Source organism: Ranitomeya variabilis, chromosome 1, assembly GCF_051348905.1.
Source record: "Ranitomeya variabilis isolate aRanVar5 chromosome 1, aRanVar5.hap1, whole genome shotgun sequence".
NCBI classification, from domain to species: Eukaryota; Metazoa; Chordata; class Amphibia; order Anura; family Dendrobatidae; genus Ranitomeya; species Ranitomeya variabilis.
The window spans coordinates 927054733-927198911 of NC_135232.1; the positions used below are offsets into that span (position 1 = coordinate 927054733).

The 144179-nt window shown below is 43.4% G+C and overlaps 1 protein-coding gene across 1 annotated transcript; it reads left to right on the top strand.

Annotated features, from left to right (window-relative positions):
• Positions 1 to 4793: 4793 nt before the first annotated feature.
• LOC143799541 (UPF0462 protein C4orf33 homolog) lies at positions 4794 to 99911 on the top strand. Its single transcript, XM_077281154.1, has 7 exons — positions 4794 to 4843; positions 4911 to 4971; positions 28547 to 28727; positions 31358 to 31418; positions 49440 to 49491; positions 75957 to 76162; positions 99028 to 99911. The coding sequence occupies exons 1-7, from the start codon at positions 4794 to 4796 to the stop codon at positions 99122 to 99124; spliced, it is 708 nt and encodes a 235-aa protein (XP_077137269.1). The 3' UTR covers positions 99125 to 99911.
• Positions 99912 to 144179: the final 44268 nt, after the last annotated feature.

The window sequence follows — 144179 nt, forward strand, 5'->3', positions numbered from 1 at the left end:
ACTAGCACATTTACACACCAGGCTGGCACCTTTTTTAGGGTGAAAAGGCAAATATAAATCTGGTGTGATAGACAAAGGGGCTTGGCCTAGCTATTGAACTAAGCAGTCAGACTCCTTTTGGCATGAAAGAAATGCTGCCCTGTATCAGGCACAGGACAGGAAACCAAGCCAGTATGCCCCTATGATACAGCAACTATCAAATTAGTGCACAGACCTGGGTTAATGGAACTATATAAGTCATGTACCTATTTACAGCCATTTTCTGAATATCTTTTTCCTGGAAAACTCACGAAACCTGTTGCAGACTTCAGCTTTCAGCAGACTCGTTGAACCCTTTAGGCATTATGGGAAAATGAACTGTTATTACATACGGCAACTATTTTCTTCATCATCACCACATGGAGGGTTTCAGGAGAGATCTGACACATGAAACAAAGATAGTATACAGTACAGTATTACTCTACGTTGGATTGGGGCTAACTTTCCAAATGCTGGGGGTTCGACCACTGGGACTCCTACCGATCACAAAAATCGGAGCTCTCATGTTAATTGAGCGGGGGTCGATCATGCACACTCTTATTGGGACCTCCAGAGATAGCCGAGCTCTGCGCTTGCTGGGCTTCAGCACTCCCATAAAAATGAACGGAGAGGCAGTGCGCATAATTGACCACTGCTTCATTCACAGGAGGCTCTTCAGTGCCCTAGTTCTCAGAATAGGTGGGGGTCTAAGCAGTCAGACTAGATTGCAGGAGGTCAAAATGCTAGGAATCCCACCAATCCTGGGGACCTTGGATAACTTTCAAACTTGAGAATGCCCCTTTAACAATCTCTAACAGTAATAAAATTTGCTGTCTGCACAACACAGTCCCTCCAGCATAAGCCTGCAGCTGTTTTATATTCCAGCATAATTGTGTGCTGAAACATATAGAGGATGGTACAATACTTGGAATAGGCTAGCACACCCCTCGGATGGTATCCCAATAAATCTCTATCAGTCTCTGTGAAGTCGAATAATACAGAGAGTTAGCAGCCTGCAAGAACATTATGCCATATGAAAATATCCCAGGAAGAATGTTGTATGGGCCCGACATACTCATATCATACCTCCCAACCGTCCCGATTTCAGCGGGACAGTCCCGCTTTGGCACCGGGGTCCCGCTGTCCCGCTTCGGGCATTTAAAATCCCGAATTTGCGGCCGCCGGTGAAGCCCCGCCCACTTCCGGGACGTAGAGAGAGCCTGTTTTTTTTTTTTTTTATATAAAAGCTGCCTCCTGACCGCCCGCGCAACACCCCCCCCCCCTCCCGCCCCCTGTGCGGCGCTGCCACGCTGAAGGAGAGAGCCTGCAGCAATCAAGAAGAAAGGTCAGCGATTCACTACCTCTGGCTGTGTGTGCACGGAGCTCCGGCTTCTGCTCTTAGCTGCTATCCCGGCAGAGAAGGAGAGACGGGGGAGGTGCCGGGATAGTGCAGAGCTGTGAGCAGGAGACTGAAGACTTCAGCAGAGAGCTGCACATGGACATCAGCCGCCCCTGCATCACAGAGGAGATTGTGTGTGTGTGATGTGTGTGATGGCTGCGTGTGTGTGTGTGTGATGGCTGGGTGTGTGTGTGTGATGGCTGTGTGTGTGTGATGGCTGCGTGTGTGTGTGTGTGATGGCTGCGTGTGTGTGATGGCTGCGTGTGTGTGTGTGATGGCTGTGTGTGTGTGATGGCTGCGTGTGTGTGTGATGGCTGCGTGTGTGTGTGTGTGATGGCTGCGTGTGTGTGTGTGATGGCTGCGTGTGTGTGTGATGGCTGCGTGTGTGTGTGTGATGGCTGCGTGTGTGTGTGTGATGGCTGCGTGTGTGTGTGATGGCTGCATGTGTGATGGCTGCGCGTGTGTGTGTGTGTGTGATGGCTGCGTGTGTGTGTGTGATGGCTGTGTGTGTGATGGCTGCGTGTGTGTGTGATGGCTGCGTGTGTGTGTGTGATGGCTGCGTGTGTGTGATGGCTGCGTGTGTGTGATGGCTGCGTGTGTGTGATGGCTGCGTGTGTGTGATGGCTGCGTGTGTGTGTGATGGCTGTGTGTGTGTGATGGCTGCGTGTGTGTGATGGCTGTGTGTGTGTGATGGCTGTGTGTGTGTGATGGCTGTGTGTGTGTGATGGCTGTGTGTGTGTGATGGCTGTGTGTGTGTGATGGCTGCGTGTGTGTGATGGCTGCGTGTGTGTGTGATGGCTGCGTGTGTGTGTGTGTGTGATGGCTGCGTGTGTGATGTCTGCGTGTGTGTGTGATGGCTGCATGTGTGTGTGATGGCTGCGTGTGTGTGTGTGTGTGATGGCTGCGTGTGTGTGTGTGATGGCTGCGTGTGTGTGTGTGTGATGGCTGCGTGTGTGTGTGTGTGATGGCTGCGTGTGTGTGTGATGGCTGCGTGTGTGATGCATTTGTGTCAAAGCTGCATGTGTTTGTGAGCTGCGTGCGTGTGAGCTGCGTGCCTGTGTGTGAGCTGCGTGCCTGTATGTCATTATACAGTATGGAGCATCATGTGTGGTCATTATACAATATGGAGCATCATGTGCGGTCATTATACAGTATGGAGCATCATGTGCGGTCATTATACAGTATGGAGCATTATGTGTGGCCATTATACAGTATGGAGCATCATGTGCGGTCATTATACAGTATGGAGCATCATGTGCGGTCATTATACAATATGGAGCATCATGTGCGGTCATTGTACAGTATGGAGCATCATGTGCGGTCATTATACAGTATGGAGCATCATGTGCGGTCATTATACAGTATGGAGCATCATGTGTGGCCATTATACAGTATGGAGCATCATGTGCGGCCATTATACAGTATGGAGCATCATGTGTGGCCATTATACAGTATGGAGCATCATGTGCGGCCATTATACAGTATGGAGCATCATGTGCGGTCATTATACAGTCTGGAGCATCATGTGCGGTCATTATACAGTCTGGAGCATCATGTGCGGTCATTATACAGTCTGGAGCATCATGTGCGGTCATTATACAGTCTGGAGCATCATGTGCGGTCATTATACAGTCTGGAGCATCATGTGCGGTCATTATACAGTCTGGAGCATCATGTGCGGTCATTATACAGTATGGAGCATCATTTGCGGTCATACAGTATGGAGCATCATGTGCGGTCATTATACAGTATGGAGCATCATGTGCGGTCATTATACAGTATGGAGCATCATGTGGGGTCATTATACAGTATGGAGCATCATGTGCGGTCATTATACAGTCTGGAGCATCATGTGCGGTCATTATACAGTATGGAGCATCATTTGCGGTCATACAGTATGGAGCATCATGTGTGTTCATTATACAGTATGGAGCATCATGTGCGGCCATTATACAGTATGGAGCATCATGTGGGGTCATTATACAGTATGGAGCATCATGTGCGGTCATTATACAGTATGGAGCATCATGTGCGGTCATACAGTATGGAGCATCATGTGTGTTCATTATACAGTATGGAGCATCATGTGTGGCCATTATACAGTATGGAGCGTCATGTGTGTTCATTATACAGTATGGAGCATCATGTGTGGCCATTATACAGTATGGGGCACTGTGTGGCCATATTTTTTTGTTTATAATTATTGTATATGAAACAGTGTGATCGGCAGTGCTAAATGGGTGTGGTTGGGATGTGGATATGGGTGTGACTAATTATGAATGGGTGTGGTCAGAGGCGTGGCCTAAAATTTGCCGCGGCGCGCAAAGCGCGCCGCAAACTTTGTCCCTCTTTCCCATCTTCAAAAGTTGGGAGGTATGCTCATATTGCCAGCTGCCATGTACCTTGGGTCATATGAATAAATGACAAGGTCCTGTAGGACAATCGTCTTGGTAAAATGAGAGTCTGAGCCGGAGATTAGGAAGCACCTGGCTTACCATGTAATAATAGAATCCCCTGGCTCCTCACACTGGCTCTGATCTCTGGAGAGGAGACACCTGTTTGCCTCATATTCCGGAGCTCTTCTGTTTCCTGCAGTGCCCAGTAATCCTTATACTGGTAATTGGGAATATTGGTATATTTTAGCATGTAGTGGAATATGAGCGGTAACATTTTCAGCCTTTTTATCAAAAGCATCATATATTTTGCTCGTATTAATGCACCTAGTTTGCCTTTTCGTGCATTTGATCTTTGCAGCTTACTTTGCATGTAATAATACTGCACTCTAGCCAATTATGCCCATGTTATACCTCTTTCCACCACTAGATGGGAGAAGCAGCTCAGACAAAAAAAGAATCAGACTCTTCTTTGTGCTTTTTAAAAATGACTTCCTCTAACAGCTGCATATTAATGCAATTTCTGAAGTAATACAGAAATCACTTGTATATGTCACAGGACTGTCAAGTCAACCAGGCTATTGGCTTTTTTATTTTTTTAATAAAGAAGCCTGGATATATATATTTTTTTCTTATCATCAGCCATATTCTCTTACATGTATCAACCTGATAAAAAAAATACCCAAACATGAACCACTGACTAGTGGCTATCATCTTTAGGGCCCATTTTCACTTGCAGCATTTTAATCTGCACCAGTGAATAGTTTACATGTAATATTCCAACAAGCCAGATTTTCTGATAGTTTATTAAACTTTCATGAAATACATTTAAAGCTGAGGAATATCTCATTTAACATGCTGAGTAATTATGTCCCTTTAAGAGATCCTTTAAACGGATTTTTCAATTCTAAGCCTTCCTTATCCACTGGCTCCAATAAAATCTGTGTAATGTGACAGCTCGGAGGAAGCATCCATCTTTAATAATGTCTTTGCCGGATCTGTGTACAGCCCCCCACATCATCAATTGTAGGGGGTGATGAAATAACGGACAGCTTCTTACTACGTCACACGTAACTATGTCTTTTGGTTTTATATCATAGGGAACGTGTTCTCCAGACCAGGCTAAGCCGCGAAGATGCAAAAGCGCATCCAGGCAAACAGGTGAATGCTCATCAATTTGTTTTCTTTGCATCCATCATAAAGGATAATGGAGCACATTAGTACACATTTGCAAAGACTATTTATCAGAGGAGGAAATGGCGTCTCTACGTGCTGTGCATTTCGAAGGCCCCTGGCTGACACTTTTTCTAAGGCCGGTTTCTCACGTCTTCATTTATTTTATTTTTTCTTGAATGCAAACAACTGTCCATTTGTCATTTGGGATTCATGTGTCAGTTTTTACAATCCTTGAATCCGTTTTTCAAAACTGAAAAAAAAAAAAAATTCTCAGTAAACAGTGAAGTACGGACAGCACACACGTGACATCTGTGTGATATTAGTTTTTCCATGGAGCCATTGACTTGCATCGGATCTAATAAGAATACGTCTCCTTTTACTTATTTTTTTTTAAAAGAAATTAACATTATAATGGGTCTGTGATCTACTCTATATATCATAAATAATGGATAGTCCACAAGCCCAAAAAACTGATGTGAGAAGCCACGTTCAGTATTTGGTCAGTATTTTACCTCAGTGTTTGTAAGCCAAACCCAAGGGTGGGAGATAAATACAGAAGTGGTGCATATGTTTCTATTATACTTTTCCTCTGACTGTTCCACTCCTGGTTTTGTCTTACAAATACTGAGGTAAAATACTGACCAAATACTGATAGTGTGAACGTGGCCTTAAGCCGACTCAATCTTGTAACTCCATATCAGAGTAGCATCGGTCATTTGACATCTGATGGAAGATAAGTTCTGTTGGATCTTGGCATGGCTGTCGACCTTTGCTATTGTCCCACAGAAAAGGAAAATGGCTTAGGCTGTGTTCACATTTGTGTTTTTCAGTTTACATTTATAAATGAGATCACGGAATATGTTGGCAGTATATGATCAAGGACAATAAATAAATATTACAAACCTTGAACATAATCTTTGCCGCTTCATTCAATGTCTATGGGGCTGACGAAAACAGTACCTGTCTGTCTCCAGGAGTCCAATTCACCGAACGACCTGCTGCTTGATTCAAGGCAGTCAAGTAGTGAGGAGGAACAGATGGCTTAGGACCCCCATTCAAGGTGATAAACGTGCAGCTGTGTTCAGGAAAGGCTTGGTCTGTATGGATTTGCCGTTGATAATACTTTTTTGCATTATATGAGATTATTAGGGTACATTGGATTCTCCCTCACCTTCAACCATCATGTAGCCCACCTTTCCCTGCCTGCAGACTCCTTGTAAATGTTCAGAAGCCAAATGCTGGAAGACTGTGGATCTGGATAAACATATCACTAAGTAACTTTTTGGTTGCAGGAATAGTTTTGAAATACTGTTTTACTCCAGCGCCCACCGCTCCCACAAGTGCACTGGAGGTGCACGATAGCCCTGAAGTGCACCCCGGTCTCTGTACTGAGCTCTTCCCCTCTGCTTTTTTGATTGATGATTTGATTTAGTGGGGACATAATAGCCATCAATCAAAGGCAGAGGGGGGTTTGGTGAGTGTTCAGTGCAGAGATCAGAGTGATCTTTAGGGCTCATTTCCACATGCGAGGCACACGTCCGTATCTCGCATGTGGAAACCAAGCTGTGGAGCCGGCACTCCAGAGCGGAGCATGCGGCCGCATAGGAACACATGGAGCTGCACAGCTCCGCTCCAAAGTGCCGGCGCCAGAGCTTGGTTTCCACATGCGAGATACGGACGTGTGCCTTTCATGTGGAAATGAGCCCTTAGAGCAAGGGCCTGCTTCCAGTGCACTTGTGGGGATAAAACAGTATTTCAAAAGTAATTGGAGCGCCCGCTAGGGCTGTGGGGTACTCGGGTTAGGTCCGACGGTTCTTAAGGGGGTGGTCACGGCAGCAGTGACCCGGTCCATGGCCCTGGGCATCCAATAAAAGTCAATTAAAAAGGAAATAAAGTTTATAGGGGATTAGTTTGTGACGCCACCCATGGTGCTCGGCAATAGGGAAATGGCCGACGCTGCGGTTCAGCTTCACTGGGGCAAATGGTGACACAGCAGAGATGTTTCAGCTCTCCACGAGTAGAGCTAGGCCCCAGGGCAGTTAAAGAGTTAAAGTTAATGATGGTAATGGTGGATGTTCTAGTGCAGGGCAGGTGATGCAGTAAATAACTCTGAGGACACAGCAGAGTGTAGTTTCCATACTTTACTCACAGTTCTTATATGCAGTCCCCAGCTGGGGTGCTGTGTCCTCCGGGACAGTGTTCCACACAGCTCTCAGGTAGTTCGGGATGCACTTTGCCAGAACCCCCTTCTTATGTTCCTTCTCTGGCCTTCTCACTGTACAGGCTCCTGCATCTCCTGCCCTGTGCCTTACACACAGGATCCCAAACCTGCAACCTTGGATCCTGCCGGGCGACGTCCTCCTGGTCCCCTTGATCCTATGTGGTTGCCTTTTTAGCGAATATGTGCGATTGTGGCTGTGACACATACAATTACCATAGCCTCCGGTTTGCTAGCTGAGCCTTGTAGTTCTCCACTAGTCTGGAGCCGGTACCCTACTGCGAACTGGTCCCTCCACCCAACTACGGTCGGCGTGGATTCGGGCCCCATGGGTGTATTCCTCACTACCCATGCCCCTAGGACCCCTTATCTCTCTTCTTTCTGTCAGGAGCTTCTGTCTCCACGTCTGTTCTCCTCTAATTCTCCTCACCAACTCCCTAACTCCTCCCTCTAGTTTCTATGACAACACCTCTAACTGTCACTCTCTCCACCCACATCTTCTACCTAGTCCCTCCCTGGCTTGGAGAGGTCTAGTGTTGGGTGTTAGCGTGTGGGTACTGGGTAGTGTCCCCTCCTTACCCGAGAGCAGTGTACCACACCTCTGGCTGAGGTGCAGTACTTCTGTGGTGACTGGACCTTCAGGGGAGCCACATTATCCTGCCACCAAAATGTCACATAGTAGTACACAGTGTATGCAGATCGCCAGGTCTCCTGTCTATCCCTATCAGCTTTTTTTTTCATACCTGCTGACAGCTTACTTTTTAAAAGGTTTTTGGTAATAAAATAAATGGTAAAATTAATCTAAGAAGACTTGATACAAGTGTACAACCCCAATTCCAAAAATATTTGGCCACTGTGTAAAATGAAAAGAAAACAAGACTAATGATTTGGAAATCTTTTAGAGCCATATTTTATAGTAGAACATAAAACATAGATCAGAAGTTGAAAGTCAGATTTTTTAAACTTAATTTAGAAAAAAATAGCTCATTTAGAAATTGATGGCAGCAACACATCTCAAAAAGGTAGCACAGGACCATGTGTAAGGGGTTGAGAGCCTTACCCCTTTAATATATATGTATATTTATGCTGTGTTACCAATGAATATTTCATGTTGCTGCACTATGTATTTAATAGGGACAGTATGATTGGTCTACCAATAAAATTGAATTTTTGACACTATTTTCGGTATCTGCCTCAGGTTGATCTGCTTACTTTAATAGGGACAATACAGTTTGGGTTGTGACCACTAAATGGGGACATAGAGGTCACTACTCTGTATATAGAACTGTAGGAGTTAACTGTAGGAGGGGTTAGCTGAGAATAAGTCAGGAAGGTCTTCCTGTATTAGTCAGTCAGGGGGTAGACCCCTTAGTGCTCAGGTGGGCTATATGCCCGAGCTGCCAGATAACCTCATAATGTTCAAGCGTGTGCCCAGCCATCCAGTGTACACAGAGAAGAGCATAGTACAACAGATCCTACAGTAGAGAAAGGAAGGAAGCAGAGGAAGACAAAGAGGTCACTGTAAAAGTGTACGGGCAGGTCACTCCAGAATGTGGCAGATAGCTTTGTGGGCTGAATCTCTGATATCCGGGGCGAAACGGGCAGACAGATGCTTCACCGTAGCGATGCTTTACAGGGAGGACACTGAGGGGCTGTCTGAGATGCCCCGACCCGCAGAAACACTTAGTGACGCAGGAAACAGAGAATGGAAAGATGAAGTGATATGCTATATCATCTGTGATGGAAATGCTGGAGACTACTTGGATGTGCTGTGTCCTGAAGTAAATAAATTTGTTCAGTTGAGAGTTGCCCTGGACTGTGTCTCTATTTATTGGGATGCAGGAGCAGCTGCTTGCCAGTGAAGCAAAGGGGACACTGACAGCACAATGAGTACTGGGCACAAGATGCAAAATAAGAAACACCTTTTTCCTGTAGAGGGAGGCCAGGCTATCAGTACCCGAAAAGCTCAGCCATGACTACTGCCCTGGCTGACCGTTACACATGCGTACCATTGTGCAGTACCTACTCTATGTCTGGGAAGTGAGGAGGCCATATAGCATAAGGTTTGGTAGAGGAACATTACCCAATTCTTGACAGGTGTAAGTTTCTAGCAGCTTTAGGCTAGTTTCACACTAGCATTCGGCAGGGCTGCGGAGGGCTGCGGAATTTCTCCATTAAGCCCGACCCACTGCCGCGCCTCTTCCTTCAGCTACGGCTGCATGCGTCCTGCGTACCCTAACTTTAACATTGGGTACGCAGGCCATGCAGATGTATGTGGATGCCTCCGCATGCGTCGTCTTGACTTAGTCGCTGACCTGCGTCAAATGCAACATGTTAGGATTTTGTTGTGGTCGGCGCAGCTTCAAACAATGCATGCAGAGGCATCCGCATACATCCGCATACCCAATGTTAAAGATAGGGTATGCAGAATGCATGCAGCCGTAGGCGGAGCTGAAGGAAGAGGTGCGGCAGTGGGCGGGGCTTCACGGAGGAAGTCCGCAGACCTGCCGAATGCTAGTGTGAAACAAGCCTAACAGTGCTGGGTCTTTTTTTTCTTTCATAATGTACCAAATGTTTTCTATTGGTGAAAGATCATCTAGTGCAGGCGGCCAGAGTTCATCACCCGAACTCTTCTGTGAAGCAATGCTGTTGTGATAAATGTAGTATGTGGTTTAGCATTATCTTGCTGAAATGTGCAAGGCCTTTCCTGAAGAAGACATTGGATGGGAGCATATAATGTTCAAAAACCTCTATATCATGTTTAGCATTGATAGTGCATTGCCAGACGTGTAAGCTATCCATGTCATAGACACTAATGCAACCCCATACCATCAGAGATGCAGGAACTGTGCACTGCTAAGGGACAACACTGGCCAATAGTTACTCCTGCATCCCTAAACAAACACCCTATAAAAATGTCCCTGGGTGTGTGCACAGTGTACGCTGATTTTGCTGCCATTCTCAGTCTGCATATGGCCGTATATTGGAGCAAGTTGGGACCCTTTGTTATCTTGAAGAACAAGCCAGACATGGTTAATAAATTAAATTCTTTTTACTTGTTCTTACAGTAAATCTACATACACAAGGTGGTAGGTAGAATACTTCTTTTTGTCATTTGTATTACACGACAAAGGCACACACATTTTGGTTGTGGATGGTGGCATATAACTATAATGCTTGTTACTCGAGTTTCTCCGAGCATGCTCGGGTGGTCTCCGAGTATTTTGGTGTGCTCGGAGATTTCGTTTATGTTGACGCAGCTTGAATACATGTGGGGGTTGCCTGTTTGTTAGGCAATCCCCACATGTATTCAAGCTGTCTAGCATCCACAAATCATGCAGCTGCGTCGACATAAACTAAATCTCCGAGCACGCCAAAATACTCGGAGACCAACCGAGCATGCTCAGAGAAACTCGAGTAACGAGCATTCTCGCTCATCACTAGTGAGGAATGTTAGTGTAGCACTACAGGTCAATGTTGAGGACCTCCATCTTCCCAGTACAGGGTCACACAAGTCAATGTGTTTCACTGTGACCACTATGCTCTAGCTGCACTTCCTGTGAACAATGTAACCAGCTCCACCAGCTACCACCTTACTAATGTGCCCCAGCTTGGCTGACCTCTTCTTCATTCATGCTGATCTTCAGGTCTGGCTAACACTAAAAATGTACCTAAAAGTCAACTTGCTTACTGAGAGGAGAAAATTGCTGTCTCTGTTGCTGGATACTTCAGAATTTTACTACCACTTCCCTACCCTGGTATGCATGGCCCCCTCATCACTACCCTGGTGTGCATGACCCCTCTCATCCCTATCCTAGTGTGAATGGCCCCTCTCATCCCCATCCTGCTGTGCATGACCCCCTCATCCCTATACTGGCATGCATGGTCTCCTCATCCCCATCCTGGTGTGCATGACCCCCTTATCTCTAGCCTGGTAGGCATGTCTCCCTTGTCTCTAGCCTGGTAGGCATGTCCCACTCATCCCTATCCTGGTAGGAATGGTCCACCTCATCCCTATCCTGGTAGGAATGGTCCCCCTCATCCCCATCCTGGAATGCATCATCCCCATCTCCATGCTAGTATGCATGGCTCTCTCCTTATCCTGGTATGATATGGCCTCATCCCCATCCTGGTATGCATGGCCCCATCCTTATCCTGGTATGATATGGCCCCATCCTTATCCTGGTATGATTGGCCCCCATCCCCATCCTGGTCTGCATGGCCCAATCAGAAAAGGGAATGAATATTCACCGCATTCAACACCCATGGGAATGGAGAGCAGTGAATATTAATTTCTCTTAAGTAGTGGGCTCACGTGATTGCCCGGCAGCTGCAGGAAGCCAGTGGCTGACACTGTGCACTAATACTAAAGAGCAAGCAATGAATACTCACTGCTCTCCACGCACATAGTCCCAGCATGCAGAGCAGTGAGTATCCCAGCAGCTGTCCTTTAGCTTGTAAGCAGTGCGTGATGTCCGTGCCATGTGCTGCTTACAAGCATAAAGCAGCTCCTGGCATCGGAACAAGGCACTGCAAGGGAGCCCAGGGAAGGTAAGTGTAATTTTTTTTAATGTTTTTCTGATGGGGCCATGCACACCAGGATAGGGACGGGGCCAGTCATACCAGGATAAGGATTGGGCCATATCATTCCAGGATAAGGATGGGGCCATTCATACCTGGATGGGGATGGGAGCCAATCATACCAGGATAAGAATGGGGCCATATCATACCAGGATGGGGATGGGGATGGGGGCCAGTCATAAAAGGATAAGGATGAGGCCATGCATGCAAATTCATTGCCCTCTATGCCCATGGGCATGGAATGCAATGAATATTCATTTCTCTTTAGCAACGGGCAAGGGAGTAAGCTGCAGCCGCTGGCTCCTGCCTCCAGTGACCCGTTGCTCTGCCACTGCCGCTCCCCCACCTCCCCACCACAGCAAGAGCCGGTACACCTGAACTATAAGATGCACCCCCCATTTTCCTCCACATTTTTGGAAGAAAAAAGTGCGTCTTATAGTCTGAAAAATACGGTAACCCTAGCTAGCCCTGTAACAGGAAAATGGCAGCCTTCAAGAGGATAAAACATATAACATGAAAATCACATAAAGAGTTTTCAGAGGGGATGTTCCGAATCTTCTCCACCTCAAGATGTTGAAAACAAGCTGCATGGTCCCTCTGCTCTTTTGTCTGCAGGACATGTGGTCCGTGGCTTCCATACAAAATTTCAAATTTTGATTCATCTGACCACAGAACAGTTTTCTATTTTGCCTTATTCAAAGTCTTTGCAATTTTACATTTAATATTTTCCTGAAATAGTTCCACATTTTTTTGGACACGGTTGTTCATAGATCAGTGACCATCTCAACATCCATTGATTGATGTGACCCTACATCTGTTTTTCATTATCACCAGGTAATTTTCCAGCCATTGATTAACCTCACCCAATTCTTTTTAGGCCAGTTTCACACGTCAGTGGCTCCGGTACGTGTGGTGTCAGTTTTAAAATCAATGTGTCTCTGCAGATGTCATTGATTTTTTGCGGACCGTGTGTCCGTGTGCAAAACACGGATACATGTCAGTGTTCGTGGGAGTGCATGGATCACACGGACCCATTAAAGTCAATGGGTCCATGTAAAACACGTACCGCACACGGATGCTGTCCGTGTGCAGTCCGTGTGCCATGCAGGAGACACCGCTACAGTAAGCGCTGTCCCCCCAGCGTGGTGCTGAAGCCGCCATTCCTTTCTTCTCTCCAGCAGCATTCGCTGGAGAGAAGGAATGAAAAATCATTGTTTTTTTTGTGTTTAAAATAAAGATCCTTGTCACCACACCCCTCCCACCCCCTGTGCGCCCGCTGGAAATAAAATACTCACCCGGCTCCCTCGATGCTTCCTCTCAGCGCCGCAGCTTCTTCTTGTATGAGCGGTCACGTGGTGCCGCTTACTACAGTGATGAATATGCGGCTCCACCTCTCATAGGGGTGGAGCCGCATATTCATCACTGTAATGAGCGGTACCACGTGACCGCTCATACAGCAAGAAGCTGCGGCACTGAGAGGAAGCATCGAGGGAGCCGGGTGAGTATTTTATTTCCAGCGGGCGGGCGCACAGGGGGTGGGAGGGGTGTGGTGACAAGGATCTTTATTTTAAACACAAAAAAACCAATGATTTTTCATTCCTTCTCTCCAGCGAACGCTGCTGGGAAGAAGGAATGAATTCCGGCTTCAGCACCAGAAGCAGGGGACAGCGCTTATCTCGAGCGCTGTCTCCTGCACGGTCCGTGTGGTACCAAGTCGGCACATGGGCGGCACACGGCTGCCGCACGTGTGCCACACTGATGTGCCACGTGAGCTCATGGACACACGGACACGGATAACTCCCATACCGATTTTTCCGGTACCGGAATTATCTGGATGTGTGAGACTGGCCTTAGATGTATTTCTGCCATCAATTTCTATATGAGTTATTTTTTCAAAAGAAATGGAAAAATATCTAACTTTTAACTTCCGAAATGTTTCCCAAATCATTGCGTTCTTGTTTTCAGTACATTTTACACAGTGTACCAACTTTTTTTGGAAATGGAATTGTAGTTTTTTCTATGTGACTGTTTCAAACTGCATGCTGTGATCTTATTAACCCAGCATGATATGTAGAGCACTAGAAGGTGTTTGACCAGCAAGAAAAAGCACATATTTAAAGGTGAATAAAACCAGGAGTGTCAGCTACACTGTCCTTCAACTGGAGCAAAATTTCAGATTGCAGCTTATTACTGTATCTAAATGCCCGGGTCAAGAGTTCTTTTAACCTGTGAACAAAACTGGCTTAGGCCGGTTTCACACGTCAGTGATTCCGGTACGTGAGGTGACAGTTTCCTCACGTACCGGAGACACTGACACACGTAGACCCATAAAAATCAATGCATCTGTTCAGATGTCATTGATTTTTTGCGGACCGTGTCTCCGTGTGCCAAACACGGAGACATGTCAGTGTTCGTGGGAGCGCACGTTTTACACGGACCCAATAGAGTCAATGGGTCCGCGTAAAACACGGACCTCACACGGACATTCTCCGTCTGGGGTCCGTGTGCGTGCAGGAGACAGCGCTACAGTAAGCGCTGTCCCCCCCACATGGTGCTGAAGCCGGTATTCATATCTTCCCTGCAGCAGCGTTTGCTGTAGAGAAAATATGAAGAATAGTGTTAAAAATAAAGATTTAGGTGTCCGCCGCCCCCCCACCCCCTGTGCGCCCCCCCGCTGGTCAGAAAATACTTACCCGCTCCCTCGCTCCTTCCTGGTCTGGCCGCGCCTCCTACTGTATGCGGTCACGTGGGGCCGATCATTTACAATCATGAATAGTCGGCTCCGCCCCTATGGGAGGTGGAGCCACATATTCATGACTGTAAATGATCGGCCCCACGTGACCGCATGCAGGAGAAGCCGCGGCCAGACCAGGAAGCAGCGAGGGAGCGGGTAAGTATTTTCTGACCAGCGGGGGGGCGCACAGGGGGTGGGGGGGCGGCGGACACATGGATCTTTATTTTAAACACTATTCTTCATATTTTCTCTGCAGCAAACGCTGCTGCAGGGAAGATATGAATCGCAGCTTCAGCACCATGCAGAGTGGGTACCACACACTCCGTGTGGTACCCACTCGCCATACGGGCGGCACACGTGTGCCGCACGTATGGCCTCCGTGAGTTCCCAGGCACACGGACACGGATAACTCCGGTACCGATTTATTCCGGTACCGGAATTATCTGGACGTGTGGGACAGCCCTTAATGGACTTTATCACTACTACAAATCAAATGGTAAGACTGACATGGAGAAGGGCTCTAACCTAATATATATATATATATATATATATATATATATATATATATATATATATATACCGTATATATATATATATATATATATATATATATATATATATATATATATATATATATATATATATATATATATATATAATATATATATACATACAGCTCTGGCAAAAATTAAGAGACCACCACATCAAAACCCTGTCATGGGCAGCTCAATCTCCAGACCTGAACCCCATTGAAAACCTCTGGAATGTAATCAAGAGGATGATGGATAGTCACACAAGCCATGAAACAAAGAAGAACTGCTAAAATTTTTGCTAACATTTTTGCGCCAGAAGCAGTGTGAAAGACCGGTGGAATGCATGCCAAGACGCATGAAAGCTGTGATTAAAATTCATGGTTATTCCACAAAATATTGAATTCTGAACTCTTCCTGGATTAAAACATTAGTATTAATTTGTGTTGTTTCTTAATTATGAACTTGTTTTCTTTGCATTAGTTGAGGTCTGAAAACACTGGTTTTTTTTTTATTTTGACCATTTTTCTTTGTCAATAAAAAATAACTACATTTATTGCTTGGCAATTCTGAGACATGATGTCAGAAGTTTATAGAATAAAAGAACAATTTACATTTTACTCAAAAATATACCTATAAAGAGAAAAATCAGAAAAACTGAACATTTTGCAGTGGTCTCTTAATTTTTGCCAGAGCTGTATATATCACACACAAAAAAGAACTAAAAACTTCTCACAGGAAAAACATAAGAACAAATCAGAATTTTTTTATATATCCAATACATTTTATTACATACAGGAAATAAAAATAACAATTTTACACATATTAAATACCTACACAACTGTAGTAACTTATAGAATTAATTCAACAGGTTACTTGATGTGAAACATGAACAATGAAACATGTAAACAATAAACTAAACAAAAAAAAAAAATCACTTTTTTGATATTTGTATTACAAAAAAAATATATAAATTGCAAAGTAATTTATATGTACTCCAAAACATAGATAAAAATAATATAATTAGTCCTACATAAAATAAAGCCTCATGAAGCCCCTTATGTTAAAAAAATAACAGTTATGGCTGCTGAGAAGTGGAGAGGCAAGAATGAAAAAAATTATGTCATTAAAGTGGTTGCTCTTGCAAAATGAAGATTCCCCAGTGGCTTGGCTTTCTACAAAATAACAAAGGGAGCTATACTCCGCACCCGGCACTCACCAGGATCCAGCGCATGATGCTCTGTGGTTTTCATTTACACAGGCAGGAAGTTGTCACCATTCAAAGCAGCAACAGGGACCCCTGGGACCTGTGATTGACAGTTGTCATCATTAGTGGTATTCCTGATGATGTGTTATGGGAATCTCCAGTTCAGGTGAGTATAGCTTACTTTGTTGCTTTATTAACACACCAAGTTACCAGGGAAATCTTCATTTTGCCTAGACAACCACTTTAATGACAGTTATAAAAGAGAATCTGTCACCCGGTTTTTACTACCCTATCTTAGAGCAGCATGATGTGGAGATAAAGACCCTGATTCCAGCGATGTATCAATTACTAGGCTACGTTCTGTAGTTTTGATAAAAATCATATTTTTAACAGCAGGAGATTATCACTAGAGGACTAGTACACCTGCTGTAGTCCTCGATATTCAAGAGCTCTGGATAATGCCACCATTGATTGGAAGCTTTATGCACAGTGTTCACAGAAAGCTGCCAATCAGTGGTGTAGGCGGGGTTATATAGAGCTCAGCATTCAGAGAACTGGTAGATCTGCACCAGAGAAATAATAATATTAATAATAGTAAAATAATAAAGTAATGATAAAACAATGATTTTATCAAAACTGCAGCAAGCAGCTGTAACATCTGTGCTGATTTCACCTTCAGTTGCTAGGCGGCGCCACACCGTTGTTGCAGGTAATGTTTGATGGCATCAATTTATTTCTGGGACTTGTGGCTCTGGCTAGTCCAGAAGCTGCAGGGTTAACCCCTTTCCGACATTGGGCATAATAGTACACCCACGTCTGACACCCTCCCTTTGATGAGGGCTCCGTCGGTGAGCCCACATCTTTCCCAGGACATGTCAGCTGTTTTGAACAGCTGACATGTGCCCGCAATAGCCGCGGGTGGAATTGCGATTCACACGGGGCTATTAATCCATTATATGCCGCTGTCAAACTCTGACAGCGGCATTTAGCAAGCGCTTCCGGCAATCGAGCTGGAAATCCGCACACCAGTGACCCCCGTTATGTGATCACGGGTCACCGGTGGGTTGACATGACAACCAGAGGTTTCCTGGATACCTCTATAGTTGTTACTGCCGACTTGCTGTGAGTGCCGCCCAGTGGTTGGTGCTCATACGAGTGTCACAACTCCCAGGTATTACTGCTGCAGGGAGAGCTGCACACAGCAGCAAGGGAGCTGAGCAAAGCGCCGGGTAACAACCAGTACCGGAACCATGTGACAGTTAAGGAGGTGGTCAGGGGCGGAGCCAGATGCCGGGGTGCAGAGGAGACAATGAACACAGGAGAGTAGTCAAACAAGCTAAGATCAGAACCAGGAGATCACAAGGTACCAAAGGGGTGAGACAGAGAATTGTCAGAAGGGAAGCCAGAGGTCAGAAATCCAAAAGAACAAACAAGCAGAGTAAAGCACAGAGAGCAAGGAAAACAATAGCAAACCGAGCACACACTCCAGGGGTCAGGCACACAGACTAGACAAAAATATGACTAACAGGGAATCCTAGTCTGGAGTGAGTATAAATACCCCTCCCAGATAAAAAGGGAGGCCAGCAAAATTAACCCTGAGAGAACAGGACACTAACCATGTCCTAACCATGACAGTGAGTAATTCAGCTACATATAGGCGATCTGATCATCGCCTCTATATAGCAGAGCCGATTGGGTTGTGGCAGCTACTAGTCTCCCATGGAGACTATTGAAGCATGCCAAAGTAAAAAAAATGTTTTTAAAAATATAAAAAAATATAAAATTTCAAATCACCCTCCTTTTGCCCCATGCAAAATAAAACAACTAAAAAAAAATCAAACATGCACATATTTGGTATTGCCGTGTTCAGAATCGCCCAAGCTATCAATAAAAAAAGGATTAACCTGATCACTAAACGGCGTAGTGAGTAAAAAAGTAAAAATGCCAGAATTGTGTTTTTTTGGTTGCGGCGACATTACAATAAAATGTGATAACGGGCAATCAAAAGATCGTATCTGCACCAAAATGGCATAATTAAAAATGTCAGCTCGGTGCCCAAAAAATAAGCCCTGACCCAACCCAAGATCACGAAAAATGTAGACGCTATCGGTATCGGAAAATGGCGCAATTTTTCTTTAGCTAAGTTTGGAATTTTTTTCACCACTTAGATAAAAAAAGAACCTAGATATGTTTGGTGTCTATAAACTCATAATGACCTGGAGAATCATAAAGGCAGGGCAGTTTTAGCATTTAGCGAACCTAGTAAAAAAAGCCTAACAAAAAACAAGTTGCACTTTTTTTGCAATTTCACCGCACTTGGAATTTTTTTTCCATTTTCTAGTACACAACATAATAAACCAATGGTGTCGTTCAAAGGTACAACTAGTCTCACAGAAAACAAGCCCTGAAATCACCATTTTGAAAAAAAAATAAAAAAGTTATGGTTCTGGGAAGAAGGGGAGCAAAAAATGAAAATGCAAAACCAAAAATACCTCTGGTCGTTAAGAGGTTGATCTTGTGGATTTGCTTTCTGCCTGCTGTCAGTGCTGGGTGGGACTGTTCTATATAAACTTCTGAGAACCAGTCCCCACTGACAGTCAATGGTTCAGCTATCCTGGTTCAGACCTCTATGTTGTGATTCTGTGTTTTGTCCTTGTTTTTCTCTTTTTTGACTTCGGTCTGATATTTGACTGCCCACTTGTTTTATGATTCTATGTTTGAGACAACCTCTTGGCTCTGGTCCAGTTTAGCGACAATTCCTATCTTTGGTTTGCACTTCTGGACGGCAGCCCCTTGTGGTAGCAATCCACTGGATCCTGTTGTAAAACCAGATCCTTGTATAGAGGCTAAAGAGTATTCGGGTTCGTCTGGAGTCTGCCAGACAGAATGGCGTCTACCAACTCTGTCCAAGGTAGCCTTTTTGAGCTGGTGGCCTCGAGCTGATGTGACAGCTGGAATCAGGGTCTCTGCCACTCTCAGAAGGGGCATCAAAAACCTGGTGAAAGATTCCCTTTAAACAGGACAACCCCAGGTTAAAAATGGTCAGTTTTTCCTCTTTTGTTATCCCTGCTGCTTCCCTGAGTATTCTGCTTTTTTAAAATCTCCCATATGGTTCCAGAGACCTTTTTATTTACCTACAGTTAATATTTATGGTCGTAACTAAGGGGGTGGTGGTCATAGGATTATCAGGGGCAGGTCTTTTGGCTGCTCTGCCTAATTGCGATGTAAGCCATGCCATGCCCCTTTGGAAAGACCATAAAATCAACAGTAAATAAAAAGGCCCATATCTCTGGAACTCTATAGCAGATTAAAAAAAAAAAAACCAGGGAAGCAACAGGAATAAAACAGGCAAAAATGGTCACTTTTAACAGGATGATAGGTCCTCTTTAAGGGGTTTAACATGTTCAGGAGTCTAACTAGAAGTGTGACTAAAGGGTGAAAATAAAGTTGTTTTCTCCCAGCAGCTGTAAGAGTCATTGGGGCAGGAAGCAGTGAACTGCTTGTGGAAAGACACTCTGATCAGCAGCCTGTCTGTACATACGTAGAAATGTCCACACAAACATACATATGCACGCCACAAAACTCATAACTTGTCAAAATAGTGCATATATTGTATAAATAAATAATATATATATATATATAAGTGCAGCGCCCCAGAGTCCTGGTCGTTGCAGTACTGTCGCTCCGCCGCTAAGGGGAGTGATGGTATGTCTGATGGCACTAAAGGAGTTCACCTGACCAGGTATCACACACACTACACCTCACACTCCGGCCACCAGGGGGAGTGGTTCTATCTAGTAGGCCACTCCTCACGCTCTGGTAAAACTGGGGGTTGGACAGGAAGTTAGGGAGAAAGTAGCTGAGAAGAGCTAGAGAGAGGACCTGTCAGGGGTGGGATCCTGGCAGAGTCCTAGAAAGGGGACAGATTGTTACGGAGTTGTGCCTGTGCCTTACAGCGGCAGACTCCTAAGGAAGGACAAGAAGCGAGGTTTACTGTGGAGAAGTGAGGAATGGAAATACAGCGAAAAGGAGATAATATCAGAAGGAGTCGTGCCTCAAGATCAGCAACATCCTTCTGAGGCGCGTAGCCGGTGGCCGGAACGCCGAGAAAGTAAGAGACTCCAGGCATTACTTTAAACCACGGCCGGGCAGTTAACCATAGGTTGGCTGTCTCACCACTACACCTAACGAAGACAACGGAGGCAAACTGTGGGAGAGGGGCTTCCCTAGCGTCCCTATAAAATAGCTCCAGGCCTACCCTGTCATACGGGTGCGTCCTAGCCATATCATCTGGGGGACGAAGAGAGAAAGAACAGAAACATACACGACAGTTGTGAGGACTATCCCGTGGTGCTCAGCAGGGAAGTACTACAACACACAGGCGCTAGAAGGTAGACACTGATTTCCACCTGTAAAGGGAACTCTGGATGTGCCTTCGGACCGGCCGGTCTCAGCCAACCCTGTTAGCAGTGCTCTGGATTGCGGACCCCGAAGCCTTCAGTAAAGAGGTAAAGAGACTGCAACCCTGTGTCCTCGTTATTCATTGTGACCTGCACCACGCACCACCACCTACAACTTTCATTGGACGCCCCTTAGCAGGGTCTAGCCACCGTGACAACCCCAGATCTGAGACAGAGAGACCCGGTACCGAGTACCCCGCGGCCCTGTGTCTGGGGGCGCTCCAAATTTGGCGTCGCGAGCAGGATCTACTTAAGCCTGACGAGTCGGGTCATGTGTGCCTTGGAACTGTGATTGAACTGTGATTTATTGCAAAGACTGTGTGTTGCTATTTGCCGCCAAAATCCGCCATCGCCACGCTCGAAGGGAGGAGCCAAAGCTTCGTAGGCGGAGCTGGTCAAAAAGAGCGCGGAACCAGAAGACGCGGTAAAGCGATGATCCCGGAAGAGGAACACCAACTTCCAGCAGGTCAGCAGGGGGAAGGAGCGACCATGTCTGAGTCGGGGGGAGCAGAGGCGGCGGTCGCAGCCGTAGACCCAGAGGCATCTCCAGCCCCCGCAGTAGATGCAGCCACGGGCTTGTACCACAGCCGGTTGCCGAAGAGCTCGCCGCCCCTATCCGCCAGCCGGAGGCTGCTGCGGCTACAACAGCCATAATGCCCTTCTCCATGCCAAACCTACCTGGAGCAGCCTGGCTCCCGCGAAACTCTGGAGAGTCCCATACATTAACTGACTTTAAAGAGGGGATCTGCAGCCTGCTCGAGTTCTATCCCCGGACCGAGCCTCAGAAAGTTCACATGATAACCGGCCAACTCTTTGGGGCGGCTCTGAGAGAAGTGAAGTCCTGGCCCACCGCGAATAAGGGAACTGCACAGCAGATCTTTGCAAAGCTTAAAGCCACCTTTGACACCCGCACCGCTACAGAAATTAAGTTGACTTTCTATGGGTGCAAACAGAGGCCGCAGGATAGCCTACGGGACTATGCCCTTAACCTCCAGGAGGCGCTGCGGGCCATCAAGCAGAGTGACCCCGGCAGCATGCAAGATGAAGATAAACTCCTGAAGGAGTGGTTCATTGAGGGGCTCCTGTGCAGCCACCAAAGGAGTCAACTGCACTTCCTGGCCATGCAGGACCCAGACCTGACTTTTGCACAATTCAAGGATAAAGCCATCCAAGAGCTACAAGAGCGACAGTTCAGCCGTGCAGCGCCTCCCAGGCATCCAGCTCTCACGTACCACCAGGAGGTGGTGTCGGATGCCCCAGTTGCCACCGAGGCCGATGCCCAGAGCTTAGAGGACGACTCCCCTGCAGGACTCCGCCTCCAGATGCAGGATCTAACCAAGAGCGTTGCTGCCCTAGCCCGGACTGTGCAGTCCCTACAGGAGGCCCCCAAGGAGAAGATCCAGCTGGCTTCCAGACCAGAGGATGTCCCCTGGATGCGACAGAGGAGGACTCCGCCGACCAGAGGCAGGGACGACGATAGCTTTCATCGAGACGGACGGCCTATCTGCCGCCGCTGTCATCAGGTGGGCCACCTTGCAAGGTACTGTCTTTTAAACGAGCAACCCCTGGGGTAAAGGGCCAACCCCCAGGAGTAGGACGATCAGGCCCGCAGCATTGGAGAGCCAAATACGTTGGAGGGCGACCAGTTCTTCCTGTTGTGATCGACGGTATCCCCATGAACGCTTTGCTGGACACCGGTTCTCAGGTGACGACTATGCCTTACGTGCTTTATAAACGGTATTGGGAGGACACCGATATTACTCGTGGCCCCGATGACGATTTCACCATAATAGCCAGTAATGGTCAGCCATTGCCACAAGTGGGGTATAAAGAGGTCACCATCAAAGTGGGGCGGGTGGAATTGAAGGCCCAAGGGATTGTAATTGTTGATATTGACCGCCGTGAGTGTAATCCCATGATGACCATTGGTACTAATGTTATAGAAAATTGTCTTGCAGAAGTTATTGTCCTATTCCAACAGGTAGCAGAAACAGCAGGCTACAGTGAACAACGTGCCCTGCAAAAAGAAATCAGGGCCCTGATGCAAAGACAGCAGGTGGAGCTGACTGGTGGTGAAATTGGTCGTGTCACAGTGAGTGATTCAAACCCCATTGCGATACCCCCCAGGAGTGAAATGTTAATATGGTGTCGGGCAGCCATAGGTCTCAGAGGTAAAGACTATCAGGCCCTGGTAGAACCTGTATATTCGGATAATAGGCCTACCCTGCTGACAGCTAGAGGTGTGGTTGATGTCCGCAAGGGGAGGGTGCCAGTACGTGTTCTCAATTGCGGGGAAGAAGAAGTTCAGCTAGCCAAATATGCCACACTTGCCAAACTGTTTACTATTAATAGTAGTGTGATACAGGCACCTGGGCCCTTGGTCCTGTCCAATCCGGCGGAGAACAACGGTTCTGCAGGGCAACCGAACGATTGGTGTCGGGAATTACATGTGGGCACTGACTCTACCCCACCTCACCAGAAACAGGGGGCCTACAGGGTGGTTCATGAGTACGAGCGGGTCTTTAGCAAACACCCCCTAGATTTTGGACAGGTAAAAGGGATCCAACATCATATCCCCACAGGGGATCACCGACCCTTAAAAGAAAGATACCGTCCTGTACCCCCAGCTCATTATCAGTGTGCCAAGGACATGCTGCGAGAGATGAAGGAGGCTGGGGTAGTGAGGGACAGTTGTAGCCCCTGGGCAGCTCCATTAGTCCTTGTTAAGAAGAAAGATGGCACAATGAGAATGTGTGTGGATTATCGACAGTTAAATCGCATTACACATAAAGATGCATACCCACTGCCCAGGATAGAGGAGTCCCTGGCTGCTTTAAAATCTGCTAACTACTTCTCTACATTGGATCTCACCAGTAGGTACTGGCAGGTTCCCGAGGCGGAGGCGGACAAGGAGAAGACGGCCTTCCCGACGCCGATGGGTCTTTGTGAATTCAACTACATGCCCTTCGGATTGTGCAATGCCCCGGGGACGTTCCAGAGGATGATGGAGTGCAGTCTGGGGCACAAGAACTTTGAAACTGTACTGCTGTATCTGGATGATGTCATCGTCTTCTCCAAGACCTACGAAGACCATCTGAAGCACCTGGCCGAGGTGTTTGAAGCCCTATCCAACTTTGGCTTAAAGGTGAAAACATCCAAATGCCACCTGCTGAAACCCAAAGTGCAGTATCTCGGCCATGTGGTGAGTGCTGAAGGAGTGGCCCCAGACCCTGACAAGGTTACGGTGATTAAGGACTGGCCGAAGCCCAGCAACCTCCATGAAGTCCGGCAGTTCCTCGGGTTGGTTGTCTATTACCGGAGGTTCATCAAGGACTTCACCAAGAAGGCCGCGCCATTGCAAGATCTGTTGGTGGGCCAATCCAAGAAGACCAAAGGGAAGAGTACCCCATTTGACTGGAACGAAGGACTGGAAGGATCGTTCATTTGCTTGAAGATGGCGCTGATGGGAGAAGAGGTACTGGCCTACCCTGAGTATGATCAACTGTTTGTACTGTATATGGATGCCAGCAACATAGGACTGCGAGCTGTGTTGTCCCAGGTCCAGAAAGGCAAGGAGAGGGTAATTGCTTACGCCAGCAGGAAACTTCATCCCACGGAAAGGAACCCTGACAACTACAGTTCCTTCAAGCTGGAATTCCTCGCCATCGTTTGGGCAGTGACGGAGAGGTTCAAGCACTACCTGGCCTCAGCAAAATTTACCATCTTCACAGATAATAATCCACTAACGCACTTGGACACAGCAAAACTCGGGGCCTTGGAACAGCGGTGGATGGCCCGGCTGTCCAATTATGACTTCACCATCAAGTACCGGGCAGGACGCAAGAATGCGAATGCCGATGCCTTGTCCCGGATGCCCAATTTGCCAGAAATGGGGGAGGACCTGGAGGCACTTGAAGAAGTAGAACTTCCCGCTTTCCATCGCCCCAAAGCCACTCAATGCTCCCATCATGTGAAGAACAAGCACAGAAACAACCAGGATGCCACGGTGAATCCCCTGCCTCACCATGGGTGGGCAGAGACCCAGGATGGTGACCCTGCGGTCCGTCGGGTGAAAGAACACCTGACGCAGGCAGGTTTGCATCCCGGCCCGGATGATCCACAAGAAACCCAACAGCTGTGGAAGGGGAGAAGCAAATTGTTTATTCACGACGGTAAGCTGTGCCGAAGAAGTATCGACCCCCGCACTCATGAATTGGTATGGCAGATAGTGGTTCTGAGGCAAGATGCGCTGATGGTTCAGGGAGCGTACCACGATGAGGCTGGACACTTCGGTTGGAGGAAGTTAGAGAGGCTACTCCGAGGGAGATTCTATTGGATTGGCATGAAAAGAGCCATCAAGAAGTGGTGTCGGGAGTGTGGCCCGTGTGGCCTATGCAGGAAGGACCGTGACAGCCAACGTGCTCCTTTGCAGCCCATCATCACCAAACGGCCGCTAGAACTGGTCGCGCTGGACCACGTGAAGCTGACACATAGCCATTCGGGCTATACTTATGCTCTCACCATCGTGGATCACTATTCCAGGTTCCTAGTGGTTGTACCTGTCAAGGATCTAACGGCCAGGACGGCCACCAAAACCTTCCAGCAGTACTTCTGTAGGCCCCATGGGTATCAGGAGAAGGTACTGACCGATCAGGGACCAGCGTTTGAGGCGGAGGTGTTCCAGGAGTTCTGCAATCTGTACTGGTGTAAGAAGATCAGAACCACACCGTACCATCCCCAAACCAACTGGATGTGTGAAAAGATGAACCAAGTGGTGATCGACTTACTTGAAGACCTTGCCTGTAGAAGAGCGGAACTTGTGGCCAACAAAATTGCCCGACCTGGTAGACATGTACAACCACATCCCAGTGAATTCTACCAACTGCACTCCGGCGTACCTGATGCGAGGAAGGTCTAGCAAGTTGCCCGTTGATCTGGACATGGGGGTTCTGACCCCCGAAGATATCTCGCCGGATGCCGATTGGGATACGGAGAGGCAGCAAAGGTACCGCAAAGTACAGGAATGCGTGGAAAGAAGTCTCACTCAGGCCAGGCAAAAACAGGAAAGGGACTACAACCAGCATGCTCCTGCGATTCCCTTGCCGCCTGGCGAGCAGGTACTCAAGAGGAAGAGAAGGCTACACAAACTTGACGACCAATGGGAAGCGGAACCGTATACCATACTGCCGTCCGATTTCAACAATACCAAAGTCTGTCTCATCAGCAAAGATGGAGGGGAAACCTCAATGGCAATATCCAGAGACCACCTTAAGGTATGCCCTGATAAGTTGAGGGAGAAGGAAACAGGTCCAAGAGCCTCTCCACCTGCAGAAGAGGAGAAAATGATACACACTGTCCTTGGTGATTTTCCCCAGTCTTGGACCCAAATAAATCAGGCCATCGTGGTACCGGTCGTAACGTTTCGTCAACCGAACCCGCCTGGACTAGACGTGGTGCCAGATCTTCTGGACCCGCAATCACCACAGACCCCGCCGGACGATGCCATGCCCACCGTTGGACCGGCGGAGCCTCCCTCTGCTATCGGCGAATCTGCCGTACCCACTGATGGTAGCAGCAGCTCTGAGAGATCCAGTATGCCAGTGCTACCCAGACTCACTAGAAGTGTAGCTAGAAGGCAGTACACTACACCAGTGGTAGCAAGCGTAGCCAGCCCTGCTAGGCCAATAACAACCCCCGCACTACGGAGGTCTACACGTAGCACCAAGAATCAGACTCCCCTTCACTACAAAACTTGGAGGTATTAACTAAAGTTGCTAATTGTGTTTGTGTAAATATCCTTGTTACAAGTTTAAAAATGGACAACGGAGCAGTGGACAGTGAATTGCTCCAAAACTTTCAAAAGGGACCCCTTTGTTTATCCGGGGTCCCTGCTGTTTTAAAGTTACAACCACTGAACTGAGAGTCATAAACTGTGCATGACCAAACTTTCGCAACGTTCAAGTGTTCTCACCTCCCGTAAAGGGAAGCACTGTTTAGTTTACTTGTTTCATGCATTTCAAAAGTTTGTATGTTTGTTGTTAACATGTATTGTTGTTTTTCTTTTCCCAGTCCGGGAGTACTGGATTTAACCGGGGGGGAGTGCAGCGCCCCAGAGTCCTGGTCGTTGCAGTACTGTCGCTCCGCCGCTAAGGGGAGTGATGGTATGTCTGATGGCACTAAAGGAGTTCACCTGACCAGGTATCACACACACTACACCTCACACTCCGGCCACCAGGGGGAGTGGTTCTATCTAGTAGGCCACTCCTCACGCTCTGGTAAAACTGGGGGTTGGACAGGAAGTTAGGGAGAAAGTAGCTGGGAAGAGCTAAAGAGAGGACCTGTCAGGGGTGGGATCCTGGCAGAGTCCTAGAAAGGGTACAGATCGTTACGGAGTTGTGCCTGTGCCTTACAGCGGCAGACTCCTAAGGAAGGACAAGAAGCGAGGTTTACTGTGGAGAAGTGAGGAATGGAAATACAGCGAAAAGGAGATAATACCAGAAGAAGTCGTGCGTCAAGATCAGCAACATCCTTCTGAGGCGTGTAGCCGGTGGCCGGAACGCTGAGAAAGTAAGAGACTCCAGGCATTACTTTAAACCACGGCCGGGCAGTTAACCATAGGTTGGCTGTCTCACCACTACACCTAACGAAGACAACGGAGGCAAACTGTGGGAGAGGGGCGTCCCTAGGGTCCCTATAAATTAGCTCCAGGCCTACCCTGTCATACGGTGCGTCCTAGCAATATCATCTGGGGGACGAAGAGAGAGAGAAAGAACAGAAACATACACGACAGTTGTAAGGACTATCCCGTGGTGCTCAGCAGGGAAGTACTACAACACACAGGCGCTAGAAGGTAGACACTGATTTCCACCTGTAAAGGGAACTCTGGATGTGTCTTCGGACCGGCTGGTCTCAGCCAGCCCTGTTAGCAGTGCTCTGGATTGCGGACCCCGAAGCCTTCAGTAAAGAGGTAAAGAGACTGCAACCCTGTGTCCTCGTTATCCATTGCGATCTGCACCACGCCCCACCACCTACAACTTTCATTGGACGCCCCTTAGCAGGGTCACGGCCCGGGTCTAGCCACCGTGACAACCCCAGAACTGAGACAGAGAGACCCGGTACCGAGTACCCCGCGGCCCTGCGTCTGGGGGCGCTATATATATATATATATATATATATATATATATATATATATATATATATTGTGTGTGTAGGCTTGTGTACAGTACTTGGGAAATGGAAAATGTTGTTTCCATTTTTTCATCCTTTTCATATCATTACCATGTCTATTGATCCTGTGATTTCCATAATTCCACGACTTTTCCTTCTTGGTGTCGCTATACATATATCTGTACATGTTTATTTACACACCTGCACCTTTGGCGAGTTCTGACCTTATCCCTGTGTCCATGATATTTTTTTATTCACGAAGTGAACTTTGTTGAGTTAGGTAGAAACCTATGGCTACCACTTAGGCATTATTTGCATTGTGTAGCCTTCGTTTTTAATGAACCATGAAAAATGAGTATAAAGGCAGCCAGCAATAGGTAACATGGCATTTAATTAAAAGATGCAGTGGTTGTACATAACAGAGACCAGCAAAAAAGGCTTAGAGAAAATACCAACATACTGTGAAGAAGCATGGAAAGAAGAGGATGCTGAGTTGATAGGCTGTGACTTCCAGAGCAGTCCCCAGGACACTTCTTATTACATGCCTTGAGAGCTTTTTGATTTGTGTGCTCTATGTATCTAATGAATTTTGTTTTATCCACTTTTTGTCTAGCTAATTAATATTGCTTGAAAACAATGAATTGATTCCAATGGTTTTCCTAGATTACCTACAGAATAACTACAACATGGGATAGCAAACCAGTATTACACGAGCCAGTGACAATAACTTTTAAGCCACATCAAGATGGACTGCTAATGGAAGTGTATGCCCTTTTCTTTGATGACCCCACAGCACCAAGTGGAAAACCTGGTGAACCCTTTAATGGTCTTTGGGATTACGAGGGTAAGCTGCATCTTGCATTGTATCATAGTTGATATTTTGATAGCTTTGAGGTTGAAAATATACAAGTCCATCTTTACTTAACACCAGGTTGTTTGTTATTTGTGTTGAAATACAATAGCCCCTCAATTTACATTATTAACTTGTCCCATGATGGCCACTGTAATATTGTAATTAGTAATTGGTTCTAAACTCTCCACAATGTGTACCTGATGTAACAAGTAATACAGATTAAAAAGACAAAAAAAAAGAAAGAAGCCAGCTCACCAGACAGCCATGGACAGGTGCACGGAACCTCCACGCCGATCCACGTGGTAATTTGCAATAGTAGAAAACTTTCGTTTTCTACTAATACAGATTAAAGACACATATAAACATAATTCATCTTTAAACATAATTGTATGGATCAAATGTTGGGGGTGGTTAACAATTACAAATTTCACAAACAATCCAGTTATAAAAGTCCAAACTTGGCTTTTTTTAATAGAGTCTAAGAAAATAGGAGCTCTTCAGCAGACTAAATTTTCATGAAAATTAACAAAATAATCTCTTGCAACTCGCTAAAAATAAAACAGGCTCCTTCTCCTGTGCAACAGTACAGCATATCTATAGATCACATTTCATGCACCAGATTTATGGGACGATCATGGTTCTGACTGTCTCAGCTAAGGACCATACAGAAGTCTTGTACTGGATGGAGAAGGAGTGGCAGGGCCCACTAACAATTTACCAAAATCTCCAAAATCTCCATAAAAATCAGGGCAGAGAAATAACAAGAGCTCTCATAGCTAGTTTTGCTGAGAAACTTCTCTTTCCAAGATTTCTTTATCTTACCCAGCTATTCATCTTGCGTGGGATATACTCCTCCACCTGTGGGCTTATAATGTTGAAGTCATAGACAGCTACTAGAAGTGGGGAATCCATTTCCGTGTTGGAGAAAGTAGCTTCTTTAGGGTCTTGTACAGCAGGGTAAGCAACTTTTTTCTGTACAGCGTACCGACAAACTTTAAACTCTAGGTTGTCCACATTTTACTTTGCACTGATGTTTGGAAACATCAATGCTGAGAAACCAGCTTGCACAAGATTGTGCAGCTGAAGGAATGGGAAACCAGCTGTCAGACACAGCCAGACTCCCCACAAAGAAGGCACACATGATTTATTATCATATTTTAAAGCTGTGTACACAATGCTAAACAAGCGTTGTGTATACAGATTAGGAATTACTGACAGCTCTTTGGAGAGAGCAGGAACTTCTGGATCCTAAGAGACCCAGTCAACTTTGCTATGGAGCAAGGAGGCTGCATTTTCCCTGTAACTGGGGCTAATATGCCAACCACAGTTACAGGGCAATCAGCAATAAAAAAAATAAGTTGTAATATGCTCAAATGCCTCCCAAAGGGTTTTTAAGATCTTATGGGGGGCACAGTGAGTAAAATAAATGAGAAAAAAAAAAAGAAAAAATGAGAAAAAAAAAAAAAACTCCACCAGTTCGAATCGATGCCCTGACCATGTACAATGTATAAAAATAAGAAAATGTCCAACGCATAACAAAATTCTAAAATGTTTTTTAGTGATCCTTTGTGGCCATCTAACAAATTAGGAAATGTGAAAAATAGACACATATTTCCTATTTTTCTTTACATTTTCCCTGATCTAAGGAAAAACAACGTCTGTTGACTCTGCTGTAACCTGAACGTGTTATGTATAGGGAGTGTGAGAAGCAGTGCCACTGAGCCTCCAGGAAGGGGATAATATTTTATACAAATAAAATGAACATAAAAGATTAAAAAATATATAACTGTATTCTTTTAATACTTGTGCAAGATTCTTTGTTGTATACTGTGCCACAGTAAAATGAATTACCATGTGTAATGCCATCCAAATACTAATATGATTTCTTTTTTCCTTTTTGTAATCTAATTTTCTTGGCTGCACTGTCTTCTTTTGAAACCTATAATAGGTAGCTTCTTACCAGAGAAGAGCGGATTAAAAAAACGGCAGAAATAAGATATTTTTTTCAGATATCGAATACATTTATATTTGCAAGTGCAGGCTCATGTCGAATTTTTTTCCTCAAATTACTATTTTTATGTCAAATCACGTTCTATAGTATCTTCTAGTCGAATATCAGTTAGTTACTACCTTTGTATCAGACCTTATTAGATAGCGTTCCTGACTAATACTTGTGGTGGGCCGTATAGTGAACTTATCATGGTCTTGTGGTTGACCACACTTTTAATCATGCCTGAGCTTTATTGTGACATTTTAAAGGCACCATTTATATTAGCTACATCATGCTTAGGGACATAGTTATCTTCCAGATATTATTGATGGATGCCACCCGCAAAGACTGATGAGAAAGTCAATAACTCCAATGGCCTAAGATGTCACCTTTACTGTCTGGATCATTGCTTGGCAGCGGAGCATAATATCCCTTTATCCTCATAAGGAAAATATCTAAAGAACAGCAGGATAAGAATATGTCAGTACAAGAACTGTGGGCATCTCCAAGAGGCATTACTTCTTCTTCATGCTATGAAAACAAAGGATTTTTACAAAAATGGCTTCTTCCTATGTGTCACTTAAGCTCCATCAAACTAATAAATCTTCATTTCTCTTCCTTTTACTTGCAGTGGTTGAATCTTTTTTTCTGAACAGCAAGACCACTCAATATCTGGAAGTAGAGCTGTGCCCGTAAGTACATTTCTGCCTTTGTACAAAATCATTTTTAAGTGATGAAAACAATGACTTAAAGCCGACAGCACTGAACTGTGAATGCTATAGACATTTAGCAATGGAGCAGGTACAACATTGACTGTAAATGTACAGAGTTTCTATAAACTGTTAAGCTTTGACAGCCCTGACCCTTTGTCAATGTAAGTCAGAAAAAAATGGCTCTATTTTACACTGTCAGTGAAACTCAGCCAAGAAGGAAGCATTTTGGATTAAGACATGTTTTAGTTGGCTGATGTACAAGCGAGCGTGAAGTCTTTAAATCTTGCTACCGAGAAAGACTCTGAATGACATATACGCACTCCTTTATCCACACGCAGCAGTGTCTGTGGCAGCCAAGCGTTGTAAATGTTGATGTTTTAGGGAATAGGATACTGAATATGAGTAAGACATACTATCCCTTCACTGACTATAGTAGCAATTTTGGTTCCCCCCTTTATAGGTTCTTTATTTTAGTTAAATCTATATATTTGATTACCTTTTATTACTACTATTTTGTATCTATCTATCCAAAAGAGAAAAAGGTCCAATATTCAATGGGTTAATGACCCATTGTGCCCAAGCAACGTTTCGATCCAAGTGTGGAACTTTTTCACACTTGGAGCGAAACGTTGTCCTGGCATGATGGGTCATTAAACCATTGAATATTGGACTATGGAGTGCTGCCTGTTTCTTTTCTGGGTATTTTGAGGTTTTGTTTTGCCTGAGAGGCTTTTTTTGCACCCAATTTTACATTTTTTTTGCCTCTGCTAGTGCTACACCTGTATTTTCTTTCTATCTATCTATCTATCTATCTATCTATCTATCTATCTATCTATCTATCTATCCCATATGTATCTATCTATCCCATATCTATCTGTCTATCCCATATCTATCTATCTATCTATCTATCTATCTATCTATCTATCTATCTATCTATCCCATATCTATCTATCTATCTATCTATCTATCTATCTATCTATCTATCTATCTATCTATCTATCTATCTATCCCATATCTATCTATCTATCTATCTATCTATCTATCTATCTATCTATCTATCTATCTATCTATCTATCTATGATGAACATGATGGGCGCAATTCAGCCTCAGTGAAGGTGTGTGCAGGAGTAAGATGTGCCAAAGAATGCCAATAATGATAAAGTGTAGGACAGGAAAAAATGTATCAATTACTAAGTTATTCAATTGACCCCTGGCGAAACATTTGTGAAACACGTGTTTGGTGGGTGAGACCATTTCATCTTAGCTGCCAGCAGGCTTGGACTGGCCTATAATAATAATAATAATAATAATAATAATAATAAAGAATAATAATAATTTTATTTCTATAGTACCAACATATTCTGCAGCACTTTACATTTTAGAGGGGACTTGTACAGACAGTAAAAGACATTACAGAATAACAATAATCACATAAATCCACAGATACCAAGATGAGTGAGGGCTCTGCTCGCAAGCTTATAATCCATAAGGGGGGACACAAAAGGTAGATGGTAACAATTGCTTTCAATGTCATGACCAGCCATAATGTAAGAAATCGGGTGTTCATGTAATGATGCATGAACCGGTTATCAGCCTGTAAAAGTACAGACACAGAGGGCTATGAAATGCATAAAGTGTGTGAGAACATGATACGAGGAACCTGGTTATGGTGAAAATTTTGAGTGGGCAACACAGGGATAGTTCAATAAATGTGTTGAGGCTGTAGGCCAGTCTAAAGAAATGTGTTTTTAGTGCACTCTTAAAACTGTGGGTATTGGGGATTAATCGAATTATCATGGGTAGTGCATTCCGAAGAATTGGTGCAGCATGTGAGAAGTCTTGGAGACAGGAGTGGGAAGTTCTGATTATTGAGGATGTTAACCTCAAGTCATTAGCTGAACAGTGGGCACGGGTAGGGTGGTAGACTAAGACGAGGGAGGAGATGTAGGGTGGTGCTGAACCGTGGAGAGCTTTGTGGGTGAAATTGATAAGTTTATATTGAATTCTGATGGTAGATGGTAACCAGTGCAATGACTGGCACAAGGTAAAGGCATCGGTGTAATGGTTGGTGAGGAATATAATCCGGACTGCAACATTCAAGACAGATTGGAGGGAGGAGAGTTTGGCCTACAGGAGAATCCTCAGGTGGGCCCCTATGTGAGGGTGGGCTACCATCCTTTTATATGAGCAGTACTTGACACAATATACACTACCGTTCAAATGTTTAGGATCACTTAGAAATTTATTTATTTTTGAATGAAAAGCACAGTTTTTTCCAATGAACCTAACATTAAATGATTCAGAAATACACTCTATACATTGTTAATGTGGTAACTGACTATTCTAGCTGCAAACTTCTGGTTTTTAATGCAATATCTTCATAAGTATATAGAGACCCATTTCCAACAACCATCAGTCCAGTGTTCTTATGGTACTTTGTGTTTGCTAACTGTGAAAGAAGGCTAATGGATGGTTAGAATACCCTTGAAAACAATTGTGCAAGTACGATAGTACAGCTGAAAACATTTTGGCTGATTAGAGAACCTATAAACCTGACCTTCCTTTGAGCTAGTTGAGAATCTGGAGCATTACATTTGTTGGTTCCGTTAAACTCTCAAGATGGCCAGAAAAAAAGAACTTTCATGTGAAACTCGACAGTCTATTCTTGTTCTTAGAAATGAAGGCTATTCCATGCGAGAAGTTGCCAAGAAACTGAAGATTTTCTACAACGGTGTGTACTACTCCCTTCAGAGTAGAGCACAAACAGGCTTTAACCAGAGTAGAAAGAGAAGTGGGAGGCCCCGCTGCACAACTGAACAACAAGACAAGTACATTAGAGTCTGTAGTTTGAGAAATCGAAGCCTCAAAGGTCCTCAACTAGCAGTTTCATTAAATAGTACAAGCAAAACGCCAGTGTCAACGTCTACATTGAAGAGGCGACTCTGGGATGCTGGCCTTCAGGGCAGAGTGGCAAAGAAAAAGCCATATCTGAGACTGGCTAATAAAAGGAAAAGATTAATATGGCAAAAGAACACAGACATTGGACAGAGGAAGATTGGAAAAAAGTGTTATGGACAGACGAATCCAAGTTTGAGGTGTTTGGATCACACAAAAGAACATTTGTGAGACACAGAACAACTGAAAAAATGCTGGAAGAGCGCCTGACGCCATCTGTCAAGCATGGTGGAGGTAATGTGATGGTCTGGGGTTGCTTTGGTGCTGGTAAAGTGGGAGATTTGTACAAGGTAAAAGGGATTTTGAATAAGGAAGGCTATCGCTCCATTTTGCAACACCATGCCATACCCTGTGGACAGCACTTGATTGGAGCCAATTTCATCCTACAACAGGACAATGACCCAAAGCACACCTCCAAATTATGCAAGAACTATTTAGGGAAGAAGCAGGCGGCTGGTATTCTATCTGTAATGGAGTGACCAGCGCAGTCACCAGATCTCAACCCCATTGAGCTGTTGTGGGAGCAGCTTGACCGTATGGTACCGAAAAAGTGCCCATCAAGCCAAACCAACGTGTGGAAGGGGCTCCTGAAAGCATGGGGTGACATTTCTCCAGATTACCTCTGCAAATTAAATGCTAGAATGCCAAAGGTCTGTAATTGCTGCAAAGGTAGCATTCTTTGACGAAAGCAAAGTTTGAAGGAGAAAATTATTATTTTAAACCCTTCGTGACCTTGGGATTTTCCGTTTTTCCGTGTTCGTTTTTCGGTCCCCTCCTTCCCAGAGCCATAACTTTTTTATTTTTCCGTCTATATGGCCATGTGATGGCTTATTTTTTGCGGGACGAGTTTTACTTTTGAATTACATCATTGGTTTTACCATGTTGTGTACTAAAAAACGGAAAATAAATTCCAAGTGCAGTGAAATTGCAAAAAAAGTGCAATCCCACAGTTTTTTTTTTTGTTTGGCTATTTTGCTAGGTTAACTAAATGCTAAAACTGACCTGCTATTTTTATTCTCCAGATCATTACGAGTTCACAGACACCAAACATGTCTAGGTTCTTTTTTATCTAACTGGTGAAAAAAAATTCCAAACTTTGCTAAAAAAAAAATAAAATTGCGCCATATTCCGATACCCGTAGCGTCTTCATTTTTCATGATCTGGGGTCGGTTGAGGGCTTATTTTTTGCATGCCGAGCTGATGTTTTTAATGATGCCATTTTGGTGCAGATATGTTCTTTTGATCGCCTGTCATTGCATTTTAATGCAATGTCACGGCGCCCAAAAACCGTAATTCTGGCATTTCGAATTTTTTTCTCGCTACGCCGTTTAGCAATAAGGTTAATGCTTTTTTTTATTGATAGCTTGGGCGATTCTGAATGCGGCGATACCAAATATGTGTATATTTGATTTTTTTTTTATTGTTTTATTTTAAATGGGTGAAACGTGACCTCAGGTTGTCATGCCGACGCATCGCTGACCCCCGATCATGTGACGGGGGTCGGCGATGCGCTCATTTCCAGCCCGATGGCCGGAAGCGGTATTTAACTAGTTAATAGCGGCGGGTGGATCGCGATTCCACCCGTCGCTTTTGCGGGCACATGTCAGCTATTCAAAACAGCTGACATGTCCTGGCTTTGATGCTGGCTCACCGCCGGGTTAGCATTAAAGCAGGGGATCTGACCACGGACGTACTATCCCGTCCGAGGTCATAAAGCGGTTAAATAAAAATCTTTTTTTCGAACCTTGTCAATGTCTAGACTAGATTTTCAATTCATTTGGCAACTCATTTGATTAATAATAGTTTTCATGGAAAACACAAAATTGCCTGGGTGACTCTAAACTTTTGAATGGTAGTGTACATACATCACTGTATACAGACAAAGGCAGAATCTTATTAATTTATCAGTCTATCTGGTTCATTGTTATATTAATTTATGGTTCAGGATGATGTCACATTTGCATGTAGCTGAAAAGTGGGGCCATGAAGTTGGCTACTGGTGGGCCCTTGGTGCGCTTTTCTATTCTTACATTGATTGACTTTTTACTTCAATGCAATTTTTCCCTGGCATACCATTCTTATTTCCATTGTTCATATGTCATTATGGATTGGTTACATTTTATCTTTTCTATCTGGATTATTACTTCCAGGGGTTATTTTTCTTTTGCTTTACCCACCAACACGTGTCAAGTGTGTCCTCTGTGTTTGGGACAATTACCATTATGAATTTTTTTGTTTTTAATCTTTTTTTTTGCAATAAAAGTTATTTACTATATGGCTTAATTTTTTCTTGTCCTGCACATTGTTTGGGGGGAGACTGGAGCGGATTTGAGCAAAAGTTTTGTAACTTTTAAAAAAGTTGCAATTGATGGATGATGTTTGTAAAATGTTGTTGAATTAATGGCGCTATATAAGTGGGTCAAATAAATAAATAATCTGCAAACATCTGAAAAACAAAAGCCACACACACAATGATGAACATAAATCCCCCCACGGCGATCACATATTAAATAGACTATGTAAAAGGCACAAATTAAAGGGAACCTGTCACCCCCAAAATCGAAGGTGAGCTAAGCCCACCGGCATCAGGGGCTTATCTACAGCATTCTGGAATACTGTAGATAAGCCCCCGATGTAACCTGAAATATGAGAAAGAGAGGTTAGATTATACACACCTGGGCGGGCGGTCCGATCCGATGGGCATCGCGGTCCCGGGCCTCCCATCTTCTTACGATGACGTCCTTTTCTTGTCTCTCTGACCTTTCCAGGCGCCTGTGCACTGCAGTACTTTGCTCTGCCCTCAACAGGGCAGACAAAGTATGCCTGCGCCGGAGCTGCAAGAAGAGGACATCATCGTAAGAAGATGGGAGGCCCCGGACCGGACCGCGACGCCCATTGGACTGGACCGCAGCAGGAACGTCCCTGGGTGAGTATAATCTAACCTCTTTTTCTCATCCTTCAGGATACATCGGGGACTTATCTACAGCATTCCAGATAAGCCCCTGATGCTGGTGGGCTTAGCTCACCTTCGATTTTGGGGGTGACAGGTTCCCTTTAAAAGAAAAATTTGGCGCAAATAAAAAAACAGGCTTAAAACACAAAAAAATAGACAAGAAAAGGTGAAAATGTAATAATGAATCAGGCATACATGACTAAGAATCTACGCGCTCTCGGGCATTTGAAAAGTCAGAGGTAAAAATATTTTGCTACGAGAACAGATGGTTTTGGTTAAAAGCAAAGGCAACATTTTACCCTTGATATCAAATCCTTCCAGTAAAGTATGGTGGTAGAAGATTCATGGTTAGGGACTACAGTGCTACATGACGCCTGAGTCCATGATAGGAGCCATGAATCCTCATTGAACCAAATTGTGCTTGAGGATAATGTAAGACCATCCACCTAAACAGTGAAGCTAAACCAAATGTGAACCTCTATGCCATGAACATGCCAGTAAATTCACCAAGGAATGGCTAAAAAAAGTGAGGATTCTATTTGGCCAAGTCAAAACATTTTTGACCTATCAAAATATTTTGGCTGATTTTTGAATGGAGAGTGCAAATGCCAAAACCCATCAAACATTACACCTATAAAACAAATTTCCATGGAAGAGTTTGAAAGAAAAATCATATGTGGGAAAATACACGATGAGTTTAGAAATATCAGCAAATTCGAAGGGTGTGCTGAAATCTTTGTATTATACACTGATTGTTGTTGTCTCGATGTAACACTCGTTTTCTTTGTTTTTCATTTTTGAATGTTGTTATAGACTGAGTGTTAGTTGTAAAACGGCAGCTTCCCACACTCTGTTATGACCCCAGAGAACATTGTTGGTGTCTATGCTCTCTATTGTTAGCACTTAGTGCATTTGTATCAGTTTTCTAGTGCGTGTGCAATGTGGGATATGTGGTATGAAAAGGTTGGCTTCTGTTCATTTATTTAGCAACAGCCCCTGGCAAATCTCCAGGCTAATATGCATAAGAAAACCTAAAGCATAAAAAGACATTTTAGGCCTCTGGAGAATTAGCTAAACATGTTTGGCAATCTGTCGCTGGACTGTTATCATTTTTACCGACACCCAAATGCATATTTACTTGTCTAAACAATGTCAAGGCCTAGCCGCTTTCAGTGCCGTCACATTTTCCCCTAGTGACACTTGTACAAGTTTCAGGACCTGCCACATGTATAATTTATTGTCATACTGAGAATACATGGCATTCGGAGTTTGGGCTAACTTGTAATATTAATCCTTTACTCGATAGTAACTTTAACAGTTTTTTCCTGGCTAATCAGTGATGAAATAGTGCACCATGTCTTAAGAGGCCTGCATTTACGGGAGAATGACTGTAGAAAATGAAAAAAAACAGTGAAGCTTCTCTAAGGTAGTATGTGCTGACAGAGCTGGAATTTACACTTGTGCGTCATATGCTCACCTGTAAGAGTTATGCTAAACTTAGACATAACTCTACGATGTGTGAGTAAAATCAGCTCCAGGCTACTCCTCGTTGCTCTGACGTGGGTTGAATGAGGCCACTTTTGAAAAGAGTGCTAAATTATTTAAGAAAATCAATGTGGATGACTGCTAGCCAGTAGCTTTGTTGAGCTTGTGGATGAATCGAGATATATAGGTTGAGATGTAGGACATGTAATTATTGATAATAAGGTCACGCGTTTTGAAAGCGAACCATTTTCTTCCTCAAGCCATCTGGCTGAACAAAGCTCCTAACACTCAGTCATCCATGCTGATCTTCTGGTATATTTTTGCATTTAAGAGATGGCCAAGGTGATAATGAACAGGGAAGTTCAATATAGGTTCTAGGTTTTACTAGTTCTCATCCTCGCAGAGCTCCCTGGAGAATGAGACCATTCTGTCCAGGAAGACTGTCATACACACTTGTAGCTGACTGGCTCTATCACCCCAAACCTAGAAGACTCCAAAATTATTGACAGAATCTTCTACTATTTTTCTACTGTTATAATTTCACCTGAATAAGGTCATGGTTGGATTAGATAGCTTCCAAAGAAAAAGAAACGTCATGGACCACTATGAAGACATGTGACTCAGAGGCTCTGAAATGTTGTACCAGGAGGGTGCTATGGTGATAGTCTGTTCCTGTACCAAGTAACGTGCTACTGTAGATAAGAGTCATCATCTGCACATCCAGAATACAGTTACCCATGGTTGTCTCAACCTCCAAAGCACACCTCAGATGTCATGTCAGCCTTTCAAATGTAGATTGCCTGCCTTGCATCATCAACCTTAAGCCAGTTTCATAAGTGTGGGGTTTTAGCTATCCCGATCTACTCTCCATGAAGTAAATGAGCTGCTGTACTTATTTTAAAGTCTCATGTTGATGCTTTAATAATTAATGTTGCTCACTACTCAGGTCACTTCAGGGGGTAGTATGGGATAGCTCGTTCACACGTTCAGCAAAATAGTATTGAGAGTGGTAAGGATCCGACATGTGACTGAAGTGTTAGAATAAAAACAGTTACACTCAAATAAGATTGGTCTGCTAACCATGCACTTATGCTTAAAAAGGGGTTGTCCAGTCTTGAAGTCTGCACTGCATACATGTGTTCATGTGACACCTACTAGCGCAGTGAGTACCAGGGAATTTTGACAATGTCTGCATGGTGTCACGATCTGCAATCATACATAGCGACTGCAGACACTTGCCCCTTAAAATAAATAGTCCTGTTCTTCACCTTGCCAAATAAGCCTAGCTCACCATCATCATCTCTTCATTATCAAATCATGCAATATTTTCTTTCCACTCCCTCCTCAGCCCTAAAATGCAGGTCCCTAAAAATGATCTCATACCTGACGATCTGGCCACTTACCTCAAAGAAATGACAATATTTGACAGGAAGGGGTCTTTTGAACTCTCAACAATATTACTTCTCTTCCCTATACTTCATCTAGTTCAGTTTCTACTTTTGTCCCAGTCACATGAGATGAAGTCTTCAATCTCTTTCCTTTTTTCACCCTATTCAGTGCTCAGGTGACCCTATATCTTCTCTGTGAATTAAATTTCCTAGGAAGACCCGTGCGAACAGGCAACCCATTAGAAAAAAAAGCACTTTCCCCATTCTGTTCTTCTAATGTCAGACCTGTCTTCAATCTCCCCTACATTTCTAAAAACCTGGAAAGCTTGGTCTACTGTTGTCCAATCCACTATTTTTTAATAAATCTCTTCTTGACCATTTAACCCCTTTCCGGCATCGGGCGTAAATGTACGCCTATGTCGTACTCCCTCCCTTTGATGTGGGCACCGGCGGTGAGCCCACATCTTTCCCAGCACATGTCAGTTGTTTTGAACAGCTGACATGTGCCCGGAACAGCCACGGGTGGAATCACGATCCACCTGTGGCTATTAACCCGTTAAATGCTGCTGTCAAACTTTGACAGGGAAATCCGCCCAACCGTGACCCCGTCACGTGATTGCGGGTCATCGATTGGTTGGCATGACAACCAGAGGTCTCCTGTAGACCTCTATGATTGTCAATGCCAGATTGCTATGAGCGCCGCTCATAAATCTGCATCCGTCTTGTCCTGTGCAATATTCTGATGGAGCCATGATGTCCTGGCAGCTATCCTCTAGAGCAGTGTTCCCCAACTCCGGTCCTCAAGAGCCACCAACAGGTCATGTTTTCAAGATTTCTTTAATATTGCCAAGGGTGATAATTGCATCACCTGGACAGGCAATAATTCCATCACCTTTGCAATACTAAGGAAATCCTGAATACTTGACCTGTTGGTGGCTCTTGAGGACCAGAGTTGGGGAACACTGCTCTAGAGTGCTCCTGGCTGTGGTTTTTGTAAGAGAGTCTCCTGTAATTCCTTCTTGTAAAACCATAGAAATCCCTTTTTATACCCACATCTGTCGTTCATGTCATCCTCCACAGGACAGGGGGGAGGTGCAATGAGTTTAACTCCCATTGAGTATGTAATCAATCTGCATAGTTTGTCCTCCACTTCTCTGCAGGTCAACGAGCCACAGGGACCCATACATTGGTCAATCAACATATTAACAAACATCGACTGTTTGATGAACCTGCATCCCTGTCTTACAGAGATAGCAGACAATCACCTGTAGGAGCTGATATAAAAGATCAGCAGCAGCCATTCATCAATTCAGAAACAGCAATTCAATAGTCAAATGTTCAAACAATAGTCTATGATTCTTGATCAACCAGAAAAAACACACATCAATTCTAAATTCAAAATTCAGACTCATGAATAATAGTCTATGTCTCTTGGCTTACTGAAAATAGACCTCTGGATAATTAACCCATTTCTGCCATCAGACGGAATAGTACATCTGATGGCCTTGATGCGGGCTCCGACGGTGAGCCCGCATCAAAGCCGGAACATGTCAGCAGCTTTGAACAGCTGACATGTGCCTATTAACTAGTTAAACACCGCTGTCAAACTCTGTCAGCGGCATTTAACAAGCGCATCTGGCCGGAAATGCTCGCACCGCTGACCCCCGATCACATGACAGAGAGCGGTTACCAAATACTTACTATCAGAAAGTGCACTGTGAATATGGGAAACCAGGGGGGGTGAGTGCCCGCCCCAACGCGCGTTTCGGTTCGTCCTTCGTCAGGGGTTTCCCATATTCACGGTGCACTTTCTGATAGTAAGTATTTGGTAACCTCTCTCAATATGAGGCATGTTAAGGAGGGAAGGAGCTACAACTAGCCTGATAGGACGTTGAACTTTGTTAATGGATACTCATGGTATCCGCTGAGGGCTAATTATTTCACATGGTAGTGAGCTTATATGATCAGGTGGATATCTATGTGGTACCCTTGATAAAGAGACCACGCTTAATTAGTTCAGTATGTGACAGGTTGTAGGTGCACAGGCACCGCTATCTAGGCTGATTATAGGTTACTACACAAAGTAGCTCGGACCCTAAATGAGGTAACTGGTGGGGGTGGTTATTGTTTCAGTTTTGTAACTTCTATACACCTGGTTTTGTCTTTTTCATTTATTTTAATAATTCTAATAAAGAAGTTTTATATTTTACTAATGGACTGGTACATCATTTTTCCCTATGGGAATTAAGCTCTAGACCTCTATGGATGTTGATGCCAGATTTCTGTAAGCGCCACCCTGTTGTCGGCGCTCATAGCAATGCTGTAATTCAGCTACATAGGGGCGATCTGAGCATCGCCCCCATGAAGCAGAGCCGATTAGGCTATGCCAACTTCTAGCCTCCCATGGAGGCTATTGAAGCATGGCAAAAGTAAAAAAAATGTTTTAAAAAATATGAAAAAAAAAAAAAAAATATAAAAGTTTAAATCACCCCCCTTTTGCCTCATTTAAAATAAAACAATAAAAAAATCAAACCTACACATATTTGGTATTGCTGCATTCAGAATCGCCCAATCTATCAATGAAAAAAAATAAACCTGATCGCTAAACGGCATAGCGAGAAATAAATTCAAAACGCCAGAATTACGTTTTTTTGGTCATCACAACATTGTATTAAAATGCAATAATGGGAGAACGTATCTGCACCTAAATGATATAATTAAAAACGTCAGCTCGGCACGCAAAAAATAAGCCCTCACCCAACCCGAGATCACAAAAATTGGAGAAGCTATGGGTCTCGGAAAAATTCACAGGTTTTTTTTTTAGAAAAGTTGGGAATTTTTTTTACCACTCAGATAAAAATAACGTAGACATGGTTGGTGTCTATGTACTTCGTAATGACCTGGAGAATCATAATGGCAGGTCAGTTTTAGCATTTAGGGATCCTAGCAAACAAGCCAAACAAAGACAAGTGTGGGAGTGCACTTTTTTTTGCAATTTCACCGCACTTGGAATTTTTTTCCCATTTTCTAGTAAATGACATGGTAAAATCAATGGTGTCATTCAAAAGTACAACTTGTTTCAGAAAAAATAAGCTCTCAAAAAAATAAGCTGGCCATATTGACGTAAAAATTAAAAAGTTATAGCTCTGGGAAGGAGGGGAGTGAAAAACGAAAACGCAAAACCAAATTAAAGCTCCAGGGGTATAGCGCCCCCCTGAGTCGAAATAGCTGAGACCCCAGAGAACATGATAAGGGTTGGTTTTTACCAACCCCGATGTTGCAATCGCCATTATTAATGGTATATCTGCGACCGCAAAAAAAAGAAATGTCTGATTTTCTATTTAATTTCTCTCTCCTCTGATGTGATCGCACATCAAAGGATAGAGAAATAGGGTCCCCCAATCCCCCCGATACCTCTGTTGTCTCTGTATCCTTCAGCATCCCCCTGTGAAGTCCCCCAGGCTGCCAGCGTCTTCTTCCAAAAGAAAATGGGTGCATGCGCAGTGCGCCTTGCGAGATCTGCCGGCCGGCACCCGGCAACAATAGGAAATGTTTCCTATTGGTTCATTTTGATCAATGTGATAGACGCTATCACAGTAATCAAAATAAAAAAAATAGTAAATAAAACCCCCTTTTATCACCCCCTTAGTTAGGTAAAAATAATGAAATAAAAAATATATTTATTTCCATTTTTCCATTAGGGTTGTAGTTGGGCTAAAGTGAGTTGGGCTAACGTTAAGGTCAGGATTAAGGCTAGGGTTAGTGTTAGGGTTAGGGGTAGGGTTAGGGTTAAGGTAAGTGCTAGGGTAAGGGTTAGAGTTAGGGTTAGGGCTAGGGTTAGGGTTGGGGTTGGGATTAGGGTTATAGTTAGGGTTAGGGTTGTGGTTATGGTTGAGATTACGGTTAGGGTTGGGATTAGGGTTAGGTGTGTGTTGGGGTTATGGTTGGAGTTAGAATTGGGGGGTTTCCACTGTTTAGGTACATAAGGGGGTCTCCAAATGCAACATGGTGCCACCATTGATTCCAGCCAATTTTGTGTTCAAAAAGTCCCTCCCTTCTGAGCCCTGCCATGCACCCAAACAGTGGCTTTTCCCCACATATGGAGTATCGGCGTACTCAGGAGAAATAGCATAACCAATATTGTTGTCCATTTTCTACTGATATCCTTGTGAAAATAAAAAAAATTGGTTCCAAAGTAATTTTTTGTGTGAAAAAAGTTAATTTTTTCCCTTCCACATTGCTTTAGTTCTCGTGATGCACCTGAAGGGTTAATAAACTTCTTGAATGTGGTTTTGCGCACCTTGAGGGATGCAGTTTTTAGAATGGTGTCACTTTTGGCTATTTTAAATTTTGTTGGAAAAATGAGAAATCACTGATCAACTTTTAACCTTTATAACTTCATAACAAAAAAAAATTTGTTTCCAAAATTGTTATGATGTAAAGTAGACATGTGGGGAATGTTATTTATTAAGTACTTTGTGTGACATGACTCTGATTTAAGGGCATAAAAATTCAAAGTTTGAAAATTTCTACATTTTCAAATTTTTTGCCATATTTCCGTTTTTTTCATAAATTAACGCGTTGTGTTGAAGAAATGTTACCACTGTCATGAAGTACAATATGTCACAAAAATCGTCAGAATCAGCGGGATCCATTAAAGCGTTCCAGAGTTATACCCACATAAAGTGACAGTGGTCAGAATTGTAAAAATTGGCCTGGTCATTAAGTACCAAATTGGCTCTGTCAATAAGGGGTTAATATTGTTGATAAAACTTAAATATTGGCACCAGCCACCAGGTAGTAGTGCTAACTAGGCCAGTGATTTACTGGCCCAGTGTAATCTCTGCACCTCAGAAGCTAACTGCTCATTTGTATGTAGAGACAGACAATACCACTGCTATTGGCTCACTGGTGAAAAGTGGTGCGGCTGTGGCACCTACTCCTCAGGAAGAGCCATAATATTTTTCTTCAGGCATTACTGTTGGTTAATGTGGTGGAATCTTAGTGCATAAATATTTTTACAGCTTCCATTGAATTCAATGGTAGCGGTAGATATTTCTATGTACCCAGGTCACCCTAGTGGTAGAATTGGGAAATGGTTGAGCTTTAGGCTATGTGCACACGTAGCAGATTTTTCGCGTTTTTTTTGTGGTTTTTCGCTATAAAAACACGAAAAAAACGCTCACATTAAGCATCCTATTTAATAGAATACAATCCGCATTTTTTGTGCACATGCTGCATTTTTTTCCTGAGCGGAATCGCATTCCAGAAAAAAATGCAGCATGTTCATTAAATTTGCGGAATCGCGGGGATTCCGCACATCTAGGAATGCATTGATCTGCTTACTTCCCGCATGGGGCTATACCCACCATGCGGGAAGTAAGCAGATCATGTGCGGTTGGTACCTAGGGTGGAGGAGAGAAGACTCTCCTCCACGGACTGGGCACCATATAATTGTTAAAAAAAAAGAATTAAAATAAAAAATCGTGATATACTCACCCTCTGGTGGCCCCGGAGTCCTCCCGCCTCTCAGCGGTGCACGTGGCCGCTTCCGTTCCCATGGATGCTTTGTGTGAAGGACCTGCGATGACGTCGCGGTCACGTGACCGCGATGTCATCGAAGGTCCTGCACACACACCATCTATAGGAATGGAAGCCGCTGAGGAGATCGGCTGTTTGCAGAAGGTGAGTATAACCATTTTTTTAATTTTTTTTATTATTTTTAATATTCTATCTTTTACTATTGATGCTGCTTAGGCAGCAATAATAGTAAAAAGTTGGTCACACTTGTCAAACACTATGTTTGACAAGTGTGACCAACCTGTCAATCAGTTTTCCAAGCGATGCTACAGATCGCTTGGAAAACGCTAGCATTCTGCAAGCTAATTATGCTTGCAAAACGCTAGTTTTCTGCAGGAATATGCATGCCAATTCCGCATGCGATATACCCGCGGCAGGAGCTGCAGAATTGCCACGGAAATTTCCACAGCAATTCTGCAACGTGTGCACTTAGCCTTAAAGGGAATCTGTCAGCATAGAATGTATATATTAAAACCAAGTACAAGTGTTTGGTGCATCATGGCGTGGCCAAACATTTAACTACATCTTCCCCCCTGCTTGTTTTCCCCTCAAACTTCACCTCAAACCTTCTTTGATTCACAGATCTGGCTTCATAGAGCCAGAGAAAGGTGGAGATAGAAAGAAAACAAGCAGATGTGAAAGTGCACTTAAATGTTTGGTCACACCAAGGGTGCACGGAGCACCTGTACTTGGTATGAACAATCAATCTGTGCTGACAGTTCCTTTAACAATGTATGTATGCATTTTAGTTGGTGTAAATACATAGAACAATAGGAACGGCGATATTTATGCTAGTAACATGCACAGGCTGTCACAGTACTTGTAATTCTAGCATAAAATGTCAGTCAAAATGTTAAATAACTGAACAGGTAAAGAAGACATCAATATCAATGTGGAGATAGTTACAAGTACACCTACCAGCACTGAAATGATATGTTGATCCAAAAATGTAATAAATGCTGGTCAATGAGGAATTATTTGTCTAGGATTTATGTTGAATGGTTCATTTACATTATAGAAAAGTGAACTTTGTCTTAGGCTGCTGTCACACTATCAGTATTTGGTCAGTATTTTACATCAGTATTTGTAAGCCAAAACCAGGAGTGGGTGATAAATACAGAAGTGGTGCATATGTTTCTATTATACTTTTCCTCTAATTCTTCCACTCCTGGTTTTGGCTTACAAATACTGATGTAAAATACTGACCAAATACTGAATACTAAATAGCCAGGCTAACTGCTTCACTTTGTTACACCTAGTGGAAAACTTGAGGGGTAATGGAATTATTTCTTTGGAGATCCCCAAGTCACACGTTAACCACTCAAAAAACCAAGTATGGCTGTGTAACACCCCAGGTAACCGGTTGCTACAGTGATGTTGCCTTCCCTTCGGGGAGGGTAATATCATGCTTGGAGGCAATGGAGTTCTCTTCACCAGGTAAGGCACCCGCACACAGCACATTCCACATCCACGCCAGGAGGGGGAGCTCAGGACCAGGATTCAGGGGAGCTTCCGTAAGCTATATGTGTCCTGACCTGGAGGAGGAGCTAGACAGTTGGTGCAGGGAGACCAAAGAGACAGGACAGTCTGATAGAGACACTAAAGGAGAAGGAAGTCTGGAACTGAGAGCAGACAGAGAGGTCTAGCAACCATGTGGGAGCTGCAGCCTCTGGAAAGAGAGAGAGCCTGAAGGGTTGTTGTATGTGGTGGAGCTACAGAGGAAAGGAGCAGAGGAGAGAGAAAGGGCTCAGAGGGGAACTGCGATCGGACACCCTCAGAGCCAGAGCGCAGCAGCCGGGTACCAGGAGCCCGAGGCTTTTGTGGGACTCTAAGACACAGACCAGAACTGGAGGGCCGAGAACTGTATGTAATTGGCCCACACCACGCCTGAGACGCAGCAGCACCTGAAGAGCCCGGGGCATGATAGAGTCTCAGTAAAACGGCTAAAGCTGCCCGTCATGCAGGTACCTGTTCTAGGACAGGTGAAAGAGGACTTTGCCAGTAAGCTTCACTCCACTTAGTGGCAGCAGAGACTTCATACAAAAAGCGCAAGGAGGAAAGGCTCACTGACCTCAACTGGGAAGGAGATTCTCCCATTGCCTCTGAACCGGCCGGACCTTAGGACACCTGTGCCTGGTACCCTGGACTGTGGACTACTACATCTTCAGTAAACCAGGTAAAGACTTTACAACTTGTGTCCTCCACTTATTCGTCAGCATACACCACCATCGCCACACACCTTAGGACCCCTTGGGACCCCGCTTCACCTGTGGGAAGCGTTACCGTCATTGCTGCGACAACATCCCCCAGAGGACCCCTTTAAAGCAGCGTCCATCCCCCTATTGACCGAACACCACAGGTGGCATCACGACAGACTTTACCACAATTCCCCTTAAAAGACCTTTCCCCTTTAATTGGACGCCCAGGGCCACTGACCGGGTCGCAGCCACCGGACCCAGTACCAAGTACCCCATGGCCCAGGGGGGCGCTCCAGCTGCAGTCCCTTCACCTGGAAAAGAGGCTATGGCTCAAGTTCATGGATTACATTGATGTTATCCCTCAGCACATTTCTATAACATGTAAAACCCTCTCATAAGACAAGGGGTAATTCCTTCCACGTAGAGAAAGAAAAGTGAACCCTAGAAGAGACAAGCCTTCTTTACCATAAGAACTGTGAAATAGTCTACCTCATGACCTGGTCACAACAGGAACCGTTGATGGTCTTCTTTCATTATTTGTATAAATGTGTAACAGTTTATCTTTTGAATATTTAGTGCAGTGAATCGACAATTGGGATCAAGAGCAAAAAAATATATTTGATTGCAATGTGGTTTCTTGCTTTTAGGGCTCGTGCATGTGGCCATATTTCCGGTCTGAGTGCGATCCGACAAACCATTGAATTGTACTCGAACCAATGTTATTCTATGGGGCTATGCACATATCAGAATTTTCCTCAGACCCACACGGTCCAAGAAAAAAAATTGCTGCCAGCCCAGTTTGGATCTGAAGTTTGTATTGCACTCAGCCATGCCAGTCCATGGAAACCATCAGACTACACTTGGATGACTTCTGATGTTGTCCGATGACCAGGGAAAGAATGGAGAAGAGGGAGAAAAACATAATATCGGAGAACCGGATCACACTGTGATCACACTCTGATCAAAGTTACCGATGACCTTAGCCTTACCCATTCCAATTGGTTGAGCTTGATGGATATTTGTCTTTTTTCAACTGTTTTTACTATGTATCTTGGTTTTGGATTTCCTCTTTAGGTTAATAATTATCAGTCATAATTTTTGTAGCATTATCTTTATGTACAACTGGCTATGGCTTTGATACCTGGCTTGCGATGCTGAAGTATCATAAATGGTGTATGAGGCTGGAACATGACAATGAGGTTACACTACATGTGAATGATAATGACTCTCCTGATTTCATAGCTAATATAGTTGGGTAAGTGTTTTTCCCTAATGGCTACTCCATCTTGGTACTTGCTGAATGAATGGAGGCAGGAGTGTTCTCTTGTAATTTTCAGAATTTTAACTATTGAGGTACTTGAGCCCATTTCCATTCAATACAATAAACATTTCAGACTATTTTTAATCTTTTGTTCACGGTTGTACATTTTTATTTTTCTAGTCACGGGCAGCATCTGGTGCTACTGCTCTCTGGAGTTGGAAATGCTTTTAAGGTGAGTACGACAATGCAGAGCCATGTAACTATTTGCAATGATTACAGATGAAAAAAATCATCTCAGAAGGAATCATGTGTAGTAAACAGAGGTGTGCATTGGCACGGACATCTCAACCTGGCATTATCACACTGTGCATGTCATAGGAAGGTCTGATTCATAATCGTTTATGAATCACCAGTTCCCTAAAACTGGAATCTGCCATCTCCGAATAAGCGTTGCGTAGGGGCAGGTAATTCAAAGGGACATTGGCACCGTGCGCTGCTCCTTCATGGGGTGAACGTGATCAGCCACATTCCCTTTTCACACCTCCTTCCCACTGGCAAAAATACACGAGAGGTATTCAGGTCACACATATTTAGAAACTGCAAAACTCATGTGCAATTCATAGAGCAGTCAATGTTAGGTATATGGGACATGAGTTTTAGGTATACTAATCCTCGTGCTAGAAAGGGCCGATGCACATGGGAAAGTGCTAAATGTGTCTTTCTTTAATGTGCATTATCATGTCAGTAATCCATTAACATTCATGGATTTTTTAGGCATTAGTTATCTTAAAGGTGGAAAAAGATGACTTTCCAACACACCTTTTGCCACTTAAACGGAATCTGTTACCAGGTTTTTGCTATGTAATCTGAGCTGGAGAGGACACAGACAGAAGAGGGGCCCTGTGCAAGAACAGTTTACGGGCCCTTTGCGTTCCAATAGCTCATCATAATGCACAATTCCACCTGATTTGGAGGTAGTAGCGGGCCCCCTTACCTCTCAGGCCCCTGTGGTTGCACCAATACTGGGCCCATCTCTGAATCTAAAAGCAGCATCGTGTAGGGACAAAGACTCTGATTCCAGAAATGTGTTTGTTACTGAGCTGCTTGCTGTAGTTTTGATAAAATCACAGTTTTATCTGCTGCAGATCAAGTAGTTCTCTGCATGCTGATCTGTGTATAACCCCGCCCGCACCACTGATTGGCAAACTTCTCTGTATCTGTGCATAGGCAGAAAGCTGCCACTCTGTGGTACGGGAGGGATACACAGATTAGGAGGACTACATAGCACAAGACAACTAGTCCTCTAGTGATAATCTCCTTCTGGTAAAAAAAATGTTTTTTATTGAAACTATAATAAGCAGCACAGTAAGTGACACATCACTGGAATCAGAGTCTCTACTCCTACATCATGTTGCTCTCCGATTAAATAGCAAAAGCCTGGAGACATATTCCCTTTAATACATAAATTGAGCTATGTAGACAATAATTGTGCCATGTCATATTGTCCTTGTGACGTAGATGAAGTCTCACACTTGTCCCTTCTGTGATGTAGTCATATAACCACAAAGATGACACATTTCTTCAGTTATTGTTTCTATAAAGTGAAGATTAGGATTACTTCATATTTGTGTATTTTTCAAATGAAGGTGATTTCCAAAAATGTGGGAAATTTATGCAGGAAATGGCAAACGTCTGCTGCTTCTACTTATTGAATAATAATTAATTGGTAATTATAAATAAATCATCTGCTTGTTCGGGAGTTTAATAGCTGTAATAGATATTTTGCTTTTTTCGTGGTGTTCTTTTTCTGCCTGCAGTAGATGTACTTTACACCATGGTCAATATTACACAGTTTCCATCCCTCTTGGACTTGAAAAATAGATAAGGATGTCTGAACTGTTAATGTATACAAATGGCTCACCGAGAGCCTTTTAAAGGACTGCTAAGCCTAAAATTGCAGTTGTCTCAGATTAAAGAGCCAAAAGTTACATTCACAAATAGTTTCAGTATGTAGAAGATTCTGGAGTTTATCCAACCAAATCCAGTTTGATCAAACAGTCTTTTGATCACATAAAACAGGACTCACACTGTGCAATAGTTGGTCAGTTTGGTTGAAAGATATCAAACTGGGAGATCAAAACCAAAGAAGCAGTGCTGGGAAGACACTTGTTTTTACAGATCAGCCCTTGTCACAAGGCTTAAAGGGAAATGAGTCATGTTAGAAGATAATATCTGCGGGAGTCCATGAGCTCGGGATCCGCACCTATTGCCAAAACACAGCTGTTCTGGTACTGAGTAAAGCCCCATATCTCCTTTTATTCCTAATGATGAGATGGCAAACCATTGTCAAATGTCAGACTCAATAAGTTAGAACCCCAATTTATTGCTAGAATGAGCATAAAAGCCTAAAAACTTGTTCCAAGTGGAAGAATTGAAAATAGCATGTAAAATATTATAGATACAGCTCACCCTCTTCAATTTACACATCTTGCTTATTCCAATATATGACAAAACCTACAAGAAAGAAAATGATCATAAACCCTGCTGTAACTAAATAAGTAAAAAAGCAAAAGTGTATTTAAATAACACAGGGTTCTTAGTAATACTGTTTTTGATTAAAAAAAAAATAAAAAAGCATGAAAGCCATCCCACCAGCGACAAGGTGACCCAGTTCGCCATGGTCCTACACTGTCTAATATTAGAAACCTTGTCAAGTGTTAGAGTTAACCTCAATGTGTATAACGGCAGACAATAAAGGGTGTCCAAACTGTGGGCATCAGCCATGGGAAGCTATTTAAATGTGATATCCAGCTGAGGGAAGGGAGGCCGTGCCCCGGCTTGCACAGAATGCAAAAATACAAAAAAAAAAAAGAAAATGGATGAGACTACTTTAGTGGATGTGACTACTTTAATGGATGTGACTGAAACTGCGCTTGGGACTGACAGTGCTGTGGTGACTAAAATGGTGGTGAGGCACAACAAGGAAGACAATGACAGCGGTGGCTCCGCCCTTCGTGGATGTGTCATCCTAGAAAGAGTGCGAAAGTCTGACTGCCAACAATTTCTGACCCTACCATGGTACATGTGGCAAAAAAAAGAGGACCTTGCCCTCCCCTACTGAATTCAAGCAAATGGGTGGATCGGCTGGAAGCGACCCCACCTTGGAATGAGTGGGGCCCAGAAGTAAGTCCTGGGTGCAGCTGCATGGCGCCATTGCGAGACAGCATAGGCAGCGATGGATCGATCATGCACCCATCACTGCCAGGGTATAGGCTGTGTGGAATGGAGCTGGCAGAAATAAGAGGAGAGTCCATGGCCCAGAAAAGTGAGAGGGGGAATGGAAGAGGCAGAAGCTTACCTCTCCTGGAAGTTTCCCCAAGCACCAGACTGGAGGATACTGGAGCCAGAGAGGAGTGAGAGGCCTGCACCACTGACACCAACATCACCGATCCAGCAGAGACCGGAAGTGATAACAACCCTGGAGGAACCCGGACCGGAAGCCAGGAATGAGCAGGATCCTGACGCGGTAACGGCGAAGCGCACCACGGAAAGATACAGTGATCACAGGATGGGTGCGACTAACGTGACCAGAGTGGTGAGTGCACCTAGGCCCCATACCCCGGAAGTAAGGCCCATGCCACAGCTCCAAGACCCCGAGGCCCAGTCTCCCTCCACTACTGTGATGTCTCTGGGTGCCGCCTGGTCCTATCAGTTGGGAGAGGGCCCTTTCCCTACACCTGGCCAGGCCGCCTGGATCCAAGATGTAATCTGGTGTAAAAAACAATGGGAGTATGAGCTCTGTGCAGAGTTGCGCTAACTGGGAGGAGGCACTATGGTTGACCGCCACAGCAGAGGGCAGCTGGTATACACAGATGTGAACCGTGGCTACAGATTTATCCATGAGACAGAGACCAACGCCAAGTTCTACGTCAATGCCGCCTTGGTAAAATTTGGTTGACCCTTGCCGAAGGGAGACTGGGTCACTTTCTTCAGAGGGAATGGCCCCTGCAGCCACTATGCTGTCGCCGTTTAATTGCAAAATGTGGAGAACTTGGAGACATACCCTACATCCGGATTGCCAACTGCGGCTGCAGAGTCGTTCACTCAGACACGATGCCCAAGAGATGATGAATCAGCACGGGACAAGTGCCGTTAAACGTCTACTGCTGCTGCTGGATGAGACTGTTCCGGTTGGGACTGTCCCCATTGATGTGCACGTTGCCCAAAGGAAATAGGGACTGTTCCGCATCCCTGGCTGAAATTTAACGGGACTGTTCCGTATCCCTGCAGTCCAAAAGAGCCCTGACTACCCTCAAAGGAAGGGGGGTAGCGTGATCGGATGGGGTCACACAGGACACGTTGGTGAATTGGTTTTTTGGGTTTTTTTTGTTGCGCCTGTTGCACCCTTTCTGCCGGATAGCAGAATTTCACCTGCTTAAAAGCAGGGTTCATGGACTAATGGACCAGACGCGGCTGCAGCAACAGACTGGACTCTATTACCAGGCAGCACGCACGTTGGGCACAGAGTAGTGCCATATTTAAAGGGAGGGGGACGCCTCCCTTCAAAAATTGTTGACCTATTGAAAGGGTCCCATTCCTGCATTTATGTTAGAAATCTACAGTACAGACCAAAAGTTTGGACACACCTTCTCATTTAAAGATTTTTCTGTATTTTCATGACTATGAAAATTGTACATTCACACTGAAGGCATCAAAACTATGAATTAACACATGTGGAATTATATACTTAACAAAAAAGTGTGAAACAACTGAAAATATGTCTTATATTCTAGGTTCTTCAAAGTAGCCACCTTTTGCTTTGATGACTGCTTTGCACACTCTTGACATTCTCTTGATGAGCTTCAAGAGGTAGTCACCAGGAATAATAATAATAATCTTTATTTTTATATAGCGCTAACATATTCCGCAGCGCTTTACAGTTTGCACACATTATCGTCACTGTCCCCATTGGGGCTCACAATCTATATTCCCTATCAGTATGTCTTTGGAGTGTGGGAGGAAACCGGAGAACCCGGAGGAAACCCATGCAAACACGAGGAGCACATACAAACTATTTGCAGATGTTATCCTTGGTGGGATTTGAACCCAGGACCCCAGCGCTGCAAAGCTAACCACTGAGCCACCGTGCTGCCCTATAATAGTATAATATAAAGGCTGTCTCTAAACCATATAACATATTTAGAAAAGGAAAACAAAAACTGAATACTCAGGGAAGCAGCGTGAATAAATAAGGACAGAACACTGCCACTTTCGCAATGGTAACAGGTCCTATTTAACGAGAGAGCAGAGAATATAAATTCCAACATTGATATGGTGACCAGAAAGTCAAGTATCCTTTGCTGCTCAGTAAGTGTAGAGAACTTAATAATGCATATGATAATAGTTTCTTCGGGGTTTGGATATGTGTCTGAATGGATCTATATTTGCTTTGAATTTTTTTTAACACACCATTTTATATGAGTACAAAATGGAATATCCACAGATCCATTCTCCAGAGAATTTCTGCTTTGAAAAATATCTGAATATAAGGGTGTTTGATTAATCTTTCATTGAATAATATCTAGCCAAGTCAGAAGTGTGAAGAATGTCTCAGCTATGATAGGTGCAATATTATTATCACCTAAGGCAGTGAAAGGCCTGTGATTATATTAACCACTAAAGTCATACAAATCATTAAATTCCAATATTTTGCAACTTCCAGTAACCAAAGGTGACTTGGGCACCCTTCAAACATGTCTATTATTGTTCTTCATTATCGTGAAGTATGAGGAGAAACCCATAGATCATGGAAGATGATAAGTAATAGTCTGATTGCTACTGTACATTCAGCAATGTGGGGACATGTACAATTGGATACTTAGCAAGTAAGAGTTGTAATGTTAATCATGTAGGATAGGCAAATATAGGGCATTGTGAATTACATGAAAGTAATACAGATATATATACATATATGTGTATATATATATATATATATATATATATATATATAGTGAAGGAAATAATTATTTGATCCCTTGCTGATCTTGTAAGTTTGCCCACTGACAAAGACATGAACAGTCCACTATTTTAAGGGTAGGTTCATGTTAACATTGAGAGATAGACTATCAAAAATAAAATCCAGTATATATATATATATATATATATATATATATATATATATATATATATATATACACTGTATATACAGGGTGGGACATTTATATGGATACACCTAAATAAAATGGGAATGGTTGGTGATATCAACTTTGTGTTTGTGGCACATTAGTTTATGGGAGGGGGAACACTTTTCAAAATGGGTGGTGGCCATGGCGGCCATTTTGAAGTCAGCCGTTTTGGATCTAAATTTATTTTTTTCAATGGGAAGAGGGTCATGTGACACATCAAACTTATTGAGAATTTCACAAGAAAAAACAATAGTGTGCTTGGTTTTAACATTTATTCTTTCATGAGTTATTTACAAGTTTATGACCACTTGTAAAATGTGTTCAAAGTGCTGCCCATTGTGTTGGATTGTCAATGCAACCCTCTTCCCCCACTCTTGACACACTGATAGCAATACTGCAGAGGAAATGCTAACACAGGCTTCCAGTATCCATTGTTTCAGATGCTGCACATCTCCTATCTTCACAGCATAGACAATTGCCTTCAGATGACCCCAAAGATAAGTCTAAGGGGGTCAGATAGGGAGACCTTCGTTGCCATTCAACTGGCTCACGACGACCAATCCACTTTCCAGGAAACTGTTTATGTAGGAATGTTCGGACATGACACCCATAATATGGTGCACCATGAAGTAACAAAAGAATAAAGTTACGTTAAAACCAAGAACACCATTGTTTTTCTTGTGAAATTCTCAATAAGTTTGATGTGTCACATGACCCTCTTCCCATTGGAAAAAATAACATTGGATCCAAAGTGGCCGACTTTAAAATGGCCGCCATGGTCACAACCCATCTTGAAAAGTTTTCCCCCTCCCCCTAATATGCCACAAACAGGAAGTTGATATCACCAACCATTCCCATTTTATTTAGGTGTATCCATATAAATGGCCCACCCTGTATATACAGTGCCTTGCGAAAGTATTCGGCCCCCTGGAACTTTTCAACCTTTTCCCATATATCATGCTTCAAACATAAAGATACCAAATGTAAATTTTTGGTGAAGAATCAACAACAAGTGGAACACAATTGTGAAGTTGAATGAAATTTATTGGTTATTTTACATTTTTGTGGAAAACTGAAAAGTGGGCGTGCAATATTATTCGGCCCCTTTACTTTCAGTGCAGCACACTCACTCCAGAAGTTCATTGTGGATCTCTGAATGATTCAATGTTGTCCTAAATGCCTAATGATGATAAATATAATCCACCTGTGTGTAATCAAGTCTCCGTATAAATGCTCCTGCTCTGTAATAGTCTCAGGGTTCTGTTTGAAGCACAGAGAGCATCATGAAGTCCAAGGAACACAACAGGCAGGTCCGTGATACTGGTGTGGAGAAGTTTAAAGCCAGATTTGGATACAAAATGATTTCCAAAACTTTAAACATCCCAAGGAGCACTGTGCAAGCGATCATATTGAAATGGAAGGAGTATCATACCATTGCAAATCTACCAAGACCCGACCATCCCTCTAAACTTTCATCTCAAACAAGGAGAAGACTGATCAGAGATGCAGCCAAGAAGCCCATGATCACTCTGGAAGAACTGCAGAGATCTACAGCTGAGGTGGGACAGTCTGTCCATAGGACAACAATCAGTCGTACACTGCACAAATCTGGCCTTTATAGAAGAGTGGCAAGAACAAAGCCATTTCCTAAAGATATCCATAAAAAGTGTTGTTTAAAGTTTGCAACAAACCACCTGGGAGACACACCAAACATGTGGAAGAAGGTGCTCTGGTAAGATGAAACCAAAATCAAACTTTTTGGCAACAATGACAAACGATATGTTTCGCGTAAAGGCAACACAGCTCATCACCCTGAACACCCGATCCCCACTGTCAAACATGGTGGTGGCAGGATCATGGTTTGGGCATGCTTTTCTTCAGCAGGGACAGGGAAGATGGTTAAAATTGATGGGAAGTTGGATGGAGCCAAGTGCAGGACCATTCTTGAAGAAAACCTGTTGGAGTCTGCAAAATATCTGAGACTGGGACAGAGATTTGTCTTCCAACAAGACAATGATCCCAAACATAAAGAAAAATCTACAACGGAATGGTTCACAAATAAACGTATCCAGTTGTTAGAATGGCCAAGTCAAAGTCCAGATTTCAATCCAATCGAGAATATATGGAAAGAGCTGAAAACTGCTGTTCACAAACGATCTCCATCAAACCTCAGTGAGCTTGAGCTGTTTGTCAACAAAGAATGGGCAAGAATTTCAGTCTCTCGATGTACAAAACTGATAGAGACATACTCCAAGTGACTTGCGGCTGTAATCGCAGCAAAAGGTGACGATGAAAAGGTGTGTCCAAACTTTTGGTCTGTACTGTATATATACATCAAGACAGAGACATCAAGTACATATTAGCTACTTCTATTACTATCTGCAAAAGTGGCAGTTCATTTGGTAAAATAAAATATTCGTTTCCAAGTTTCCCTGCAACCATTCTTTACAGTAGTGAAAGATTTACATCAGTGCTTGCCCTTCACCTTTAGCCAATATGTACAACAATATCCTCATTCTCCATTACTCAAAGCAATAGCATTAAATAAGGAAAAGCAGACTGATTAGTGTAAAATCGAGTTTGAGTCAAATTTTCAGAAATTCGCATATTTGAACAATTATGAGATTTGATTTGCAAAATAAATCCTCCAAAACTTGCCCAGCACCATTTCCCACACTGCTGAAGCATCAAAGAGCTGGCTAGTGTCATCTTGCGGATTATCATACCTTTTATAGTGGTGGTCAGTACCTCGGCCATCACATATCAGCGGTTTCCATTGGAGCACAGTTTATATGAAAGAGTCATTCTCAGTCTCTAGAGTCACTGAGTAAGCATCTGTCTCTGTAAAGTGTAAGCTCTTATGATCTGCAAGGTCCTGTCTCACTTCTATAGAGTGTAAACTCTTGTGGACAGCGGGGTCCTCTCTCTTTCTAACTTTTAAAGTGTAAGTTTTTATGGTCAGCACGGTTCTTTCTCTCTCTCACCCTTGTTTATTTTATAAGGAATTACAAACTTTCCAGTGTTGAGATTAAAACAAATTTTTCTCCCGCTAGTCAAATTGTCTGGGAAAATTCGGCAAAGTCGGCAAATTCTAATTTCAAAAGATTTGCTTTTCTCTACCATTAACCCATTACACAAAGTTGTCCCAACAAGGTCTTCCTCCCCACTTCCAATGTAGTCCTTGTCCTCTTATTTCTGTAGTATGTACAATCTAGTCCCATTGCTGAATGTCAATTACATTTTGCCCATTAGTTTCCCTAACGGAGTTCAAGTGGTCTTCACATTGGTTGTCATCACAGCAGCTGCTCTCTGCCCTGCTGAATGGATGTTTCTGCTGGGGATGGAGAAATTCCGGCACTTAGTTCCACATTAAAAGAGCTGCGATATGGCACGTGCCTTCCATTGTCTGTGCATTTAGTGACCTATACAATGTTACCTTCTATACAAGAGGTCCCCAACCTTTTGACCTTGAGAGACCCATTCGCTAGCCACATTCATCTCTGAGAGATCTCGAGCCACATCCAGCTCCTGATCAACTCACAGTAGTGACACCCACAGCCCCCTATTACCGGTATAATTACAGCCAAAGCTTTTCCACTGAAATCACACCAAGGCAGTATGTCAAGCTCCAGGGTTTCCCATCTTACCCTCATTCATATCTGCTCTTCTATAGAGGGCTACACACTGATGTCACCATCTAGAGACCCACTCTTAATAGCTGTTTGCTTCACTTGGTGTTAATGCATCAAGCTGGCAGACAGCCGTGAGTCACAGATCATGGACCCGCAAGCCACATGTGGCTCTCAAGCTGCAGGTTGAGGACCCCTGCTCTATACTGTACATATTTGGTATGCTCACCTTAAAGCCACCAAGTCGAGAGTATACACACATGCAGTTCCTTTACCAAACTCTTCTGTTGCTGTTTGCTGCAATTACAAAGTCTATTACTTTTTTTGCCTATACAGTAAATACTGTAGATGATATATAGTAACTGGACAGATTAAATTCGGGTCACTTGTAAACTGATTACCCGATAGTGACCCAATACCAATTTTATATCTGCATAACCAGAATGACATTACATTCACCCTAGAAACGTGCACATGGGTGATTATTGCAGAGCCATTGTGGGTAGTGACCACTTTATTATGTACACATGTAGGTCTACTCTTCAGTCCCTAAGGCCATCTTCCCATATAGCGTAAAATGTGTTTTTTCTGCAGCAATTTTTGTGTGCAGAAAATCTGCATTTAACAGTTCAAAATGCAAAGTGGATGTGATTTTATGAAAACCCATGCCCATGCTGTTGAACTGTGAATTATTAGAGTGTGGGGAACTTGAAAAAATACATGCAAAACCCTGATTATATTTTTAAGGGCAGAATTCCAACAATTCTGTACTAAAACAAAAATCACACATTTCAATAAAATCTGCACCAAAAAAGGGAATAATGCAAAAAGAAAAACAGCAAAAATGCAATAATCAAAGGAAATTGCTACTGCATGCTTTGGTGCGGACACCTGCAGAAAAAAGCAGTGTTTTCACACTTGGAAACATGCCCAAAGAAGGCCCCTCCAATAATTCTGAAAGTAGGTACGGAGTGATGCAACTAGGTGCTTTTTTCAGGTTTTGTTGCAGTTTTCAGCCACAAAGGTGTAAAATTTGCTGGGTAACTTTTTTTTTATTTTTGACGGTGCATGCGAAGGTTATTCCGAGGATTGTTCTGATTATTTGGGTTCTATTGCTACATAAATAAGAATGTTTATTGGATGCATTTTTTAAAATGTTTTTTACTTGTTCATTAGGGTAGTTGTTTTTTTGGGGAGGGGAAAAATTTTAGTTTTTCTTTGGCATCATTTGGGGTATATAGAACGTATTGGTTGACTCGATAGTTTTGTTTGAGAGTTGATGGAAAGAACAGCTGGGACTGAGCAGTTGTAGCATGTATAGTAAAATAACTAAAGCCCACTGGTATTTGTGCCGGTAAAGCATCTGGGGAATAACCCACAAGCCCATCATATACAGTACATAAGCTGATGTTCCTTAATGATGTTTTTATACTGGGATATATTGGGATTTGTTTTCCATGTCGCCTGTCATTTATGCAAAAAAGACAATAATATCTGATGCTTTATTGGTTGTCACTTTTAGATTAGCTTCTCAACGGGCATTTTTCGGCATGTATTGCTAATGACAATGTGACAGTGGGTCATCAGTTTTGAGAAGCTAATTCATAAATGACAACTAGAGATGACAAATTTTGTGAAATGGTTATTCGATTCACTGACTATAGGATTGCATTGTTCAGATGCAAAAAAAAAAAGGAAAATCAAGTGCACCCATTGTATGCTATGGAATGGTGAATCCGTGAAGCAGGTAGGATTAGGTTTCATATTGCATATTTAGATTTGAATGGAGAATGATCATGCAAATATCTAAGCAGCCAGCCATAGATGTTTATAAGTGCAAAATTTGGTCAAAATACTCAGTCATTGCTCAGATTAAACTGAAGAACTAGGAAGAAAAGTGATCTGAGTGAATTTGACTGTGCAGAGATTGATGGTGCCAGATGGGGTGGATGAAGGAAATCAAAGTTCAAAGAGAATAATGAAAATCCCGTGTGCATCACTTCTCAGGTCAAAAATAGCTTTTAGTTGATAAACATTCAAAAAGACGTTGTCTGAGGTTGACTAGAAGGCGACAATGACACCGATAGCTGTAGTATACAGAGACTTTTCTGAACTCAGGGATATATTATAGCTACTGGAGCCCCTATCAGTTTCTAATAGGAACAAGTTGTTACCTCTATACAAATCACTAGTTATACATACTGTACAATTGTGGGCATCAGTGTACACCGAAGATTTAGCAAATCTGGAACTGGTTCAGAGGTGGACAGCTAAACTAATGCAAAGAATGGATTAAATATACTACAATACTTAGATTGTCAAAATTGGACATACTCTCTTTGAAAAGCAACATTGTACTGGTGACTTAAAACCTAATATTCTTCATCTCCTTTTCCTTCTCTTCCTCCTCCTTCTTTTTTCCTTTTTCTTCATTCTTTTTTCTCCTTTTCCTTCTTTTTCTCCTTTCATCTCCTGATTGTCCTTATCTTTCTCCTTCTTTTCCTTCTCTTTCCTCCTCTTTCTTTTTCTTCTTATCTTGCTTTTTCCTTTTGCTACTTTCATTGTCTCCGCCTTTTTATTGTCCTTCTCTTTTTCCTTTTTCTTGTCAGCCTTCTCTTTCTCCTCTTTCCTCTTCTTCCTTCTTCGATGTTCCACATTTCTTTGCTCCTTCTCTCACTCTTTTTTTCTCTTCTTTCTCCTTATTGTCTTTCCCTTTCTTCTTCTTCGCTTTCTCTTCGGTCTCCATCACCTTCTCTTTTTACTCCATCTTATTTTTTTCCTTTGTCTTCTTCTCTTTAACCTACTTCTCTTTCTCCTTCTTGGGTTTCTTCTTCTTGTTTTCATTCTTCTCCTTCCTGATCCTGCTGCAACCTAAGACAGATGAGCTTTCTGTTTCTGAGATAATCCTCATTTTATATACTGTACACCTGTTATTTTATACAAATAACCTTATACTGATATTCAATAATCTCTCCCCTTCCCTCGCCCCAAGAAGCCAAGAGACAGCCTCTAGTGGCTGCCAAGTTTTTGAATATGAACATCAGAATGTAAGCGATTCCATAATCTTTTGAAATTACTTTAATTTATGTTAATGGATATTTCCGACTAATATAGTAAATGCCATCTTTGTAAAGACTGAACAATCCTTTAGCATAAAAATGTAATAACAATCATTTGCAAATCATCTGATTCTCCAGTATAATTATTATTTTTTCGGAGACATTGCTTAATGTTTTTCAAAGTCAATTAAACGCAGAAGAGCTATCTTTTCTGCCTTACAGCTAAAGGTAGCAAACTGAAATAGATATTAAGACAATGTTATTGAGCTTTGGGGCTTGATACAGAATGAGAGAGCTCTACAGTGGAGGATTGTCAGAAGAAAAAAACTAATGTGGAAGGTGATATCATTGATACGTTATGTAATTTCTCAAGGTCATCATTTTAATTGCGTTGATAACATAACTCTGAGTAATTTTCATTATCACTTCCTGTCATTTGCGGACTGCTGGCAGTTGGCGTATTGCATATCAGCTCTTTATTCTCATTTTGTTTGCTGCCGAGGATAGTAAATTTCTCTGATCATTTATGCCGCTGCCTGAAACATATATCTTGTTAATAGTGGACCATTTGTTAGAATAACGCCACAAAGTCTTCAAATCCGTTGTAAATTGCTTTCACAGATTTTCTTCAATCAAATTAATCAACAAGCCACCTGAATAGCGAACCCGAGACTCGTCATATAGATTTTCTTCCATAGAGCAAGGACCTGTTTTAAGCATCTGAACTCCCGATTCCTCCCCCCCCCAGGCCACATCATGTTTTGAATAATGGAGTAATTTATTCTGCATAAGATATTATAGAATATGTAATGGAGCTTGTCTCAAACTAAAGTATTCCTTTAATATATGGCAATAATGTTTTCCGTTGCCCAGAAGAATATTAATACTTCATTTTTTGATTAGACGTAAGGGTTAGGGAAAATATCTGATCAATATGCATTGCAGATGCTGACAAACATCCAACGCTAAGCATTAGAGTAGATGTGATTGTTTAGTGTTGGCAGTAAGATGAATTTAGCTTGTAGCATGCAGTCAAGCAATCAAACACAGAAATTAGAATGGAATCTGTTTGCTAAAAAAAAAAAAATGACAGCAGTTGAGAGTTTCTGCAATCACTTAAAATGTCACACTGGTTAACAAAAACTACTATTAGGCTTGACTGGTGTTGAAATAACTCCGGTAACTCTTTCATATTGGCAAGTGGCGCAGGCTTCCTTAGAACCCTGCAGCAGACGAGCTTCTGGAGCTGTGCTTTGAATAGTCATGGAGTTCTTACAGTTCGGGTTTGATTCAGAGCAGAGGGAATGCTACAGTTGTGTTAATGTTATTTTTCAGTAAACTAAGATGAAATAACTTTCCAAAAGAGGAACACTTTCTATCTTTTCTCATGATCTGAAATGAAAAATGCGGCGAGGTTGAATATCCTGCACTTCAAATGAAAGAAAATGTAAAGAAAATAAACAGCCTTTGGGTATTGCAGATGAAACTATGGAATTTTAACTTCCATGTTAATTCCTTAATTCTGTTTGAGCATTAAAATGTCCCATATAGGCAACCACTGCCGGACACAGGCAGAAAACAAGAACAGTATATTGGCCCTTTGGAGTCCAATAGTTCAGCTATGACAGAAGCTTCTTTGGACATGGAAAGGGCCCCCTTACCTTTTGAGCCCATTGTGACTGTACCAAAGATATGTCTGCCCTTGATTGTAAGGTAAACTTAGAAAAGATGGTAGAGGGAAAAATTTTTACAAAACTTTCTCCCTAAAAGGGCTTTCCCATGAACAAATTACATTTTATCAATAGATTTTGAAATTAAAAAGTAAGTTCCATAATAGGATGTGTTAAAAAATGTTCCTGTGCCGAGATAATCTTTTAAATGTACCCTGCTGTGTACTGTGCAATGGCTGTGTCTCACCTTGGAGGAACATGGTCCGATCATACCACAACTCTTGGGCAGGGGAGGATGCAAAATAGGGTATACAGACATTACAGCAGATATCACAGCAGGAAAATGTTGTACCTCACAGAAAGAATCCGCTGTTATCCCCTGCTGTCCTGTCCATATATTCTCTTTTCTCAGGAGCTGTGATATGATCAGACCATGTTCTGAACGGTCAGACACAGGAACATTTTTTTAACATATCAAAATGTGGGACTTATCTTTCTTCCAAGTTCTATTGATTAAAATGTACTTTGTTCATGGGGAAACCCCTTTATGTCTTTTGCCATGTCACAAACATAACTTGGTTTATTTATTACCTATCCCCTCGAATGACTATGGGTCACATCAATTTTATGCCCACCAATCATTACAGTGGGGGTTCAGAGCTCCTTAATCCTCTTCACTGCTCCTACCACTGCGCGCAGCAATTGAACATGCACCCTTTCTCCTTTTTTAATGTCAATTATGCTGACATAAACAGCCAAGTGCGATACTGAACTGTTTCTGTTGACTTTAGGTAGCTCATCATTACACACAAGCTCCTCCTCACTGCTTAAAGCTTTCTTAAGACCCATAGATATTAAATGGATCTCCAAGGTGCATGCTAGACTTAAGAAAAAACATATCTAGAACCACATGACCAGAACCTTACTAAAAACATGTAATTTTATTAAGTATGCATTCAAAATATCAGAGAATCATATATTTTTAATGCATGTCTAATAAAATTACATGTTTTTAATTTTTATTTTTGCTTTGTGGTTCTAGATGCATGTTAGACCTAAACTCAATTTAAGCTCTTTCTTAATGAGGGGGTGCAGTAAGCAGGGCTGTGAGGTTGGTAAACCAAATCTCCGACTCCTCAATTTCCCTAACTCCCCGTCTCCGCCTCCACAGCACTGGTCACTATGGCGCATGTGCATAAAGTGCAGCACAGATTCATCTCAACTAAAAGCCGAAATCTTTATATCATGAACAGAACAGAGATTTATATGATATTTCATAATTTTCCCAAATTCTTATGAAAACATTTACAGCATAACCTGCAGTGTTCTACTGTGCCCAATTTATTATATATTTTAGGAGTCAGAGTTGGTCCATTTTATACTGACTCTAACTCTGACTCCAAAAAAATTGGACAACGATTCCAACTCCGCAGCCCTGGCAGTAATGATGTATGGAAGCATAAGATATTGATCATTTTATTCCTTATTCCGCAGCACTTTACAATTCAGAGGGTACTTGAACAGAAAAGATAAGATATTACAGAGTAACATATGGTTCATTACATACGAAGAGGAGTGATGGACTTGCTCGCAAGCTTACAATCTATCTTACAATAAGATCCCTGTTCTAGATATTAATGGGGCTACAGCGATCACATATTTATCACATATCCTGAATAAAGGTTACAATTATAAATGGTGTAAAAGCCTCTTTAATAGAGGGAAATATAATTAGTAAAAAGACAGCAATTTTTGTGGACTCCAAGCTCCCAAAATACAAGGAAATTAGAAAAATGTACATGTGCATGACAATATTGTTTTATATCTCTGTAATACAAAATTCAGATATTCTATGATATCAATAAAAGTCTATGTGCCCATAATGTGTCTTCCATAGTATGGAATCATAAGTTCCACCCTCAAACGTTATCTTCTTAACCCTTTTTACATGTATGTAATTCAAGTCATCAAATAATGTAAGATTTAGGTAGTGCAGCACGTAATTGCCCACATTTAGCATCCATGCAAATAAAGTAGACCCACCATAAAATTTGACCTGAAATATTACATTTGGGAAAGGAAAGACAAAACGGAAGAAAAAAACAAGCCCTGAGGGAGTTATATAAATGGTGGTCTAAAGAAGACGTAAAGTTGTCATCCATAGCGACCAGTCAGATTACAGATTGTATTTGTCAAACCTAACTGACTGCACGTTATTGAAAACATTTTTGTACACTAGTTTTTTTTCTATGTATAGGCATAACAGAATGTTATCATTCTGCTCTTCTTAAAAACAAAGATAGCTGATTTGCAATTGGTTCAATGCAATGTATCCATATTTCTGTCCCGATTTATCGAGAATGGGTGTATATATGCCAGTCATGAAGAGTGCACTGGAGTAAGATGCACCAACTTCATTAACAGGTGTGCGCGATCTTTGAGCTGCTATGAATCCTTGCAAGAAATATACCGGAGTACATTTTTGTCACAATTTATATCTTTTGTAGTGCAAATTAAGATGAATGTGTTGGCTGCTCTTAGACACACTCCTGAGTTGTGCAAAAAATTTACAACATTTAAAGCAGTTTTACTCTTGCATTCTGGAAAAACTCTTTGATTAATCAGTTTTTTCAGTTTTTGAAGGCTGTAAGTCAGAGGTGTCAAACTGCATTCCTCGAGGGCCGCCAACAGGTCATGTTTTCAGGATTTCCTTAGCATTCCACAAGGTGCTGGAATCATTCTGTGCAGGTGATTAAATTATCACCTGTGCAATACAAGGAAATTCTGAAAACATGACCTGTTGGCGGCCCTCGAGGAATGCAGTTTGACACCTCTGCTGTAAGTGATCTTGTAGTTATTGGCCAAATTCAGAAAGGTGGAACTTCATTACCTAGACTGCAATTTAAAACAGAAATGTGTGTTGTGTTTCTGGTTTAAAGGAAATATATCATCAAAAATTTAATTCAAATTTTGCTTAAATACTTTTTTAAAGTGTTTTTTTAGACAATTTTAACAATGCTCTTTTTTCATACCAAAATTTGTTAAAAAAAAAGTAGAAATCTTGCAGTTTTCTCACTGGCTACTGGGTTTATTTTAGTTTTCCTATTTCCTGTAATTTACAGAAGACTTTTCAGCAGTCTCATTATCATCACAGGCATTATAGATGACAAATACCTTCATACACAGCTGATAATACAGGATAGGTGATGTCGCAACTGACTCTGGTCCCCTTCACAATTACTTTTGCACATGCTCAGATGCTTCAAAACAATGGCATGTGATCTGAGTTAGTCTATTGCTGCTAATGTATATGGGAATTTCCTGAAAGAATATGTCTAAAATAGCCCCAATGGTCAGTGTGAAAATTGATTTCAATATTTTTTAAACAAATTGTTATTGAAAAATATTTTTAAAAAATGGCAAAAATTTTGAACATAAAAATTGTTTTTAGACCGTAGATAATTTTCTGGTGACACAGTGGCTTTAATTGAAAGTATAAAAACTTGGCTCAAAGATCAACGGGATATTAGTAGATAGTAAGGAGTCTCTTCTACTTTTTTCTTTCCAAATGTATGCATGAATTAATAATTTTTGCCCTGGAAAGCAAAGTAAAGTAGAAAATGAAACAGCAAAGAGTCTCAGATTTTCATTCCACGCCAGCCTGTCTTCTTAACATCTATTTTTTATGTCAAAGATTTTATGCAGTGATGAGGTTTATATTGAAAGCGTGGTGACATATTGCAGCCATCACGGGAGTCTTCTTTGATATTAAAATATGAATAAACTTTCATTTGATGCTGTCTTCATCCTTCAATACATAAGGGCCACCGAACCTCAGGATTGATTGCAGTGTTAAAGGATTAGATCAGTGGAATTAGATTTCCCTATCAGAGGCATTGAATTCATCCCAAGTGTCTCATTGATATTATGGCTTCTGGAGGGAAAGCAGGCGCCCAGCTCTGAATGACTTCAAGCAATCAATGTCACTTTCCTTTATGTGACTTTTTACAGGTGTGTTTTTAACTCAGAAAAAAAATGAAAAAAATAAATAAAACTCAATTAATATTTTTTATTTATTATTTGTCTGTAAGACAACCATTTTTTTAGTGTGCTCTTCTTAAAATGAAAACTAATGGTAAAGCACTCAAAATATGCAATAATGTTAAGCAGTTTATATGGAATACTGACTACGTTTGTCTGCTTGATAAATGGGAGTAGATGAAGCTTTTTAGAAGGTCAACAATTCCCTTAGAAAAATCCCAAGACTATATGTGAAAAACATGAACTTACTTGCTAAATATTGAAAGATTTCTTTCCATTACATTAATGTGGTTCCAAGGTTCAGTGCTTACACATTAAAATCTCATGGACACAACCAAGTTGTACTGTGCCTATACAATGGAAAGAACCATTATTTGACTTTGTAAATGTCTTCTTTTATAGTTTTTTTTATGTTGAAATTATATAAATTCTCCATTGATGCGTATGATATGTGCAGGGATTAGAAATTGGCAAATGAGGGTCATAAGACCCCTAGTCCAGGACCAGCAAGTATCACCCATTAGATATTCCACAAATTCCTTTAACTTTTCATAACATTAAAATGTATATTTCACTTATGGCATCTAAGTGGTACCGTTTCTCCTTGTGGAGAATGACATGTCAGAGTGAGGAGACTTATACACCATGTATGCTCCTCTGGGAAATTAAACATGCAAATTGCCTCTTCAAATGGCCCCTTATCAGTGCAAAGTATGAGATCTGACTTGGCTAGGTGAGAGGCTTAAGACTGGGATCTAAGGGGTCAAGTTTCTCCTTGTGGAGATGCCAATCTCAAATCATATCTCACTGACGATGAGCAGCACCTGGAACACCCTGTCTGCAAATTGAGATTCTGGATGGCTTTTAGCCTAAAGGTACCTTCACATTAAGCGACGCTGCAGCGATAGCGACAACGATGCCGATCGCTGCAGCGTCGCTGTTTGATCGCTGGAGAGCTGTCACACAGACCGCTCTCCAGCGACCAACGATGCCGAGGTCCGTAAAATGTAAAAAAACCAATCACTACATACTTACATTCGCGTCCCCCGGCGTCTGCTTGCTGCACTGACTGAGCGCCGTTCCTAACAGCAGAGCGGTGACGTCACCGCTGTGCTGTACTTTCACTTTCACTTTACGGCGCTCAGTCAGTGTGGGAAGCAGACACCGGGGGACGTGAAGGTGAGTATGTACTGTTTGTTTTTTTACATTTTACGCTGGTAACCAGGGTAAACATTGGGTTACTAAGCGCGGCCCTGCGCTTAGTAACCCGATGTTTACCCTGGTTACCAGTGTAAAACATCGCTGGTATCGTTGCTTTTGGTGTCAAACACAACGATACACGCCGGTCTGACGACCAAATAAAGTTCTGAACTTTGTTCAACGACCAGCGATATCACAGCAGGATCCTGATCGCTGCTGCGTGTCAAACTAAACGATATCGCTAGCCAGGACGCTGCAACGTCACGGATCGCTAGCGATATTGTTTAGTGTGAAGGTACCTTAAGTTATATGGCAAGGATTCTTAAAGGGTCTATATTGACTTTCCAGATTGCTACTTCCAAAACGTGGCACTAGAGTTTAGGTCTTCTTCTTCTCTGAAGAGGCAGTTTGCATATTTCACTTATGTCCATCCATACCTTTAATCACAGCAAAGGATGTCTCCGTAACTTGAGAGTACTTCTTCACCCTGCCTGGGATGACCTGTTAATTCACCAATGTATGGCTAGGGTCACACGACAGTATTTTCTCTCATTAGAGAAAATCAGTCTAATTATGCTAATGACACTCTGAGCAAACCCTGATTAGAGTTTGATCAAAGTGAGATTATATTGGAATCTGATGAGAAGAACATGGAAAAAAATTAAAAATTTACCATATTCTCCATTCTGTCAGTCTGTGAAAATCGGGACCACACACTGTCATATATTACTAGTGCTGTCTGATTTTTTTCCACAGAGTAATTGACTTTTATGGCCGAGTGTGATCCGATTTATGCAAATCATGCATGCTGTAAATTTTTCCTCGGACAGACTCGGTCCCATAGAATAACATTGGTCCGACTACGATTTAATGTTTTGTTGGATTGCTCTCGTACTGAAAATATGCTCGCCTCAACGAACCGTATTGCAGATTTTTTATAGACTAAACAATATTTTTTAAGCTAAATGTAATATTTAAAAATACTTAAAGAGGACCTGTCATTAGCCAACCAGCCAGCCAGGTTTTGCTTTTACTTTATTTCTGCTCCCCCTATGGATATTCAGGTTTGTTTGTTTTTTTACCAAGGAGGCATGGCTCACAGGGTAATTATGCAGAGCGGCCTAACTACACACCCCTGAGAATCCTGTGAGCAACGCCACCTTAGTAAAGACCATAAAAATTAGAATAAAAAAGCCAATACAGTGCTGCTCATTGGTATTGGCACCCCTTCATTTTTTTAATAGATTGTACAATATCTTCACAAATAAATGGAAATGTAAAATTGTTATATCCTCAGGATTTTTTAATTTGTGGTCCAAAGTAATACAACAGTAAAACATTGTTTTTCAACTTACATGTTGCAATTTCAATGAAGAAACAAAATAAACAGCATGTGCAGCACTAAAGGCACCACTATTTAATATTCGGTTTGACACCCTTTGGCATTGATGACAGCCTCCAATCGTTTCTTGTAGCCATCAATAAGCTTCTTGCTTTTCTCAGCTGGTATTATCTCCCACTCTTCCTTTGCAGTTTGTTAAAGCTCTTGAATGTTTGCAGTTTTCTTTTTCCTAATGGCAGATTCAGCTCACCCCAAAGATTTTCAATGGGATTGAGGTTAAGAATCATTGCTTGCCATTTTAAAACAGTCCATTTTTTCTTTTCAACCAATCCTGTGTACTGTTGGATGTGTGCTTTGGGTCATTGTCTTGCTGGAGGACCCATGATCTTTGACTCAAATCAAGTTTTCTTACACTGGGTAGAACATTTTGCTCTAAAATCTCTTGTTAATTCTTTGATTTCATGATTCATGTGATCAGGCCTCCAGTACCAGGCATAGCAGAACAACCCCACAGCATTATGGATCCTCCACCGTACTTAACTGTTGGTAGGGTGTTGTTTTCCTTATAAGCTTCATTGTACTGTCAGTAAACAAACTGTTGCTTTGCATTGCCAAAAAGTTCTTTGTTTCATCTGTCCACAGAACATTTTCCCAGAAGAATTGTGGTTTGTAAACGTACTCTTTGGCAAAGATCAGTTGTTCCTTTTTATGCCTTTTCTTCAGCAATGGTTTCTTCCTTGACCTTTGCCCAAAAAGCTCTGCTTGGTTTAGTGTGCGGTGTATGGTACTTGTTGAATCCATGACACCAGACTGTTCCAGGTTTGCCTTCAGGTCTTTGGATGTTTGAAATAGTGTTTTTACCACCACTCACACTTGCGTTCGGAGTCATCTCTTGTAAATTTTCCTCTTTCCCTCACATCTAGGAAGATTCTATATGGTTCCATGCTTGGAAAACATCTTCATCACATTGCACACTGTTGAAACTGGGATACCAAGGTCTTTGGAGATGACCTTAAGCCCTTTGGAAGTCTTGTGTTTGCTAATAATATCAGTTCGGATGTTCTCAGATAGCTCTTTTGTTTTCACCATTGTCACAAATGAACAGGGCCTTCCATGTGGCTTTTTAAAACACTGAAGTCATCATTCATTGGCTCATTCATGTCACATGGGCACTGACAATCACAGGTCATTCTCAATTGTGATTTACCACAGGCGAGTCAAAATGTGTTTCCATACTAATTTAATGTAATGGGTGCCAATACATGTGTCACAGCAAGCTTTAGGTTTTTCTATTTTTCCCTCCCATTGTTTTTTGCTTTAAATTATTGTTTATCATTTGCTCGTTTGTATTTAACATTAATGCTCTATCCCCAAAAACTGTTTCACGTGAATCATTTTTTTCAGGAGATATTCCACATTATGTACTTAAACTTCATGGGTGCCAAAAACGATGAGCAGGACTGAATCTCTGTACTCACATGGTGGGTTTAAAAAAATACATAAATGGATAACTCAGGAGAGAAGCAAGAATAAAATAAGTGCAAAAACTGGCCACCATTGATGTGGTAACAGGTCCTCTTTAAAGGGAGCCTGTCACCTGTTTTTTTAATCATATAACCCTAACTTATATATAGCATTCCAGAATGCTGTAACACAAGGCTGAAAGGTGGTGGCTGAAGGTTATATGAGAAAAACATGGTGACAGGTTCCCTTATGTCCAAAACAGTAGAGGTCAATGCCTGCTCTATAGCAGATACATCAAAGTTAAGGGATTATGATTACTATACCATTCCGTTCTGTAGGATACATTATATTAGAAATCAAATGGTAATTTAAATTTCCTCTGAGTATGTGGGAAAGCAATGAGTAGCTTTATTTCAGTATGGAATATTAACCTTTGTTATGATTCATAGCAAACACTGAAGAAAAAAGCTGCCAATATCAACGAAGTCCTGCATGAATGCAAACCATTTCGGGAGCTCTGTGCCTCTGTTCTGATAGCTTAACAATACCAGCTTCAGGGCTAGGAAAGTTTATTAATAAAATATGAGCTGGATTTAGGTGCAAAAAAAAGTTATATGGAAAATATTCCCATGTAGATAGCACAAAGGTATTAATAAAAAAAAAATGTTCTGAGCATAATGCAAGAAAAATGGAAGTGTCACAAAATGCGATCTGTTACTGGAGACATTTCAGGCCCATACCCAGCATGAAGCAATGAAGAAGTCATGCACTTCAATAGCAGGTGATACATTTCCCTGCTAATAGAATATATTTTAAATACAAGCTTTCAAGAGCAGAGTTTTTCCCTCGGTTTCTTAAAAATCCAATCACATTTATAAGTTCTTATCATCTGGGGCCAAAATACATTATCATTTTGTGTTCTTGAACAGATTTCAACATTCCTTTGAGGATGTGACTGCTGATATAATTTTAAAGTGATCTGCATTTTGAGAAATAATGTCCGACCACTGGAGCTTTTCTTATAAGCTTAGTAGTACGACTGTCATCAGCTCCCGGAGAAGCAAAGTCTGAAAGCCCAATTGAAATCTTTCGTCTTCAATGCAAAACCGGAGCTGTAGTCACTTTTTGACCTGAGCTCTATCTTTTATTGATGATTGGACTTTGAATACAGACCTAGGCGTATTATTTTATTTTCAGCTGCAGCGATGGAAATTATCCTCTCTACTTGCAAAGTTTTCTATAAAACTTTATGTACTTACTACAAGTGACAGGTATGAAGAAAGATCTGTGCGAGGCTGCGTAAATGTTTCCTCGGAACAGTTTGACCAGAACAGACCAATCTGATCTTCACTATAATAGTCTTATTCCTACAAACATTTTTCTCATGTTATTCTGCACAACTTACAATGGCTATAATACTTGTATATTTCCTATAATTGTCCCTGTTTTTGTGCTATCTTTGGAATTATTGTGAAAGTCACTGTTTGAGCTTTAAGCATATTAGCCAAGCCATAAACCTATCTTTAGGCAGCTGTTTTGGGGTACTTGCCCCTTGTTAGTATTGAGTAGAGCACTGGTTGGCTGGATGAGATGCCTTGGATGAAGCTTTGGGAAACACTGGAGACTTATCCGATGAATGGAGGCTTACAGAGAGGAAGTCCCCCAAAACTGATGGGTTTCTGGCTAGGCTTAGAATCCTAGTCATGTTATTGTTATTGCATCAGACATTCACTTATAGGGTAGCTAACTTTAACTGGTGGCACTATAGAGTCATTTTTTTCTTCTACAAGATGGTTAATTTATATATGTTTTATGTTAGCGCATTGCCTGTAAGTCTCTGTCTGCCATATAGGTCTTCTTAAAGGGAACTTATCACCAGGTTTACCCAATATAAACTATGGTCACCATCATTACTGCCTCTTTACAGCAGTCTGGCAAACTTTATATTAGTCCCACACACCCTCTGCATTGCCCAAAAAATATCTTTTATTGGGAAGCCATATTTCCCAGGTCCTACATCATCCACATAGCGTCGCCATTTGTTAAGTGCAGAGAAAAGTACTGGAATGCGTATGCGCGAGGTTTGCATCCCGGTCATCTTGGCTCTTTGGCCTCTCCCAGAGCATGCGCATTACAGTACTTTGCTCTGCCATCAGCAAAGCAAAATGAAGTACTCCTGCTCAGGAGCGCGATTGGGGACACTGTGTGGATGACGCAGGATGCATTATCCACATGAAACAAGGAGGAGGACATGATTGTGATGAGAGAGGAGGCACCAAAGCAAGGCCAGCGACACCCATGGGACTGAACTGCGATGTTTGTGAGGGAGGGGATAACAAGAGGTATATTTGAGGCAGTGCAGAGGGCTTGTATGACTTATATGCAGCTTGCTTGACTGCTGTAAAAGACGCTGTAACGCTGGTGGCCATAGTTTATATTAGGAAAACTTAGTGACATGTTCCCTTTAATGATAAAAATGTGAATTTCCCTGTACACTTCCATTTTCCAGAGCAATATGATTTGCAACGAAGATATTCTCATATATTCATATTCCTGAATTTAATGTCCCTTATCTTGCAAACCCCAAAGCATATTTCAAATAAGATTTAAAAAATGAAAAAAAAAGTCCTTATACTGACCTTACCGCTCACCTCTTTGGCCCCTCTGCTCTTCAGCGCATTTTCTTATCACCTCCACCAAGTGATAAATCCCCAGTCCTCTTCAGTATAGATCAGGACTTCTGGCTCTGATGAGGCCCAGCATGAATCATATTGTAATGATGTATGCCACCATCCTGGGCAGGGCATTCAGCACTTGGTGGCCCTACTAAGAAGATCCGCCGAGGACTGGTTAGTGAGGAGCTGGAGAGTTGAGCACTAAGGTGAGTAAAAGTATTTTTTTAACCCTTTAAATGTTGTCTGACTGCTGCTATTTTGCTGAATAAGCTTAGAAGCGAATAGCAAAAAATTTGCAGATTGACAAATTGGATTTCTGAACTATTCAAGTAGAATTCAATTGGATGTAATACTTGGATGTATTCACTCATCTGTAATAGCAAGTATTGGATTTACATCTAGGCACAGATTATCGGGTAAAACAGAGAAAATGCCAGCTCACACTTCAGTTAGTTCTGTCAGTATGGAAACACGTGATCAACGCCACTGCCCGGCGTATGATACATGCTCGAAAATCGTTTGGTTATTGTACGAGATCCCCAAGTCTCCCCTAACACCTCTGGACTCTTGGTGTGTGGTTTCTTATTGCTCTTTTTAGTTTTTGTAAATAAAGGAATTCATTTTACCCATACCTTAGACTAGAAGCTGGGTCATTTTTCCTTCCACAGATTATCTGGCACCTTTGAACGTGTATAGCTGGAAATGTTGGTCTGTTATTAAACTGTAAAGTACCTAATTAACATGTTAATACACACATTTTACATATGAGTAGGCCATCTTCATTGATACATAACTGGTTCTTTTCGCAGGTATCCCACCCATAGGTTCGAGTCTATTTTTGCTTTGTGTAAAACATAAAGGGGCAGTTTTCTTAATAATAATGTGTATTATAATGAATACAATTAAAATATTAACAAGTTTGGGATAATGTACCACTCACCATACAGTTTACACCTACCTTGCATGGCCCTTGGAAATTCTTCTTTTAGATTGCAATACATGTGCAGATGTAATTTATACCCGCCAACATGTGATAATTATACCCCCTTGTACTTTATTGCCTCCTTTATTTTCATATAACATTGAAATTCTTAACAAAGTACCTTAATCCACATTAATTGTTGTCTATGTCTCATACATGACCCCATATGTCGTATGGCTTTTGTTGTTAGCCTTGCCGGCTATCTCCTGTTTGCTGCATTAATTTCCTTGTAATGGTTCTCGAAACCATTAGTGAGACATTACCAAGACCCCCCCTTTGTTAGGGCATCTTTCAGAAAACATATTATAGTTACTATAATAGGAATGCATTAGGGAATATTTTTACAACAAATGGCCTCCAGGATAAAATCACCAGCGCATATATATTATATGTATAAAAATGTGTCAGGCACGATCCTTGTAGTAATTGTATTATTCTACCATTTATTAGACAGAGCTACCGCTGGAATTTGTAGCAGATACCACATCAAAATGGGGCGAATGGCACGGCACTGCTCTGATCCCCTGGTCCTATTTCCCTCCTGGTGTTAACATGATGAATTCCTATGCTATTCATGGCACTGGGATTGGCAGAGTTTACGAGTCCTTATATCCAATTCCTCCACAGGAGATAGCAGAAGGACAAGACCCCAATTTGTAAGTATAATTATGTTTATGAATGTCTTTACGATGATTGCAGGGAGGACTGCAATACGGGGTTGAGTAGATGTATTTACTATTCAGTACTGAGTAACACTAAGGCTACTTTCACACTTCCGTTTTTTTTAATCTGTCACAATGCGTTGGCGCGACGTATTGACGGATGCATCAAAAATAGTGAAAAACGGATGCAACGCATCCAGTATTTCGACGGATCCGCTAGACGGTTCCGTCGAAAAACTGGATCCGTTGCATCCATTTTGTCCGTTTTTACCATCCATTTCATCCGTTTTTTTACGGATCCATTTTCCATGCCTAAAAATGAGAGTCTCCCAAATGTGATTGGCTACTGGAAAATAGGGAAACCAATATATTGACTGTCTGGCTGTCTTCAGGCTGGCAGGAGTCTTGCTGGCACATTTGGGGGTGACGCCCCAGACCAGGTTTTATATACATTAGGGGCCTGTCTGGCCAATTGGCTACAAATTCCTGATTCTGCGCATGCTCAGTGTAAAAAAACGTATTCCAACCCTAGATTTCGTCATACGATGTGTCACGACGGATCCTGCATCCATAGGCTTCCATTCTAGTCAACGACGTTTTTTCCAGACGACGGTCCGCCAAAACACGACGGATTCGTCGCACGACGGATGCAACGTGTGGCTATCTGTCGCGATCCGTCGCTAATACAAGTCTATGGGAAAAAAATGGATCCTGCAGGCACATTGGCAGGATCCGTTTTTTTTTCCCAAAACGACACATTGCAACGGATGTGAAAAGATGGAAGTGTGAAAGAGGCCTAAGGGGTTAAGCACAGAATGTCAGCAGTTGTCCACCACTTCTTAGTCTAATTTGACTACATTTAGTGAAATGTCTTGAAAATGAACATCCCGCATTGCAGATGCAGATAGTCTAGGAGTGGTTCTTCTCACAAAATAGATAAATGTAGGAAGCAAAAGATTTACATCCCAGGAACCTACAGATTAAAGGGACTCTGTCACCTGAATTTGGAGGGAACAATTTTCAGCCATATGGGCAGGGTTTTCGGGTGTTTGATTCACCCTTTCCTTACCCGCTGGCTGCAATATTGGATTAAAGTTCATTCTCTGTCCTCCATAGTACACGCCTGCGTAAGGCAAGATTGCCTTGTGCAGGCATATACTACGGAGGACAGAGAATGAACTTAAATCCAATATTGCAGCCAGCATGGAGCCAGCGGGTAAGGAAAGGGTGAATCAAACACCCGAAAACCCCACCCCTATGGCTGAAAATTGTTCCCTCCAAATTCAGGTGACTGAGTCCCTTTAAGGCTGCCATACACATTACATGGTCAGCCAATCCTGACAAAATTGGCAGATTTATCTAATATTTATGGGGGCATTCAAGATAATATGCCACCAGGTTTTCTCACCTAATCTGAGAGCAGGATAATGCTTGCGGGTTTCATCAGGAGATAGAGGACTAGTAAACCTGCTGCCATGTAGTCCTCCATATTCATGAGCTCTGTATAACCCCGCCTCCACCACTGATTGGCAGCTTTATGCCTATGCGCTGTGTTCATGGAAATCTGTCAATCAGTGGTGTGGCCGGGGTTATACAGAGCTCAGTATTCAGAGAACTGAAAGATCAGCAGATAAAACTGTGAATTTATACAAACTCGAGCAAGCAGCCCAGTTTCACTTCAATCAAGGCCTCTGACTCTACATCGTGGTGCTCTCAGATAGGGTTGCAAAACTTTGGTGACAGATTCCCTTTAAGTCATGTATGGCTCATGAATGTTGGTCTACTTTTACAAAATAAATCAGAACGCCCGCCCCTCCTGGGTATCCTCAATCAGTTGCATTGCTTGGTAAAGTACGCCATTTACAATTTACAAATGACTATGCCATCTTATAAGATACATTTTTCATAGAGCAGATTCACCTAATGGTACTTATAAACACAAGCCTATTTTGCCTTCATGTAAAAGATAAAGGGGCAGATTTATTATTTATTTTTCCAGTGAAAAAAAGATTGCTAAAGTAAATTGTTGGATTATTGTAAAGTAAGAAAATAAAATCTAAATCTGAGATACAGAGTTGCAGATTTAAGCCAGCATATGTGCCAAAATCTGTCTTTAGGATAAATGTTGTCGTTCACTCTTTAAGTTTCTGCAAAGGTGGTAAAAATAGCAAAAATGTGTGCGAAAAGTGTGCGAAATGTGTACAAAATATGTGTGAAATGTGTGCAAAAAGTGTGCCAAATGCGAAATGCGTGTGAATGTGTGCGAAATGTATGTGAAATGTGTGTGAAATACATGTGAAATGTACGCGAAATGCGTGTGAAATACATGGCTGCACAAGGCCCAGTCATACAAAGAATTACACACTACAAACAATATGTGGGAAAAAATGGCCGTGTCATTTATTTTTGAGTTACTCAAAATTTCCATCACATACATCTTAAAATTTAACTCTTAAAATAACCAGAAGTTTTAACCATTATAATAACCAATCCACCCCTAAGGGCGATTTTCCTCACAAAATAAATTAACACGACGGGTAATACCGAACATAGGGTGGGAGGGCGGGATCTTCAGTTTCTTCAGTTCACCGACGTCTGAGGTGAAATTCAAATTCCAGGGCTTTTTATATCTCCGGAAAAAACCGCCAAAGCCCGCATTGACCAATGAGGAGCTCCTATTTGAGCGCCAATATTCAATTAAAACCAGATTAAACTGCTTCTGGCAAAAAACGCCAAAGCTTACTTCAGTCACCACTAATAACCAACCACAATATTAAAGTGACTCACAGTTTTCCTTCGGGGCCTGTGAGGCCATGAGACCCCCCCTATAATTTTGATATTATTGACGGGGGAGGGCTAACATGGCCGCACAAGGCCCATTCATACAAAGAATTACACACTACAAACAATATGTGGGAAAAAATGGCCGTGTCATTTATTTTTGAGTTACTCAAAATTTCCATCACATACATATTGATCTTAAAATTTAACTCTTAAAATAACCAGAAGTTTTAACCATTATAACAACCAATCCACCCCTAAGGGCGATTTTCCACACGCCAGGGTTCAGAGAAACCTGGCCCCTCCACTAGCACACAGCCATTTTTCCACTATCGTCTGAAGGTTTAAATTGAAAATATCTAATCCTATCTCTGAAAGGTGAACTAAATCGTGCCTGTATAGGCCCGGCAAAAAACCCTCTAGGTCTTCGTGCCTGAAAGAGAAGCCGTTAATCATGGGAAGGAATTTTGACATTGCTCGGTTGACCCTTTTTCGAATCTTCTCTATAAATGAAAGTTCAACGCTGTTCCATAGCAACCTTGGAAAGATCTCTGAAAAAACAAAAGAGGAACACAGAGAAAACTGCTTGAAAAATAAAAAATCTGATCTAAAAAGAGCTAATAATTCCAACGTTTTGGTTTTCCCGAGATCATTTCCTCCTAGATGAAAGATTACCAAATCCGGAGAAGGAAACCTAGAAAAACATTTTTTAAACTCCACCGGAAGATTATACCAGGACATCCCTCTTACGCTGTGCCAAAAAATTTGAACAACATCTTGGCTAAAAGAAAGGTTCTCAGAATAAAAACGTAGCCTAGCTCTCTTCTGAGCTCAAAACACATATGAGTGTCCAACGATCCATACAATCTTGGAACCTGAAATAAAATCAAACTTAGTTATCATATAATTCATGTCTCACATACAGCTTGAATCTACCCGATTCCCATCTTCCCAGCCGCATAATCTGAGAATCTTGTAAACCAGCTCTAGCCGCCTCTGTTGCCGCTCCTATTCGAAAAGAGTGAGAAGTAAATCTTAAATGATCCTTTTTCAATACCTGCAAGCATTTTTTTAAGACTGCGTTAAACTGAAAAATGGTTGCAGGGCTGCCATCCGAATGCACAAACAACGGTCCTGCTATAATAGGCCTAACACTCAACCATTTTTTAATATTTACAACTGGGCAAAAATCTTCGTCCGGCAAGGCATCAAGTGTCATCCTGAAACCTCTGCCCGATTGATCTGTTTTGGATCTCCTTATAAATAGAAATAAGTGAGAATCCGAAACAGTAACATCAGAAACCATTAGACCCGATATTGTATCTTTCTTAGCTGATACTATTTCCCCGACCCTTAACGCTCCAAAAAACGCTAGAGAAAATGCAGCAGAAAACAACGATGCCTCAAATGAATTATTACAAACGCTCTGAAGGGATACACAAAGATCCCTTAAGCGCGGGAGGGAAATCGGGCGTCTAGTATCCGGTTTAAAATTGGTTCGTTTAAACCTCTTCAAAAACTGTTTGATAGGGAACAAACTTGTCAACGGAATTTTACCAAACAATTTAAAAAAGAAAGACACCCCAGCCAAGGATTTCGCGACCGCCGAATACGATAACCCTTTTTTACAAAGAAATTCGGCGAATCTCAAACCGGAAATAGGGCTGGAGAGGCTATAATCGAAATTATTTAACCTGCAAAAATTAATCCATTGCTGCCATGCAGCTGAGTAACCAGCCCATGATCTCGCTGATAAAGAATTTTCAATAAAATGCGGAATTAGCTCAAAACCCTGTCCCAAAGCTCCTGTGGGCAAGGCGTCGGATCCATATCTGCCGTGGGTACCTGTTGGTGAAAAATTTCCCATTGTTGATAGCACAGAGAGTCCGAGATTGATTCTAGCCTATTCTTTCCCAATTTGGCTTTCAACCATATATTTAAATTAAGGCATAACAGTACTAACTGCCTCAGAATTTTCATGGCCCAGACATTTTTAAAAGTAAGTGTGTTAATCCCGAATAAATCACCTTTGTTGTTTGACAAAATTATGATCCTATTATCTCTCATTAGGTGTCCCCACAAATAAAGACCTGCATAAATCGAAAAAAGTTCCAAAACCATAGTATTACCAATCAAATTGTTACGAACCCAAGAATCAGGCCATTTGTGAGACACCCAATGAGGGGAAAACAGGATACCAAGACCCATATTGGAATCACAAGAACACGCAAAATTGAAGGTATCAGCCAGAACAAAAGCCGATTGCCAACAGGATTTACCGTTGTAACCTGCTAAAAATGCACGCCAAATCTTGGCATCCTCTCTCAAATCTGATGAGACTCTGATATGTGAATTTGGAGAAGAGACTCCTATGGTGGAGTTATAAAGCCGTCTAGAAAAAATTCTTCCCATCGGGATCACTCGTAGAGCGAAGTTTAGTAGGCCCAGCAAGGACTGCATGTCTTTCAGAGTTACCTTCTTTTTGGCCAAGAATTTATCCAAAGAATTCAGCAATTTTGCAATCTTATCTTCGGGAAGCCTACATTCCATCTCAACTGAATCGAGTGTAATACCCAAGAAATCGATCACATTCGTAGGAAAGCAGGTCTTGTCGTGTGCTAATGGGACCCCAAATTTATCGCACATGGCTATGAAGCAATTTAATGCATCCAGACAAGCATTGGATGAAGTAGGCCTGACAAACAAAAAGTCATCTAGGTAGTGTAAAATTCCAGCATCCTGCAAGCTGTACTCAACTACCCAGTGGAGAAAAGTTGAAAAACTCTCAAAGTAATAGCAGGAAAGGGAAAAACCCATGGGTAAACACATATCAAAGAAAAACTGATTATCAAAGTGAAAACCCAAGGAATTGAAACCTAACAGATGCACAGGAAGCAACCGAAAGGCATACTTAATGTCGGATTTAGCCATCAGCGAGAACCTACCAAATTTTTTAAGAAGATCAACCGCGGAGTCGAAAGAAGAATAAGAAACAGAACATAGGGATTTATCCACTTCATCATTCAGCGAGGAACCTGATGAGTAAGATAAATGATGAATCATGCGGAAGCTACCCGACTCTTTCTTTGGTACGATCCCCAGGGGGGAAATCCGAAAATTCTCAAATGGGGGAGAAGAGAAGGGACCCGCTATTCTACCTAAGCTTAATTCTTCTAAAATCTTTTTCCTAGCTACTTCGCGTTGCAAATAGAGAGATGATAGATTTTTTACTACCACACAACCCGGGCCTTTCAATTGTGGGACTTCAAAACCATAACAGAACCCATTGAATAATAAATTACTGGTCGCTTGGTTTGGATAGATGTTTAGCCACCATAGCATTTCTGATAGTCTCACCGGGGTCTGCACTTTTTGAAATTGGATCCCTGGAAGCTGTCTGAGGTGCTTGTTTTCGGAAGCACTTGGAACCAGGGTGCTGGTTCCCACAAAAGGAGCACTCATGCCGAAACCTGCATGAGTTGCGCCATTTGCATGTAGATTCATTAAATGCGAAACAGACTCCTTTTTTTTGAAAGCTAGAATTTGGTTGTCTATTGGGGTACTGCCTTTGTGGAAGCATCAGGTTAATCCACAAACCTACATCTTTTATGCCCCAAGAAATATTGGGGTGTACTGCTAATTTTTGCCTGAACGCTTCGTCGTAGTGGAGCCAGGCAAGGCCTCCAAAATTGCGGAAGGCCTCCAAAATAATGTCTATGTGCTGAAACAGCTTGCTACATAAATTGGGAGACTTCTCCCCTAAAACCGCTGCATAAATACAGAACGCCTGCAGCCAGTTATTGAAGGACTTCAATGGGCCACGTTTTGAGTCGTCTTCGAGTTTTATGTCCTTGTCTGACCTAAATGAATGTTCTTTCTGGGGGAGTAATGAAAATAAATCAACATAGTTATTATTCCAGATGAGCTCCTTAACCGCAGAGCTCAGATGGAATCCGAGAGGTGTAAGTTTGCAAGTCAAAGCCTCCTTGTATGGGTTCTGAGGTACTGGGATGCCCTCAGAGTTAGTGGGTAGCAAAGCACTAGAAGAATTACTAATAGAATCCCCTAAAGACTCTGCCAACACACTCTTAATCATATCCCTAAGCTGGTTAGGATGCACAGACAGGGGCACAATGTTTATCTCACCCCTTCTGGACGATCCTCCTCTCTGCGTCTGATCCTCTGAGCAGCCCGCGCTCAAGCCTTGGACAGAAGGCGAACGCAGCTGAGATTCTTCTGAAGCTGGAGAAGTCTGTTCTTCCTCTGAGTCTTCGGTTCGGATGCTGATCGTCGGCGTAGCCTGCTTCGTATGAGGAGCGGGGGCTGGCAGTGCCGCTGCCACCCGGCGAGATGATGCCGCTGCAGCGCTTTTACGGCTGCTAGCGGGAGGAGACCTCCTGGCACTTTGCTGTGATGGCGCCGCTTTGTACTAGCGCTGCGAGACTCGCACCGGACTCCGGGATTTGCTGGCGGCTGGGCGGCGTGGCCTCTTACGAACATCCGGTACGCGGCCACTATGACATGGAGACGGAAGGGGCAGCGATAAGCTCCTCTGCGGCGTCTTCCTTCTGGAGCGGCTAGCTGGAATCACCGCCGTGCCCACTTCAAGCACCGGCGGCTGTACCTGAGGGCTCGGTAACGGAATCCTTGTGCTGTCATCCTGAGGTGCAGGTAAGGGGTTGGTGGCTAAACAGCTTCTCAGCCATTCTACCCCGTCTTCTTTACCGGCTCTTGACAGAAGTTGTTGTAAGAGGTCTTCCATGCTGTATCTTCAGTTTCTTCAGTTCACCGACGTCTGAGGTGAAATTCAAATTCCAGGGCTTTTTATATCTCCGGAAAAAACCGCCAAAGCCCGCATTGACCAATGAGGAGCTCCTATTTGAGCGCCAATATTCAATTAAAACCAGATTAAACTGCTTCTGGCAAAAAACGCCAAAGCTTACTTCAGTCACCACTAATAACCAACCACAATATTAAAGTGACTCACAGTTTTCCTTCGGGGCCTGTGAGGCCATGAGACCCCCCCTATAATTTTGATATTATTGACGGGGGAGGGCTAACATGAGAAATGTATGTGAAATGTGTGTGAAATACATGTGAAATGTGTGTGAAATACATGTGAAATGTACGCGAAATGCGTGTGAAATACATGCGAAATGCATGTGAAATTCGTGTGCCAACTGTGTAGGAAATGTGTGTGAAAAGTGTGTGCAGTGTATGTGAAATGTATGCGAAATGTGTGTGCAATGTGAGTGAAATGTGTGCGAAATGTGTGTGAAATGTGTGCGCAATGTGTGTGCAATGTGAGTGAAATGTGTGTGAAATGTGTGTGAAATGTGTGCGCAATGTGTGTGAAATGTCTGCAATGTATGTGAAATGTGTGCGAAATGTGTGCAAAATGTGTGCACAATGTGAAATGTGTGTGAAATGCGTGTGAATGCGTGTGAATGTGTGCTGTAAGACAATGTAAGATTTCTCTTACTGAGTGTATTGGGGGACACTCACTTGGCGCGGGATTAATGTAGCCAGGCACAATTTTCTAACAAAACAGTCCATGCGGTTTATTGAATATGCCATAAACCGGGTTATGCAAAGTTCATTATTTATATCACATAAAACACAACAGGCACCAACAGTCTCTTTGGTACCTGACGGGAGCTCCTGCTCCTCATGCCGACTCCGTTAACCTCTTCTGGGTAAGCTGCCTAACGGGGATCACCAACTTGCCTGGTCAATACACAGTAGTCAGTCCAGACCTCACCGAAGGACTCCAGCTTCCCCACACTCCGTTAACACTCTTCTGGGTAAGCTGCCTAACGGGGATCCCCAACTTGCCTGGTCGGCACCCAGTAGTCAGTCCAGACCTCACCGAAGGACTCCAGCTTCCCCACACAGTAACTGTCCCTGGCCCCGCAGATCCCGGTCCTCACCTCGTGCTATTCAGGGATCCGGTCCTCGTCGCAGGACCTCCCAACACCCAGGTAGCCAGGACCCTGCCTGGTGGCCTAGTCCGGGTATTCTTCAGGACGTCCTTCCCCAGCTGGGAACGTCCAATACCCAGGCCACCCGAAGCCAAGTCTCACGGTCTCAGGTGCATGCAGGACCCTAGTCATTCCTAGGACAATCCAGCACCGACCATCTCAGGTGCTTGCAGGACCCTAGTCATTCCTAGGACAATCCAGCACCGACCATCTCAGGTGCTTGCAGGACCCTAGTCATTCCTAGGACAATCCAGCACCATCCATACATCAGGTTCCTCGGTTCCAGGTGCTCACAGGACCCTAGTCATTCCTAGGACGATCCAGCACCTTCACTGGTCAGGTCCATACAGAGGAACCACAAAGGACCTACCGGACACACCTCTCAGCTCCACACACAGGGAGCTCACAACGAACACTGACCCACACCCTGGTCACGTTACATACTGGTAACCACTCCCCTGGGTGGGAGTGTGTGTGTGTGGCTAGTCTGACCCTCCCATCTCTCATGACTAGCCCTGCCAATCTCCCATGAGAACTATACACATAAAGGTACCGTCACACTAAGCGACGCTGCAGCGATAGCGACAGCAATGCCGATCGCTGCAGCGTCGCTGTGTGGTCGCTGGAGAGCTGTCACACAGACCGCTCTCCAGCGACCAGCGATGCCGAGGTCCCCGGGTAACCAGGGTAAACATCGGGTTGCTAAGCGCAGGGCCGCGCTTAGTAACCCGATGTTTACCCTGGTTACCAGCGTAAAAGTTAAAAAAACAAACAGTACATGCTCACCTGCGCGTCCCCCAGCCTCTGCATCCTGACGCTGACTGAGCTCCGGCCCTAACAGCACAGCGGTGACGTCACCGCTGTTGCTTTCACTTTCAGTTTAGGGCCGGCGCTTTAGTGTCAGGAAGCAGAGGCTGGGGGACGCGCAGGTGAGTATGTACTGTTTGTTTTTTTAACTTTTACGCTGGTAACCAGGGTAAACATCGGGTTACTAAGCGCGGCCCTGCGCTTAGTAACCCGATGTTTACCCTGGTTACCAGTGTAAAATATCGCTGGTATCGTCGCTTTTGCTGTCAAACACGGCGATACACGGCGACCTAGCGACCAAATAATGTGCAGACCTTCTAGCAGCGACCAGCAATTTCACAGCGGGATCCAGATCGCTGCTGCGTGTCAAATACAGCGATATCGCCATCCAGGTCGCTGCAACGTCACGGATTGCTGGCGATATCGCCTAGTGTGACGGTACCTTAACACAAACTCTTGAGGGACTACAGGTCCCAGCAGACCAACTTACACTCAGATTGACAGTGCAGAGTAACCTCCTCTGCAACACACATATTGGCCATTCACAATCCTGCCAAACTTTCTCTCTATACCATCACGTATCCAAGCGCATACTGGGGAGATCATGCAGCGCCCCCTACCTGTTACAGGGGTTACTGCATCACATATATCACAGTGCGAAATGTATGTGAAATGTGTGCGAAATGCATGTGAAATACATGTGAAATGCGTGTGAAATGTGTGCGCAATGTATGTGAAATGTGTGCGAAATGCATGTGAAATACATGTGAAATACATGTGAAATGCGTGTGAAATACCTGTGAAATGCATGTGAAATGCGTGTGAAATGTGTGCGCAATTTATGTGAAATGTGTGCGAAATGTGTGTGAATACGTGTGAAATGTGTGTGAAATGCGTGGGAAATGTGTGTGAAATGCGTGGGAAATGTGTGTGAAATGCGTGTGAAATACGTGTGAAATGTGTGTGAAATGTATGTGAAATGTGTGTGAATGCGTGTGAAATGTATGTGAAATGCTTTTGAAATGTGTGTGCAATGTGTGTGATATGCGTGTGAAATGTGTGTGAAATGCGTGTGATATGCGTGTGAATGTGTGTGAAATGCGTGTGAAATGCGTGTGAAATACGTGTGAAATGTGTGTGAAATACGTGTGAAATGTGTGTGAAATGTATGTGAAATGTGTGTGAATGCGTGTGAAATGTGTGAAATGCGTGTGAAATGTGTGCGCAATGTGTGTGAAATGTGTGTGATATGCGTGTGAAATGTGTGTGAAATGCGTGTGAAATGTGTGTGAAATGCATGTGAAATGCGTGTGAAATGCGTGTGAAATGTGTGCGTAATGTGTGCGTAATGCGTGTGAAATGCGTGTGTAATGCGTGTGAAATGCGTGTGAAATGCGTGTGAAATGCGTGTGAAATGCGTGTGAAATGCTTGTGAAATGCGTGTGAAATGTATGTGAAATGTGTGTGAAATGCGTGTGAAATGTGTGTGAAATGCGTGTGAAATGTATGTGAAATGCGTGTGAAATGTATGTGAAATGCGTGTGAAATGTGTGTGAAATGTGTGTGAAATGTGTGTGAAATGTATGTGAAATGTGTGTGAATGCGTGTGAAATGTATGTGAAATGTGTGTGAAATGTGTGTGAAATGTGTGTGAAATGTATGTGAAATGTGTGTGAAATGCATGTGAAATGTGTGTGAAATGTATGTGAATGGTGAAATGTGTGTGAAATGTCTGCGCAATGTATGTGAAGTGTGTGTGAAATGTGTGTGAAATGTATGTGAAATGTGTGTGAAATGTGTGTGAAATGCGTGTGAAATGTGTGTGAAATGTATGTGAAATGTGTGTGAAATGCGTGTGAAATGTCTGCGCAATGTATGTGAAGTGTGTGTGAAATGTGTGTGAAATGTATGTGAAATGTGTGTGAAATGTCTGCACAATGTATGTGAAGTGTGTGTGAAATGTGTGTGAAATTTGTGTGAAATGTGTGTGAAATGTATGTGAAATGTGTGTGAAATGTATGTGAAATGTGTGCGAAATGTGTGTGAAATGTCTGCGCAATGTATGTGAAGTGTGTGTGAAATGTGTGTGAAATGTTTGCGCAATGTATGTGAAGTGTGTGAAATGCGCGTGAAATGTGTGTGAAGTGTGTGTGAAATGTCTGCGCTATGTATGTGAATTGTGTGAAATGCGTGTGAATGCGCGTGAAATGTGTGTGAAGTGTGTGTGAAATGTCTGCGCTATGTATGTGAATTGCGTGTGAAATGCGTGTGAAATGTGTGTGAAATGTGTGTGAAGTGTGCACCTTTTTATAGCTCTATTAGAAAACTATGACCTTGGTTTATGGCAAAAACAGGTATAATCTTTTTGTCAAGTGGGGACCATAATGTAGAAAGGCGTGACACCGGCGTTTTGGAACCAGACAGATGAACATGTCACATCTAGGGTGTATTAAAAGATTGTAATCAATTTCTTGCTTCCATAGCACAGCGACATCATTCCATTCAGTGACAAAAAGACTTCTATTGCTCTAATACCGGCACAGAAGTGTCACTTCTCAGGTTTTGTCATTAGGCAGGATGTTTGTGCTGACATTTGTGTCTCAGGAACTCTTCCCAATGCCAATCTTCCTCATAGCAGTGCTGTATCTTATTGTCATCCTCATGATGATTGTCCCACATCCAGTTTATTTACATGAATAGTCTTCTTGGACTCTTGGGTATGTGCACACGTTGCGGATTTCTTGCAGAAATTTCCTGAAGAAAACCGGAAATTTTCTGCAAGAAATCCGCATTTTTTTTTTTGCGTTTTTTTTCCGTTTTTTTTGCGTTTTTTTAGCATTCTGCAAGCGTAATTAGCTTGCAGAATGCTAAAGTTTTCCAAGCGATCTGTAGCATCGCTTGGAAAACTGACTGACAAGTTGGTCACACTTGTCAAACATACTGTTTGACAAGTGTGACCAACTTTTTACTATAGATGCAGCTTATGCAGCATCTATAGTAAAAGAGAGAATGTTTAAAAATAATAAAAAAAATAAAAAAATGCTTATACTCACCCAGACATCTCATCAGCGGCGTCCGTTCGTCTTCCTATAGCTGGTGTGTGCGCGCAGGACCTTCCGTGACGTCACGGTCACGTGAGCGGTCACATGACCGCTCACGACCAATCACAGGACAGTGACGTCATCGGCGAGGTCCTTCGCCGCACATCAGCTACAGGAACCGAACGGCAGCGTGCAGTGGAGGCGGGAAGACATCGAGGGTGAGTATAGGACTGTTTTTTATTTTAATTCTTATTTTTTGACCACTTATATGGTGCCCAGTGCGTGGAGGAGAGTCTCCTCTCCTCCACCCTGGGTACCAACCGCACATAATCTGCTTACTTCCCGCATCGTGGGCACAGCCCCGTGCGGGAAGTAAGCAGATCAATGGACCCCTAGGTGTGCGGAATCCCCTGCAATTCCGCATTTTAATGAACATGTTGCTTTTTTTTCCGCGATGCGATTTTTTCGCGGAAAAAAAGGCTACATTTGCACAAAAAATGCGGAATACACTTAAAATAATAGGAGGCATATGTAAGCGTTTTTTTCGCGTTTTTATCACGTTTTTATAGCGAAAAAACGCGAAAAAAACGCGAAAAATACTGAACGTGTGCACATGGCCTGTTGGCTCCGGAGATGCAGTGCTCATGGACAGCATTCACGTGAGGCCTCATAAATATTCCATGTAGAAAGACGTAACTATAAATGTGTTAAGTTCATGCAGATTTCCATTAGCTAGTTTTCCCACTTTATTCATGTACAATCAATAGAATGCATTTTTTATTCTAGTGCTATTATTTAAAGACTTACACCTTTCATATACAATTATTATGCTGAGAGGCGGGCACAGGCTTGCTATTTCTTTTCACAGAATAGTTCATAGTGTGACATGTGTATTGAAGTGTACAATTAATGTAATACATTTATGCACATTGGTAAAAACCTCAACGTGGAATGATTGCATAAATGATACACTTTTAAAAAGATTTGCTATTGTGATATTAAAGTGCCTGCATGGGAAATGGGTTTCTATGGGTTTGTATGGTCTGTGTGACCTGGTGTAGATACACAACGTCTGCTCTGCATTTTGATGAGTACCTGACTAGGGCTGCTTGATCAGTAATCGCACACAGCACAATGTAATCAACCTCACAATCATCTTTATAGCACAACCAACACAGGAAATGTCATTAGCTTTTCCTCTTCTTTTTTTCAGTCTTCATCTTTTTCTTTCCATTTATCATCTTCATCTTCTATTCCTTACTTCCCACTTCTCTTTACTTTTCACAATTTTTTCTTCTGGTTATCTTTTTGTTCCCTCTCTGTTGTTTTCTTCTCGTTTGGCATTTTTTTTTGTTTTCAACTTTTCCCTGTACTTACAGTAGTTACCTTCTTTATCTACTTGGCACCTTCTGTCCTACCTTCCCTCCCATGTCTCTTGTAACATGGTGCTTTTCTTTGGTTTCTCCTCCTTCTCTTTTTCCTTTCCTTGCCTTTTCTTCTCTTTTTCTCAAATGATAATGTCGTCTTCTTCATCTTTTTTTCTACTTCATGGCTTAGGCTACGTTCACATTTGCGGTCAGCGCCGCAGCGTCGGGCGCCGCAGCGTCGCCGCATGCGTCATGCGCCCCTATATTTAACATGGGGGCGCATGGACATGCGTCGCACTTGCGTTTTGCGCCGCATGCGTCACTGCGGCGCCCGCGTCCGGGCGCAGAGGACGCAGCAAGTTGCATTTTTGCTGCGTCCAAAATCAATGAAAAAAAGGACGCATGTGGCGCAAAACGCAGCGTTGTGCATGCGTTTTGCTGCGTTTTTGTTTGCATTGTGCGTTGCGGCGCTGACGCTGCGGCGCAAAACGCAAATGTGAACGTAGCCTTACATGTTTTTTTAATCTCCTTTCCTTGTCTGTCATCTCCTTGTCTGATGGTTGTATCTTCTTCCACTCATTTTCCTTATTTGTTCTTTGATTTTACTTCTTTTCCCTTTCTCCTTGCTTTTTGCTTGCAGTGTCCTTCTTTGGTACACCATTCTATACCATGATGAGAAACAAATAAATAAACTGAACATAATAAAGCACTAAATACCAAATTAAACATTACAAAAGAAGCTGGCAGTGCTTTCTTAAAGTGTGCATCAAGGCCACATAATGCTACGTAAACCGGTTATCCAGATAGCATATTCTGAGCAAACACGGATGAATCAACAGTAGAATTGTGAAGTATATAACCAAAGCAAGAGTCGTTGAATACTATCGTCTGTTCCGATTGTCTAAAAAGTAGGTTTTAACCAAGAAATAGAAATAACATACAGAAGTAACACACTGCAGAGCCAGGGTACATTTGAAACAAGCCACATGTTTAGTGTAAAGTGTACCTATCATTCAAGTTAGATTTTTGATATGGTATACTAAGTTAAAATTCTTGCCACAGGTTGGTCCAATAGAAACTTCCATGGGCAGAAGCGTTCAGCTCTTGCACGAATGAGCACAGATTGGTGTCGGGACCCATAGACTTTCATTTGTGCCTGTACACTTCTATGAGGATGCGCTCATGGAGGGACTGATTAATTTTGCATGCTGAACTGTGTGCTTCTAAGCAGCCATTTAGGCAATTTGTGGGGGTCTTAGAAGCTGGCCCTTAAAGGGAATCTGTCACCAGAAGTTTATCCACCAAACTATTTAAATGCACATAACTATCACAATATTCATGTCACAAACAGTATTTCCAGGTTGGGACTATAACCAATTTTTGTGTTCCCCTACCAATAATGATAAATTAATACAGGGTGGAGTACTCCTATAACATTACATACCCTAAAAATACAGTTGCTGGAGTAGCCAAAAAACACCAAAATTTATTAAAATGTTATAATTCTATTGAAACATGATTCAAATTTTTGTATGTGATATAATGGTCTTATGCAGATGAAAATGCTAGTGGAGGATGTTCCATAGCCACATAAAACAAATTGGTATAAAAATAAGTGCAACACAATTTATAATAGCATAAAATAGAGTAATTACTCTGGGAATTACTACATCCTATCACGATACAGGAAAGAAATATATCTTGGTACCGTGTTAGCCAGTAGATAGAAAAATATTTAGAATTGAGAGTCCTCAGTGGTTGATACCTTTTAATGGCTAACTGAAAAGATGGTAACAAATTGCAAGCTTTCGAGACTACATACGTCTCTTCATCAGGCAAAGACTAAAACAAATTCTGAAGAATCACATATTTATGCACAACATAGTATAGGAAAAAAAAAAAAAAAAAGGGAAAAAAAACCATGGATAAGCTAGGTGACATGAAGCAGAATTACCATGGGTGATAAACAGTTACGTCCATAAATATTGGGCCAATTCTTAGATAAGGATTGTTTTATTGTCCTGTGATTAGGGTCTCGTTCTGTTGTGATTACCCCACATGGTCTGAGGGGCAAGTTCATTAGTTGATGTAAAAAGACATAAATCCGTGTGACACATTCATTCCTGCATTTAGAGTGTCAAAGGTCGTCATCAGTTTATACTCCCAGACTCTTCTGTCTCTCTGAGTTTTGAAGTTACTTTTCAATACAAGTAATTTCATGTCCATAATGCTATGATTTGGGAGACAGAAATGTATTGCCACAGGTATATCCATTCTTTTTTCTTTTATTGTATGGCGATGAGAGTTCATCCTTGTTCTCAGTTTCTGCCCTGTCTCCCCCACATACAGACCCCCAGTTGGACATTTAGTACAAATAATTAGGTACACCACATTAGAAGTGACGCAGCTGAAAGTACCTGGTATCTTGTAGTCCTGGTGTGAATTGGGGATCTTTATCTTGTCCGTGGTCATTATAAATGGACAGGTTTTACATTTTTTCTGATTGCAGGGAAAGGTACCTGCAGCTGTTGGAGAGGACAGGGAGCTTCTGACAATGATGCTTCTTAGATTTGGGGGCTGCCTAAAACACAGTAGTGGGGGGTCTGGAAAAATGGATTGTAAGCGGGCATCTTTTTGCAGTAAAGGTTGTAATTTCCGTGCAGCTCCCCTTAGCGCCTCCAGATTTGGATTGTAGGTGACCACTAGAGGCACCCGGTTATTTTCTTCTTTAGTTTTGTAATGTAGCAGGTGATTCCTTGATATTCTGGTGGCTCTTGTAATCTGATTTTCAATTGTTCTTGGATGGTAGCCCTGATTCAAAAAGGTCTTTCTGAGGCGACCCAGGTGTTCATCCCTATCCATTGGGTTGGAACATATATGATTGTATCTGATGGCTTGGCTGTAGACAATGGAGTTTTTTATGTGTTTTGGATGGAAACTGTCCCATTTAAGGTATGCTGGACGGTCGATTGGCTTCTGATACAGGGACGTCTCTATTTTATTGTTCTGCAGCTTAATGATGGACAGTTTCCATCCAAAACACAAGGGGAGCTGCACGGAAATTACAACCTTTACTGCAAAAAGATGCCCGCTTACAATCCATTTTTCCAGACCCCCCACTACTGTGTTTTAGGCAGCCCCTCAGAGAGACAGAAGAGTCTGGGAGTATAAACTGATGACGACCTTTGACACTCTAAATGCAGGAATGAATGTGTCACACGGATTTATGTCTTTTTACATCAACTAATGAACTTGCCCCTCAGACCATGTGGGGTAATCACAACAGAACGAGACCCTAATCACAGGACAATAAAACAATCCTTATCTAAGAATTGGCCCAATATTTATGGACGTAACTGTTTATCACCCATGGTAATTCTGCTTCATGTCACCTAGCTTATCCATGGTTTTTTTTCCCTTTTTTTTTTTTTTTTTCTCTATACTATGTTGTGCATAAATATGTGATTCTTCAGAATTTGTTTTAGTCTTTGCCTGATGAAGAGACGTATGTAGTCTCGAAAGCTTGCAATTTGTTACCATCTTTTCAGTTAGCCATTAAAAGGTATCAACCACTGAGGACTCTCAATTCTAAATATTTTTTACATCCTATCACATGATGAATACCATTATTGCACATAGATGCCATAAAGTTCACAGTAAAATGCAAAAATGAATGCAAAGTGCACTGCTTACTTATAATGTGCCAAGGAAACCCTGGTGGTTTGTGGCTACTCCAGCAGTTGTCTTTTGTCTTTTTTGGGTATACAATATTTATATGTGCATGTAGCTCTTTCAAAGACAAGTCCAGCAATACCTTTACATAGTCAGTCTGTCTCACCCTTTCAGACAAAGCAGTGTTTGAACTAACATGTATGAATTTAAGGCTGGAAATCTGAAGCCTCTGTCACTCCAGCTCTGTTACCCACCCAGCGCCTCAGTGAGGTATTAGAAGGTGGAGCTGGGTGGGGAATAAAGCTGAAGTGATAGAGGCTTCCAATATACACCTTCCTTTACATATCTCCAGCGATTTTTTTTTTAAATTTCAGCTCTGGATTGGGGCCAGTAATGTAAGTTCCCTGCCCTTAGTATTATGCATGCCTGCTGCTGTCTTCACCTCTTCCCAGCGCCGCTCCGGTCCATACCGCTATCTTGTGGCTGCTATTTCTGACTGACCTGAAGTCAGAGGTAACAGTCGCAAACTCTCAGTGTAAGTCTATGAGTGTCTCATCCTGGTTCTTATAGACTCACATTGAGACCCATTGATAGCCTGGGAAGTTCCATGTTTATTACCCCCTTCCCAGCCTATAGACATCTGCCCCGACCTGTCGGCTTTCTCTCTGCTGGTTATTAAAATTTCTGGGGACCACACGCCATTTTTTTCTTTAAGTTATTTAATTATTAGCTAAATACATGAACATTATACTACAGATGCACTGCACTAATGTGACTGACATTTTTCTATCTATTCTATGTACACTGCTCAAAAAAATAAAGGGAACATTTAAACAACAGAATATAACTCCAAGTAAATCAAACTTCTGTGAAATCAAACTGTCCACTTAGGAATCAACACTGTTTGACAATCAATTTCACATGCTGTTGTGCAAATGGAATAGACAACAGATGGAAATTATTGGCAATTATCAAGACACACTCAATAAAGGAGTGGTTCTGCAGGTGGGGACCACAGACCATGTCTCAGTACCAATGCTTTCTGGCTGATGTTTTGGTCACTTTTGAATGTTGGTTGTGCTTTCACACTCGTGGTAGCATGAGATGGACTCTACAACCGACACAAGTGGCTCAGGTAGTGCAGCTAATCCGGGATGGCAAATGAATGCAAGTTGTGGCAAGAAGGTTTGCTGTATCTGTTAGCGTAGTGTTCAGAGGCTGGAGGTGCTACCAGGAGACAGGCCAGTACACCAGGAGATGTGGAGGGGGCCATAGGAGGGCAACAACCCAGCAGCAGGACCGCTACCTCAGCCTTTGGGCAAGGGGAAACTAGAGGAGCACTGCGAGAGCCCTGCAAAATGACCTCCATCAGGCTACAAATGTGCATGTGTCTGCACAGTTAGAAACCGACTCCATGAGGATGGTCTGAGTGCCCGACGTCCACAGATGGAGGTTGTGCTCACAGCCCAACACCATGCAGGATGCTTGGCATTTGCCATAGAACACTAGGATTGGCAAATTCACCACTGGCACCCTGTGCTCTTCAAAGATGAAAGCAGGTTTACCCTGAGCACATGTGACAAATGTGACAGAGTCTGGAGATGCCATGGAGAGCGATCTGCTGCCTGCCATTTCCTTTAGCATGACCGATTTTGCAGTGGGTCAGTAATGGTGTGGAGTGGCATTTCTTTGGAAAGCTGCACAGCCCTCCACATGCTCACGAGAGGTAGCCTGACTGCCATTAGGTACCGAGATGAGATTCTCAGACCCCTTGTGAGACCGTATGCTGGTGTGGTTGGCCCTGGGTTCCTCCTAATGCAGGACAATGCCAGACCTCATGTGGCAGGAGTGTGTCAGCAGTTCCTGCAAGATGAAGGCATTGAAGCTATGGACTGGCCCGCCCGTTCCCCAGACCTGAATCCGATTGAACACATCTGGGACATCATGTCTTGCACCATCCACCAACATCACGTTGCACCACAGACTGTCCAGGAGTTGGTGGATGCTTTAGTCCATGTCTGGGAGGAGATCCCTCAGGAGACCATCTGCTGCCTCATCAGGAGCATGCCCAGGCATTGTAGGAAGGTCATACAGGCACGTGGATGCGACACACACACTACTGAGCATCATTTCCTTGTCTTGAGGCATTTCCACTGAAGTTGGATCAGCCTGTAACTTCATTTTCCACTTTGATTTTGAGCATCATTCCAACTCCAGACCTCCATGGGATATTAAAACCTACAAGAAAAAAAAGTAAGCAAAAACCCTGATGTAACTAAGTAAAAAAGCAAAAGTGCATTTAAATAGCACAGAGTTTTTAGTAATACTGTTTTTTGATCAAAAAATAGCACAAAAGCCATCCCACCGCATCAAGGTAACTCTAATCGGACAGTCCTACACTGTCTGGGATATTAGTTGTGATTTACATTGATAATTTTTAGGTTTTATTGTTCTTAACACATTTTACTATGTAATGACTAAAGATTTACAACTGGAATATTTCATTCAGTGATGTCTAGGATGTGGGATTTTAGTGTTCCCTTTATTTTTTTGAGCAGTGTGTATATCTATTCTATCTTTGCTATTCTGACAGGTCACACAGTGAATTTAAATGTCAGATTTTCTATAAGATGGGTTGATAAAAATTGGACGGCACATGCATGGTTGTGCCGCGTGATTTTTTGCTCGCACCCATTGACTTGCATTGGTGAGTCTTGTCTGATACACATGGCAAATCGCAGCATGCTGTGATTTTTTTCTCAGTCTGATCTGTTCTGAGAAAAAAAAAATGACAGATGAGCAGGGATTCATAGAATAACATTAGTCAGAGTGCAGCCCAATTTTTTTAATCTGATTGTACTTGTCCATTTGAGTATGAGCCTGAAGACAGCAGCTGGTAAGTATAAGACTGAAACAGGGAACTTAGATTAATAGCACCACTCCAGCAGCAAAATAAAATAAGCAGCTGGAATGGTGCTTTAACGTGCTGATTTCTAATCGATGAATGTAAAGGTATTGCTGGACTTGTCCTTGAAAGAGCTACGTGCACTTATACATAGGCTGGGGTGTGAAATCCCATATAACATATAAAAATCATTTTAAATATTTACACTTTCTTGTTTTGAACTATTAGTTTTCTTTGGCTTTGTTCTTTATTTTGTTACTATAACCATTTATTATATGCAAGCGATTTAACAAATCAGTGTAGTCATTTTATGAAATGTGTATGCTCATCTTAGTAATTTATGCTTAAAGTGCTGTAGTTCAGTGGTTGTAATCTAGTTTTAAGTCACTGCCATGTCATTTTACGTGAGTGATTTAAGGAGTTAATAATTAGGTTCCCGATGTTTAAATATCCTTTTAAAGAGTTCTTAGTTAACGTCGGAGATGAGTCATTCAGGAGCTTCATATATTTGCTGTGCAGAGAGTGGCTACACACACCGTCTGTTAGATCAATGAGCTGTCAGGTGTCCTCATTTTACAGCATTTTACAAAGCCATCCACAACCTGTCTCCTCCATACATCTGTGACATGGTCTCCCGGTACTTACCCACACACAACCTTCGATCCTCACAAGATCTCCTTCTCTACTCCCCTTTTATCTCTCCTTCCCACAACCACATACAAGACTTCTCCCGTGCTTCCACCATACTCTGGAACTCTCTACCCCAACTCATCAGACTTTCGCCTACCACGGAAACTTTCAAAAGGAACCTGAAGACCCACCTCTTCTGACAAGCCTACAACCTGCAGTGATCCTCAGTCTACTGAACCACCGCACAACCAGCTCTACCCTCTCCTACTGTATCCTCACCCATCCCCTGTAGACTATGAGCCCTCACGGGCAGGGTCCTCTCTCCTTATGTACTTGTGTGTGCCTTGTATTGCTCATGTTTATTGGACTTGTCTATGTATGCCCCTTTTTCACATGTAAAGTGCAATGGAATTAATGGTGCTATAAAAATTATTATTATTAATAATAATAGACACTTTGTGGATACTTTAGCTTTAAGGGATCTTTCTAGAGTTTCATAGATTTTAAGGATGAAGGCAGACAATTGAGTTCAACTTATATCCTACATGTTGATCCAGAGGAAGGCAAACACCTATTGTGGCAGACACTAATAGCTCCATGTAAGGGGAAAAATTACTTCAAGAAACATAAGACTAAGAAATATATCATATCAGAGAAATCTGGTTCTTTCCGTTCCTGGACTGATTATTCATTTTCAAAATTCTCAACTTTTGGGTAAAATTTTCAGTGAAGACAGATTTTTACATTACTGAGATAGGAAATGGCAGTTCCCTATGGTGAGGGAGTAGCTCTACCTCCAGCTCCTTTCTCCTCTTCCTCTCTTCCCTCTGTATAAAATGTTATCAGTAGCAGCTGCCATATCCTAGGTCAGTAATGTAAAAATCTGTCTTCACTGACTAAAGATTTTACCCCAAAATTGAGATTTTCAAAAATGAGTGATCAGTCCTGTAGGAGAAAGAAGCTAATTTCTCTGATTAGATATGGCCCAAGTTTCTTATTTTCATGTGTACTATTGATTTATGAAATAAAAATTAAAATGACGGTTAAACTCTTTAAATGAGAGGATGCAAAGACAGAGTAAATACCCCATTGTACTTCCTTAGCAGCCTTATTATGGTTCCAAACACATCTGTAATATACGGTAAGTACAGATGTAGGAGGCCATTTGTGCATTGACTCATCTCTTTATCTTTAGTAGCTGCCCTATTACTTCCTCCCACTCCCACTAACTGCCCAGTGATACTGGAAGAAATGTAATGCTTGAGAGAAAGGCAGGGGAATAGGCAAAAGGATGATTTTGACAGGTACATCCCAAACAGAATCAGCGTTCTACTAGCGCAGTTAGAGTCTAACTAGTGATGAGTGAACATGCTCAGGTGTTATCCAAGCATGCTCGGGTGCTAACTGAGCAACTTCAGCGGCTGCATGTCTCGCGGCTGTTCGACAGACGCAACACATGCAGGGATTGTCTGTCTGTTAGTCAATCACTGCATGTGTTGTGGCTAACAGCCTCGAGACATGAAAGTGCAGGGACTCAAACATATTATTCGAGCACGCCGAGTTCACTCGGTTAGCACTCTTACCCGAGCACATTCGCTCATCACTAATTTTAATATTATTTTTACATGTTTCTTTGCATATATTTATACTTGTGTCTATGTGCTTACTTTTATAGTCATCGTCTGGAGTATTTCAATGAATTTCACCTCAAATGGATTATGGGAGAAGAATGGCAACAACCCAACTCTTCCTTCTGGGAACCTACTGCTTGATAACTTCTGCTTCATATTAGAAAAGTCTCCCAGTGCTTCTTATACCCAATGTTAACACAATATTAGATGTCCTTATTATTTTTGACAACATCATGATTAAGAGACTCTGAAGGACCCGCTCTTGGATTTTGTCTATTCCCAGAAACCCACCCTAGACATGAAAATGGGCCAGGTCTAATACTTTCTGCCTATAGGGTCCTGCTCTCAGGAGTTGAGAAAAAAATAAATGAAAACTAAGTTAATTCAACTTCTCAGCCCCTTTTTACCATGATGTAGCCAGTTTAGCATGTAAAATGTGGTGAAAGATCCTTTTTATATGAGAGTTGAATTTCATCTGTGAAAGTATGAGTGCTCACATTCACTGATTGCTAAAGCTCTTTTCACATCTAGTTTTTTGCACATTTGAGTATTCTAGGATGTTCACAGGCCCTTTATCCACCCAATGAATGCCAAACAGTGTGTCAGCATATAGAATAGTGTAATCTGCTACACTTTCCTGTGCAGAGGGATACAGAAAAAAAGTACACAATGAATTGCACATTTTTGTATGGGAAACTTTGGTGGAAATCTCTCAATATATCCTTAATTTAATAAGGTGTACAACATTTACTACTGAGATGAGATGTGAATAGAACTTTACAAATATCTTAAAATGGTGAGAAATTGAAACAAAATATATGAAAAAAAGTTGTAGCACTTTTTATTTAGGAAGGGATTGAGCTCTATTTTTCTAAATCTGGAACAATCTTTATGTTCAGTTCAAAAGACTTTAAACCCCTTTGGACTATAATAATCACAAATTTCTTAATACAGTAAGTTCTACATTTTTACTCTGTAGTTTGTTCATTTAATATGCATTTGCTGGAATAAAATATTTCTTTCTGTTGCTCTGAGTATTTATGTAATCTCCTGGGACCACCAATGTCAGTCCAGGAAACAGTAGAGGAAGAATCCTTGAAAATCCCCATTTTATCCTCATTACAAAAATTCGTGTACCCCAAGTCCGGTGGCATGCCCCTCCAACATATCCCAGTTAGACGTGATCAGCTGGACTGTAACTAGGGCTTATTTTTGGAGTCAGACTTATATTTCAAGAATACTCAAAAATCCTGTAAAATCATGCATGGGCTTATTTTCTGCGTAGGTCTTATTTTCGGGGAAGCCCTGATTACTGACTATATGATATAACTGTTTTTACAGTTGATAAATGAAAAATCAACCTCTGCAGGACTATATCTTCAACCCTCGAGTTGGTACTATGGGTGTACAAAGGGTCCAATATGACATGGGCAGACTTCAGACAGTCCATATACTCTTAATTATTGCATAGTCCTTTAACGGAAATCTGTCACCAGGTTCTTGCTATCCCATGATCTAGATGCAGAGACCCCGATTACAGTGATGTATCACTTTTTGAGCTGCTTGCTACATTTTTGACAATCACTGTTTTCTCTGCTGCAGATCTTCCAGTTTTCTGATTGATGAGTTTAGTACACTGTACATGGGCAGAAAGCTGCCAATCAGTGCTGGGGATGGGCTTAAGCACAGCTCATGAATATGGAGGACTGCATGGCAGCAGATTTACCAGTCCTATAGTGATAATCTTCTATTGACAAAACAGTAATTTAATCAAAACTACAGCAAGCAGCCCAGTAAGTGACACATGGCTGGGACCAGGGTCTCTGTTGCTACATTATTCTACGCTCATGTTAGGAGGCAAAATCCTGGTGACAGATTCCCTTTGTGAGAGTTGAGGTCTGGCTTGCCTCAGCTGGTGATTGATAGCCTGCCCTGTGTAAGTGTCATATCCCAAAGTCTGGCGTGAGACCAGCTCCTGCTCTCAAGAACCCCTCTGAATGAGTATGAATTTTACAAGAAAAACTGGAACACCCATCATAAGCCCAGTGCTGATTTAACAGTCAGCTTGAGAACTTTAATCTTATTTTATAGATATCAATCGGGCGAGGACATACAGGGGGCCAAGAGGTGAGGGGGTCCATTTCCACCTCCAAAACAGGTGAAAGTATGCATTATGATGAGATATTGGACTGCAAAAGGCCTGTATACTGTTCTTGCTCAGGGGCCCTCTTCTGTCTGTGTCCCCCAGTGGGTTCCATGCTATGCACTATACACACTATAGACTATTTAAAGCTAAAAAGTCTGTATGCATTTAGGACATTTACAGAAACGTGTTACGATCCTAGAAACCTCATGAGGAAATACTACCATTTGTAATTTACCCAATGTTACCACAATAATGTTTCTCCATGCCCCCAGAGTCATTGTAAGAAGATGTTTCTTCCAGTACTGACACAATTTAGTAACCACAGACTAATATATCTTTTTATTTGCTTTCTTCTGCAGATCAGCTCTGTATTTAAAGTGCAATCCTTATGTTAGGTTTCAGGAAAAATAAACTAGAGGGCAGACCGGTGCCGTGTTCACCACGTGCCTTCATGAAGTGTATCATTTTGCTTCGGTGTGCAGCTACCGCCGCAGACAGTACTGAGCAGCTACACAATTCTAGAAGAATTTCCCATTTTCTCAGAAACAGCAGGGTACACAAGTGGAAATAAAGAGCTCTTCATTTCTCCCTCATTTCATTCCCAGCATAATCCGCTTGATGCTTCCCACACATATATACAACAAACACAGGCACAATGCGGGATGTAATCAGTAAAATAAGTTCTTATATCCTTATGAGTCAGGCAGTTCTTTTCTCCACATCTCGAGGGACTGTCTGACAACTGTTTAGCTCAACTGCTTTCACAGTCTGAACATAAAAGTTATCCATAGAAGCGGAAAATACATGGCTGCAATATAAAGTCATACATTCTCCACATAAAAGGCAAACTAGCCGGCATGCTTACTTCGGTAGGAACATTCTTAACTTTATTATCCATTGAATGTTTATAAAACTTTCATAGACTTGAATGGTTCATAATATGAACTTTTCTAGAGTTATTTTTGTTCTGAAATTGTCTTTAGTATAAAGATGTTGCCTCAGTTGGTCTTTCACTCTCAACCGATCTGATTCGTAATATTGAACTAATTTGAGGACTGGATCATGGGTCATCAGACACGTATTTCCAGCAGGGCCGCCATCAGGGCATTACAGTCGTGACTGGCGTATGGGGCCCGGTTTGCAGAGGGGGCCCGCATCGGGCCCCGTCTCATCTGCTCACCGGGCCCCTACCGGCAGCCGCAGGCTAAACTGGGCCCTTAGAGGCGCTGCAGCTGTTTATCACTATTGGCCCACGCCCGCATGTCAATAGTTAACAGCCGCCAGCCAATCTGAGGCTGGCAGCTAATGTCAGTCGCAGCGTGCATGTCGCCGGCGTCTGACGTCATTGTCAGTCACCGGCGAGTGCACGCTTCAACTGCGTGGAGAGAGCAGGAGCACGGCCAGGTAAGCAGAACTTGTTTTTTTTTTTTTATTGAGAGCGGCGATCCGGGGGGCCCAGGGCAGAACGCTGGACACAGGGGCAGAAAGCCGGAAACAGGGGCAGGAAGCTGGACACAGGGGCAGAACGCTAGACATAGGGGCACAAAGCTGGACACAGGGGCAGAACGCTGGACACAGGGGCAGAAAGCTGTACACAGGGGCAGACCACTGGACACAGGGACAGAAAGCTGGACACAGGGGCAGAAAGCTGGACACGGGCAGAACGCTGGACACAGGGGCAGAACGCTGGACACAGGGGCACAAAGCTGGACACAGGGGCACAAAGCTGGACACGGGCAGAACGCTGGACACAGGCACAGAAAGCTGGACACAGTGGCAGAAAGCTGGACACAGGGGCAGAATGCTGGACACAGGGGCAGAATGCTGGACACAGGGGTAGAATGCTGGACACCGGCAGAACGCTGGACACAGGGGCAGAACGCTGGACACAGGGGCAGAAAGCTGGACACGGGCACAAAGCTGGACACAGGGGCACAAAGCTGGACACAGGGGCACAAAGCCTGACACGGGCACAAGGCTGGACACAGGGGCACAAAGCTGGACACAGAGGCAGAATGCTGGACATGGGCAGAACGTTGGACACAGGGGCACAAAGCTGGACACAGAGGCAGAACGCTGGACACAGGCAGAAAGCTGGACACAGAAGCAGAACACAGGGGCAGAATGCTGGACACAGGCAGAAAGCTGGACACAGAAGCAGAACACGGGAAGAATGCTGGACACGGGCAGAAAGCTGGACACAGAAGCAGAACACGGGCAGAACGCTGGACATGGGCAGAACGCTGGACACAGGGGCAGAACGCTGGACACAGGGGCAGAATGCTGGACACAGGGGCAGAATGCTGGACACTGATGCAGAAAGCTGGACACGGGCAGAAAGCTGGACACAGGGGCAGAACACTGGACACAGGGGCAGAATGCTGGACATTGGGGCAGAATGTCGGACACTGATGCAGAAAACTGGACACAGGCAGAAAGCTGGACACAGGGGCAGAATGATGGACACGGGCAGAAATCTGAACACGGGCAGAATGCTGGACACAGGGGCAGAATGCTGGACACACGGGCAGAATGCTGGACACGGGCAGAATGCTGGACACAGGGGCAGAAAGCTGGACATAGGGGCAGAAAGCTGGACACGGGCAGAAAGCTGGACATAGGCAGAAAGCTGGACACGGGCAGATTGCTGGACACAGGGGCAGAATGCTGGACACGGGGCAGAATGGAGAAACGGGGCATGATTGGAGACACAGGGGGCAGGATGACAGACATGGCGGCATGACTGGAGACACTGGGGCATGACTGGAGACAGATGGGGCAGGATTGGAAACAGATGGGGCAGAATGGAGACACAGGGGGCATGATTGCAGACATGGGGGCATGATTGGAGATGGGGCAGAATGGTGATACCGGCATGATTGGAGACACTGGAGGCAGGATTGGAGACAGATGGGGCAGGGTTGGAGACAGATCGTGCAGGATCATGGGGCAGGATGGATACGATGGAGACAGATGGGGCAGGATGGGGAGATCATATGGGGCAGAATGGATACTCATTAGGGCAGGATGGGAGAACATATGGCTGATGCCAGGAATGAGACACATGGTGGCTAGGATGGCGAATATTATTATCATAGGGGCTAATTAAGGGATATTATTACTGCAGTGATGTATTTATTTTATGTTTTGAGTATACTGTTTTAAATGGGGGTTCAGTCCTGTTACTGTGTAGAGTGACACTATATCGCCTTTTTTTCTTCATGTGGTGTAATGTAGAAGTTGGGAAAATTAAGTAATGTGTTCTGCAAGTGGAACTCGAGATAACGGTGTTATTTCCTGCAGAGAAGAGCCCTGGCTGGATGAAGTGATGGCGATCTGTGCTGGATGAAAGATGAAGGCCTTCACCTAGTGATGTCACTGGTGAGTCAGTGTGTTACCTATACACTGACACTATACACTGTATACTATATACAGAGCTCCTGTGTATAATGTCACCAGTGATCACTGTATTACCTATACACTATATACAGAGCTCCTGTGTATAATGTCACTGGTGATCACTGTATTACCTGTACACAGACACTGCATACTAAGTACAGATCTCCTGTGTATAATGGCACTGATGGTGATAGTATTGTGTTTTTTTTTATTATTGATCAGCATTGTAGTATTCAGTCACTATGTGGTGGTAATATGTGGTCTGGTCATGATGTTGTGGTATTTGTTCCTTGTATTTGATATTATTCAATCACTGTAGTGGTAACATGTCATCTGGTCATGGTCCTGTGGTATTTGTTCCTTGCATGTGGTATTATAGGTCATTTTAAAAATTGAAAAATAAATAAAAATATACAGTACCTATATTGTATTGCATATTTTAACAAATATTTAATAGGTTACAGTAGAGTAGGGCCTGGCCAAAAGTGTCTACCTTGTCATTTTGGTGGCTTAAAAAATCTTTTGGCCAAAACAAAAGCTGCCGGCTATATGTGTGATCTGGTGATGGGAACTGTCAATGTGTGATAGGTGAGAAGTGGAGATTTTCCAAGAGAGAGCGGTGGGACTGTGGACAGTTTGAGGGGTGGAGCATGGAGGCGGGGCTGGGGTGGAGCCTGGGCGGAGTCTGAAGGGGGCCCCGAAAATTTTGCCAGTATGGGGCCCCGAATTTTCTAGTGGCAGCCCTGATTTCCAGTATTCGCTATTGCAGGGAGTAGAAACAGGTGTGATTTTGGCCTATTTTACCACACAAACACTCTTCAAAGCCTGAAGGTTCTGGGAGTTCTTTCTATGATCTGTGAGCTTTAGCTCCTTCCATAAATGTTCTATTGAATTCAGGTCAGGTGATTGGCTGGGACACTCTAGTTGATTTATTTTATTTCTCTGAAATCAATTGAGAGGTTCCTTGGCTGTATGTTTGGGATCATTGCCTTATTGAAATGTCCACCCTCGTTTCATCCTCATCATCCTGGTAGATGCCAGCAGATTTTTATCAAGAATGTCTCTCTACACTTGTTCATTCATCCATCCTTCAATTATATGAAGTTTGCCAGTACTGTATGGTGAAAAATAGCCCCACACCATAATGTTCGCACTTCGAAACTTCACTGTTTCTTATTGTGTTTTTACGGTGATATGCAGTGCCTTATGACCTCCAAACATGCTGTGTATTATGGCATCTAAAGAGTTAAATTTTGGTCTCATCTGACTATATTCTCCCAATATTTCACAGGCATGTCTAAATGTTGTTTAGTAAACTTTAAATGCGCTTGAACATTTTTTTTTTGTTCAGCACTGTAGTTTTGCATTGTGAGCAGGCATACAGGCCTTGGAGGTTGAGTGTTTTACTTATAATTTTCTGTGAAACAATTGTACTTTCTGATTCTAGTTCTTTTTGAAGCTCTCCACAGGTGGTCCTTGGCTGTTGGACAACCCTTCTGATAATTCCTTTCACTCCTCTGTTTGTCTGAAATCATATAGGGAGTGTTAAGGGTCGAGTTCCCGCCTCTGCACAGGGGGAATCTCTGGCCATCTCCGCTGCGGTCCCCCATTCTTCTCCTGCCGCAGTGGAGCCTGCTCAGCGTAGACGTCGGTCCAAGCGTCTCGCTCAGTCTGACTCTGTACAAAGAGTTAATGCTGCCTTTCCTGCTTCTGCCATTGAAGTCAGTGCTGGGCAGCAGCGAGCAGACGCTTCTGGGACTAAGTCCTGCTTTTCTCGTTCTGAGCATGCCCAGAGTAGGATCTCTCAGTGGAGATCGAGGGTCACATGATCAGATACTGCAGCTAAGGCCATTGGTCCTTCAGGAAGGTCCTGTAGGTGCTCACGCTCAGTGGCAGCCTCTCATTGGTCCTTCTAGGAAGGTCCTGTACGTGCTGCAACTATTTAAGGTTTGCATGGCTGCATGGCCATGCGCTAGTATTGTTCTTTGTTATGTGCTTTGCGCCAGTGTGGTCACGTGAGAGTGTGTTCAGGGACCCGGCTGAAATAAGCCCCTAGAATGCTGGCACCTCCGGCAAGGAGTTTTGTGTGCATGCGTGACCACTGACTGCTCTCTGTTTGGGCAGTTAGCCTGTGCCTCTGTGTAGTCTAACAGGGCACAGTGCTTTGCTTTCACGGCTACTCGGTGAATTAACTGAGTTAGTCTATACCGCCATATAGTGCCGCCGTTTGCTAGCAGTAGGTACTCCTGCACGGTGGACCCCAGGCTGCGAACGAACCAATATCAATAAAAACATCTCTATTTACTCGGTGCGTTCCGCTAGCCCTAACAGGGAGCACCTGGTCGTGGTCAGTTTATGGTGAAATTATATTCTTTCCACTTCTGGATTATGGTCCCAACAGTGTTCACTGGAGCCTCCAGTAGTTTAGAATTGTTTTATAAAACCAGTGTAACCAGTATGTTTTGCAACAATAAGGTTGCGAAGGTCTTGAGACAGCTCACTATTTTTACACATCATGAGATATTTCTTGTATCACCTTGGTAATGAGAAACCTTTGTAAAGGCAATCGGCTGACATTATTTTTCATTAATTTGCATAATTGCTTTCTAATTACTAATAGATTTCAACTGGTGTCATGACTTTCTGTGGCTTTTTCACCTCTCTTTCTTCATGTGTGCAAAACTTTTTCCCTGTGTCAATTCTCAACATTACACATAATTTAATTTTCTTTGCTTGTATAGATTGGATGGGTTGCATGTGTGAATGTATATGTAATGTATTGTAGGTGTATTAATATACTTAGCAATCTTCCCCAGCTTATATTGTAAAAGTGACTTCCGGCTTCTGAACCTGTGTGATCAGGAGTGTCAGAACATCAGTCACGTGACTCAGGAAAGAACCGGAGAGAGGTTGGACATTGGAGGAGATATTGATTGCTATGTACATTAATATGCCTGCACTACACTACATGTATATTCACACAGGGTTAGCTGATAAATATTTTAATGGGAGTGTTTTTTTAAGCACTGTAAAATGACAAATAATAATATAGATAGAATGGGCTCACACATATATTCATGAGACTATATGGGAAATATTTCAGATGAGTACCACTTTCTCAATTTTCAGACAATAATAGTAAAATATGTTGTACAACTACAAATAAACCTGTGTAAAAAAAGTAACCCTATATTGCAGTAATGTCCAATGCTCAATATTTTTTCTGTGTATTTTCTGAAATCAGTAGTGTAGTATTTCTTCTTTCTGGGCTGATATGGTTCTGGATTGAGAATGGATGGTCTAATGCGATCTGACGGGTTGCGTGTATGCTGACTAAATCCTATTTTAATTTGCTGCTTTGTATTGTCACATCTTTCTTCAAATTATTTTTATTAATTTTATAGGGAAGGGTTGCGATACACACATAAGGAATCCATTTAAAAAAAAAAAGTAATGTCACAGGGCAGTAATAGGAAAACAGGAGATGAGGAATCTGGGCCCTTGAACTGCCCCTCCGGCTAGGGGGAACCCTGTCTTTCCTTAGCTTGGAGGTACCCTTGAAGGTAGGGAAGCCCAAGTCACCAACCTGTCCCTGTCTCCTGTTAAACACTGAACTACACCCCCAACCCCCACCCCAGGAGGTGAACAGTGTAAACAGCACCACAAAGCAAATAAACAAGATTAAACAATATGAGAGTGAGCGGAACACGATACCAAAAGGTGGATACACAAACTACAAAGGAACAAAGTAACAAAACTCAGAACTTAGCCTGTGCACGCCACTGCTGACTCCACAACACAGATAGTACAGCAGCAGAGCTCCAAACACCAGACTTGGCTGACACCAGGGAGCTGCTACTGCGAGGTTGGTCTCCTGAAAGGACCTTTATAACCAACAGTCAGCTGATGCACCAGGTGACCTTATAAAGGATGGTGGGAGTGTTCACAAACATCAGCTCACCCAGCAGCAATGTAATGCAATAACACCAGCGGCCACCACGGGGGGGGGGGGGGGCTGCATTAACCCCCCTGATGACCAGAAAGGAAAAAAGCTTTAAATCAGAGGGAAACCAGATCTGCCACAGATCCAAACATGGATCGTGACTAGTGTTGAGCGATACCGTCCGATACTTGAAAATATCGGTATCGGATAATATCGGCCGATACCCGAAAAGTATCGGATATCGCCGATACCGATACCCGATACCAATACAAGTCAATGGGACACCAAGTATCGGAAGGTATCCTGATGGTTCCCAGGGTCTGAAGGAGAGGAAACTCTCCTTCAGGCCCTGGGATCCATATTACTGTGTAAAATAAAGAATTAAAATAAAAAATATTGATATACTCACCTCTCCGGAGGCCCCTGGACATCACCGCTGGTAACCGGCAGCCTTCTTTGCTTAAAATGAGCGCGTTTAGGGCCTTCCATGACGTCACGGCTTCTGATTCACAAGCCGCAAGCCGCGACGTCATTCTCAGGTCCTAAATTTCTAGAATGAGGAGTTTAGGGCCTGAGAATGACGTCACGGCTTGTGATTGGTCGCGTGGCGGTCACATGAGCGGCACGCGACCAATCAGAAGCCGTGACGTCATGGAAGGCCCTAAACGCGCTCATTTTAAGCAAAGAAGGCTGCCGGTTACCAGCGGTGATGTCCAGGGGCCTCCGGAGAGGTGAGTATATCAATATTTTTTATTTTAATTCTTTATTTTACACAGTAATATGGATCCGATACCGATTCTCTATACCACAAAAGAATCGGATCTCGGTATCGGAATTCCGATACCGCAAGTATCGGCCGATACCCGATACTTGCGGTATCGGAATGCGCAACACTAATCGTGACATGTAAATCTTTCCTGTATTGTCTGCATATGCAATATGACATGCCATAGTCTTCAGGAATTGATGAAGTGATGGAGTTCAACCCACTCACACAGAGCTTTATCTTTATGTTATATTGCCTTTTTTACCCCTTCTATGGTACATCGGGGCTGTCAATAAGGTGGTTGTCAGAGATTAAAAAAAAATTTTTTTTTGTAGGAACAGTATTATTTCACAAGATATTCAACATGTTCTGTGAGCTACAACACCAGCCACTTTTGGAAAAAAGCCATTGATCTGGAAAGAAAACATGCCTTTGCCCTCTGCTGACTCTACTAATCTACACAGCGAAGTTGGTGAATGCGGCACCCCAGGAGTTTGGGTACCACAGTAGTGCTGCTTTCCTCTCGGGGAGGGTAGTGCTATGCCTGGAAACAAGAGGGATCTCTTTGTCAGGTAACCTCACACACAACACCTTCTGAATCCAGGCCAGGAGGGGGAGCTCAAAACTCGGTTTTAGGGCAGCTTCCCTGAATAAAGATCCTGGTCTGGAGGAGGAGTCAGACAGTCGATCCAGAGAGACCAGAGGAGACAGTTGGTCCCAGGAGACCAGTGAAAGCAGTTCAGTCAGGAGCAGACAGGATAGGAGCAGAGGAGAGATTGAGGGCTCAAGGATGTGACAATTAGGCCTCTAAGAGCCAGAGAGCAGAAACCGGGCACTGGGAGCCCGAGGTTGTGGATAGCTGTAAGGTCCACAGCAGAGCCGGAGGGCATAGGACTATAAGTATACTGCCCATACCATACCTGAGGCACAGCAGCAGATAGAGCCTGGAGTCACCATGTCAGAGACCCCCAATAGTGCAGCTCAAGCTGCCTGCCACGCAGGTTCTACCCCAGGACAGGAGAGAGAAAGGAGTACTTTGCCAGGAAACCACAGGTAGCAAGGTACGAGAAACCCAGCGCAAGGAGGAAGGCTCCAAACCTGACCTGCCAAGGGGATTTCTGCTTTTTTTCTGGGCTGCTTGAACTCCTTCTGGACGTGTTGCTGGAACCCTGGACTGTGGCCTGCTACCACCAGTAAACCAGGTAAAGACTGCAACCCCAAGTCCTCTGTTATTTACCGGCAACACATCATCTCTGCCATATACCTTGGGAGCCCTGGGGACAGCGCTTCACATGTGGGATGCATCACCATCCAGCCGCCATACCATTACCCCAGAGGACCCCTTTAAGTGGCATCGGTCCCTACTGACCGAGAACCACAGGTGGCGTCACGAAAATAGATTTTCACAAAACCCCTTTAACCCCTTCCTGACATCTGACGTACTATCCCGTCGAGGTGGGGTGGGCCCGTATGACCACCGACGGGATAGTACGTCATACGCGATCGGCCGCGCTCACGGGGGGAGCGCGGCCGATCGCGGCCGGGTGTCAGCTGCATATCACAGCTGACATCCGGCACTATGTGCCAGGAGCGGTCACGGACCGCCCCCGGCACATTAACCCCCGGCACACCGCGATCAAACATGATCGCGGTGTACCGGCGGTATAGGGAAGCATCGCGCAGGGAGGGGGCTCCCTGCGGGCTTCCCTGAGACCCCCGGAGCAACGCGATGTGATCGCGTTGCTCCGAGGGTCTCCTACCTCCCTCCTCGCCGCAGGTCCCGGATCCAAGATGGCCGCGGCATCCGGGTCCTGCAGGGAGGGAGGTGGCTTACCGAGTGCCTGCTCAGAGCAGACACTTGGTAAGCCTGCAGCCCTGCACAGCAGATCGCAGATCTGGCAGAGTGCTGTGCACACTGCCAGATCAATGATCTGTGATGTCCCCCCCTGGGACAAAGTAAAAAAGTAAAAAAAAAATTCCCCACGTGTAAAAAAATAAATAAATAAATATCCAAAATAAAGAAAAAGAAAAAAAATATATTATTCCCATAAATACATTTCTTTTGCTAAATAAAATAAAAAAAACAATAAAAGTACACATATTTAGTATCGCCGCGTCCGTAACGACCCAACCTATAAAACTGCCCCACTAGTTAACCCCTTCAGTAAACACCGTAAGAAAAAAAAAAAAAAAACGAGGCAAAAAACAACGCGTTATTATCATACCACCGAACAAAAAGTGGAATAACACGTGATCAAAAAGACTGATATAAATAACCATGGTACCGCTGAAAACGTCATCTTGTCCCACAAAAAAAGAGCCACAATACAGCATCATCAGCAAAAAAATAAAAAAGTTATAGTCCTGAGAATAAAGCGATACCAAAATAATTATTTTTTCTATAAAATAGTTTTTATCGTATAAAAGCGCCAAAACATAAAAAAAATGATATAAATGAGATATCGCTGTAATCGTACTGACCCAATGAATAAAACTGCTTTATCAATTTTACCAAACGCGGAACGGTATAAACGCCTCCCCCAAAAGAAATTCATGAATAGCTGGTTTTTGATCACTCTGCCTCACAAAAATCGGAATAAAAAGCGATCAAAAAATGTCACGTGTCCGAAAATGTTACCAATAAAAACGTCAACTCGTCCCACAAAAAACAAGATCTCACATGACTCTGTGGACTCAAATATGGAAAAATTACAGCTCTTAAAATGTGGTAACGCAAAAAATATTTTTTGCAATGAAAAGCGTCTTTCAGTGTGTGACGGCTGCCAATCATAAAAATCCGCTAAAAAACCCGCTATAAAAGTAAATCAAACCCCCCTTCATCACCCCCTTAGTTAGGGAAAAATAAAAAAATTAAAAAATGTATTTATTTCCATTTTCCCATTAGGGTTAGGGTTAGGGCTAGAGTTAGGACTAGAGTTAGGACTAGAGTTAGGGCTAGGGTTAGGGTTAGGGCAAGGGTTAGGGCTAGGGTTAGGGTTGGGGCTAGGGTTGGGGCTAGGGTTAGGGTTAGGGCTAGGGTTGGGCTAGGGTTAGGGCTAGGGTTAGGGCTAGGGTTGGGGCTAGGGTTAGGGCTAGGGTTAGGGCTAGTGTTACGGCTAGTGTTAGGGCTAGTGATAGGGCTAGGGTTATTGCTCGGGTTAGGGCTAGGGTTAGGGCTAGGGTTGGGGCTAGGGTTGGGGCTACAGTTAGGGTTGGGGCTAAAGATAGGGTTAGGGTTTGGATTACATTTACGGTTGGGAATAGGGTTGGGTGTGTCTGGGTTAGATGAGTGGTTAGGGTTACTGTTGGGATTAGGGTAAGGGGTGTGTTTGGATTAGGGTTTCAGTTATAATTGGGGGGTTTCCACTGTTTAGGCACATCAGGGGCTCTCCAAACGGGACATGGCATCCGATCTGAATTCCAGCCAATTCTGCGTTGAAAAAGGAAAACAGTGCTCCTTCCCTTCAGAGCTCTCCCGTGTGCCCAAACAGGGGTTTACCCCAACATATGGGGTATCAGCGTACTCAGGACAAATTGGACATCATCTTTTGGGGTCCAAGTTCTCCTGCTACCCTTGGGAAAATACAAAACTGGGGGCCAAAAAATAAGTTTTGTGGGAAAAAAAAGATTTTTTATTTTCACGGCTCTGCGTTGTAAACTGTAGTGAAACACTTGGGGGTTCAAAGTTCTCACAACACATCTAGATAAGTTCCTTGGGGGGTCTAGTTTCCGATATGGGGTCACTTGTGGGGGGTTTGTACTGTTTGGGTACATCAGGGGCTCTGCAAATGCAACGTGACGCCTGCAGACCAATCCATTTAAGTCTGCATTCCAAATGGCGCTCCTTCCCTTCCGAGCTCTGTCATGCGCCCAAACAGTGGTTCCCCCCACATATGGGGTATCAGCGTACTCAGGACAAATTGGACAACAACTTTTGGGGTCCAATTTATCCTGATACCCTTGTGAAAATACAAAACTGGGGGCTAAAAATCATTTTTGTGAAAAAAAAAAGAATTTTTATTTTCACGGCTCTGCGTTATAAACTGTAGTGAAACACTTGGGGGTTCAAAGTTCTCACAACACATCTAGATAAGTTCCTTGGGGGGTCTAGTTTCCAATATGGGGTCAATTGTGGGGGGTTTGTACTGTTTGGGTACATCAGGGGCTCTGCAAATGCAACGTGACGCCTGCAGACCAATCCATTTAAGTCTGCATTCCAAATGGCGCTCCTTCCCTTCCGAGCTCTGTCATGCGCCCAAACAGTGGTTCCCCCCCACATATGGGGTATCAGCGTACTCAGGACAAATTGGACAACAACTTTTGGGGTCCAATTTATCCTGATACCCTTGTGAAAATACAAAACTGGGGGCTAAAAATCATTTTTGTGAAAAAAAAAAGAATTTTTATTTTCACGGCTCTGCGTTATAAACTGTAGTGAAACACTTGGGGGTTCAAAGCTCTCAATACACATCTAGATAAGTTCCGTAGGGGGTATACTTTCCAAAATGGTGTCACTTGTGGGGGTTTTTAATGTTTAGGCACATCAGGGGCTCTCCAAACGCAACATGGCATCCCATCTTAATTCCAGTCAATTTTGCATTGAAAAGTAAAATAGCGCTCCTTCCCTTCCAAGCTCTGCTATGCGCCCAAACAGTGGTTTACCCCCACATATGGGGTATCGTCGTACTCAGGACAAATTGCACAACAACGTTTGTGGTCTAATTTCTTCTCTTACCCTTGGGGAAATAAAAAAATGGGGGCGAAAAGATCATTTTTGTGAAAAAATATGATTTTTTATTTTTACGGCTCTGCATTATAAACTTCTGTGAAGCACTTGTTGGGTCAAAGTGCTCACCACACATCTAGATAAGTTCCTTAAGGGGTCTACTTTCCAAAATGGTGTCACTTGTACAGGGTTTCAATGTTTAGGCACATCAGGGGCTCTCCAAACGCAACATGGCGTCCCATCTCAATTCCAGTCAATTTTGCATTGAAAAGTCAAATGGCGCTCCTTCCCTTCCGAGCTCTGCCCTGCGCCCAAACAATGGTTTACACCCACATATGGGGTATCAGCGTACTCAGGACAAATTGCACAACAATTTTTCAGGTCCAATTTCTTCTCTTACCCTTGGGAAAATAAAAAATTGGGGGCGAAAAGATCATTTTTGTGAAAAAATATGATTTTTTATTTTTACGGCTCTGCATTATAAACTTCTGTGAAACACTTGTTGGGTCAAAGTGCACAACACACATCTAGATAAGTTCCTTAAGGGGTCTACTTTCCAAAATGGTGTCACTTGTACAGGGTTTCAATGTTTAGGCACATCAGGGGCTCTCCAAACGCAACATGGCGTCCCATCTCAATTCCAGGCAATTTTGCATTGAAAAGTCAAATGGCGCTCCTTCCCTTCCGAGCTCTGCCCTGCGCCCAAACAAGGGTTTACACCCACATATGGGGTATCAGCGTACTCAGGACAAATTGCACAACAATTTTTCGGGTCCAATTTCTTCTCTTACCCTTGGGAAAATAAAAAATTGGGGGCGAAAAGATCATTTTTGTGAAAAAATATGATTTTTTATTTTTACGGCTCTGCATTATAAACTTCTGTGAAGCACTTGTTGGGTCAAAGTGCTCACCACACATCTAGATAAGATCCTTAGGGGGTCTACTTTCCAAAATGGTGTCACTTGTAGGGGGTTTCAATGTTTAGGCACATCAGGGGCTCTCCAAATGCAACATGGCGTCCCATCTCAATTCCAGTCAATTTTGCATTGAAAAGTCAAATGGCGCTCCTTTCCTTCCGAGCTCTGCCATGCACCCAAATAGTGGTTTACCCCCACATATCGGGTATCAGCGTACTCAGGACAAATTGTACAACAAATTTTGGGGTCTATTTTCTCCTGTTACCCTTGGTAAAATAAAACAAATTGGAGCTGAAATAAATTTTGTGTGAAAAAAAGTTAAATGTTTATTTTTATTTAAACATTCCAAAAATTCCTGTGAAACACCTGAAGGGTTAATAAACTTTTTGAAAGTGGTTTTGAGTACCTTGAGGGGTGCAGTTTTTAGAATGGTGTCACACTTGGGTATTTTCTATCATATAGACCCCTCAAAATTACTTCAAATGAGATGTGGTCCCTAAAAAAAAATGGTGTTGTAAAAATGAGAAATTGCTGGTCAACTTTTAACCCTTATAACTCCGTCACAAAAAAAAATTTTGGTTCCAAAATTGTGCTGATGTAAAGTAGACATGTGGGAAATGTTACTTATTAAGTATTTTGCGTGACATATGTCTGTGATTTAAGGGCATAAAAATTCAAAGTTGGAAAATTGCGAAATTTTCAAACTTTTCGCCAAATATTCGTTTTTTTCACAAATAAACGCAAGTTATATCGAATAAATTTTACCACTATCATGAAGTACAATATGTCACGAGAAAACAGTGTCTGAATCGCCAAGATCCGTTGAAGCGTTCCAGAGTTATAACCTCATAAAGGGACAGTGGTCAGAATTGTAAAAATTGGCCCGGTCATTAACGTGCAAACCACCCTTGGGGGTGAAGGGGTTAATTGAGTCCCAGGGCAACGGACCGAGTCGCAGCCACCGTGACATCCCCTTTAAGAGCGACCGGACCCGGTACCGAGTATCCCCATTGCCCTGGTGGGCAACTCATAAGCAACATTGTTACTGACCTGTTGTAGCTCTAGCGCTGGCCTGTCTTCCTCCATTGGCACCAAGCTTCTTCTGCTCCTTTGTGCTTCGAGATACCATGGTAACCCGGCAGGCATCTCTAAGGTCATGCATCCAGGTCTTATAAGCTGTCTCAGGCAGAGGAAACACCGCTTTAGAATTCTAATGGTTGGCATGTTCTCCACTACTAGTACTCCTTTGGATTCTGCCTCATAATTGTGTTTCTTGACAAATTCAGCTCTGCTGTACCTCTGGGCTTTGCATCTTCTGTGTGAATCCCAGCAGTGCTGTGCTGTTCAGCTTTACATTAATACAAATGTGCTTCTGGACAAACCGATCTCTGCTAGATTATGCATCATTACAACTGTACCTCCTGATAAACCAAAGTTGCTCTGTATCTAGGCTCTGCATCAACACAAGTGTGTCCCCTGACATCCACACATATGCTGTGCTACCAATCTCTGTTGTATCACTACTTGTGAGTCTCCTGACTAACCTAGCTTTGCTACATCGCAGGGCTCTGCTATCTCATCACAAGATTGTCTTCTGATATACCCAACTCTTCTGTACCTCTAGGCTCTGCTAGAGAATTACTACTGATCTAAACCAGCTTTGTGATTTCACTTGGTTCTGCTTCGTTACTTGACTCGGCTATTTTTCCATCTCTATTCTGTCAGCAGCCTTCCTGCCACCAGAGTCTCTACTTTTTCTGTTGCTATTGAGTCACCCAGTCCGTGGCCAAGGGCGCCCATGTAGATGGGAAAGGTCTTTAAAGGGATAGAGTTTAGGTTCGTGATGCCACCTGTGGTTTTCGGTAAGGGTGACCGATGCTGCTTTAAGGGGTCTGCTGGGGTGATGTTATGGCAGCTAGATGGTATATCTTCCCACAAGTGAAGTATGTTCCCAGGGTTTCCCAGTGTGTAGATGGTGGTATGGTGAGAGGCGCAGAGAAGAACGAGGACACAAGGTTGCCATCTCTTTACCTTTACTGAAGACTTAAGCATCCACAGTCCAGGGCACCAGATCACAGGGCAGGCAGAGTCAGGCCGGTTAGGAGGCAAGTCCAGAGTTCCCTTGTCCCGGTGGAAATCAGTAGCCTTCCCTTGCGCTGTGGTGGTGTAGTCCCTTACTGCCTATGGCTTCACATAAGGGTCTCACAGTTGCGATGTTTCGCTTTTTCTGTCCCCCATTTTGGAAAGGACAAAACTCGTATGACTGGTGACTTGAGCCTGTTTATAGGGTCTCTTAGATAACCCGGCACTATAGGTGTCACCATGCCTCCTGGGTGTAGGTGCGGACAGGTAACCTGCAATTAGCTGTCCTGCCGGTCTCTGAAATAAGGCGTAGAGGTCCTTACTCCCTAGGTGTTCCGGCTACCGGGATTTTGCGCATCAGCCTGAACGGGGCTTGTCCCCTTCTGGTATCCTCTTCTTTGCTTCGACTTCCTTCACGCGAGCTGCAATACAATTCTGCCTTCCAATGTCTCTTTTTGGGAGCTGCAGCTCTGAGGGCATGCACAGCTTCTTTAACCTTCTGTCCTCCTCAGACTACTGTCTGGAATTGAACTCCTGCAGAATACCACTGCGACGACCAGGGCCCTGGGGCGCCGCACTATCCATCCTCTACAGCCTCCTATGCTTTTCCTGCTTCATCTGGCTTTATCAATGTTTTTGTAATAATTATAGGGGATAACTCAGGAGACTCTTTGCATGGAACAACACAACTACAGGACACAGTTTCATAAGTGGTAAAGTCTATATTATCACACGGTGATTCAAACAGGTGCAGAGAGAAACTCAAGTCCACAACACTTGGTGTAAATATTAAACGCAGCCTAAACAGTCTATAGGGAACTTCAGAGAAAAATGCAATCACACAGAAAGTCTATGAAGCACAATTATTCTTGAGGATACTTGACACAAATAAGTCCTTGTTTTACTCCAAACACAGATAGCTATGCTTATAAGGCAGTTCAAATAATATCTTAGCACAACCAGGGAGGCCTGGGTAATAGTCTCAGGTCTTTGCAGAGCAGCAACAGCTTACATGTCCAGCAAATGCAGATGGAAGTAAACATGAGCAGTAGATGAAGGAGAATTACTGGAAACTGGTGTATGCAGCAGGAACTCAGAGCAGAGTAGCAGGATCACCACACAGGTTCACAGGGGCAGGTATACACCTAGGGAGTCAACAGGGTCAGGAGCTGGATGCAAGGCAGAATACTCTAGCACAGACTGAAGGCTGGGGTGGAGTTTTATAGCAGGAAGACACAGTGCACATGAGACCAAAGACGCCATCTTGGAAAAGGGCAGTAATGCACAAAAGGTAATAAAAATGTTCAGAGTCCTGACATTACTCCCTCCTTAGAAGCGGCCTCAGGACGATCCTGGACCTGGTTTCTCAGGGAATCTCTGATGAAAACAAGAAATCTTCTGTTGGGCATTGATGTTTTCCACAGGTTCCCAAGAGTCGTCCTTAGGGGGATATCCCTGCCATCTTATCAGATATTGGAGCCGATTCCTGCGAATCCTGGAATCAACAATTTCCTCCGCCACAAATTGTTCTTGCCCATCAATCACTACAGGCTGCGGAGGTGGCACAACACGTCCCTGGAAGGTATTAGGAGATACAGGCTTTAGTAAAGATACATGAAAAACTGGGTGTACCTTCACAGTCCTAGGCAGCTTCAGCCGGCAGGCCACAGAGCTCACAATACCGTTGATCTTGAAAGGGCCAATGAATTTCTGTCCAAGTTTTTGTGAAGGAACGTTTAACTTCAGATTCTTAGTTGCTAACCACGCGGAATCTCCTACCTTGAACATGGGTGCAGGTTTACGGAATCTATCAGCCGATCTCTTATAACGTTCTTGAGCTGTGGTCAGGGATTCCTTCAGAACCTCCAGATTTTGCCTCATCTCAGTCAGCCTTTCCTCCACTGCCGGAACCAGAGAATTAATTGGAGACCTAGGTAAGATACACGGATGATAACCCAGATTGGCAAAGAAAGGTGTATATTTAGTGGAGGCACTCTGAGAATTGTTATATGAAAATTCAGCTAACGGCAGCAACTCCAACCAATCATACTGGAGATGGCTGACATAGCATCTTAGATATTGTTCAAGCGTCTGGTTGGTACGCTCAGTCTGACCATTTGTCTGGGGATGGTAAGCGGAAAAGAGACAGACATTAATATTGAGTGCAGAGCAAAACCCCTTCCAGAATCTTGAAGTGAACTGCACTCAACGGTCAGAGATGATCTCATCCGGAACCCCATGCAACCGAAAGACATTCTGTATAACCAAGTTCACTGTATCTTTAGCTGAGGGGAGGCCAGTGCACGGAACAAAATGAGCAGCTTTAGTCAGGCGATCAACTACCACCATGATTGTATTTATGCCCCCCGATGTAGGCAGCTCCACAATAAAGTCCATTGATATAGACCCCAAGGGTGGGACGGAACAGGTAATGGTTGTAGAAGACCCGTAGGTGCCACATGATGAGTCTTGTAACGGGCACATACCTCGCAAGAGAGAACATAGTCCTTGGTATCCTTCAGGCAATTTGGCCACCAGAAGAATCGGCTCAGGAACTCTTGTGTCTTCTGTACCCCCCTGTGACCAGCCAACTTGGAGTCATGTACCAACTTGAGGATCTGCAGACGGACAACCTCAGGGACATAGATACGTCGATCTCTGAACCACATGCCACCCTTAAAGACAAGATTAATATCCACAGGTGGGTTGGCCAGAAATACATCACCATCATAAGCCTCCCTGCACTCCTTCCACAAGTCCTGATCGTGGATAACTCCGATGAAATTGGCGTCAGATAGAATGGTCTTGGACGGGGCTCCAGGTACAGAATCCGCAGCATGGATTCGGGATAATGCATCAGCCTTCCCATTACGAGAACCTGGATGGTACGAGATAACAAAGTTAAATTGATTTAAAAATAAGTTCCAACGAGCCTGACGAGGAGAAAGACATCTAGCGGATCTAAGGAACTCTAAATTGCGATGCTCAGTTAGTACTATAATCTGTTGTGCAGCTCCTTGCAGATGATGCCTCCATTCTTTCAAAGCCACAATAATAGCCAGCAATTCCTTGTCTCCCACGTCATAATTCTTCTCTGCTGAGGTTAGTCTGTGAAGGAAGAAATTAAGAAAGATTCTCCATTTTGTGCTTTTCGACTCCATTTTTTTGTTTTGATATAAATTTTGTTAGTAGGCTAAAGTTTACAGCTGTTATGAGACCTTGATTGTTGCAATCTAAATATAACATGAGACTGAGGGTGTATTGTTCTACAAAACTTTGACGCACAGACTGTTCCTGTATTCTTATAGGTTAAGAACTGTGAGCGTGTTCTTATGCTTATTGGTTGAAGTATAATTTCTATGACTATGAAAAGTCATGCAGAATAAACGGGAGCCAGAGAGATCAGCTTGATCCCCCCAAACAGAGACACACATCTCCGTCTGGTCATTTTCAGTTGCCGGCAACACCTTGTAGATTAATTTGGAAATCACTGAGTTAACCGTGAAGGATCAATTTAGATCCTCCCTCAACAGTTGGCGCCCGAAACGTGGGGCCCCAAGCAGGAACGCCTCTGCCCCCGGAGGACAACAAGACAAAGGACCCACGGACCGGACGCAGGCACTGGAAAATTGGGACTGATCATCCCCCACAACAACCACTGTAAGTTGGCAGTTATACTGTCCAGACTGACCGTTTGGTGTGGTTTTCCTGTGTTTGTTGCTGCAAAGAGGATCTGAGGTTTGTCTCCGAAGGTGGGATGATTTTTGGGTGGAATCATATAGAGGTGTAGTTCTGTTGGGAGCCCAGTGCTCGAACCGTACCTCATAAGGGACGGTGTCATGAATCCCCAATGGCTAGGGATAGCACAGGACAAGCAAAGTATAATAAATATCGGACGAGCTCTAGGGTGATGGAACCTGGGCTGACCGCTGCCCTACGCCTGACAAACGCAACTAGAGATAGCCAGGGAGAGTGCCTACGTTGGTTCTAGATGCCACGCACCAGCCTAAGAGCTAACTAGTACTGCAGAGAAAACAAAGACCTCACTTGCCTCCAGAGGAATTAACCCCAAAGATATAGTTGCCCCCCACATGTATTGACGGTGAAATGAGAGGAAGGCACACACATAGAGATGATGTATATAGCTTTAGCAAATAGAGGCCCGCTGAAAACTAGAAAGCAGAATGACACAAAAGGGGACTGAGCGGTCAGCAAAAAACCCTAATCAAAAAAACCATCCTGAGATTACAAGAACCCATGTGCCAACTCATGGCACATGGGGAGAACCTCAGTCCACTAGAGCAACCAGCTAACAAAGGGACATTCTAAGCAAGCTGGACAAAAAACCAAACAACTGAAAATCAGCACTTAGCTTATCCTGAAAGATCTGGGAGCAGGTAGGCAGGAACCAAACAGAGCACATCTGAACACATTGATAGCCGGCAAGGGAAATGACAGAAAGGCCAGGTAAAATAGGAAACACCCAGCCTCTGATGGACAGATGGAAACCAAAGGCCGCAACCCACCAAAGTCACCCAGTACCAGCAGTAACCACCAGAGGGAGCCCGCAAACAGAATCCACAACAGGACCCCCCCCTTGAGGAGGGGTCACCGAACCCTCACGAGAACCCCCAGGGCGATCAGGGTGAGCTCTATGGAAGGCGCGGACCAAATCAGTCGCATGAACATCGGAGGCGACCACCCAGGAATTGTCCTCCTGACCATAACCCTTCCACTTAACCAAATACTGGAGTTTGCGTCTGGAAACACGAGAATCCAAGATCTTTTCAACAACAGGCACCTCATACCTCCGCAACAACGACCGATGGAACACATTATGAATAGTGAACGATGCTGGGAGATCCAAACGGAAAGATACAGGGTTAAGAATCTCCGAGATCCTATAAGGACCGATGAACCGAGGCTTGAACTTAGGAGAAGAGACCTTCATAGGGACAAAACGAGAAGACAACCACACCAAGTCCCCAACAAGAAGTCGGGGACCCACGCGGCGACGGCGATTAGCAAACTGCTGAGTCTTCTCCTGAGATAACTTCAAATTGTCCACCACCTGATTCCAAATGTGATGTAGCCTGTCCACCACCACGTCCACTCCAGGACAATCCGAAGACTCCACCTGACCAGAGGAAAAACGAGGATGAAACCCCGAATTACAAAAAAAAGGAGAGACCAACGTGGCCGAACTAGCCCGATTATTAAGAGCAAATTCGGCCAGTGGCAAAAAAGCAACCCAGTCATCCTGATCAGCAGAAACAAAACACCTCAAATAAGTTTCCAAGGTCTGATTAGTTCGCTCCGTCTGGCCATTCGTCTGAGGATGGAATGCAGACGAGAAAGACAAATCAATGCCCATCTTGGCACAAAACGTCCGCCAAAATCTAGACACAAACTGGGATCCCCTGTCAGAAACGATATTCTCCGGAATCCCATGCAAACGAACCACGTTCTGAAAAAACAAAGGAACCAACTCAGAGGAGGAGGGCAACTTAGGCAAGGGCACCAAATGAACCATCTTAGAAAAGCGGTCACACACAACCCAGATAACGGACATTTTCTGTGAAACCGGGAGATCAGAAATAAAATCCATGGAAATGTGCGTCCAAGGCCTCTTCGGGATGGGCAAGGATAACAACAACCCACTAGCCCGTGAACAGCAAGGCTTAGCTCGAGCACACACTTCACAAGACTGCACAAAGGTACGCACATCCCTAGACAAGGAAGGCCACCAAAAAGACCTGGCCACCAAGTCTCTTGTACCAAATATTCCAGGATGACCAGCCAACACAGAAGAATGGACCTCGGAGATGACTCTACTGGTCCAATCATCCGGAACAAACAGTCTTTCTGGTGGACATCGATCCGGTTTATCCACCTGAAACTCCTGCAATGCGCGTCGCAAGTCTGGGGATACGGCGGACAATATTACCCCATCCCTAAGGATACCAGCAGGCCCAGTGTCTCCAGGAGAGTCAGGCACAAAACTCCTGGAAAGAGCATCTGCCTTCACATTCTTTGAACCTGGCAGGTATGAAACCACGAAATTGAAACGAGAAAAAAATAACGACCAACGAGCCTGTCTAGGATTCAAACGCCTGGCAGACTCAAGGTAAATGAGATTCTTGTGATCAGTCAAGACCACCACGCGATGTTTAGCACCCTCAAGCCAATGACGCCACTCCTCAAATGCCCACTTCATGGCCAAAAGCTCCCGATTACCCACATCATAATTGCGCTTGGCGGGCGAGAATTTTCTAGAGAAAAAAGCACATGGCTTCATCACCGAGCCATTAGAACTTCTCTGTGACAAAACCGCCCCCGCTCCAATCTCGGAAGCATCAACCTCCACCTGGAAAGGAAGTGAAACATCTGGTTGACACAACACAGGAGCAGAAGAAAACCGGCGCTTAAGTTCCCGAAAGGCCTCCACGGCCGCAGGAGACCAATCAGCAACATCAGCACCCTTTTTAGTCAAATCAGTCAAAGGTTTAACAATACTGGAAAAATTAGCAATGAACCGACGATAAAAATTAGCAAACCCCAAGAACTTCTGAAGGCTCTTAACAGATGTAGGCTGTGTCCAGTCACAAATAGCCTGAACCTTAACGGGATCCATCTCAATAGTAGAAGGAGAAAAAATGTACCCCAAAAAAGAAATCTTCTGGACTCCGAAGAGACACTTTGAGCCCTTCACAAACAGAGAATTGGCCCGCAAAACCTGAAACACCTTCCTGACCTGTAGAACATGAGACTCCCAGTCATCAGAAAACACCAAAATATCATCCAAATACACAATCATAAACTTATCCAGATATTCACGGAAAATATTGTGCATAAAGGACTGAAAGACTGACGGAGCATTGGAGAGTCCAAAAGGCATTACCAAATACTCAAAATGGCCCTCAGGCGTATTAAATGCGGTTTTCCACTCATCACCCTGTTTTATCCGCACCAGATTATACGCACCACGAAGATCTATTTTAGTGAACCACCTAGCCCCCTTAATGCGAGCAAACAAATCAGTAAATAATGGCAATGGATACTGGTATTTGACTGTAATCTTATTCAGAAGGCGATAATCTATACAAGGCCTCAGGGAACCATCTTTTTTTGCCACGAAAAAAAACCCTGCTCCCAGAGGGGACGAAGATGGACGAATATGTCCCTTTTCCAAGGACTCCTTAATATAATTCCGCATAGCAGTATGCTCTGGCAGTGACAGATTAAATAAACGACCCTTAGGGAACTTACTGCCAGGAATCAATTCTATAGCACAGTCACACTCTCTATGGGGAGGGAGCGAATTGAGCTTAGGCTCCTCAAAAACATCCCTATAATCCGACAAAAACGCAGGGATCTCCGAAGGCGTAGATGAAGCGATAGAAATCGGAGGTGCATCATCATGAACCCCCTGACATCCCCAGCTTAGCACAGACATTGTTTTCCAGTCCAGGACAGGATTATGAGTTTGTAACCATGGCAGACCAAGCACTAGTACATCATGTAAATTATACAGTACAAGGAAGCGAATCACCTCCTGATGAACGGGAGTCATGCGCATGGTCACTTGTGTCCAATACTGCGGTTTATTCATAGCCAATGGTGTAGAATCAATTCCTTTCAAAGGAATAGGAACTTCCAGAGGCTCTAGACTAAAACCGCAGCGTTTAGCAAATGACCAATCCATAAGACTCAGGGCAGCGCCTGAATCCACATAGGCATCGACGGAAATGGAAGACAGTGAAAAAATCAGAGTCACAGACAAAATGAACTTAGACTGCAGAGTATCAATGGCAAAAGATTTATCAACCCTTTTTGTGCGTTTAGAGCATGCTGATATAACATGAGCTGAATCACCACAATAAAAACACAAACCATTTTTCCGCCTATAATTTTGCCGTTCACTTCTGGACTGAATTCTATCACATTGCATAGTCTCAGGTGCCTGTTCAGAAGACACCGCCAACTGGTGCACGGGTTTGCGCTCCCGTAAACGCCGATCAATCTGAATGGCCATAGCCATAGACTCATTCAGACCTGTAGGCGCAGGGAACCCCACCATAATATCCTTAATGGCCTCAGAAAGACCATTTCTGAAGTTTGCAGCCAGGGCGCACTCATTCCACTGAGTAAGCACCGACCATTTCCGAAATTTCTGACAATATATTTCCGCTTCATCATGCCCCTGAGAGAGGGCTAATAAAGCCTTTTCAGCCTGAATCTCTAGGTTAGGTTCCTCATAGAGCAATCCCAATGCCAGAAAAAACGCATCCACACTGAGCAATGCAGGATCCCCTGGTGCCAATGCAAATGCCCAATTCTGAGGGTCGCCCCGTAGGAACGATATAACAATCTTGACCTGTTGAGCAGGGTCTCCAGAGGAGCGAGATTTCAAAGAGAGAAACAATTTACAATTGTTCCTGAAATTCAGGAAGGTAGATCTATCTCCAGAAAAAAACTCTGGAATAGGAATTCTAGGTTCAGACATGGGAGTGTGAACAACGAAATCCTGTATGTTTTGAACCTTTGCCGCGAGATTACTCAGGCTGGAAGCCAAACTCTGGACATCCATGATAAACAGCTAAGATCAGAGCCATTCAAGGGTTAAGAGGAGGTAAGAAGCAGCTAGACAGCAATTAAGGGCTAGGCAGCAAAACTCTGAAGGAAAAAAAAAAAAAAAATTTCCCTTAAACACTTCTTTTTCTCCTGCTTCAGCCCAAACAATTAACACTTTGTGGGCCGGCTATACTGTCATGAATCCCCAATGGCTAGGGATAGCACAGGACAAGCAAAGTATAATAAATATCGGACGAGCTCTAGGGTGATGGAACCTGGGCTGACCGCTGCCCTACGCCTGACAAACGCAACTAGAGATAGCCAGGGAGCGTGCCTACATTGGTTCTAGACGCCACGCACCAGCCTAAGAGCTAACTAGTACTGCAGAGAAAACAAAGACCTCACTTGCCTCCAGAGGAATTAACCCCAAAGATATAGTTGCCCCCCACATGTATTGACGGTGAAATGAGAGGAAGGCACACACATAGAGATGATGTATATAGCTTTAGCAAATAGAGGCCCGCTGAAAACTAGAAAGCAGAATGACACAAAAGGGGACTGAGCGGTCAGCAAAAAACCCTAATCAAAAAAACCATCCTGAGATTACAAGAACCCATGTGCCAACTCATGGCACATGGGGAGAACCTCAGTCCACTAGAGCAACCAGCTAACAAAGAGACATTCTAAGCAAGCTGGACAAAAAACCAAACAACTGAAAATCAGCACTTAGCTTATCCTGAAAGATCTGGGAGCAGGTAGGCAGGAACCAAACAGAGCACATCTGAACACATTGATAGCCGGCAAGGGAAATGACAGAAAGGCCAGGTAAAATAGGAAACACCCAGCCTCTGATGGACAGATGGAAACCAAAGGCCGCAACCCACCAAAGTCACCCAGTACCAGCAGTAACCACCAGAGGGAGCCCGCAAACAGAATCCACAACAGGACGGACACCCCGGATTGACCAGTGATGTAATTCTCTTTACAGTCAAAATATCCTGAATTCCTAATCACTGTTAGAATCAGGCGCGGTGAGGTGATCGAAGATTGGGTAGGATGCGTAACTCAGGTATATATTGATATAAATATATCCAGAGGTGTCCGGAGGGAAAGTCTGAGACGCCCTCCTCCTTTCGCTGAGTATCGCGATTTTGGGTTGTCCCAGCGGGGGACAGGTAAACCCTAGTGGAATAGACTATACGGCCGCTCTAGTACTATGCACGACTAAGTAAGGATATTTAGCTCTAAAGGAGAATCAGTTTCCGTGGAAGAAGAAGAAGACTTTGAATTTGTGTGATGAATTTGATATTGTTAGCCCAAAGACAGGGAAAGAAATCTGTCAGGAATGCAGGGAAAATATTCTCAATCTGTCATGTGAATTGTGTGATGAAGATTTTGTAGAAATTAATTAAGTCTGAGAACTGCTGTATTCCGTTTCTGTGTGAGATTTCTGAGATACCCGATGGGAGGGGTCAAACAGCTGCGCTATTGCTTTCTCCTTTCTGTGCTGAGGAATGTTGCGATTTTCTTATCTATGCTGTGTCTCTGGTGTGGAGGGGGCATGTGGCTGCGCTCTTAAGTTTCTCTGTATTTTCTTGGTGCAGTATGCGCTGGTAGATCTGTGTTTTGTTTAAAGCGACAATATTGTTTTGAAGTACAAAGAAATATTGTAAATTGAAAGTGAAATCTAGTGCCTAGTTTTAGAAGGAAACTTGTAAGTGATTGTTTGGTTATCAGTGTGATTGAAAGATTGGTAAAAGATTCACCTGCTTCAAGTTGAGTGGTTGATATATAGCAAATTGAGGATCAACAGAGGAAGTGAATTCTGATTGTTTTTGTCACGTTGAAAAATGAAAGTTGTCTATTACTATGACAAAAAAAACTGAATGTTTTGTGGTGCAGGAAGGAATTGAGAAAGTGATTGAGGGTAATGTGTTAGAAAGACAAATAATTAAAAATAATAATCTGAAACAGGGGGGCTCCCTTTTAGATGATATGGTCCCTCCCCAGGAAATCAAGCCTCTCCTCCCGACTGTAAGTTCTGTGCCCCTCAATCCCAAAGCACCAATATATACTGGGTTGCCAAAACTTAGTGCGCCCCCACCCTATGATCCTGCCGGGTGGATTTGTGATGTATGCGGAGTTACTAATTCTCAGTGGAGAGAGGTCTGTTACAATTATGGAGCAAGGAGATCCGGGGTCGTAGTCCCCACCTTTCCCTTGCTAAATGCTGACGGTATCTATTATCGGCCACTGCCAGCACCAGCTTCTGTTATGCCTAGTATTGCTAGTGGTTATAAGTATCCGCCCCCACCTACCTTACTCACTCGGTCAGAGACAGGATATACAGAGGAGATAGAAGATTTCCAGGAAATGTATTCTAATGTTATTCCTGGACCCCACCGTCATGATGTGCTCTTTAGGATAGGGACAGGGGATCTCACAAAACAATATGTTGGGGCCATAGTAAATGCCGCAAATAATCAACTCCACTATGCTGGAGGACTGGCTGCAGTGATTTCACAGAAAGGTGGACCCATGATACAGGAAGAATTTAATTTATATATACAAACTTATGTCCAGGTAGAAACAGGACAGGTCGCAGCAACCAGAGCAGGACAGCTTTCGTGTCAATATGTAATACATGCAGTGGGGCCACGGTATAATCCTACCAACATTCCCCGGTTTTAACAGTTGCTTACTGGCTGTCCAGAACGCAATCCTGTATGCCTCCTCCGTTCCTCCCGGTACGATGCCTCAACGTACAATGGCCATACCATTAATCTCTGCTGCTATCTTCCAAAATCCCAGGAAGGATGCCGCCATGGTTATAGTATCAGCAATAGAGCGCTGTATACAGGAAAACCCCATAAAATTGGAGGAGGTCCGATTTGTCCGTGATAGCCACCTAATGGCCCATCAGGCAATACAATCTCTAACTGTAACAGAGCCTCCTGCCCCGCTTCCGCAGCAGATGCCTCTTGTGCCCGTACTACCGCCACCTCCTCCCGCCCCCGAGTCAGTAATATCAGAGTTTGAAGAAGATGATGTGAAAACTACTCCTGACAGGCCAAAGTATACCCCCTTTTCTCCATCGCAGAAAGACACCCTTTGTAACCAATTACCCGACCCAGAAACCTCCCCCATGGCCTTCTATAGACAAATAGCAGCGAATCGAGAGATTTATTCCACTCCCTGGAGAGATCTGTTACATTTACTCCAAGTGAAGGCTGGGGAGGGATATTTTCCAATTATTGAGGGTGGCATAATGTATAATGTGAACCTGGATGGGGGAACATATGAGAGTGGTGTTGATTTCTGTAATGCTTTAAAAGTTTGGGCACAAGATAGATTAGCGGACCAAGCTACCTCCCTCACAGATGTCACACAGGACAAGGGGGAGACTGCCGAGAAGTTTTATGGGTGTCTTATGGTAGTGTTTAAAGATTTGGGATTCTCATTGTATAATAAAGCCCATTCACACCTTTTTGCGGCAGCTTTAATGTTCGGTCTTAAATCTGAATTGAAAGAGGCAATAATGTCAGTCAGACCCGATACTGAGATTTCCACTCCAGACGATGCATTAAAAGTAATTAAAAGTTTTTAGAAGAATTTAGTATGTTCTGTATCAACAGGGAAATCAAGGGTTAAAACTGTAGCTGCAGCAATCTCTGCTCCAATTCCAGCCCCCACCCCAGGTACAAGCACGCAGCTGGTTCCTTATCAGTGGCCTGCCCAGCAGCAAACTCTAATTCCAGCCCTCCCACCTTATACGAATTCAGTCCCCTACTCAAATACTTTTTTTAACCCTATGTCTGGAGGTATCGCTCCCCAGCCCCGCAACACCAGTTCTCGCTTGCAGTGTTGGCGCTGTGGCCGGCCCGGTCACTTTCAGAGAGATTGTCACACCCCTGCTGACAGATGCTACCCACAAGTTCCCCCTTCCAGTCGCAACCTGAATACAGGGAACCCCAGAGGATACCCCAATTACAGACAGCCTCAAAATCCTGATAATCGCCCATACTGAAGGGGTGGCCAACCAGAGTCTGCCATCACAATGTCCTTCACCAAACCTGGGGCATGCTCATCTGTCACGCTTCCTGTTGGGGACACCCTTGTTAGGTTCATGGTAGACACTGGGGCGGCCAACTCTATAATCAGGTCATCAGATGTACCTACGGATATCCCTATTCAATTCTCAGACCAAGAGCTTGTTTTAATTGGAGTAGATGGCAGACCCAATAAATATACTCTTATAAAACCTATCCCTGTGGGACCTTTCCCTGAAGTTACTGCTCAGTTCGTAATCTCTTCTATATGTCCGGTAAATTTACTGGGGGCAGATTTATTATCACAGTTCCGCTCCAGAATATAATTCCAAGATGATGGTCAGATGGTCCTTACGTTATATAACCCCTATGCAGATGAACATAATGAGATGTGTATCCTACATGCCCTTCCTATGGTTATGATGGTCCTGATAGACCCAGATTCTCCCCCAATAATGCCTGTAGAACCAGTAAAAGTGTTTCTCAAACCTGGTGCCCCTTTTCCCAAAGTCTATCAATACTGTCATGATCTCAATGGCAAGAGAACATAGCATAAGCATATATAGGAACTAGCTCTTGGAAGATGGGAACTGAGCTGACCATGAACTAAACCTAACGCACAACTAGCAGTGGCCGGGTAGCATGCCTACGTTGATTCTAGATGCCCAGCACCAGCCGGAGGACTAAATAATGCTAGCAGAGGAAAATATCAGTCCTAGCTCACCTCTAGAGAAATACCCCGAAAGGAGACAGAGGCCCCCCACATGTATTGGCGGTGAATAAAGATGAAATAACAAACGTAGTATGAAAATAGGTTTAGCAAATTTGAGGTCCACTTACTACATAGCAGAAGACAGAAAGGACACTTTCATGGTCAGCTGAAAACCCTATCAAAACACCATCCAGAAATTACTTTAAAACTCTGGCATTAACTCATAACACCAGAGTGGCAATTCCTGTTCACAAGAGCTTTCCAGACACAGTAACGAAACTACAGCTGTGAACTGGAACAAAAATGCAAAAACAAACATGGACAAGAGTCCAACTTATCTAGTAGTTGTCTAGGAGCAGGAACAAGCACAGAGAGGCTTCTGATAACATTGTTGACCGGCAAGCAACTAACAGAGCAGCAAGGTTATATAGCGACTCCCACATCTTGATGGAAACAGGTGAACAGAGAAGATGAAGACACCAGTTCAATTCCACCAGTAGCCACCGGGGGAGCCCAGAATCCAAATTCACAACAGTACCCCCCCCTCAAGGAGGGGGCACCGAACCCTCACCAGAACCACCAGGGCGATCAGGATGGGCCCTATGAAAGGCACGAACCAGATCAGAGGCATGAACATCAGATGCATTCACCCAAGAATTATCCTCCTGGCCGTATCCCTTCCACTTGACCAGATACTGGAGTCTCCGTCTGGAAACACGAGAGTCCAAGATTTTCTCCACAACGTACTCCAACTCACCCTCAACCAACACCGGAGCAGGAGGCTCAACGGAAGGCACAACCGGTACCTCATACCTGCGCAATAATGACCGATGAAAAACGTTATGAATAGAAAAGGATGCAGGGAGGTCCAAACGGAAGGAAACAGGGTTAAGAATCTCCAATATCTTATACGGGCCGATGAACCGAGGCTTAAACTTAGGAGAAGAGACCCTCATAGGGACAAAACGAGAAGACAACCACACCAAATCCCCAACACAAAGCCGAGGACCAACACGACGGTGGCGGTTGGCAAAAAGCTGAGTCTTCTCCTGGGACAACCTCAAATTGTCCACCACCTGCCCCCAGATCTGATGCAATCTCTCCACCACAGCATCCACTCCAGGACAATCCGAAGATTCCACCTGACCAGAGGAAAATCGAGGATGAAACCCCGAATTACAGAAAAACGGGGACACCAAAGTGGCAGAGCTGGCCCGATTATTGAGAGCGAACTCCGCCAATGGCAAAAAAGCAACCCAATCATCCTGGTCAGCAGACACAAAACACCTCAGATATGTCTCCAGGGTCTGATTAATCCGCTCGGTCTGGCCATTCGTCTGAGGATGGAAAGCGGACGAAAAAGATAAATCTATGCCCATCCTAGCACAGAATGCCCGCCAAAATCTAGACACGAATTGGGTCCCTCTGTCAGAAACGATATTCTCAGGAATACCATGCAAACGAACAACATTTTGAAAAAACAGAGGAACCAACTCGGAAGAAGAAGGCAACTTGGGCAGAGGAACCAAATGGACCATCTTAGAGAAACGGTCACACACCACCCAGATGACAGACATCTTCTGAGAAACAGGCAGATCTGAAATAAAATCCATCGAGATGTGCGTCCAAGGCCTCTTAGGAATAGGCAAGGGCAACAATAATCCACTAGCCCGAGAACAACAAGGCTTGGCCCGAGCACAAACGTCACAAGACTGCACAAAGCCTCGCACATCTCGTGACAGGGAAGGCCACCAGAAGGACCTTGCCACCAAATCCCTGGTACCAAAAATGCCAGGATGACCTGCCAACGCAGAAGAATGAACCTCAGAGATGACTCTACTGGTCCAATCATCAGGAACAAACAGTTTATCAGGTGGGCAACGATCAGGTCTATCCGCCTGAAACTCCTGCAAGGCCCGCCGCAGGTCTGGAGAAACGGCTGACAATACCACTCCATCCTTAAGGATACCTGTGGGCTCAGAGTTACCAGGCGAGTCAGGCTCAAAACTCCTAGAAAGGGCATCCGCCTTAACATTCTTAGAACCCGGTAGGTATGACACCACAAAATTAAACCGAGAGAAAAATAATGACCAGCGCGCCTGTCTAGGATTCAGGCGCCTGGCGGTCTCAAGATAAATCAAATTTTTGTGGTCAGTCAATACCACCACCTGATGTCTGGCCCCCTCAAGCCAATGGCGCCACTCCTCAAAAGCCCACTTCATGGCCAAAAGCTCCCGATTCCCAACATCATAATTCCGCTCAGCGGGCGAAAATTTGCGGGAAAAGAAGGCACAAGGCCTCATCACGGAGCAGTCAGAACTTTTCTGCGACAACACTGCCCCAGCTCCGATCTCAGAAGCGTCGACCTCAACCTGAAAAGGTAGAGCAACATCAGGCTGACGCAACACAGGGGCAGAGGAAAAACGGCGCTTAAGCTCCCGAAAGGCCTCCACAGCATCAGGGGACCAATCAGCAACATCAGCACCCTTCTTAGTCAAATCGGTCAATGGCTTAGCAATATCCGAAAAACCAGCAATAAATCGACGATAAAAGTTAGCAAAGCCCAAAAATTTCTGAAGACTCTTAAGAGAAGAGGGCTGCGTCCAATCACAAATAGCTTGAACCTTGACAGGATCCATTTCAATGGAAGAGGGGGAAAAAATATATCCCAAAAAGGAAATCCTCTGTACCCCAAAAACACACTTAGAACCCTTCACACACAAAGAATTAGACCGCAAAACCTGAAAAACCCTCCTGACTTGCTGGACATGAGAGTCCCAGTCATCCGAAAAAATCAGAATATCATCCAGATACACAATCATAAATTTATCCAAATAATCACGAAAAATATCATGCATAAAGGACTGGAAAACTGACGGAGCATTTGAAAGACCAAAAGGCATCACTAAATACTCAAAGTGGCCCTCGGGCGTATTAAATGCGGTTTTCCACTCATCCCCCTGCCTGATTCGCACCAAATTATACGCCCCACGAAGGTCAATCTTAGAGAACCACTTGGCCCACTTTATGCGAGCAAACAAATCAGTCAGCAACGGCAATGGGTATTGATATTTAACAGTGATTTTATTCAAAAGCCGATAATCAATACATGGTCTCAAAGAGCCGTCTTTTTTTGACACAAAGAAAAAACCGGCTCCTAAGGGAGATGACGATGGACGAATATGTCCCTTTTCCAAGGACTCCTTTATATATTCTCGCATAGCAGCATGTTCAGGCACAGACAGATTAAATAAACAACCCTTTGGGTATTTACTACCTGGGATTAAATCTATGGCACAATCGCACTCTCGGTGCGGAGGTAACGAACCAAGCTTGGATTCTTCAAAGACGTCACGATAGTCAGACAGGAACTCAGGAATTTCAGAGGGAATAGATGATGAAATGGAAACCACAGGTACATCCCCATGAGCCCCCTTACATCCCCAGCTCAACACAGACATAGCTCTCCAGTCGAGGACTGGGTTGTGAGATTGCAGCCAAGGCAATCCTAGCACCAAATCATCATGTAGATTATACAGCACCAGAAAGCGAATAATCTCCTGGTGATCCGGATTAATACGCATAGTTACTTGTGTCCAGTATTGTGGTTTTTTATTAGCCAATGGGGTGGAGTCAATCCCCTTCAGAGGAATAGGAGTCTCCAAAGGCTCTAAATCATACCCACAGCGTTTGGCAAAGGACCAATCCATAAGACTCAAAGCGGCGCCAGAGTCGACATAGGCGTCCGTGGTAATAGATGACAAAGAGCAAATCAGGGTCACAGATAGAATAAACTTAGACGGTAAGGTGCAAATGGAAACAGATTTACCAAGCTTTTTAGTGCGCTTAGAGCATGCTGATATAACATGAGTAGAATCACCACAATAGAAACACAACCCATTTTTCCGTCTAAAATTCTGCCGCTCGCTTCGGGACAGAATTCTATCACACTGCATACTCTCTGGCGACTTCTCAGTGGACACCGCCAGATGGTGCACTGGTTTGCGCTCCCGAAAACGCCTATCGATCTGAATAGCCATTGTCATGGACTCATTCAGACCCGCAGGCACAGGGAACCCCACCATAACATCCTTAATGGCATCAGAGAGACCCTCTCTGAAAGTCGCCGCCAGGGCGCACTCATTCCACTGAGTAAGCACAGACCATTTACGGAATCTTTGGCAGTAAATTTCCGCTTCATCTTGCCCCTGAGATAGGGACATCAAAGTTTTTTCTGCCTGAAGCTCCAAATGAGGTTCGTCATAAAGCAACCCCAAGGCCAGAAAAAACGCATCCACATTGAGCAACGCAGGATCCCCTGGTGTCAATGAAAAAGCCCAGTCTTGAGGGTCGCCCCGGAGCAAGGAAATCACAATCCTGACCTGCTGTGCAGGGTCTCCGGCAGAGCGAGATTTCAGGGACAAAAATAATTTGCAATTATTTCGAAAATTCTGAAACCCAGATCTATTCCCCGAGAAAAATTCCGGCAAAGGAATTCTCGGCTCAGATACAGGTGCATGACAAACAAAATCTTGCAAATTTTGTACCTTCGTGGCGAGATTGTTCAAACCTGCAGTTACACTCTGAAGATCCATTACAAACAGGTGGACACAGAGCCATTCAAAGATTAGAAGGAGAGAAAAAAAAAAAAAAAAAATTTCAGCAGACTACTTATTTCTCTCCTTTCTCAGCCAAGGATTTTAACCCTTTAGTGGGCCGGTCAAACTGTCATGATCTCAATGGCAAGAGAACATAGCATAAGCATATATAGGAACTAGCTCTTGGAAGATGGGAACTGAGCTGACCATGAACTAAACCTAACGCACAACTAGCAGTGGCCGGGTAGCATGCCTACGTTGATTCTAGATGCCCAGCACCAGCCGGAGGACTAAATAATGCTAGCAGAGGAAAATATCAGTCCTAGCTCACCTCTAGAGAAATACCCCGAAAGGAGACAGAGGCCCCCCACATGTATTGGCGGTGAATAAAGATGAAATAACAAACGTAGTATGAAAATAGGTTTAGCAAATTTGAGGTCCAGTTACTACATAGCAGAAGACAGAAAGGACACTTTCATGGTCAGCTGAAAACCCTATCAAAACACCATCCAGAAATTACTTTAAAACTCTGGCATTAACTCATAACACCAGAGTGGCAATTCCTGTTCACAAGAGCTTTCCAGACACAGTAACGAAACTACAGCTGTGAACTGGAACAAAAATGCAAAAACAAACATGGACAAGAGTCCAACTTATCTAGTAGTTGTCTAGGAGCAGGAACAAGCACAGAGAGGCTTCTGATAACATTGTTGACCGGCAAGCAACTAACAGAGCAGCAAGGTTATATAGCGACTCCCACATCTTGATGGAAACAGGTGAACAGAGAAGATGAAGACACCAGTTCAATTCCACCAGTAGCCACCGGGGGAGCCCAGAATCCAAATTCACAACACAATACCCTTTGAAACATGATCAGGAGCGGGGTCTCAAGGGGCAAATACAAACGTTATTCGATAATGGTGCCCTGGTACCCTGTGTTTCCCCATGTAACACGCCCTTGTTTCCCGTTAAGAAAAGCCCCAACTCGGCCAACCCCCTGTGTACCGGCTGGTACAAGATCTACGGGCAGTTAATGCAGCTACTGTTCTGGAAACTCCGGTGCCTAATCCACATACTCTTTTGTCCCAGATATCTCAGGATGCTGCTTGGTTCACAGTCATCGACCTTGCCAATGCCTTCTTCAGCATTCCATTACACCCAGATTGCCAGTTCTGTTTGCTTTCACTTATCAGGGATGACAATTGACGCGGACAGTTATGCCACAAGGGGCCCAAAATAGTCCCAATCAGTTTGCAAAAAATATGGGCGAGTGTCTTTTACCCTGGCAGTTAGAACACCCCTATGTTACGCTGTTTCAGTATGTGGCTGATCTTTTGTTGTGTGTACGAACAGAGCAGGAAGCCATTGTTGCCACTGTTAGACTTCTCAAGTATCTGGCAGATCTGAACTGTCGGGTTTCGGCCTCGAAACTTCCGTTCTGCCTTGGTCATGTGATATTTTTGGGTCACTGTCTCCTTCAGGGTGTCAGACACCTCTCAAAAGAAAGAAAAATAGCCGTCAGCTCCCTTCCTTTTCCAAAAGATGAGACTGAACTCCAGCGTTTTCTTGGACTATGTACTTATTGTCGTCAGTGGATACCGGACGCATCCCCTATAATGCAACCTTTCTACAATGCCCTGAAAGACGGTTCAAGATTTGCTGATGAGTTTGGCAGATTCCACACCGGATACGCTGTTACTACGGAAGATACTGTAGTGCACAGAGCTGCACTCCCTCCTTCCCTCACTGTCAGCACAAGAAGCAGAACTTCAGGCTCTGCCTACTGCATGTGTTCTGGCCAAAGACAGGCGGGCTAATATACACATGGACTCACAGTATGCATTTGGTATTGCTCATGATTTCGGAGCCCTATGGGCCAATCGAGGGTTTATTACCACCGCTGGGACTCCAGTGAAGAATGCTGAGGTTGTTAAAACCCTCATGGACTCAATCAAATTACCTACCCAGGTGGCCATTATCAAAGTTAAGGAGCACGGTCCTAGGAACAGTCCACACACTGTTGGTAACACCTTTGCGGATATGTAAGCAAAAGCTGCTGCTCTCCTACCCGTTGAACTGACCATACCAACTATGGTGACCACACGCTCTCAGCGTAAACAGTTACAAGAAACACTGACTCTACAGGAAGCTGATGATCTACTCCAGACTGAGGTTTTCTGTCGGACCCCGCGAGACCGCTTAATGACGATGCAGAGAATGTCCCCAAAGGAAGAAGTGAAGCAGTGGAAGGCAGATGGAGCATGTATGGACATGGTCTCTGGAAAAGGACCAACTTGTGTGTCTCCCTAAGCGGATGTACCCTGCTATTGCTATGTGGGCACATGGGCCGCCCACACATCGAGGAAAAAACCATGCCCTAGCCCTGGTACAAAAATTCTACTGGGCTCCAGGTATTTCTACTGTCCTGACAGCACTCAACCGTGCGCGTAATATGTGTCAGACCTGCAATCCCGGTCAACTTCAACGTGTACCCCCGAAGCATCTTGCTAAGCCCGACTATCCTTTCCAAAGGCTCCAGGTGGACCACATCATGTTGCCTAAGTCTGGAAGGTATGAATATTGTCTGGTGGTTGTCGACATGTTCTCCAGTTGGCCAGAAGCATTTTCCGTTACCAATATGACTGCAAAAACCACAGCAAAGAAACTGGTGATGGAAGTTATATGCAGATATGGTGTTCTAGAAGTTGTCGAAAGTGATCAAGGCCCGGCCTTTTCTTTTTATGTGTATCAGGTTTTGATAATGCTTGGATCCACTGTAGCCCTCCATACTCCGTACTATCCACAATCTAGTGGGAAAGTTGAGAGGCTGAACGGCACACTGAAGGGACAATTGACCAAAATGATGCAGGAGACTACGGCTCCATGGCCAGAGCTCCTACCCATTGTACTGTACCACATTCATACTACCCCTAAGGCAAAACATGGCCTGTCCCCATATGAGATATTGTTTGGTGCTAGGCCCCCAGTTGCAAATTTCCTGTCTCAGTAGTTATCAGAAGAAACAGACCGTGCTGTTCAATATGTTATTCAGTTTAGTAAAAATCTTGCTAACATCTATGTTTTAGTTTTTTTCTTCCCTTCCAGATTCAGCAGAAACCGACACTTGTTATAATTTAAAGTCTGGTGGTTTCGTGGTCGTGAAAAGCCATGTCAGAAAACACGGACTAGAACCCTTGTATGAAGGTCCCTACCAAGTCCTCAGTATCACTCCTATGTCAGTAAAGCTGGAAGGAAGGCCGACGTGGATCTACGCATCGCACTGCAAGCTGGTCAAACAGAGTAGTGGCAAATAAGGGGACATAATGTTTTGGTTTTCGCATTTTCTATATTATTATTGGTAACCACATGGGACAGCCTAAATTCCCCAATATCCTTGAATAATAAGTTTGTCCAATATCATGAAAGATTAGTAGTACAGATGGGTATAGCCAATAAAATTGTCAGTTCTATTTTCATTTACCCTATGATTACACAAATGTGGGATACATTGGTTAGGGCCACAGACTATCTAGATGATCAAATTTGGGATATATTGGATATACTTAATACTACTGTTGCTGTCCAAAACCAACTTATCATAGACACTAATCAACATACTGTAGTACTGGATTACTTAACAGCAGCACAGGGTGGTATGAGTCAGGTTATTGGACCTGCCTGCTGTCATTATATAGATCCCAATAGTACTATGAAGTTAAAGTTAAAGTTAGAGGATATTCAAAGACTCAGAGCTCAATATAATAAAGACAATGACCGTAATAAGGACAGTTGGTGGGCAGACACATTCTCCTTTCTTAATCCAGCAAATTGGTTTAAGGGATTTGGGGGCTGGATAGCTGGAATCTTGCAAAGTTTGTTATATATTGTTGCCTTTATCCTTGTTATGTATGTAATACTAAAACTTGTTTTTTGGTGTATTTCTGTGTGTATTAGGAAATTCTGCACTAAGACAACTAATGATGAAACCAAAAGCGTTGCCACCCATGCTCTTCTCTACACCGATTTCACAAAGTTATCTGACGAAGATGTTGAAGCCAAGTGCATGGCTATCTTCAAAAGATCCCCACTACTGTTATCAATAATTGTTATTCGTAAATTCTAGAATACAGGGGGGACGGGTACGCCGCAACAGCCATGGCTGGTAACAAGGCACCAGCCATGTGAAGACCAGTACCCCTCGAGCTTATAGCTTGGGATAGTACCTCTGATGCTGGACATTAATTAACAAAATTTATCTAGGGGGGAATGTGAAGGAAGAAATTAAGAAAGATTCTCCATTTTGTGCTTTTCGACTCCATTTTGTTGTTTTGATATAAATTTTGTTAGTAGGCTAAAGTTTACAGCTGTTATGAGACCTTGATTGTTGCAATCTAAATAGAACATGAGACTGAGGGTGTATTGTTCTACAAAACTTTGACGCACAGCCTGTTCCTGTATTCTTATAGGTTAAGAACTGTGAGCGTGTTCTTATGCTTATTGGTTGAAGTATAATTTCTATGACTATGAAAAGTCATGCAGAATAAACGGGGGCCAGAGAGATCAGCTTGATATCCCCAAACAGAGACACACGTCTCCGTCTGGTCATTTTCAGTTGCCGGCAACACCTTGTAGATTAATTTGGAAATCACTGAGTTAACCGTGAAGGATCAATTTAGATCCTCCCTCAACAAGTCTACGGGAAAAGAAAGCACAAGGATGTAGCAGACCCTTCTCTCCAGTTCTTTGGGAGAGAATAGCCCCCAAAGCATTATCAGAAGCGTCCACCTCCACAATGAAAGAAAGTGTTGGATCTGGGTGTATTAACAGCGGTGCTGAGGTGAAACAGATCTTAAGCCGATCAAAAGCTTCTTGAGCCTGTGATGACCACTTAAAGGGCTTTTCCTTCTTTGTCAAGGAAGTAATGGGACGGACAATATCAGAAAAATTTCGAATGAAGCGTCTGTAGAAATTTGCAAAACCAATAAAACGTTGGACCTCCTTAACGTTCTTGGGTACTGGCCAGTCAAGGATAGCCTGAATTTTACCAGATTCCATGTTCAGCCCCTGGGGAGGGATGATATAACCTAAGAACTGTATCTCAGAACAATGGAACTCGCATTTCTCCGGCTTAATATACAGATGGTTCTCTTTCAGACGTCTTAAAACAGTTTTGACATGTTCTTCATGTTCCTGTAGAGAGTCAGAAAAGATTAGTATATTGTCCACATAGATCACCACAAACTGGTCCAACAAATCTCTGAAAATGTCATTAGTAAGGTGTTGAAACGTTGCCGGGAGTTACAAAGCACGAAGGGCATCACAAGATATTCAAAGTGTCCATACTGGCATCTGAATGCTGTCTTCCATTCATCCCCTGGACGAATACGCACCAAATTATAAGCCCCACGAATATCCACTTTAGTTAACACCTTAGCATGGTGGACTCTTTCCAGTAATTCAGGAATCAGAGGCAAAGGGTAACGGTTTCGTATGGTTACCTTATTGAGTTCCTGATAGTCAACACAGGGTCTCAGGGTCCCATCCTTCTTTTTTACAAAAGATATAGGTGCCCCTACTGGTGAGGAAGAAGGACGTATGAAGCCTTTGGCCAGATTTTCATCAAAATACTCCTTTAATGCTTGAAGCTCAGGTGCCGCCAAAGGGAATACGTTACCAAAAGGAATAGCTGCCCCAGGAAGCAGCTCAATGGGACAGTCATAATGCCTGTGTAGAGGAAGCTGATCTGCGTTCTTCTTCTCACAGATGTTAGAGAACTCTTTATATGCTGAAGGTAAAGTAAATACCTGTACAGGTGGTTCCGTAGCTGTGGACTCGGGGACAGCTTCAGTTAATGCTGAGTTGCTCCTTGTTGGAAAGATAATCTCTGTCATGATTCCCCAATGGCATGGGAACATCAGAAACACAAAATAACAGACTAGCCCTCGGGTGATGGAAACTCAAGCTGACCGTGACCTAAATCTACCACACAACTAACAGTAGCCAGGAAGCATTCCTACGGCTGCCTAGATGCCATGCGCCAGCCGGAGAACTAACTACGCCTGGAAGAGGAAGGAACAGACCTGGCTTACCTCTAGTGAAATTCCCCAAAGATGATAGTAGCCCCCATATATATTAACGGTGAGTTCAGAGGAAAAGACATACACAGTATGAAGGTAGATTTAGCAAAGCGAGGTCCACTTACTAGATAGAGGAAGGATACAAAAGAGGACTTCATGGTCAGCTGAAAAACCCTTTCAAAAACCCATCCTGAAATTACTTTAAGACTCCTGTGTCAACTCATGACACAGGAGTGGCAATTTCAGTCCACAAGAGCTTCCAGTAACAGGAAATGACAAACTGTAAACTGGACAAAAAATACAAAACAAAAAGGACAAGAGTCCACTTAGCTGATCAGCAGACTGGTAGCAGGAACATGCAACTGAAAGACTCAGGTTACAATGATGACCGGCAAGGAAGTGACTGGAGAGCAAGGCTAAATAGGGAACTCCCAAAACTGATGGAAGCAGGTGAGCTGAGGCAGAAAAGAACACACAAGTCTCCAGTACCACCAGCCACCACTAGGGGAGCCCAAAAAGCAGATCACAACAGTACCCCCCCCTTAAGGAGGGGGCACCGAACCCTCAAAAGAACCGCCAGGGCGACCTGGATGAGCCCTATGAAAGGCACGAACCAAATCCGAGGCATGAACATCAGAGGCAGTTACCCAAGAATTATCTTCCTGACCATAGCCCTTCCATTTAACCAGATACTGGAGTCTCCGCCTGGAAATACGGGAGTCCAAGATCTTCTCTATAACGTACTCCAATTCACCCTCAACCAGCACAGGAGCAGGAGGCTCAGCAGAAGGAACCACCGGCACCTCGTATCTCCGCAACAACGACCGATGGAACACATTATGGATAGCGAAAGATGCCGGGAGGTCCAAACGAAAGGAAACAGGGTTAATAATCTCCAAAATCCTATAGGGACCGATGAACCGAGGCTTAAATTTAGGAGAAGAAACCCTCATTGGGACAAAACGGGAAGACAACCACACCAAGTCCCCAACACGAAGGCGAGGACCAACCCGACGCTGGCGGTTAGCAAACCGCTGAGTCCTCTCCTGGGACAAATTCAAATTGTCCACCACTTGTTCCCAAATCCGATACAACCGATCCACCACAGCATCTACTCCAGGACAATCCGAAGACTCCGCCTGACCAGAAGAAAAACGGGGATGAAACCTCGAATTGCAAAAGAATTGGAAACCAAAGTGGCCGAACTAGCCCGATTATTAAGAGCAAACTCCGCCAACGGCAAAAAGGCAACCCAATCATCCTGATCCGCAGACACAAAACACCTCAAATACGTCTCCAAAGTCTGATTAGTTCGCTCCGTCTGGCCATTAGTCTGAGGATGGAAGGCAGACGAAAAAGACAAATCAATGCCCAACCTGGCACAGAATGCCCGCCAAAATCTAGAAACGAACTGGGTACCCCTATCAGAAACGATATTTTCAGGAATACCATGCAAGCGAACCACATTTTGAAAAAACAAAGGAACCAACTCAGACGAGGAAGGCAACTTCGGCAATGGCACCAAATGAACCATCTTAGAAAAACGGTCACACACCACCCAGATAACAGACATCCTCTGAGAGACAGGAAGATCAGAAATAAAGTCCATCGAGATGTGCGTCCAAGGCCTCTTCGGAATAGGCAAGGGCAACAACAACCCGCTAGCCCTAGAACAACAAGGCTTGGCCCGAGCACACACATCACAAGACTGCACAAAAACACGCACATCTCGAGACAGAGATGGCCACCAGAAGGATCTAGCCACCAAATCCCTGGTACCAAAAATTCCAGGATGACCCGCCAGCGTAGAAGAATGAACCTCCGAGATGACTCTACTGGTCCAATCATCAGGAACAAACAGTCTACCAGGTGGACAGCGATCAGGTCTATCCGCCTGAAACTCTTGCAAAGCACGTCGCAGATCTGGGGAAATAGCGGATAATATCACCCCATCCTTAAGGATACCTGTAGGTTCCGAATCACCAGGGGAATCAGGCTCAAAACTCCTAGAAAGGGCATCTGCCTTCACATTCTTAGAACCTGGTAGATATGAGACCACAAAATTAAACCGAGAGAAAAACAACGACCAGCGCGCCTGTCTAGGATTCAGGCGCCTGGCAGACTCAAGATAAATCAGATTCTTGTGATCAGTCAAAACCACCACCTGATGTCTAGCACCCTCAAGCCAATGACGCCACTCCTCAAATGCCCACTTCATGGCCAAAAGCTCCCGATTACCGACATCATAATTTCTTTCGGCGGCAGAAAATTTTCGAGAAAAGAACGCACAAGGTCTCATCACTGAGCAATCGGAACTTTTCTGCGACAAAACCGCCCCCGCTCCGATCTCGGAAGCATCGACCTCAACCTGAAAGGGGAGAGAGACATCAGGCTGGCGCAACACAGGGGCAGACGAAAAGCGGCGCTTAAGTTCCCGAAAGGCCTCCACAGCGGCAGAGGACCAATTGGCAACATCAGCACCCTTCTTAGTCAAATCCGTAAGAGGCTTAGCAACACCAGAAAAACCAGTTATAAATCGACGATAAAAATTAGCAAAGCCCAAGAACTTCTGAAGACCCTTTAGAGAAGTAGGCTGCGTCCAGTCACAAATAGCCCGAACCTTGACAGGGTCCATCTCAACAGAAGAAGGGGAAAAAATGTACCCCAAAAAGGAAATCTTTTGAACCCCAAAAACACACTTAGAACCCTTTACACACAGAGAATTCTCCCGCAAGACCTGAAAAACCCTCCTGACCTGCTGAACATGAGACTCCCAGTCCTCAGAAAAAATCAAAATATCGTCCAAATACACAATCATAAATTTATCCAGATATTCACGGAAAATATCATGCATAAAGGACTGAAAAACTGAAGGTGCATTAGAAAGGCCGAAAGGCATTACTAAATACTCAAAGTGGCCATCAGGCGTATTAAATGCGGTTTTCCACTCATCCCCTTGCTTAATTCGCACCAAATTATACGCCCCACGGAGATCAATCTTGGAGAACCACTTAGCCCCCCTTATGCGAGCAAACAAATCAGTAAGCAGCGGCAACGGATACTGATATTTGACAGTAATTTTATTCAGGAGTCGATAATCAATACAAGGCCTCAGCGAGCCATCCTTTTTAGAGACAAAGAAAAACCCAGCTCCTAAAGGTGATGAAGAAGGACGAATATGTCCCTTTTCCAGGGACTCCTTAACAT

What these genes read in the sequence shown, in the direction of transcription:
- LOC143799541 (XM_077281154.1), top strand. Translation starts at nt 4,794, where the DNA reads ATGTCTTTGCCGGATCTGTGTACAGCCCCCCACATCATCAATTGTAGG. An exon ending in CACATCATCAATTGTAGGGG is followed by an intron (nt 4,844 to 4,910) that starts GTGATGAAATAA and finishes TTTATATCATAG; the next exon opens with GGAACGTGTTCTCCAGACCA. An exon ending in TGGTCTTTGGGATTACGAGG is followed by an intron (nt 28,728 to 31,357) that starts GTAAGCTGCATC and finishes TTTTACTTGCAG; the next exon opens with TGGTTGAATCTTTTTTTCTG.